The sequence below is a fragment of the Salvelinus namaycush genome, chromosome 14, assembly GCF_016432855.1.
Source record: "Salvelinus namaycush isolate Seneca chromosome 14, SaNama_1.0, whole genome shotgun sequence".
NCBI classification, from domain to species: Eukaryota; Metazoa; Chordata; class Actinopteri; order Salmoniformes; family Salmonidae; genus Salvelinus; species Salvelinus namaycush.
The window spans coordinates 11,627,419-11,770,916 of record NC_052320.1 but is presented as its reverse complement, the minus strand read 5'-3'; the positions used below and the strand labels follow the sequence as shown (position 1 = coordinate 11,770,916).

The following is a 143,498-nucleotide window of genomic DNA, read 5'->3' as shown; positions in this document are numbered from 1 at the left end:
TCTACACTTGCAAGGGATCCAGAGACAATGAGTGCCTGACTACCTCCGGAGGTGATCAGAAAGATCTGATCATAATCAGATCACAACGTGTCTTTTAATCATCTACACCTCTCTACAAATGTGGGCACAATCAGAATGTGAACAAGATCAGGATAAAGGATGCATGTTAGAACCAGGAATAAACGAGGCTTGAGAGGTTGAGGGTCTCTTACTCTAATGCAGTTTTAATTCCAGTATTTCCTATATCTCTGTATTTTTCATGCCTGTCTTTTCAAATCTTTATCACTGTGAACAAGAGGACCTCTAGTGGTCATGGAGGAATATATCTACTATGTAAAGTAATCAGCCATAAAAATAATCAATATAATTTTGTGTTGTCATTGTTAATATCATGTCAATCGGACACAGCCTTTAGTTGAATGTATGATACAATACAAAACGCATTTACAAAACCATTGTGTGATCTAAAAGAACATAACTTATGGGGATGTGGCTATGATAATTTCATGTTATTTAAATAACTGACCTAATCAAATCAAATGTTATTAGTCACATGCGCCGAATACAACAGGTGTAGAACTTACAGTGAAATGCTTACTTACAAGCCCCTAACCAACAATGCAGTTAAAACATTTATTTTTTAAAATACGGATAAATAAAAATACAAGTAAATAAAGAGCAGCAGTAAAATAAAAATAGCGAGACTATATACAGGGGGGTACCGGTACAGAGTCAATGTGCGGGGGCACCGGTTAGTTGAGGTAGTACGTACATGTGGGTAGAGTTATTAAAGTGACTATGCATAGATGATAACAACAATGTGAATAGAGTTCTTATGGCTTGGGGGGGGGTAGAAGCTGTTTAGAAGCCTCTTGGAACTAGACTTGGTGATCTCTTGGTGCTCTGGTACCGCTTGCCGTGCGGTAGCAGAGAGAACAGTCTATGACTAGGGTAGCTAGAGTCTTTGACAATTTGTAGGGACTTCCTCTGACACCGCCTGGTATAGAGATCCTGGATGGCAGGGAGCTTGGCCCCAGTGATGTACTGGGCCGTTCGCACTACCCTCTGTAGTACCTTGCGGTCGGAAGCCGAGCAGTTGCCATACCAGGCAGTGATGCAACCAGTCAGGATGCTCTCGATGGTGCAGCTCTAGAACCTTTTGAGGATCTGAGGACCCATGCCAAATCTTTTCAGTCTCCCGAGGGGGAATAGGCATTGTTGTGCCCTCTTCACGACTGTCTTGGTGTGCTTGGACCATGATAGTTTGTTGGTGATGTGGACACCAAGGAACTTGAAGCTCTCAACCTGCTCCACTGCAGCCCTGTCGATGAGAATGGGGGCATGCTCATCCCTCTTTTTCCTGTAGTCCACAATCATCTCCTTTGTCTTGATCACGTTGAGGGAGAGGTTGTTGTCCTGGCACCACACAGCCAGGTCTCTGACCTCCTCCCAATAGGCTGTCTCATCGTTGTCTGTGATCAGGCCTACAACTGTTGTGTCATCGGCAAACTTAATGATGGTGTTGGAGTCATGCCTGGCTGTGCAATCATGAGTGAACAGGGAGTATAGGAGGGGGCTTAGCACGCACCGCTGAGGGGCCCCTGTGTTGAGGATCAGTGTGGCGGATGTGTTGTTACCTACCCTTACCACCTGGGGGCGGCCCGTCAGGAAGTCCAGGATTCAAAATTTCAGTTTCAAGTTTTTATGTTACATGCACAGTACAGTGAAATGCATTTTTTGACAATTCAAAACCCAAAATGGCACTAATCAATAACAATGTAATGCTATAAAAAAAACGGAGAAATTAGTAGAAATATGAAGAACACAATAAGTAACTAAGCATACTACACTGCTCAAAAAAATAAAGGGAACACTTAAACAACACAATGTAACTCCAAGTCAATCACACTTCTGTGAAATCAAACTGTCCACTTAGGAAGCAACACTGATTGACAATAAATTTCACATGCTGTTGTGCAAATGGAATAGACAAAAGGTGGAAATTATAGGCAATTAGCAAGACACCCCCAAAAAAGGAGTGATTCTGCAGGTGGTGACCACAGACCACTTCTCAGTTCCTATGCTTCCTGGCTGATGTTTTGGTCACTTTTGAATGCTGGCGGTGCTCTCACTCTAGTGGTAGCATGAGACGGAGTCTACAACCCACACAAGTGGCTCAGGTAGTGCAGTTCATCCAGGATGGCACATCAATGCGAGCTGTGGCAAAAAGGTTTGCTGTGTCTGTCAGCGTAGTGTCCAGAGCATGGATGCGCTACCAGGAGACAGGCCAGTACATCAGGAGACGTGGAGGAGGCCGTAGGAGGGCAACAACCCAGCAGCAGGACCGCTACCTCCGCCTTTGTGCAAGGAGGTGCACTGCCAGCGCCCTGCAAAATGACCTCCAGCAGGCCACAAATGTGCATGTGTCTGCTCAAACGGTCAGAAACAGACTCCATGAGGGTGGTATGAGGGCCCGACGTCCACAGGTGGGGGTTGTGCTTACAGCCCAACACCGTGCAGGACGTTTGGCATTTGCCAGAGAACACCAAGATTGGCAAATTCGCCACTGGCGCCCTGTGCTCTTCACAGATGAAAGCAGGTTCACACTGAGCACATGAGCACATGTGACAGACGTGACAGAGTCTGGAGACGCCTTGGAGAACGTTCTGCTGCCTGCAACATCCTCCAGCATGACCGGTTTGGCGATGGGTCAGTCATGGTGTGGGGTGGCATTTCTTTGTGGGGCCGCACAGCCCTCCATGTGCTCGCCAGAGGTAACCTGACTGCCATTAGGTACCGAGATGAGATCCTCAGACCCCTTGTGAGACCATATGCTGACACATGCACATTTGTGGCCTGCTGGAGGTCATTTTACAGGGCTCTGGCAGTGCACCTCCTTGCACAAAGGCGGAGGTAGCGGTCCTGCTGCTGGGTTGTTGCCCTCCTACGGCCTCCTCCACGTCTCCTGATGTACTGGCCTGTCTCCTGGTAGCGCATCCATGCTCTGGACACTACGCTGACAGACACAGCAAACCTTTTTGCCACAGCTCGCATTGATGTGCCATCCTGGATGAACTGCACTACCTGAGCCACTTGTGTGGGTTGTAGACTCCGTCTCATGCTACCACTAGAGTGAGAGCACCGCCAGCATTCAAAAGTGACCAAAACATCAGCCAGGAAGCATAGGAACTGAGAAGTGGTCTGTGGTCACCACCTGCAGAATCACTCCTTTTTTGGGGGTGTCTTGCTAATTGCCTATAATTTCCACCTTTTGTCTATTCCATTTGCACAACAGCATGTGAAATTTATTGTCAATCAGTGTTGCTTCCTAAGTGGACAGTTTGATTTCACAGAAGTGTGATTGACTTGGAGTTACATTGTGTTGTTTAAGTGTTCCCTTTATTTTTTTGAGCAGTGTATATACAGGGTCAGTTCCAATACCATATTTACAATGTGCAGGGATACTGGAGTGATGGGGTAGACATGTATAAGTGTAAGGTGACTAGTCATCAGGGTATAAAATAAACAGAGTAGCAGCAGCTTGTATATGAGTGGGTGGACGTGTGTGTGTCGAATCAGTATAAATGTACGGTGAATTCGGAAAGTATTCAGACCCCTTGACTTTTTCCACATTTTGTTACGTTACAGCCTTATTCTAAAATGTATGTTACATTTTTTTTATCTTCAATCTACACACAATACCCCATAATGACAAAGCAAAAAAGTTTTTTGACATTTTTGCAAATGTATTAAAAATATAAACTGAAATTTCACATTTACATAAGTATTCAGACCCTTTATTCAGTACTTTGTTGAAGCACCTTTGGCAGCGATTACAGCCTCGAGTCTTCTTGGGTGTAACGCTACAAGCTTGGCACACCTGTATTTGGGGAGTTTCTCCCATTTCTCTCTGCAGATCCTCTCAAGCTCTGTCAGGTTGGATAGGGAGAGATGCTGCACAGCTATTTTCAGGTCTCTCCAGAGATGTTCGATTGGGTTCTGTCTCTGGCTGGGCCACTCAAGGACATTCAGAAACTTCTCCTGAAGCCACTCCTGCGTTGTCTTGGCTGTGTGCTTAGGGTCGATGTCCTGTTGGAAGGTGAACCTTCGCCGCAGTCTGAGGTCCTGAGTGCTCTGGAACAGGTTTTCATCAAGGATCTCTCTGTACTTTGCTCTGTTCTTCTTTGCCTCGATCCTGACTAGTCTCCCAGTCCCTGCTGCTGAAAAACATCCCCACAGCATTATGCTGCCACCACCATGCTTCACCGTAGGCAGAAGTGGAAAAAGTACTCAATTGTCATACTTGAGTAAAAGTAAAGATACGTTAAATTAAAATGTATTCAATACAGCCGTATTCAAAAATGCGGCTGTAAAGTCACGAGGTCTGAATACATTATGAAGGCACTGTATGTGCATGTTATGTTTGAGTGAGCAGATGATGGAGTGAGTGTGAGTGTGTAGGGCCCAGTGAGTGTGTGTATGAGTATGTAGGGCCCTGTGAGTGTGTGTATGTAGGGCCCTGTGAGTGTGCATAGAGACAAAAATAAAAGGTCAATGAGGATACAAGGTTAACTCAGATAGTGTGTGTAGCTATTTTGTTAGCTATTTATCAGTCTTATTTCTTGGGGATAGAAGCCGTTCAAGAGCCTGTTGGTGCCAGACGTGATGCACCAGTACCATTTGCCAAATAATCTATGGCTTGGGTGTTTTGAGTCTTTAACAATTTTCTGGGCCTTCCTACCACACCGCCTGATATAGATGTCCTGGATGGCAGGGAGCTCGGCCCCAGTGATGCAGTCAAAAGGCTCTCAATGGTTCAGCTTGAAAACTTTTTGAGGATTTGAAAGCCCATGCCAAACTTTTTAAACCTCCTAAGGGGGAAGAAATACGAGCCTTTGGTCATTAATATGGTCAAATCCGGAAACTTTCATTTTGAAAATAAAAAGTTGATTCTTTCAGTGAAATACGGAACCGTTCCGTATTTTATTGAACGGGTGGCAACCCTAAGTCTAAATTGCAATGTAATCGGCCATAATCGCCATCCAAAAAGGCTGATTACCGATTGTTCCGAAAACTTGAAATCGACCCTAATTCACAGTCTTCACGACCGTGCGTGTGTGTTTGGACCATTTTAAGTCTCATTGGACTTACTGACGTTGAGGGAGAGGTTGTTGTTCTGGCACCACACTGTCAGGTCACTGACCTCCTCCCTGTAGGCTGACACATTGTCGCCTACCACCGTTGTGTTGTCAGCAAACTTGATGGTGTTGGAGCCGTGCATGGCCACGCAGTCGTGGATGAACAGGGAGTACAGGACGGGACTAAGCACAGACCCCTGTGAGGCCCCTGTGTTGAGGGTCAGCGTGTCGGAGGTGATGTTGCCTACCCTCACCACCTGGGGTCGGCCCTTCAGGAAGTCCAGGATCCAGTTGCAGAGGGAGGTGTTTAGAGACGAGCTTGGAGGGGACAATGGTGTTGAACACTGAGCTGTACTCAATAAACAGCATTCTTAAATAGGTGTTCCTCTTATCTAGGTGGGTGTGGATCTGTTGGAGCAGTATGCAAATTGGAGTGAGTCTAGGTGGCCTGGGATGGTGGAGTTAGTGTGTGCCATAACCAGCCTCTCAAAACACTTCATGATTACAGAAGTGAGTGCTACAGTGTGGTAGTCCAAAGACTCCCTACCAAATATGTTTTGTACTGAAACAAGTCTTATTACATGGCAACGTTCAAACTCATGGTATCAATAAAGTGCAGACCAGTACAGTAATTACATAGTAGTTTACAGCCACTATCACACACATGACCATCCTCAATCAACTTGAACACGGAACATAAGTCTCTGTTTTGGGTAAAACAAACAAATTATGTGATGTATACAACTGTCACTTTGATTCATCACACACAATACAGGTTAAACCTGTACTGTGAATCCTAACATGAAGCCTAACATGAAGCCTAAACACCTTCTTTGCCCGCTTTGAGGATAATACAGTGCCACCAACAAGGCCCGCTACCAAGGACTGCGGGCCCCCTCTCCTTCTCTGTGGCCGACGTGAGTAAGATATTTAAATGTGTTAACCTTCGGAGTGTGGTGTCAGGAAAATAACGTCTCATTCAACGTCAACAAAACAAAGGAGATGATCGTGGACTTCAGGAAACAGCAGAGGGAGCACCCCCCTATCCACATCGACAGGACAGCAGTGGAGAAGGTGGAAAGTTTTAAGTTCCTCTGAGTACACATCATGGACAAACTGAAATGGTCCACCCACACAGACAGTGTGGTGAAGAAGGCGCAACAGCTCCTCTTCAAACTCAGGAGGCTGAAGAAATGTGGCTTGTCACCTAAAACCCTGGAAAACTTTTACAGATGGACAATTGAGAGCATCCTGTCGTGCTGTATCACCGCCTGTTACGGCAATTTCACCGCCCACAACTGCAAGGCTCTCCAGAGGGTGGTGCGGTCTGCACTAGAGGTCAACAGAGTAATCGGCATGGCCGATTAATTAGGGTCGATTTCATAACAATCGGTAATCAGCCTTTTTGGATGGCGATTATGGCCGATTACATTGCAATTTAGACTTAGGGTTGCCACCCGTTCGACAAAATACGAAACGGTTCTGTATTTCACTGAAAAAATAAACATTTTGTTTTCGAAATGATAGTTTCCGGATTTGACCATATTAGTGACCAAAGGCTCGTATTTCTGTGTTTATTATATTATAATTAAGTCTATGGTTTGATATTTGATAGAGCAGTCTAACGATGATGCATCATGCTCTCTGTGTTGTATTCTTCTGCATCTTCTTCTTCAGATACCTCCTCCTCTTCTAACTCATTGTTCTCTTGTTCCTCCTGGACATCTGAAAAAAATCAGATCTACGACCTGTTGGGCACTGAAATGTGCACTCATGGTTCAGCAAAGAGACAACTGGGGGGACTGTCATCTGCAGCACCCTTATAGCCTCTGACTGCATTCCCCACTAGTAATCAATGCTTTCAATACATTTATATTTTGTCTGAAATTGTGTTTATTTTGTCTGAAATTTTGTTTATTTTGTCTGAAAGTTTGTTTATTTTGTCTGTGAACTTGAGCCATGTGTGGGGTCATGGAGGGGAGATGCTGCACATGCACAATAAAGTTTTAGTTTTGTCTGAGTTCAATCAGTAGCACTCATAATCTCAATTTCTGTGTGACCCTAAGATAATCTTTGTACCCTGGTGACGTACAGCTTTCATGGAAATATGAAGAAAGGCAATGTTAAACTTTTTCTAAAGTTGGGGTCACTCTAGGAAAAGTCATCAAATTTCAAGTTGAAAAAATATCATTTAGGGTGTTTTCTCTGCTGTTAAACATAGTGGCGGGTCCTTTTTTACCCTTAAGACAACACAAGGGATAACTTGATGACACTTCACATACCTAACCATTTCCTTGGCTCTCTTGTAGAGTGTATCAGTTGTTTTCAGTGCCATGATGTCCTTGAGGAGCAGATTCAATGCATGAGCAGCACAGCCAATGGGTGTGATGTGAGGGTAGGACTCCTCCACTTTAGACCAAGCAGCCTTCCTGTTCACAGCATTGTCTGTCACCAGTGCAAATACCTTCTGTGGTCCAAGGTCATTGACGACTGCCTTCAGCTCATCTGCAATTTAGAGACCAGTGTGTCTGTTGTCCCTTGTGTTTGAGCTCTTGTAGAATACTGGTTGAGGGGTGGAGATGATGTAGTTAATTATTCCTTGCCCACGAACATTCGACCACCCATCAGAGATGATTGCAATACAGTCTGCTTTCTCTATGATTTGCTTGACCTTCACTTGAACTCTGTTGAACTCTGCATCCAGCAAATGAGTAGATAAAGCATGTCTGGTTGGAGGGGTGTATGCTGGGCAAAGAACATTCAGAAATCTCTTCCAATACACATTGCCTGTGAGCATCAGAGTTGAACCAGTTGCAGACACAGCTCGAGCAAGACATTCATCAGCATCTCTCTGACTACGTTCCTCCATTGAGTCAAAAAAACGTCTGATTCCAGGAGGACCATGAGCTGTTGCTATCGATAAGGTGTCTGATTCATCATTTTCACCTCGAATAGAAGTAGAGGGACTTTTGTCAAAGGTTGCTTGTTGTGAGCTCTGTGGGAACTTTATACACTTGGCCAGATGATTCTGCATCTTTGTTGCATTCTTCACATATGATTTGGCACAGTATTTGCAAATGTACACAGCTTTTCCTTCTACATTAGCTGCAGTGAAATGTTTCCACACATCAGATAGTGCCCGTGGCATTTTCCTGTAAAGATTAGAAAAAAATGAATTAAAAAAACAAATACAATTCCATGTACAGAGAAATAGTTAAGCATTTCATTAGATTAAACAACTCCTTTGTAAGATTTTTAAAAATTAAACACGCAGGGTCAAGCAAGCTAAAACCCACAGTAGCAAAAACAAACTAGCAGAAATTGTTAACAAGTTTGAAATTATTTAAACACATGGTAGGCTACAGTTTACTAGTTAACAAAAAACATGTGTGTCATATAAAATATATTCACCCCACCCAGTATTGTAATCAAAACTTATCAGAAATCATGTAGTTCTTGGCTCAGACAGTGTAGTAGTGTGGGCTCAATAGCATCTCATCTGACGTAATTACCTGTCTCAACTTGTGGACTTGTTTATGTGCTGCTGTACGTTTTGTTGCTTGCGTTACTTTGCTACCTGCCAACTTTACGGTTTTTACTTTTTAATTACTATTTTATATTTTTTCCCCTCGCTCTACTTTTTTCATTAAACTTTTTCCTCCCGGACATGGTTCTACAGGACCTCCACCAGCCGAAGCTAAGTAGTAACATTAACATTATGCCTTCTAATTGCAGTCGCTGTACTCATAATATACAGGAGAACGATCGCCTTATGGTGAGGATAGCCGTGCTGCAAGCCCAGCTTCAGATGCAATCGTTAGGCAAGGGTCATTTAAGTGTAGAAATAAGTACAGATAGTAGTATAAATCCCCCCGCACAGTCCCCACAGCCGGACAACTTTCTCATGGCTTCTGGAAGGAAATGCTGTAGGAATGCTCAACCGGTGTCGCTCATTCAGCCGACAGAAACTTTCAACCGGTTATCCCCATTTAGCAACGAGTCGGAGTCAGAGGCCGAGCCTTCTCTGGTCTCTCATCCACCAGTTACGGGGTCTGAGACGCCGAAGCCTCCCACCATTAGCTCTGACAAATTGAAAACCCTAGTCATCGGCGACTCCATTATCCACAGAATTAGACTTAAAAATAATCATCCAGCGATCATACACTGTTTACCAGGGGACAGGGCTACCGATGTTAAGGCTAATCTGAAGATGGTGCTGGCTAAGACTAAGACTGGCGAGTGTAGAGAGTATTGTCACGTGTGCTCATTCTCCGGCCTCAAGGTCACCAGGCTGCTCATTATGGTGCCAATGTTTTGGTTGGGCCAATTTTGTTGAAGAGAGCGTTGAGAGCCATGTGTTCTTTTGGTTCAGTTAGCTTGGTAGTTAAGCAATTCACTCTGGGTTTTCTTCAGGTGGGAGTCCTCTCCTGTTTAGGCTTATCAGCGAGTGTCAATAGGAGGTTTGTGGTGTTTTTGTTTTATGTGGCAGTGAACGTGGGTAGAGCATCCCTTTCCCTTTTCCCCTACATCGGCTCGGGAGCACCTCCGTGGTTATGGGAGGGCCGCCAGTTTCTGGTTGTCTTTTCCACTCCACTGGTTTTGTGTGCATAAAACCCCATCACATGTGACTGCACGAAGACCAGGGCCAGTTAGTTAGTTGTTTTTGGAGGATAGTGGGGTGTGGCTCCTGTCCTTGAACCCAGACTGACAGCAGGTGAGTTGTGTGTTTTTGGAGCATTTGTAATAGTTGTATTGGTTGAGGAAAATATCTTCCATTTTGAGTAGTTTTGTTCAAGCTCCTTCCGAGGTAGCCTTAGAGTTGTGTACTAAGGAGCAGTTAATTGAAATTGCTGAACATTGGCAGATTGAGATTGTTGTTGATAAAAAAAATAAAGAGACTGTTAAAACTAGATTAAAGCAGGGTCTTAGGGAAATGGGTGTTTTTGGCGGTCAGTCTGCTGGTAGTGAGGGTGCAAGTTTTCAGTCTAGCCCTTCATTAACTTTTGAGCAGCAGAGGGAGCTGTTGCAAATGCAGTTAGAGATAGAGCGATTGAGAAATGCTAATAGACCAGAAGGACTACTGCTGAGGAGTGACGGACTCCATCCTAGCTGGAGGGGTGCTCTCATCTTATCTATGAACATAGACAGGGCTCTAACTCCTCTAGCTCCACAATGAGACAAGGTGCAGGCCAGGCAGCAGGCTGTTAGCCAGCCTGCCAGCTTAGTTGGAGTCTACCACTAGCACAGTCAGTGTAGTCTGCCGCCCCAATTTCATCAGATATTGTATTATTTGTGTGTATTTTTACTTCAGGACAATTGTACAACATTTTTATTAAATGTATTATTACAGCTGGAAAGTTGAAAGTCAGTCAGTGTAGTCAGCTCAGCTATGCCCATTGAGACCGTGTCTGTGCCTTGATCTAGGTTGGGCAAAACTAAACATGGCGGTGTTCGCCTTAGCAATCTCACTGGAATAAAGACCTCCTCCATTCCTGTCATTATTGAAAGAGATTGTGATATCTCACATCTCAAAATAGGGCTACTTAATGTTAGATCCCTCACTTCCAAGGCAGTTATAGTCAACTAACTAATCACTGATCATAATCTTGATGTGGTTGGCCTGACTGAAACATGGCTTAAGCCTGATGAATTTACGGTGTTAAATGAGGCCTCTACTCCCGGTTACACTAGTTACCATATCCCCCGCATATCCCGCAAAGGTCGGAGGTGTTGCTAACATTTACGATACCAAATTGAAATTTACAACAACCAAAGAATTATTGCGTTTTCGTCTTTGAGCTTCTAGTCATGAAATCTATGCATCCTACTCAATCACTTTTTATAGCTAGTGTTTACATTTAAGGAAATGGCGCTACACCAAACTGGAAGTCTTCCGATTAGCTTGGAAAGACAGTACCGTGCAGTATCGAAGAGCCCTCACTGCTGCTCGATCATCCTATTTTTCCAACTTAATTGAGGAGAATAAGAACAATCCAAAATGTATTTTTGATACTGTCGCAAAGCTAACTGAAAAGCAGCATTCCCCAAGAGAGGATGGCTTTCACTTCAGCAGTGATAAATTCATGAACTTATTTGACAAAAAGATAATGATCATTAGAAAGCAAATTACGGACTCCTCTTTAAATCTGTATCTTTCTCTAAGTTCAGTTGTCCTGAATCTTCACAACACTACCAGGGCCTAGGATCAAGGGAGACACTCAGGTTTTTTAATACTATATCTCTTGAGACATTGATGAAAATAGTCATGGCCTCTAAACCTTCAAGCTGCATACTGGACCTTATTCCAACTAAACTACTGAAAGAGCTGCTTCCTGTGCTTGGCCCTCCTATGTTGAACATAATAAACTGCTCCCTATTCACCGGATGTGTACCAAACTCACTAAAAGTGGCAGTTATAAAGCCTCTCTAGAAAAAGCCAAACCTTGACCCAGAAAATGTAAAAAACTATTGGCCTATATCAAATCTCCCATTCCTCTCAAAAATGTTAGAAAAAGCTGTTGCGCAGCAACTCACTGCCTTCCTGAAGACAAACAATGTATACTAATCGCTTTAGTCTGGTTTAAGACCCCATCATAGCACTGAGACTGCACTCGTGAAGGTGGTAAATAACATTTTAAAGGCTCTGCATCTGTCCTTGTGCTCCTAGACCTTAGTGCTGCTTTTGATACCATCAGTCACCACATTCTTTGGGAGAGATTGGAGACCCAAATTGGTCTTCACGGACAAGTTCTGGCCGGGTTTAGATCTTATCTGTCGGAAAGATATGTTTATCTCTGTGGATGGTTTGTCCTCTGACAAATCAACTGAACTTTCGGTGTTCCTCAAGGTTCCGTTTTAGGACCACTATTGTTTTCACTATATATTTTTCCTCTTGGTGATGTCATTCAAAAACATAATGTTAACTTTCACTGCTATGCGGACGATACACAGCTGTACATTTCGATGAAACATGGTGAAGCCCCAAAATTGCCCTCCCTGGAAGCCTGTGTTTCAGACATAAGGAAGTGGATGGCGGCAATTGTTTTACTTTTAAACTCAGACAAAACACAGATGCTCGGTCTAGGTCCGAAGAAACAAAGAGATCTTCTGTTGGATCTGACAATTAATCTTGATGGTTGTACAGTCGTCTCAAATAAAACTGTGAAGGACCTCGGCATTACTCTGGACCCTGATCTCTCTTTTGACGAACATATCAAGACTGTTTCAAGGACAGCTTTTTTCCATCTACATAACATTGCAGAAATCTGAAACTTTCTGTCCAAAAATGTATATATAAAGCCCTTCTTACATCAGCTGATGTCCACAAAGTGCTGTACAGAAACCCAGCCTAAAACCCCAAACAGCAAGCAATGCAGGTGTAGAAGCACGGTGTCTAGGAAAAACTCCCTAGAAAGGCCGGAACCTAGGAAGAAACCTAGAGAGCTACCAGGCTATGAGGGGGGGCCAGTCCTCTTCTGGCTGTGCCAGGTGGAGATTACAAAAGAACATGGCCAATATGTTCGAATGTTCATAGATGACCAGCAGGGTCAAATAATAATAATCACATTGGTTGTCGAGGGTGCAACAGGTCAGCACCTCAGGAGTAAATGTCAGTTGGCTTTTCATAGCCGATCATTCAGGGTATCTATACCGCTCCTACTGTCTCTAGTGAATTGAAAACAGTAGGTCTGGGACAGATACCACATCCGGTGAACAGGTCAGGGTTCCATAGCCGCAGGCAGAACAGTTGAAACTGGAGCAGCAGCATGACCAGGTGGACTGGGGACAGCAAGTAGTCATCAGGTCAGGTAGTCCTGATGCATGGTCCTAAGGCTCAGGACCTCCGAGAGAGAGAGAAAGAAAGAAAGTGAGAAAAAAAGCGAGAAAGAAAGAAAGAAAGAGAGAAAAAGAGAGAGAATACTTAAATTCACATAGGACACGGGATGAGACAGGAGAAATACTCAGATATAACAGACTGACCCTAGCCCCCTGACACAAACTACTGCAGCATAAATATGTATTCATGCTTTTGTCACTTCTAGATTAGACTACTGCAATGCTCTACTTTCCGGCAACCCGGATAAAGCACTAAATAAACTTCAGTTAGTGCTAAACACTGCTGCTAGAATCTTGACTAGAACCAAAACATGTGATCATATTACTCCAGTGCTAGCCTCTCTACACTGGCTTCCTGTTAAGGCAAGGGCTGATTTCAAGGTTTTACTGCTAACCTACAAAGCATTACATGGGCTTGCTCCTACCTATATTTCCGATTTAGTCCTGCCGTACATACAGTTGAAGTCGAAATTTACATACAATTAGGTTGGAGTCATTAAAACTCATTTTTCAACCACTCCACAAATTTCTTGTTAACAAGCTATAATTTTGGCAAGTCGGTTAGGACATCTACTTTGTGCATGACACAAGTAATTTTTCCAACAATTGTTTACACACAAATTATTTCACTTATAATTCACTGTATCACAATTCCAGTCGGTCAGAAGTTTACATACACTAAGTTGACTGTACCTTTAAACAGCTTGGAAAATTCCAGAAAATGATGTCATGGCTTTAGAAGCTTCTGATAGGCTAATTGACATAATTTGAGTCAATTGGAGGTGTACCTGTGGATGTATTTCAAGGCCGACCTTCAAACTCAGTGCCTCTTTGCTTGACATCATGTGAAAATCAAAAGAAATCAGCCAAGACCTCAGAAAAAAAATTGTAGACCTCCACAAGTCTGGTTCATCCTTGGGAGCAGTTTACAAATGCCTGAAGGTACCACGTTCATCTGTACAAGCAATAGTACGCAAGTATAAACACCATGGGACCACACAGCCGTCATACCATTCAGGAAGGAGACGCATTCTGTCTCCTAGAGATGAATGTACGTTGGTGCGAAAAGTGCGAATCAATACCAGAACAACAGCAAAGGACCTTGTGAAGTTGCTGGAGGAAACAGGTACAAAAGTATCTATATCCACAGTAAAATGAGTCCTATATCAACATAACCTGAAAGGCTGCTTAGCAAGGAAGAAGCCACTGCTCCAAAACCGCCATAAAAAAGCCAGACTACGGTTTGCAACTGCACATGGGGACAAATATCACACTTTTTGGAGAAATATCCTCTCGTCTGATGAAACAAAAATAGAACTGTTTGGCCATAATGGCCATCGTTATGTTTGGAGGAAAAAGGGGGATGCTTGCAAGCCGAAGAACACCATCCCAACCGTGAAGCATGAGGTTGGCAGCATCATGTTGTGGGGGTGCTTTGCTGCAGAAGGGACTGGTGCACTTCACAAAATAGATGGCATTCTTTACGAAGGAAAATTACGTGGATATATTGAAGCAACATCTCAAGACATCAGTCAGGACGTTAAAGCTTGGTCGCAAATGGGTCTTCCAAATGGACAATGACCCCAAGCATACTTCCAAAGTTGTGTCAAAATAGCTTAAGGACAACAAAGTTATTGGAGTAGCCATCACAAAGCCCTGACCTCAATCCTATCGAACATTTGTGGGCAGAACTGAAAAGCGTGTGCGAGCAAGGAGGCCTACAAACCTGACTCAGTTACACCAGCTCTGTCAGGAGGAATGGGCCAAAATTGGCTACCCGAAACGTTTGACCCAAGTTAAACTATTTAAAGGCAATGCTACCAAGTACTAATTGAGTGTATGTAAACTTCTGAGCCTATGGGCATGTGATGAAAGAAATAAAAGCTGAAACAAATCATTCTCTCTACTATTATTCTGACATTTCACATTCTTAAATGTGTCTGGCGGCTCTGGCAGCTCCTGACTGGCTGGCGGCTCTGGCAGCTCCTGACTGGCTGGCGGCTCTGGCAGCTCCTGACTGGCTGGCGGCTCTGGCAGCTCCTGACTGGCTGGCGGCTCTAGTAGCTCCTGACTGACGGGCGGCTCTAGCGGCTCCTGACAGACGGGCGGCTCTGACGGCTCGGGACAGACGGGCGGCTCTGACGGCTCGGGACAGACGGGCGGCTCTGACGGCTCGGGACAGACGGGCGGCTCTGACGGCTCGGGACAGACGGGCGGCTCTGACGGCTCGGGACAGACGGGCGGCTCTGACGGCTCGGGACAGACGGGCGGCTCAGATGGCGCTGGGCAGACGGATGGCTCTGACGGCTCGGGACAGACGGGCGGCTCAGATGGCGCTGGGCAGACGGATGGCTCTGACGGCTCGGGACAGACGGGCGGCTCAGATGGCGCTGGGCAGACGGATGGCTCAGATGGCGCTGGGCAGACGGATGGCTCAGATGGCGCTGGGCAGACGGATGGCTCAGATGGCGCTGGGCAGACGGATGGCTCAGATGGCGCTGGGCAGACGGATGGCTCAGATGGCGCTGGGCAGGCAGGCAGCTCAGATGGCGCTGGGCAGGCAGGCAGCTCAGATGGCGCTGGGCAGGCAGGCAGCTCAGATGGCGCTGGGCAGGCAGGCAGCTCAGATGGCGCTGGGCAGGCTGGCAGCTCAGATGGCGCTGGGCAGGCAGGCAGCTCAGACGGCGCTGGGCAGGCAGGCAGCTCAGACGGCGCTGGGCAGGCAGGCAGCTCAGACCTGCTGAGGCGCACAGTAGGCCTGGTGCGTGTTGCCGGAACTGGTGGTACCGGTTTGTAGACACGCACCTCAAGGCTAGTGCGGGGAGCAGGAACAGGGCACACTGGACTCTCGAGGCGCACTATACACCTGGTGCGTGGTACCGGCACTGGTGGTACCGGGCTGAGGGCACGCACCTCAGGGCGAGTGCGGGGAGAAGGAACAGTGCGTACAGGGCTCTGGATACGCACAGTAAGCTTGGTGCGTGGTGCCGGAACTGGTGGTACCGGGCTGGAGACACGCACCACAGGGAGAGTGCGTGGAGGAGGAACAGAGTTCTGGAGACGCACAGGAAGCCTGGTGCGTGGTGTAGGCACTGGTGTTACTGGGCTGGGGCAGGAGGTGGCGCCGGATATACCGGACCGTGAAAGCGTGCTGGCTCCCTTGAGCACCGAGCCTGCCCAACCTTACCTGGTTGAATGATCCCCGTAGCCCGACCAGTGCGGGGAGGTGGAATAACCCGCACTGGGCTGTGCAGGCGAACCGGGGACACCATGCGTAAGGCTGGTGCCATGTACACCGGCCCGAGGAGACGCACTGGAGACCAGATTTTTACATTTACATTTAAGTCATTTAGCAGACGCTCTTATCCAGAGCGACTTACAAATTGGATGTGTTGAGCCGGCTTCAGAACACCTGGCTCAATGCTCAATCTAGCCCGGCCGATACGTGGAGCTGGGATGTACCGCACCGGGCTATGCATACGTACAGGAGACACCGTGCGCTCTTCCGCACAATACGGTGTCTGCCCGTACTCTCGCTTTCCACGGTAAGCCCGGGAAGTTGGCGCAGGTCTCCTACCTGACTTCGCCACACTCCCCTTTAGCCCCCCCCCCCCAAAAAAAATTGGGGTTTCTTCTCGGGCTTCCAGCCACGCTTCCGTGCTGCCTCCTCATACCACCGCTCCTCGGCTTTAGCTGCCTCCAGCTCTTCACGAGAGCGGCGATATTCTCCAACCTTAGCCCAGGGTCCCTTACCCTCCAGAATTTCCTCCCATGTCCAGGGGTCCTGTGTAATGGGCCGCTGCTGCTGCTGCTGCCGCTGCTGCCCGTTGCTACGCTGCTTGGTCCGAGATTGGTGGGTGGTTCTGTAACGGCAGCCTTCCTCCTCTTCGTCTGAAGAGGAGGTGTAGCAGGGATCGGACCAAGACGCAGCGTAGTTGGTGCTCAACATAGTTAATAATGATAAACAGTGAACACTAAACAATTACAAAATAACAAAAATGTGGCAAACCGATACAGTCCTAGCTGGTGCAGAGAAAACACAGAGACAGGAAACAACCACCCACAAAATCCCAACACAAAACAAGCCACCTATATATGATTCCCAATCAGAGACAACACAAAACATCTGCCTCTGATTGAGAACCATATTAGGCCAAACATAGAAACAGACAAACTAGACACAAAACATAGAATGCCCACCCAGCTCACGTCCTGACCAACACTAAAACAAGCACAACACACAAGAACTATGGTCAGAACGTGACAGAGGCTCATAAATACTCTACTACTACTACTTATTAGTCATACTAGGAACTCTTGACATTTGCATAGATAAGAATGACTTAACTTTCAACCTAATAAATGAGTGAACCCCTGTTCACAATCCAGAGAAATGTTAAAGAGATTCTCCGGTACTTTTGTATACTTTTTAGCCAGAAGTTCTGAAAGTAGCACTCATGAGCCAAAAGTGGTCCCAGAAATTTTGCTTTGTCATTATGCGGTATTGTGTGTAGATTGTTGAGGGGGAAAAAACCATTTAATCCATTTTAGAATAAGACTGTAACGTAACAAAATGTGGAAAAAGTCAATAGGTCTGAATACTTTCCGAATGCACTGTATGTGCCCCACTCATTGTGCTCTCTCTCTCTCTCTCTCTCTAACTCAGCTGTCACTGAAAATGTGAGGGGCTGAAGCTCATTGGCTAGAACTCAAATTGTTAGGAGGCTGGGCCATGTGGGGGAAAATGTAGGGAAAATGGCGCAGTACAGCTTTCAAACTAGGGAATTCATGGCTAATGAGGTAAGACATTAATTCTGCTCATAGAGTTTTGCATGTATAAACTACACTGTAATGAACTTAGTTGTTGTTACTAATTATTATTATTATTATTAAGTAACTTGTTCTACAGCGTTTTTTTTTTACCTGAACTATTAAAAAAAAAGCGGGAGGTTTAAAAAATACTCAGTAGTCGCCAAAGTTCCGGAGCAAATCATAACTGCATGATTTATGGTAATTTAAGTATGTTTTTGACAACCTTTCTTATCTATGTAAACATAACTTGCTAAACTAATGCTTGAATCATGGAGGCCCCAAAGGCAATAAGGTAATATGTGGCGGAAGCATGTACAACCAGTACATCTAATGCCGGAGTAGAAAAAAACAAAACATTGAGGTTTGATGCAGGTTGAAAGTAATATTCAGTCTAGCTGCTTAATTAAACGTATGTGTTGCCACATGTACACTACAGTCATTGGTTTATAATGGGACATAGAACCATAATAAACAAAGGCAGCTTTCAGATAACAAACACATGGTGGTGCTACATCCTAATAGTGTTGAGATTTCAAGAGCAACGTGGAGTACCCTAACACTACAAATGTTCTTGATCTATATTACTTTCTTAATTGCATTTACAAAGAACAGACCAAATACAAAAAACATATGTAAGTTGTACAGATCAGTCATTTAAAAATAAATGGCAAGTGTGCATATTATCTGTGTGGCAATATCTGGTTGTTGATTTTCACTGTAGAGTGTAGCTTATTTTGCTAATTGTTGAGTGTTCTTTAATAGTACAATAACAAAAAACTGCCAATAGACAGAGATTAAAAAAGGAAGCTGACAAGATGAAGAGGCCCAACTGAAGAGGCCCAGGACTTGATGAACATCAAGTGGTGGTGGCAGATAGCCTAGAGGTTAGTGTTGGGCCAGTGATTGAAAGTTTGCTAGTTTGAATCCCCGAGCAGACAAGGTGACAAATCTGTTGATGTGAACTTGAGCAAGGTACTGAACCATAATTGCTCCAGGGTTGCTGTTGATAATGGCAGACCCTTGCTGTGACCCCCAGGGGGAGTTGAAATATGCAGAAAAACACAATTCCAATTCACACGTGTATTAATGCACACTTGTAGATGTGTGAAATAGGACAAATATAAGTACCAATATAGTTGTTATTATTATTCCAGTCAGTTTATCAAGGGTAACTGGCGGTTAAGACAGACCACAGAACCTTTCACAATAAGCTCATCATGATGATCTTGAAATTAGGGAAGCACTTTCAATAGTGGCCCCAAGCCAGCAGGCCCCATAAGCTCCTATAAGAGGAACCTGACACCTGAGTGAGTCCCATGGACATCCCCATATCCTTTTCATTATGTGGTACCACCACCAGTTAGGCTACTAGTTTAATCAATTTGAAGAACCATTGAATTATTTACCTGTATGTTGGACTTGTTTCCTTATCAGATGTATACATGATTGGGTAGGTTACTTTCTAAATGTAATCCTAAATGTAATTCTAATTTTAAATGTAATAGTTACATGTCCAAAATTGTTATCAGTAACGCAACTTTTGGATGACCCAAACTCAGTAACATAATCAGATTACTTTCAGTCACTTTTGGATTACTTTCACCTTAAAGGCCCAGTCAAAAATGTGATTTTCCTGTGTTTTATATATACTGTATTTCCACACTATGAGGTTGGAATAATACAGTGAAATTGTGAAAATTGTAATAATGCCCTTTTAGTGTAAGAGCTGTTTCAAAAGACTACCTGAAATTTCAGCCTGTTTTTGTGTGATGGAGTTTTGGCCTGCCTGGTGACATCAGTATGTGGTAAATTGGTTAAAAGACCAATATAAAAGAGTTTCAAACCACTCTACCAATAAAATAAAATAAAATGTTATTTGTCACATGCATGAATACGACAGATGTAGACATTACGGGGGGGGGGTCAATGTCAATAGTCCGGGTGGCCATTTGATTAACTGTTCAGCAGTCTTATGGCTTAGGGGTAGAAGCTGTTAAATTAATTAATGAGCATTTTGGTCCTAGACTTGGCGCTCCGGTACCGCGTGCTGTGCGGTAGCAGAGGGAACAGTACATAACTTGAGTGACTGGAGTCTTTGACAATTTTTTGGGCCATCCTCTGACACTGCCTAGCTACCCCTAGTATATAGGTCCTGGATGGCAGGAAGCTTGGCCCCAGTGATGTATTGGGCCGTACGTACAACCCTCTGTAGCGCCTTATGGTCAGATGCCAAGCAGTTGACATACCAGGCAGTGATGCAACCGGTCATGCTCTCGATGGTGCAGCTGTAGAACTTTTTGAGGATCTGGGGACCCATGCCAAATCTTTTCAGTCTCCTGAGGGGGGAAAGGTGTTGTCATGCCCTCTTCACAACTGTCTGGATGTGTTTGGACCATGATAGTTTGTTGGTGATGTGGACACCAAGGAACTTGAAACTCTCGACCGGCTCCACCACAGCCCTGTCGATGTTAATGGGGGCCTGTTCGGCCCTCCTTTTCCTGTAGTCCAAAATCAGCTCCTTTGTCTTGCTCAAATTGAGGGAGTGGTTGTTGTCCTAGCACCACACTGTCAGGTCTCTGACCTCCTCCCTATAGGCTGTTTCATCATTGTCGGTGATCAGGCCTACCACTGTTGTGTCATCAGCAAACTTAATGATGGTGTAGGAGTCGTGCCTGGCCACGCAGTCGTGGGTGAACAGGGAGTACAGGAGGGGACTGAGCATGCACCCCTGAGGGGCCCCGTGTTGAGGATCAGCGTGGCAGATGTGTTGTTACCTACCCTTACCACCTGGGGGCGGCCCATCAGAAAGTCTAGGATCCAGTTGCAGAGGGAGGTATTTATTCCCAGGGACCTTAGCTTATTGATGAGCTTTGTGGGCACTATGGTGTTGAACGCTGAGCAGTAGTCAATGAACAGCATTCTCAAATAGGTGTTCCTTTTGTCCAGGTGGGAAAGGGCAGTGTGGAGTGCGATTGAGATTGCATCAACCGTGGATCGGTTGGGGCGGTATGCGAATTGGAGTGGGTCTAGGGTTTCCGGGATGATGGTTTTGATGTGATCCATGACCAGCCTTTCAAAGCACTTCATTGCTACCAACATGAGTGCTACGGGGCGGTAATCATTTAAGCAGGTTCCCTTTGCTTTCTTGGGCACAAGGATTATGGTGGTCTGCTTAAAACTTGAAGGTATTACAGACTTGATCAGGGAGCAATTGAAAATGTCAGTAAAGACACTTGCCAGTTGTTGCACGCATGCCTTGAGTACACGTCCTGGTAATCCGTCTGGCCCCGCGGCTTTGTGAATGTTGACCTGTTTAAAGGTATTGCTGACATCGGCTACAGAGAGCGTGATCACACAGTAGTCCGGAACAGCTGGTGTTTTCATGCATGCCTCAGTGTTGCTTGCCTCAAAGCGAGCATAACATGCATTTAGCTCGTCTGGTAGGCTCGTGTCACTGGGCAGCTCGCGGCTGGGTTTCCCTTTGTAGTACTTAATAGTTTGCAAGCCCTGCCACATCCGACGAGCGTCTGAGCCGGTGTAGTAGGATTCAGTCTTAGTCCTGTATTGATGCTTTGCCTGTTTGATGGTTCGTTGGGAGGGCATAGCGGGATTTCTTATAAGCGTCCGGATTAGTGTCCCGCTCCTTGAAAGCAGCAGCTCTAGCCTTTAGCTCAGTGTGGATGTTGCCTATAATCCATGGATTCTGGTTGGGATATGTACGTACGGTCACTGTGGAAACGACGTCGTCGATGCACTTATTAATGAAGCCGGTGACTGAGGTGGTATACTCCTTAATGCCATTGGATGAATCCCAGAACATATTCCAGTCTGTGCTAGCAAAACAGTCCTGTAGTGTAGCGTCCGCGTAATCTGACCACTTCCATATTGAGCGAGTCACTGGTACTTCCTACATTAGTTTCGCTTGTAAGCAGGAAACAGGAGGATACAATTATGGTCAGATTTGCCACATGGAGCAATAACAGCTAGTTTTCAGTTTTCTCCTCCCCACTCAGACTATTCCCAGACAGTCCTGGCAAAATTCTTGCTTGAGAAATTGTTATTTGCTAAGAAACTATTTTTGTTTATTTTTGACCATTTTAATTGAAACAATCACAGTAAGGTATTTAATTGTTACCCAAAAATGATATGATATTGAGATTTAAAAAAAATAGCTGCATTGGACCTTTAAAAGGCAGACAAAAAGGATCCATCAAACACATTTGGTGTGTCATCATAGTGGTCTCTGACTTGTGGTCTCAAAGGAATAAACTTAAACCAGCGCTTTTTTTCTATGCTGAATTTAATGTTACTTAGAAAACAAAAGTTTTTGTATTTTTTTATTTGTATTTTGCATTGTAATGTATTTTTTTGCAAACATCCTTTCTGATTTTAAAAGTAGATAATCTAGTAATCATTTAGTAAAGTAATCATCTAGTTTTTCAAATGTATCTGTAATCTGATTACAATATTTTTGCTGGAAATTCAGGTACATTTTTGTTTTGTGTAATCAAATTACATGTAACTGATTACATGTATCACTTCCTCCTTTCCCTGGATGTATAGGACTTGGTCTGGCTACAGTAGCTCTGGACAGGCCATAATCAGATCATTGGTAAACCTCTAAGCATTTGGCCAACGATTAACCTACTGTATGCTGCTAATCCTACTCACCACAACTAGTCTACTGTTTACACCGTGGAAACATTGTTACCGTGAAAATGTATCTGTAGACCTAATTATCTGGTTACAATACCTTCTATAGTATAACGGTAGATAAACTCGATTTGCTAGCACGTTTATGACAATAGGCCTAATTGCATGCTGTTGTTGGGGGTAGGATCAAGGCGTGTCCCATGTCCAATGCGAGCTAGACATGTATATAATGGTAGTGCTGAACGCTATTCGAGTCCTGGGCGTGACAAGCTTGAAGTTGCGCCTCTCATTCTGCGCTATCAGCACTTTCACATTCACCGGCAGACACAGGAGAGCCTTCACAATGGCAGAACACTTCACTGAACAAATAGTATTTAACAAACCAAAGGTAAGTTGTATTTGACGATGTATCAGGCAAAATGACAGTTGCATTAAATTATTCATTATCCTGTTTACTCTCCTTCTCAACCACTTTGTAACTATTTATTCATTATCCTATTATTCCTTCTCAAACTTGTCACCGCGTAGGCTGTACTTCGCTCGGTAATGATAGGGTTTGACGACGCTCTTTCATTTGTTTCTAACTTCTAAAATCAAGGAAGCACCTGGTTAGAAGAAACGAAAAGTAGAAAGGGAGCGTAAGCTACTATTGATGAACTGTTGTGCCATCTGTGGGCCGTTCCTGTAGCCTATTCATTTGCATCAATACCTAGCTAAACGTTTTAAGAAGATGCTAACTAGATGCATTTTCTATTGATACATTTTCTAAAGTGTTGTGTGGTATTTTCACACTCACTTGGGTTTTACATAGCATGTAATACGTTGAGCATTAGATAACATTTCACTGTAATTATGGATGAGCATTGGTGGTGCCGCCTCTTTCTATAGGCAGACTAAGCGCGCTAGGCGTAGGGCACCAAATTAGAGTATCAGTATATTTCCACTTATGTCAGTCACTCAAAGCTTTTAGATTGCTAGGTGAGGTAGTCTAGCCAGCTATCTAACCCTTATATGAGGCCTAATTATCACCAAATTACCAACCAGGCACGCAGGGCATGTTGATTTACTTAGTCACTCTCACACATATATCATGTGAACATGACAAAATGTGTAGAACGGCAGGAAATTTGCTTTAAAACTGCTAAATGTTCTCCGCCCCATGGCAAAAATATCGCCTAGCGCCCCCGGAAGGCTAGAGGCGGCTCAGGGTGGTGGGATTGGCAGGTGCATTTACTGGTGGAGCCAGATTGATTGTGTCAAGCCCATGAAGACTACTGGCTGTGTTGAGAGTATCAAATAGACACGGGGTGACACTGTAGGCCTATATAACACATATATACCATTGTTTAAATATTAATGGTGGACAAATGCACCAAAAACACCAGTAATAAGATAGTTTGGCTGTTAAAGCTACTTTGTCTTTGATTATAAGCAGTAGGCTACTCTACTTGTTCCAGTGTTGCCTTTTTAAACTGATGTAGAGGGTAAATGAATCTTGGTTACCCAAAAGTAATGTCTCATTTAGAATCTGCCCACGAGAGATTAAGGGTAAGCAAGCTGCTCTTCCTGATACCCGGACAGTGTAATTCAATTCACACACTGTGTCTCCTATAGAGGGGCAACACAAAAACAATACAATATTTTACTGTTCCATTATTCAGAGACAATAGTAATGTGGTTGTTTTTGCTGTCAGAGTCCCCAGCCCCAACACACAACGTACAGACAACGTACAGACAACACACAACGTACACACAACATACAGACAACAACACACAACAGGCTGGGAGCAGCACAGGGTCAGCCACAGAGCAGTGAACCTGGAGCAGGTTAGGGGTTAAGTTGCCTTGATCAAGGGCACATCCGCAGTAGGTGGAGAATGCCTAGTGAGTGCTCGATTGATTTGTATGTATTATGGATCCCCATGAGTTCCTGCCAAGGAACCAGCTACTCTTCCTGGAGTACAGCAGCATTAAGGCCAGTTATACAATTAAAAACATTACATTACACAACAGATTTCACAACACATCAAGTGGGTTTCCTCAGGCCACTACTCTACTACCACATATATACTGTGTGTGTGTGTGTGTGTGTGTGTGTGTGTGTGTGTGTGTGTGTGTGTGTGTGTGTGTGTGTGTGTGTGTGTGTGTGTGTGTGTGTGTGTGTGTGTGTGTGTGTGTGTGTGTGTGTGTGTGTGTGTGTGTGTGCTGCTCAGACATGAGGACATTAGTTCAGGAGGCCAGGGGTAATAAAGACATAGCTCAGGGTCCGTGTTCATGAAACGTCTCAGACTAGGAGTGCTGATCTAGGATCAGGTCCCTCCTGTCCATGTTATACAGTGGGGCAAAAAAGTATTTAGTCAGCCACCAATTGTGCAAGTTCTCCCACTTAAAGATGAGAGCGGCCTGTAATTTTCATCATAGGTACACTTCAACTATGACAGACAAAATGAGAAAAATAAATTAAGAAAATCACATTGTAGGATTTTTAATGAATTTATTTGAAAATTATGGTGGAAAATAAGTATTTGGTCAATAACAAAAGTTTATCTCAATACTTTGTTATATACCCTTTGTTGGCAATGACAGAGGTCAAACGTTTTCTGTAAGTCTTCACAAGGTTTTCACACACTGTTGCTGGTATTTTGGCCCATTCCTCCATGCAGATCTCCTCTAGAGCAGTGATGTTTTGGGGCTGTTGCTGGGCAACATGGACTTTCAACTCCCTCCAAAGATTTTCTATGGGGTTGAGATCTGGAGACTGGCTAGGCCACTCCAGGACCTTGAAATGCTTCTTACGAAGCCACTCCTTCGTTGCCCGGGCGGTGTGTTTGGGATCATTGTCATGCTGAAAGACCCAGCCACGTTTTATCTTCAATGCCCTTGCTGATGGAAGGAGGTTTTCACTCAAAATCTCACGATACATGGCCCCATTCATTCTTTCCTTTACACGGATCAGTCGTCCTGGTCCCTTTGCAGAAAAACAGCCCCAAAGCATGATGTTTCCACCCCCATGCTTCACAGTAGGTATGGTGTTCTTTGGATGCAACTCAGCATTCTTTGTCCTCCAAACACGACGAGTTGAGTTTTTACCAAAAAGTTCTATTTTGGTTTCATCTGACCATATGACATTCTCCCAATCTTCTTCTGGATCATCCAAATGCTCTCTAGCAAACTTCAGACGGGCCTGGACATGTACTGGCTTAAGCAGGGGGACACGTCTGGCACTGCAGGATTTGAGTCCCTGGCGGCGTAGTGTGTTACTGATGGTAGGCTTTGTTACTTTGGTCCCAGCTCTCTGCAGGTCATTCACTAGGTCCCCCCGTGTGGTTCTGGGATTTTTGCTCACCGTTCTTGTGATCAGATCGAGGGAGATTATCAGTGGTCTTGTATGTCTTCCATTTCCTAATAATTGCTCTCACAGTTGATTTCTTCTAACCAAGCTGCTTACCTATTGCAGATTCAGTCTTCCCAGCCTGGTGCAGGTCTACAATTTTGTTTCTGGTGTCCTTTGACAGCTCTTTGGTCTTGGCCATAGTGGAGTTTGGAGTGTGACTGTTTGAGGTTGTGGACAGGTGTCTTTTATACTGATAACAAGTTCAAACAGGTGCCATTAATACAGGTAACGAGTGGAGGACAGAGGAGCCTCTTAAAGAAGAAGTTACAGGTCTGTGAGAGCCAGAAATCTTGCTTGTTTGTAGGTGACCAAATACTTATTTTCCACCATAATTTGCAAATAAATTCATAAAAAATACTACAATGTGATTTTCTGGATTTTTTTTCTCATTTTGTCTGTCATAGTTGAAGTGTACCTATGATGACAATTACAGGCCTCTCTCATCTTTTTAAGTGGGAGAACTTGCACAATTGGTGGCTGACTAAATACTTTTTTGCCCCACTGTATAACATGGACAGGAGGGACCTGATCCTAGATCAGCACTCCTAGTCCGAGACACAAGATACTGGCCCGGGGGTAAGAAAGACACTTCAGTAAATAATCCTAAGTCTTCTTGAACATATACCACCCATAAGCACCAGCACACAAACAATAGTGCCCTTTGGTGTCATGGTCCTGAGTCAGCAGAACATGCACAGGGGGAGGAGCTGATAGCTGATAACAAGAAGAGTAATGTGTGTGTGTGTGTGTGTGTGTGTGTGTGTGTGTGTGTGTGTGTGTGTGTGTGTGTGTGTGTGTGTGTGTGTGTGTGTGTGTGTGTGTGTGTGTGTGTGTGTGTGTGTGTGTGTGTGTGTGTGTAGTAATACAGTAAACAGGGATGGACAACCTTGAAGAGTGACTTTGAATGACATTGATAACATCTTGATTATCTACCAATAACTGAATGTATGGGACGTGATGAGCCTGACCTCAACTATCCATGCAACAGAAACAGAACTATATTAATTTATGTAATGACTATACATTACACAACATGTCGCATTGTTTGAGTATTAATTGTCTATAAAATGATGCATGCATTTTGTGAAAACGTGCAGTATCAGGGCTGTTACGTAAAGTTGTGTAATGATGGCTGTGACACAAACAAAATAAGGTTGTCGTGCTGTTATAGACACACATTTATAACTACAAGAACACAGATGATTAATAACAGTTTCTTCCATTACATGTATACCTGTTGATAGATGAAACAGGGTATATGCTTTGTATTGGTCATGGTTAGTAAAGTAGGAAACCACAGAAGAATAGCCCATGAGGAAATGAGTTGTTACCACAATGCCAGAAGATTACTTCATCTGTAAATGACTGAAACAGCTGTCATAGACCTGATCTGTGTATGTATTTAAACACGGTCCTCTTCAAGACTCTACACACACGCACACACACACACACAGGGAGGCACACACATACAGTTGAAGTCAGAAGTTTACATACACCTTAGCCAAATACATTTAAACTCAGTTTTTCACAATTCCTGACATTTAATCCTAGTAAAAATTCCCTGTCTTAGGTCAGTTAGGATTACCACTTTATTTTAAGAATGTGAAATGTCAGAATACTAGTAGAGAGAATTATTTATTTCAGCTTTTATTCCTTTCATCACATTCCCAGTGGGTCAGAAGTTTACATACACTCAATTAGTACTTGGTAGCATTGCCTTTAAATTGTTTAACTTGGGTCAAACGTTTCAGGTAGCCTTCCACAAGCTTCCCACAATAAGTTGGGTGAATTTTGGCCCATTCCTCCTGACAGAGCTGGTGTAACTGAGTCAGGTTGTAGGCCTCCTTGCCCACACACACTTTTTCAGTTCTGCTAACAAATGTTCTATAGGATTGAGGTCAGGGCTTTGTGATGGCCACTCCAATACCTTGACTTTGTTGTCCTTAAGCCATTTTGCCACAACTTTGGAAGTATGCTTGGGGTCATTGTCCATTTGGAAGACCCATTTGTGACCAAGCTTTAATGTCCTGACTGATGTCTTGAGATGTTGCTTCAATATATCCACATCATTTTTCTGCCTCATGATGCCATCTCTTTTGTGAAGTGCACCAGTCCCTCCTGCAGCAAAGCACCACCACAACATGATGCTGCCACCCCCGTGCTTTATGGTTGGGATGGTGATCTTCAGCTTGCAAGCATCCCCCTTTTTCCTCCAAACATAATGATGGTCATTATGGCCAAACAGTTCTATTTTTGTTTCATCAGACCAGAGGACATTTCTCCAAAATGTACGATATTTGTCCCCATGTGCAGTTGCAAACCGTAGTCTGGCTTTTTTTTATGGCGGTTTTGGAGCAGTGGCTTCTTCCTTGCTGAGCGGCCTTTGAGGTTGTCGATATAGGACTCGTTTTACTGTGAAAAAATATTCTTTAGTACCTGTTTCCTCCAGCATCTTCACAAGGTCCTTTGCTGTTGTTCTGGGATTGATTTGCACTTTTCGCACCAAAGTACATTCATCTCTAGGAGACAGAACGCATCTCCTTCCTGAGCGGTATGATGGCTGCGTGGTCCCATGGTGTTTATACTTGTGTACTATTGTTTGTACAGATGAACGTAGTACCTCCAGGTGTTTGGAAATTGCTCCCAAGGATGAACTAGACTTGTGGAGGTCTACAATAATTTTTTTCTGAGGTCTTGGCTGATTTCTTTTGATTTTCCCATGATGTCAAACAAAGAGGCAGGTGCGGTGTCTGTTTCTCAAACTAGACACTAATGTACTTGTCCTCTCGCTCAGTTGTTCACCGGGGCCTCCCACTCTTTCTATTCTGGTTAGAGCCAGTTTACTCTGTTCTGTGAAGGGAGTTGTACACAGCATTTTTAGCCTGTAATCGAACCCACAAATGCTGATGCTCCAGATACTCAACTAGTCTGAAGAAGTCCAGTTGTATTGCTTCTTTAATTAGAACAATAGTTTCAACTGTGCTAACATAATTGCAAAAGGGTTTTCTAATGATCAATTAGCCTTTTTAAAATGGTAAACTTGGATTAGCTAACACAACGTGCCATTGGAACACAGGAGTGATGGTTGCTGATAATGAGCCTCTGTACGCCTATGTAGATATTCCATAAAACATCAGTTTCCAGCTACAATAGTCATTTACAACATTAATAATGTCTACACTGTATTTTTAATCAATTTGATGTTATTTTAATGGACAAAAAAATTGCTTTTCTTTCAACAACAAGGGCATTTCTAAGTGGCCCCAAACTTTTGAACGGTAGTGTACATATCCATTGTTATTCCAAAGTGGACTGAATAGAGATGCAGTAAGTCATGTGAGACCTACACCCTTGACATGTTTTCAGAGTCAGTGTACAACGTGGTTGTCGACAAAGAACCATAGCGATGCATTATAGGCACTCTGTAAGGCAGAGGAAGCTGAGTACACGTGGGGGGAAAATGACTGCATCATTCTGCCAAGAATTGCAGACAGATGATGAGTGAGTGTGTGGGTGGATAATGTGTAATGTGCTGGAAATTGAATAAAACATGTGTATTGACTTAGTGAAACCTAACACAAAAGCTAAGGGTTTTGTGAGACAAGATTACAGCTGCTGCTGTAAGTTCTTAAAGGCAGTTCAGTGTACTTTGATGTAGTTTTACTCGGGTGTGTAGAACACTATGTAGCCTACCTCAGGGCTCTAAATTTGAATTTAGTATAGCTACTGAATGTATGGAGTGTTTAGACAGGCTCTACTTTTTTCCTAAGGAACTAAATGTTTCACAGGAACTGAGTGTTTCCTTAAATTCCGTAAGGTGACATCTAGTGAGAAATAGTTGTTGTGTTCAAACAGTTAAATCAAATCAAATCAAATTTTATTTGTCACATACACATGGTTAGCAGATGTTAATGCGAGTGTAGCGAAATGCTTGTGCTTCTAGTTCCGACAATGCAGTAATAACCAACAAGTAATCTAACCTAACAATTCCACAACTACTACCTTATACACACAAGTGTAAAGGGATAAAGAATATGTACATAAAGATATATGAATGAGTGATGGTACAGAACGGCATAGGCAAGATGCAGTAGATGGTATAGTGTACAGTCTATACATATGAGATGAGTAATGTAGGGTATGTAAACATAAAAGTGCATAGTTTAAAGTGGCTAGTGATACATGTATTACATAAAGATGGCAAGATGCAGTAGATGATATACAGTACAGTATATACATATACATATGAGATGAGTAATGTAGGGTATGTAAACATTATATTAAGTGGCATTGTTTAAAGTGGCTAGTGATACATTTTTACATAATTTCCATCAATTCACATTATTAAAGTGGCTGGAGTTGAGTCAGTATGTTGGCAGCGGCCACTAAATGTTAGTGGTGGCTGTTTAACAGTCTGATGGCCTTGAGATAGAAGCTGTTTTTCAGTCTCTCGGTCCCTGCTTTGATGCACCTGTACTGACCTCGCCTTCTGGATGATAGCGGAGTTAAGATTCAACCTGAATGCTACCAGTTGCAAGATAGCATGCAGGTTGATACAGTAGACCAATTCTGTGCCAAAGATTGTACGCGTATGTCCAAGAGGTTGTGCTAGAAAAACATAACACAGGGTCAGTCTATACTGTACGTTCACATAGTTGATTGTGGACAGTAAATTGAGATGAGATGGCGCCGACAAAGATGGTCGCCTCGCTTCGCGTTCCTAGGAAACTATGCAGTACTTCGTTTTTTTATGTATTATTTCTTACATTGTTACCCCAGGAAATCTTAAGTCTTATTACATACAGCCGGGAAGAACTATTGGATATAAGAGCAACGTCAACTTACCAACATTACGACCAGGAATACGACTTTCCCGAAGCAGATTCTCTCTTCAGACCACCACCCAGGACAATGGATCTAATTCCAGCAGCTGACCGAAAACAACGGCGATGCAGAAGGGGCAGACGGAGTGGTCCTCTGGGCAGACTTCGTAAACGGTCACATCGCTCAACGCTCCCGAGTATACTACTCGCCAATGTCCAGTCTCTTGACAACAAGGTATACGTAAATTAAGCAAGGGTTGCCTTCCAGAGAGACATCAGAGACTTTAACATTCTCTGTTTCACAGAAACATGGCTCTCTCGGGATATGTTGTCGGAATTGGTCCAGTCACCGGGCTTCTCCATGCATCGCACCGACAGAGATAAACACCTCTCTGGGAAGAGGAAGGGCGGGGGTGTATGCTTTATGATTAACAACTCACGGTGCGTTCATAACAACACACAGGAACTCAAGTCCTTCTGCTCACCTGACCTAGCATTCCTTACAATCAAATGCCGGCCATTCTACCTACCCCTCAAGCGAACACCAAGATGGCCTTCAAGGAACTTCACTTGACTCTATGTAAACTGGAAACTATATACCCGGAGGCTTCATTTATTGTAGCTGGGGATTTTAACAAAGCAAATTTGAGATCAATGTTACCTAAATTTTATCAGCATATTGATTGCACGACAAGTAGGGCTAATACTCTCAACCACTGCTACTCTAACTTCCGCGATGCATACAAAGCCCTCCCCCGCCCTCCCTTCGGCAAATCTGACCACGACGCCATCTTGCTCGTGCCGGCTTATAGGCAGAAACTCAAGCAGGATGTACCAGTGACGAAAAGCATTCAACGCTGGACTGATCACGCGGACTGGAATATGTTCCAGTCAGCCTCAGAGAATGACATTGATCTATACACTGACTCGGTGAGTGCGTTCATAAACAAGTGCATTGGAGATGACGTAACCACTGTGACTATTAAAACCTACCCTAACCAGAAACCGTGGATGGATGGCGGCATTCGTGGAAAAACTGAAAGCACGATCCACCGCATTTAACCATGGAAAGAAGTCTGGCGATATGGCTGAATATAAACAGTGTAGTTATTCCCTCCGCAAGGCAATCAAACAAGCGAAATGCCGGTACAGGGACAAGGTGGAGTCGCAATTCAACGGCTCAGACATGAGACGTATGTGGCATGTTCTACAGGAAATTACAAAAACAAAAACAGCCAGCCACATCACGGATACCGACGTCACGCTTCCAGACAAACTAAACACCTTCTTTGCCCGCTTTGAGGATAATACAGTGCCACCGTCGCGGCTCGCCAACAAAGTTTGCGCCCCCTCCCCCCCTCTCCTTCTCAGTGGCTAACGTGAGTAAAACATGTTAACCCTTGCAAGGCTGCTGGCCCAGACGGCATCCCTAGCTGCGTCCTCAGAGCATGCACAGACCAGCTGGCTGGTGTGTTTACGGACATATTTAATCGCTCCCTATCCCATTTTGTTGTCCCCACATGCTTCAAGATGGCTACCATTGTTCCTGTACCCAAGAAGGCAAAGATAACTGAACTAATTGACTACCACCCCGTAGCACTCACTTCTGTCATCATGAAGTGCTTTGAGAGTCTAGTCAAGGATCATATCACCGCCACCTTACCGGCCACCCTAGACCCACTTCAGTTTGCATACCGACCCAACAGGTCCACAGATGACGCAATCGCCAATGCACTGCACACTGCCCTATCCCATCTGGACAAAAATAATACCTATGTAAGAATGCTGTTCATTGACTACAGCTCAGCATTCAACACCATAGTACCCTCCAAGCTAATCATCAGGCTGGAGGTCCTGAGTCTCAACCCCTCCCTGTGCAACTGGGTCCTGGACTTTCTGACGGGCCGCCCCCAGGTGGTGAAGGTAGGAAACAACATCTCCACTTCACTGACCCTCAACACTGGGGCCCCACAAGGGTGTGTGCTCAGCCCTCTCCTGTACTCCCTGTTCACCCACGACTGCGTGGCCATGCAAACCTCCAACTCAATCATCAAGTTTGCAGACAACACAACAGTAGATGGGCTTGATCACCAATAATGACGAGACAGCCTACAGGGAGGAGGTAAGGGCACTCGGAGTAATAGTGATGTAATAGTGGCGCTGACAAGATTTAGCACTTTCATCTGTCAGTGTAACTCGTGGCTATAAAAAGGGCAAGAGCACTCAGTTGCTCTTCTTTGAACCTTCTTTGGCATCACTGGCCTTTTTACTGACTGCACTATGTTCGGTGCCCAGTCATGCGTACTGCGTATTAAAGTACATTCTGTTTTTTATTATAATTATTTTGTCATATTTTTATCTTCAGATTGAGCTGCATGTGCATCTTGATGGCGCTATCCGTGTGGAGACGATCCTAGACGTTGCCGAGTAAGTTCATAAACCTGTTGAGTTCTTAGCATTTTTCTTATAGTTAAATAATGTGTTAAAATTGGTTTTGCCAGTTCTCTTGAATCATGAATGGCCAATTACCCTTCACAAAAAGGCTATTAGGTTCAAGTGACATACGATGTTCTTTCAGTGTTTGTGTTTGGAACATGTAGGTATAGTTATGGTGCTCTTTTTGAACTAGCAAATGTCTTTAAGTCCTTAATATAATTAATTGAAATAATAATTATTATTATTTTATTTGTATAGCGCTTTTCAATACAAGTACCATAGTGATACACATAAAGTAATCAATTAAAAGTACTAAGAAACAAACAAAGATAGTAGGAAGGAGAATTTTAAAAATACAATTAATAAAAATAATACATTGAAATCATATATTAAAAGCATCTTTATAAAAGTGTGTCTTCAGCAGAGATTTAAAAAGAGGCACTAAATCTGGCAGACCATTCCAAAGTCTAGGGGGCCTAATGGCAAATGCCTGGTCTCCTTTCATTTTCAACCTAGAGAAATGAACATTGAACAGCTGTAGCGAAATATTGCTGATTGTACTTTTAAAGTCCTCTGTCTGTCCCAGGCGACGTGGGATTACCCTGCCTGCATGCACAGTGAAGGAGATGACACACATCTGTGTGGTGCACCAGCCTGCCACGCTCACAGAGTTCCTCGGCAAGTTCGCAGAGTACATGCACGTCATTGCGTAAGTACACTGAACATAAAGATAGATATGAGATAAATAGATGCTGACTACTGTACTAACCACCTGAGCTTTTGGTTTCATTTACATTTTAGTAATTTAGCACAGTGGTTCCCAAACTGTGAACCACCTTTTTAAAGGAACTCTGTCCTGCTTTCAACTCACTCTTGAAAGTTGTAATAGTAGAATTTTGAAATTGGGTAGTGCATCACCAGTTCCTCTTGTCATGTTAGTCATTGCATACCTTGTCAGAAATGTCCAGATCAACTAGCCCACATCAGCTAACAGTGCTGGAAGGGTGTTTCCCGATGCTGGAAGGGGTTTTCTTATCATTATCACAGAGAGGGGTTTTCATGGACCTAGATCTATTTGTGCCAATAGCATAACAATGACCATAGGAATTGGTAAAACAGCAAAAAGAGATCTGGGAACAAGCTAGGGACGTCAAACTCAAGAGTGAGAGTTTGACAAATACCTTAATAAATGAGTGTCAGGGTTAGTTTACTTCATACTGGTTGTGTTACAGGATAGGAGGGTCTCAAGAGAGAGAGACACACACACAGGGTAGAGAGAGACACACACAGGGTATAGAGGAGATGGACCCACTGGTTGCCCTCTAGGTTACAGAGAGCTGGTAGTCCCATCCACCAAACTACCAGGTGTGAAAAAGGGAAGGGACTCAGGGGGTATGCTAATTTGGTATAGAGCAGACCTACAGTAACTCACTCTATTAAATTAATCAAAACAGGAACATTTTACAAGGAATCTCAACAGAGAAAAATGTCCTCCTGTGTGCTACATATACCCCCTCACTAGAATCCCCATGCTTTAATGAAGACAGCTTCTCCATCCTGGAGGGTGAAATCAATAATTTCCAGGCCCAGGGACATGTACTAGTCTGTGGCGACCTAAATGCCAGAACTGGACAAGAACCGGATACCATCACCACAGGGACAATCACCTACATGGAGATTACAACAGTCCGTCCCCCATATGCACCCCTAACTACGACAACATAACCAACAAAAACAGGTCACAATTCCTGCAGCTCTGTCGCATACTGGGTATGTACGTACTCAATGATATGCTTCGAGGGGACTCCTACGGTAGGAACACCTATAGCTCATCTCTTGGCAGTAATACTGTAGAATACTTTATCACTGACCTCAACCCAGAGTCTCTCAGAGCGTTCAGTCAGCCTACTGACACACCTATCAGAACACAGCAAAATCACAGTCTACTTGAACAGAGCCATGGTCAATCATGAGGCATCAAAGCCAAAGGAACTGAATAATATTAAGAAATGCTATAGATGGAAGGAAAGTAGTGTGGCAAGCTACCAAAAAACAATTAGGCAACAACAAATTCAATCCCTTCAAACCCAAAACATTGCACTGTAATAGTGAAGGTGTAAACTTGGCAGTAGAAAACCTAAATAGTATATTTGACCTCAGCTTCCCTATCAAATCTAAACATTTCAAACAGAAAAGAAAATGAACAACAATGACAAATGGTTTGATGAAGAATGCAAAAACATAAGAAAGAAATTGAGAAACCTGTCCAACCAAAAACATAAAGACCCAGAACCTGAGCTTACACCTTCAATATGGTGAATCACTAAAACAATAAAGAAATACACTATGGAAAAAGAAGGAACAGCAGGTCAGAAATCAGCTCAATGTAATTGAAGAATCGATAGACTAACCACTTCTGGGAAAATTGGAAAACACTAAACAAACACAGAGTTATCTATCCAAAACGGAGATGTATGGGTAAACCACTTCTCCAATCTTTTTGGCCCTATAACAAAGAACAGCAAAAACATATACATGATCAAATACAAATCTTAGAATCAACTATTAAAAACTACCATAACCCACTGGATTCTCCAATTACATTGAATGAACTACAGGACAAAATACAAACCCTCCATCCCGAAAAGGCCTGTGGTGTTGGTGGTATCCTCAATGAAATTATAAAATATACAGACCACAAATTCCAATTGGCTATACTTAAACTCTTTAACATCATCCTTAACTCTAGCATCTTCCCCAATCCACAAAAGTGGAGACAAATTTAACCCCAATAACTACCGTGGGATATGCGTCAACAGCAACCTTGGGAAAATCCTCTGCCTTATCATTAACAGCAGACATTTCCTCAGTGAAAACAGTGTACTGAGCAAATGTTATATTGGCTTTTTACCAAATTACCTTACGACAGACCACGTATTCACCCTGCACACCCTAATTGACAAACAAACCAAAACAAAGGCAAAGTCTTCTCATGCTTTGTTGATTTCAAAAAATCTTTTGACTCAATTTGGCATGAGGGTCTGCAATACAAATTGATGGAAAGTGGTGTTGGGGGAAAAACATACGACATTCTAAAATCCATGTACACAAACAACAAGTGTGCGGTTAAAATTGGCAAACACAAACATTTCTGTTACCGACAGTTACATGGTGTTGGAAGTCGAGAGTCTATGTACTGGTATGACGGCGATTAATTGGTGTTGCCAGCAATACAATCAACAAGCTTGTAAAGAACACTTAAGACCATTCTTGATTGGTCTTCTTCCTGGTTACTGAGTGGATGTAATGCAGGAGCAGGTCATGATGCAGGCAGGTGTGTCTGTGGCAACCAACTGAATTTACAGAGTCTAATTGGTCGTTATAGATATCGTTCCCATTACAATACTAGCTTATATTTAACCCTAAAGCTATCAACATATTTCACATTTTGACCCCAAGATGGTACTTTTGAAAAAAGCAACAATCATAGTAAAATCTAAACTCAAATCTCACCCACTGCTGAAACTAAACAATGTATTAAAAGACAACATTTTCTGTGATGGTTCAGCTCCATACCAGACTAACCAGTAACTTCCCACAACCAGTAGTGGAAAAAGTACCCAATTGTCATACTTGAGTAAAAGTAAAGATACCATAATAGAAAATTACTCAAGTATAAGTGAAAGTCACCAAGTAAAATACTACTTGACTAAAAGTATGTGGTTTTAAATATACTTAAGTATCAAAAGTAAATGTAATCGCCAAAACATACTTAAGAATCAAAAGCAAAAAGTATACATTTTCACATTCCTTATTTTAAGCAAACCAGACGACACGATTTTCTTATTTTAATGTACGGATAGCCAGAGGCACGCTCGAGTGAGTCCGCCAGATCAGAAGCAGTAGGGATGACCAGAGATGTTCTCTTGATAAGTACGTGAATTGGACCATTTTCCTATCCTGCTAAGCATTCGAAATGTAACAAGTATTTCTACGTGTCAGGGAAAATGTATGGAGTAAAAAGCACATTATTTTCATTAGGAATGTAGGGGAGTAAAAGTATAAATAGGAAGTAATGTACAAAAACGAATTACTACAACACTTTAAAGTATTTTTAATTAAGTACTTTACACCACTGCCCACAACAAGTATGAAAAGACCCAATGATGGTTTATAATAGCAGCCAGGGAAGCTGCCAGCTGGCAGTTATGCTGAATGAAGCATTCTTTAGCAAGGCCTTCCCTTGAAAACCTGTTTTGTTGCATCTGGTGCTTCCCCCCTACACGACAACAACATGGGGAACTTGCTAGCTGTGTTTGGGTCATGCAGAATTGTTGTGTGTGTTGGCGGATAGACCGGCACAGAGGGAGGTCAGGGGGAGGGACAACAAGCATTCAGACCAGGCATGTTAGAAACAGCCATTCACCTCTAGTGTAAATGCTGGTCTTTTTTCCAATCGTGATGTGAAACAGAAACTTGGTTAAGTCAAAAAAGCAACAGAAAGGGAAATGATGCTAGATATATCTGTTCCACTGAGTTTGCAAACATTTCCCACCCCTCCAACCAAAATACCCATTGCTTCACGGGGACTTTTACAGAAATGTGTACTATAAAACAGAATGATACGTACTCAAAATCAAATGAAAATTACAAATGACTATAATATTCTATCATTCCCTATGTCAGGTTTCCCAATAGGTGGAACACAAGCCAAATTAGTAAAAAAAATATATATAAATAATGATTTTTGTTGTTGGACATAAATGGCTGTAAAATCCCCAGGAAATCAGCTCAAAGTTATTTTAATTTAGGAAAATACTATATATGTTTGGGCTTCTTGCGGTCAATTTGCAGTGTAGGTCTACAAATGATTTAGAATTATGTTCCGGCCCCAGGACCATCCACTCAAAAAAGAATTGGCCCGCGGCTTAATGTAATTGGTGGCCCCTGCCCTATGTCATCCCTCAAATACTGTACACAGGCTGATCTTATGTCCTTTACCTTCCTTATCATACAGGGATAATGATAGTCATATTCTCCTGCTGACAGTTAGTCATATTAGCAGTAGCAGTGAAGGGCTCAGTGCCAGTCAAGTTCAGGTCAGGGGTCACAGGGAGCATTGGTTCAGCCACTTGGCTCTCTCTGTGACAGTAATAGTCCTCCTGGCGTGGCGTGCTGAGGATTTACCATCAGATTACCCTCCTGCCATTCAGAGAAACACTTCTACCATGTAATACCCAGTACTAACCCTGTAATACCCTGTTACTAAACCTGTAATACCCTGTTACTAAACCTGTAATACCCTGTTATTAACCCTGTAATACCCTGTTACTAAACCTGTAATACCCTGTTACTAAACCTGTAATACCCTGTTACTAAACCTGTAATACCCTGTTACTAAACCTGTAATACCCTGTTACTAAACCTGTAATACCCTGTTACTAACCCTGTAATACCCTGTTACTAAACCTGTAATACCCTGTTACTAAACCTGTAATACCCTGTTACTAAACCTGTAATACCCTGTTACTAAACCTGTAATACCCTGTTACTAAACCTGTAATACCCTGTTACTAACCCTGTAATACCCTGTTACTAACCCTGTAATACCCTGTTACTAACCCTGTAATACCCTGTTACTAAACCTGTAATACCCTGTTACTAAACCTGTAATACCCTGTTACTAACCCTGTAATACCCTGTTACTAACCCTGTAATACCCTGTTACTAACCCTGTAATACCCTGTTACTAACCCTGTAATACCCTGTTACTAACCCTGTAATACCCTGTTACTAAACCTGCAATACCCTGTTACTAAACCTGTAATACCCTGTTACTAAACCTGTAATACCCTGTTACTAAACCTGTAATACCCTGTTACTAAACCTGTAATACCCTGTTACTAACCCTGTAATACCCTGTTACTAAACCTGTAATACCCTGTTACTAAACCTGTAAGCCAAGAGGGAAGAGACGCAAAGAACAATGGGCTGTTCCTAGAACGTTTCCTGTATTTTATGTGTCGTAAATTGAAATATAGCTTCTTCCAACATCTTCATTTGTAACTGGATGAGCATAATGTAATGAAATCTAAAGCAAATGTAGGGCCTTTGCTGGTGACTAATACTATTCATTATCTGCCATAGTTGAGTAAATATTTATTTGTTTCTCTTGGGCTTCCTCTGATTTTCTGTGACCTTTCCAGTGGCGACAGAGAGGCGATCAAGAGGATAGCCTATGAGTTTGTGGAGGACAAAGCCAAAGAGGGGGTGATCTACGTTGAAGTCAGATACAGTCCACACTTTCTGGCTAACACTGACGTAGAACCCATTCCATGGAACCAAAAAGAGTACGTGGATGATACTATATGTTTCTGAGCCGGCAAAGTAGCTGACAGAAAAGTGTGCCTTTTATGTGATTGATGTCACTTTGCAATCGGAGAGCACAAGTAACTCAAAGAACTGTATTGCGCATGTCCATATAGTAGTCTTGTATTGTTCATGTAGGTATCTGTTCTTAGAGATAAAAAAATGTGACATCACAACATATTGAAGAGTTCTCTGTGTGTTGATTTCACTCTCTTCCCCAGAGGTGACTTGAGCCCAGATGAGGTCGTTTGCTTGGTGAACCAGGGTCTGGCCGAGGGAGAGAAGGCATTCAACATCATAGCCAGGTCCATTCTATGCTGCATGCGCCACATGCCAAGTAATGCCCTCACGGTCCTGTCCTGTCTGTCTGGCCCTCCTTATTGTCTGCCTCTGTCTGTTTTCCTGTCTGTAGTCCTCTGTCTGTGATCCTCATCACACTAAGTTGCAGGCCAAACATCTCCCAGTCAAAAATACTCGCTATACTTCCTGTTTTGGGCATCGTCTGACTATGTCTTGTTTCATTCCATCCCCACTCAATGATGTTGATCTATATGTGAGGATGGTGTGATGCTGTGCTTCTCCTTAGCTAATGTCACCATTTGCTGACCCTAATGCAGACAGTAAAGAGGGACTCATTTGTGTAATGTATCACTGAATTAAAAATTGCAAGCCAAATCTCCTATGTTACAGTCCAGAATAGAGCCAGCAGTAAAGTAATTTGGTTGTATGTAACTTTCTGACTTCACAGAGCATAGTATCTGTTTTTGTTATTACATTAATCAAAATACAAGTGGCTATTTTAGGCAAACATTCCAGTGAACAGTTTTCTGTTGTCAGTTTTGTTTTTTGTTCTGCTTTTGTTAACATTATGTTTGGAACTGAACAATTTGACCTTTACAACCATTGCTTTCCACTAGCTTTCACGGAGATGCTTGACATGATTCACAATGTCTCTCATTCGTAGCAGCAGATATTCAGATAACCTTTAGGTCATAGATCTAGCATGAAAACATTTCACAAACATCCACACAAATCAAACATCCTGCATTTTAAAACGACCTGTCTCTGGGTCTTTGACCTCACTGGGTTGCTGCTGTCCTGTAATAAATGTGTTGTTGCGTTGCGCAGACTGGTCCATGGACGTGGTGGAGTTGTGTAAGAAGTACAAGAAGGATGGAGTGGTGGCTATTGATCTGGCAGGAGATGAGTCACTCAACTGTGAGGCCTACCCAGGACACAGGATGGCCTATGAGGTAACTTACCACTGCCCAACTTTGAACCCTCGTGTCCAATTCATTCTGTATGTGCTGTAGGCAACTCTTCCATACATGCATGGTTCATGGCCCCAATACAAGACAATAGGTAGCCTCAGCAGGATATGAGGTTAACCACTTTCCTACTGAAAGCTGTCATGCAGCATACCATGCTCATTTTTATTGCTTAAAAATGTGGCAGATCACCCTCCAACTTGCACAAGAATTTAAAATGTGACACTATGAAAAAAAATAATCACATTTGACACTGTTGGCTACCCGTTGTCAGATAACAGAGTTAAAGTACAACCAATCTTTATTAGGCCTATTGCAGAACCTCAGACCTTAAAAGGCCTACAATTGGTTGATTTGTTTTATAACTAGCCAATAATTTACACCTTATCATTATAAATGTGTAACCTGAGGGAAAAAATTCTAGATCACCTGTACTCCACACACGCGTAGAAAGCTCTACCTCGCCCTCCATTTGGTAAATCCGACCACAACTCTATCCTCCTGATTCCTGCTTACAAGCACAAATTAAAGCAGGAAGCACCAGTGACTCGGTCTATAAAAAAATGGTCAGATGAAGCAGATGCTAAACTACAGGACTGTTTTGCTATCACAGACTGGAACATGTTCCGGGATTCTTCCGATGGCATTGAGGAATACACCACATCAGTCACTGGCTTTATCAATAAGTGCATTGAGGACGTCCCCCCCCACAGTGACTGTACGTACATACCCCAACCAGAAGCCATGGATTACAGGCATCATTCGCACTGAGCTAAAAGGGTAGAGCTGCCGCTTTCAAGGTGTGGGACTCTAACCCAGAAGCTTACAAGAAATCCTGCTATGCCCTGCGACGAACCATCAAACAGGCAAAGCGTCAATACAGGGCTAAGATTGAATCATACTACACCGGCTCCGACACTCGTCGGATGTGGCAGGGCTTGCAAACTATTAGACTACAAAGGGAAGCACAGCCGCGAGCTGCCCAGTGACACGAGCCTACCAGATGAGCTAAATCACTTCTATGCTCGCTTCGAGGCAAGCAACACTGAGACATGCATGAGAGCATGAGCTGTTCCGGACGACTGTGATCATGCTCTCCATAGACGACGTGAGTAAGACCTTTAAACAGGTCAACATTCACAAGGCTGCAGGGCCAGATGGATTACCAGGACGTGTGCTCCGGGCATGTACTGACCAACTGGCAGGTGTCTTCACTGACATTTTCAACATGTCCCTGATTGAGTCTGTAATACCAACATGCTTCAAGCAGACCACCATAGTCCCTGTGCCCAAGAACACAAAGGCAACCTGCCTAAATGACTACAGACCCGTAGCACTCACGTCCGTAGTCATGAAGTGCTTTGAAAGGCTGGTCATGGCTCACATCAACACCATTATCCCAGAGACCCTAGACCCACTCCAATTTGCATACCGCCCAAACAGATCCACAGATGATGCAATCTCTATTGCACTCCACACTGCCCTTTCCCACCTGGACAAAAGGAACACCTATGTGAGAATGCTATTCATTGACTACAGCTCAGCGTTCAACACCATTGTACCCTCAAAGCTCATCACTAAGCTAAGGAACCTGGGACTAAACACCTCCCTCTGCAACTGGATCCTGAACATCCTGACGGGCCGCCCCCAGGTGGTGAGGGTAGGTAGCAACACATTTGCCACGCTGATCCTCAACACTTGAGCTCCCCAGGGGTGCGTGCTCAGTCCCCTCCAGTACTCCCTGTTCACCCACGACTGCATGGCCAGGCACGACTCCAACACCATCATTAAGTTTGCTGACGACACAACAGTGGTAGGCCTGATCACCGACAACGACGAGACAGCCTATAGGGAGGAGGTCAGAGACCTGGCCGGGTGGTGCCAGAATAACAACCTCTCCCTCAACGTAACCAAGACTAAGGAGATGATTGTGGACTCCGAGCACGTCCCCATTCTCATCGACGGGGCTGTAGTGGAGCAGGTTGAGAGCTTCAAATTCCTTGGTGTCCACATCACCAACAAACTAGAATGGTTCAAACACACCAAGACAGTCGTGAAGAGGGCACGACAAAGCCTATTCCCCCTCAGGAAACTAAAAAGATTTGGCATGGGTCCTGAGATCCTCAAAAGGTTCGACAGCTGCAACATCAAGAGCATCCTGACCGGTTGCATCACTGCCTGGTACGGCAATTGCTCAGCCTCCGACCGCAAGGCACTTCAGAGGGTAGTGCGTACGACCCAGTACATCACTGGGGCAAAGCTGCCTGCCATCCAGGACCTCTACACCAGGCAGTGTCAGAGGAAGGCCCTGAAAATTGTCAAAGACCCCAGCCACCCCAGTCATAGACTGTTCTCTCTACTACAGCATGGCAAGCGGTACCGGAGTGCCAAGTCTAGGACAAAAAGGCTTCTCAACAGTTTTTACCCCCAAGCCATAAGAATCCTGAACAGGTAACCAAATGGTTACCCGGACTATTTGCATTGTGTGCCCCCCCCCAACCCCTCTTTTACGCTGCTGCTACTCTCTGTTTATCTTATATGCATAGTCACTTTAACTATACATTCATGTACATACTACCTCAATTGGCCCGACCAACCAGTGCTCCCGCACATTGGCTAACCGGGCTATCTGCATTGTGTCCCACCCCCTCTTTTATGCTACTTCTACACTCTGTTCATCATATATGCATAGTCACTTTAACCATACCCACATGTACATACTACCTCAATAAGCCTGACTAACCGGTGTCTGTATATAGCCTTGCTACTGTTATTTTCAAAATGTCTTTTTACTGTTTTATTTCTTTACTTACCTACACACACACACACCTTTTTCTTTCGCACAATTGGTAAGTAAGCATTTCACTGTAAGGTCTACACCTGTTGTATTTGACGTGAAAAATAAACTTTGATTTTTAACTCATTAACTCTCTATACATATACCCATAAATGGAGACCTGATGGTCGCTTTAGACAAACAGTTGGAGAGGTCTGCAATTTCTTGCAACAGAAAACTCTCTCAAGAACAATAACTGAATCAGTGAAACTATTCACCGTGTTCATGACCAAATTTAGGCAAGTTGTCCAAAGTATGCACCAAAGTATGCACTTAAACACTTAAGTGTTTCAACTGCGTAGTTTGTTCTATCTCTGGTGGTTCCTGAATTAAACACACAGCCATTCAATCATTCCCCCCAGGATAACATCTGGGAACACTGTGGTAAGGTCAACCAGCGGCTGAAGTGATAAATGTGGACATGTTAACATCTGTTTAAATCATTAGTGTGACGAAGTCCAGTTCCAAACACTAGGAGTCGGAGAATGAACATGCTCTTAGTAGAGTGCCACGCTGATACTAATACAGACAGCTATGACTGTACAAGCTCTAGATTCAGAGGTCTTAAATTCTGAGCTGGGTTGTCAAAAGCAGACCTTACATTTCTCAAATGTTGGTGAGATGCAATTCTTACCAATCTAGCCTTTGGCAAAAAATAACGCATTCTCTTTACCGAAGCATGAGCTCTTGGAATCATGTTATGACTATGTTCATCCATGTATAATGACAGTTTCAATACAATGGAAGGTATTTCAGTTGGGACTAACTGTCAAAGCCAGATGTTTCTCATGTTAACTTGGCGTTGATGTGAGTGACCTTGTTGACAGGAAGCAGAGAGATGTGGGGTCCACAGAACAGTCCATGCTGGAGAGGTAGGCCCTGCCTCTGTGGTGAAAGAGGTGAGCTTCCCTTTCCTGTACAGCCTTTGGGGACCATTAAATATTTCTATGACAGTTCAACTTGACCGAAGACTTCCTCTACTTCTCAACACACAACAGCAACACCTACAGTACCAGTCAAAAGTTGACACATCTACTCATTCAAGGGTTTCTTTATTTTTACTATTTTCTACATTATTATTCTACAGTGAAAACATCAAAACTATGAAATAACACATGGACTCATGTAAACGAAACGTGTTAAAACAAATCAAAATATATTTTATATTTGAGATTCTTCAAAGTAGCCACCCTTTAACTTGATGACAGCTTTGCACACACTTGTCATTCTCTCAACCAGCTTCATTAGGTAGTCACCTGCAATGCATTTCAATTAACACGTGTGCCTTGTTAAAAGTTGATTTGTGGGATTTCTTTCCTTCTTAATGCGTTTGAGCCAATCAGTTGTGTTGTGACAAGGTAGGGGTGGTTTACAGAAGACTGCCCTATTTGGTAAAAGACCAAGTCCATATTATGGCAAGAACAGCTCAAATAAGCAAAGAGAAATGGCAGTCCATCATTACTTTAAGACATGAAGGTCAGTCAATGCGAAAAATTAAGAACTTTGAAAGTGTCTTCAAGTGCAGTTGCAGAAACCATAAAGCGCTATGATGAAACTGTCTCATGAGGACCGCCACAGGAAAGGAAGACACAGCCTCTGCTGCAGAGGATAAGTTCATTAGTTACCAGCCTCAGAAATCTGCAATTGACTGCACCTCAGATTGCAGGCCAAATAAATGCTTCAGAGTTAAAGTAAGAGACATCTCAACATCAACTGTTCAGAGGAGACTGCGTGACTTCATGGTCGAATTGCTGCAAAGAAACCACTACTAAAGGACACCAATAAGAAGAGACTTGCTTGGGCCAAGAAACACAAGCAATGGACATTAGACCGGTGGAGAACTGCCTTTTGGTCTGATGAGTCCAAATGTGAGATTTTTGGTTCTAACCGCCGTGTCTTTGTAAGACGCAGAGTAGGTGAACAGATAATCTCTGCATGTGTGGTTCCCACCGTGAAGCATGGAAGAGGAAGTGTGATGGTGCTTTGCTAGTGACACTGATTTATTTATAATTCAAGGTACACTTAACCAGCATGTTAACAAGCAATACGCCATCCCATCTGGTTTGCGATTAGTGGGACTATCCTTTGTTGTTCAACAGGACAATGACCAAAAACACACCTCCAGTGTAAGGGCTATTTGACCAAGAAAGAGAGAGTGATGAGTGCTGCATCAGATGACCAGGCCTCCACAATAACCCAACCTCAATCCAAATGAGATGGTTTGGGATGAGTTGGACCGCAGAGTGAAGGAAAAGCAGCCAACAAGTGCTCAGCATATGTGGGAACTCCTTCAAGACTGTTGGGAAAGCATTCCAGGTGAAGCTGGTTGAGCGAATGCCAAGAGTATGCAAAGCTGTCATCAAGGCAAAGGGTGGCTACTTTGAAGAATCTAAAACATTTTTTGTTGTACACTTTCAGTTACTACATGATTCCATAGTATTGATGTCTTCACTATTATTCTACAAATGGTGAAAATAGTACAAATAAAAAAACACTTGAATGAGTAGGTGTGTCCAAACTTTTGCCTGGTACTGTACGTCATAACGTCTCACTGAACTGTTATCATGTTATAAGTGACACTGCGTTGTGAAAACATATCTCCCCTTTTATAAGAACGTAAATACGGTTTGTATGTCAGATAGAAACAAGTAAAACAACTGAGTACACAGAGCGCACTAGTCTGTTCATCACTATCCAATATCACGTCACCCTGGAATCCTTCATTAGCCTATGTGAATGACTTTCTATGGAAGCCATATTTCTAAAATGTCAGGCAACTATGCAACCAAAGACATGTTGCCAGGAATAGCCAGTAGTTCTGTTCGTGAGAGGATTTTTACAAAACTGCTTGATGACCCATATCTCATGACTTCTTCAGGCTGTGGAGATCCTGAAAGCAGAGAGAATAGGACATGGCTACAACATACTGGAGGACCAAGTGCTGTACAAACAACTCCTGGAGCAGAATATGCATTTTGAGGTAAGAACGTACACATTTATATTTCACCTGTAATGTAAAGTAACATTAGACTTCGTACACACAGAATATTACATGATGTATGAGCATACCTCATAAAACACGGTAAATAGATCCTACCATGAATGGAGAGGCTACACAGCTGACGCTTAAACCGACTAGCAAAAACCTAAAAACTGACCTTTACGTTAACCCTAACCAAATCCTTAACCCCGACCCTAACCTTAACATCATTTAATACTTTTATGAAATAAAATATCGGTTTAGGCATCAGGTTGTGGACTTATAGCCTTTTCCTACCATGAAGGCAGCTAGTGCAATGACCTCTGGTGGTCATGAAGAGACATTACACAAGCGTTGTGTCTCAATTAATAGCTCCTTTCTCACAAAGGGTCTACTAGTTTACTTTACTACATGGATTTGAAAGTAAAATGACTGGTACAGTGCATTCGGAAAGTATTCAGACCGCTTGACTTCTTCACTTTTTATAACGTTACAGCCTTATTCTAAAATGGATTAAACAGGTTTTTAGAAATTGTTGCAAATTTATATATATAAAAAAAAAATGAATATTTATTTACATAAGTATTCAGACCATCTTTACTCAGTACATTGTTGAAGCACTTTTGGCAGCGATTACACCTTCTTGGGTATGATGCTACAAGCTTGGCAGACTTGTATTTGGGGAGTTAATCCCATTCTTCTCTGCAGATCCTCTCAAGCGATCAGGTTGGATGGGGAACGTCGCTGCACAGCTATTTTCATGTCTCTCCAGAGATGTTCGATCGGGTTCAAGTCCGGCCTCTGGCTGGGCAACTTAAGGACATTCAGAGACTTGTCCCGAAGCCACTCCTGTGTTGTCTTAACTGTGTGCTTAGGGTCATTGTCCTGTTGGAAGGTGAACCATCGCCCCAGTCTGAGGTCCTGAGCAGGTTTTCATCAAGGATCTCTGTACTTTACTCCGTTCATATTTCCCTCGATCTGGACTAGTCTCCCAGTCCCTGCTGCTTAAAAACATCCCCACAGCATGATGCTGCCACCACCATGCTTCACCGTAGGGATGGTGCCAGGTTTCCTTCAGACGTGACGTGTGGCATTCAGGCCAAACAGTTCAATCTTGGTTTCATCAGAACAGAGAATCTTGTTTCTCATGGTCTGAGAGTCTTTAGGTGCCTTTTGGCAAACTCCAAACGGGCTGTCATGTGCCTTTTACTGAGGAGTAGCTTCAGTCTGGCCACTCTACCATAAAGGCCTGATTGGTGGAGTGCTGCAGAGATGGTTGTCATTCTGGAAGGTTCTCCCATTTCCACAGAGGAACTCTAGAGTTCTGTCAGAGTGACCATGGTCTTGGTCACCTCCCTGACCAAGGCCCTTCTCTCCCGACTGCTCAGTTTGGCCGTGCGGCCAGCTCTAGAGGGAGTCTTGGTGGTTCCAAACTTCTTCCATTTAAGAATGACGGAGGCCACTGTGTTCTTGTGGACCTTCAATGCTGCAGAATTTTTTTGGTACCCTTCCCCAAATCTGTGCCTTGACACAATCCTGTCTCAGAGCTCTATGGACAATTCCTTCGACCTCATGGCTTGGTTTTTGCTCTTAAAAATAAAAGGAGAGCCGCACACTCTAGGAGCTCAGATGCAAAAATGTAATTACCAACGTTTCGACAGCCAAGCTGTCTTCATCAGGGTATAATCGCAAACACTGCGGGATGACTCGTTTATATAGTGTCAAAAGACACACAGGTGTCTGTAATCATGGCCAAGAGTGGCCTAATATCATTGGTTAATTCTCAAATATTAAAATGGCATACAAAGAGCAGCATACAAAAAACAAATGGATAGCATACGATCATAGATTCATTTTAGACTACACAAGCTTACAAACAATTACAATGGCAAAGTCACAATAATCACAAGAATGGCTTCAGATCAAAGTCTACGTTGAGACCGAAGGGAGCAAGGGTCTTTAAGTTAAAGATCCAGGCAGCCTCTCTTATTAACAATAAATTATCAAGGTCACCCCCTGACATGTTCGATGCCAATATAACGCAGACTAAATCTAGTGGCCTGCCTCCAAAAAGTGAACCGCAACTGGGTAAGTCAAGTTTTTGCACCTAATGGTGCTACGATGCTCTGAGATACGTACTTTTAATTTGCGCTTTGTTTTACCCGCATAATTTTTACCACAAGGACAAGTTATAAGATAAATAACTGCCTTAGTGGAGTACGTAATAACACCTTTGATTGGGATCGATTTCCCTGTTGGTGGGTGTTTGAAGGATCTACATGTATAAGTGCCATTGCATTGAGCACAGCCATTACACTTATCATTTCCATCCAGTAGGGGCGCAAATAGACGTTGTTCAGGAATATCTTGGGGTGGCAAATCAGAGTGTACCAATTGGTCTCTGAGATTTCTGCCCCGCGAAAATATGACCAAGGGAAGGTCCGAAAACACATTACCGAGACTATCATCGGATTTTAGAATGTACCAATGTTTGTGAAAGATTCCCTTAATTTGTTCAGAGCGCTTTGAATAGCGGGTAGTTAGAATGCAAGAATGCGTCTTTTTGCGAGACTGTCCTTGAAAAAGGTCATGTCTCGTTTTGTTTTGAATTTTCTCAATGGCAATATTAATCTGATCATTTTTGTACCCCCTCTCCTTGAACTTTCTTTGCGTCTCAGCCATATTTCTGTGGAAATCTGATTGTTTTTTGCAAATTCTTTTGATTCGACAGAATTGGCTGTAGGGCAAACTATTTTTCAAGGGAAGTGGGTGACAACTGTCAGCCCTCAAACTGTTACGATCAGTAGGTTTCCTGTAAAGATCAGTGTATAGAACATTATTTTCACACAAGATCAGAAGATCAAGAAAACTGATTTGACGTGTATCAGATTGCATAGTAAATCTCAGATGCTCAGAACAGGAGTTAAGAAAAGTATGGAATGCCTGGAGCTGTTTTGCATCACCCCTCTATAGAACAAAAATATCATCAATATACCATTTCCAAATAATGATGTTAGGCAAGAAAACATTTTTGAGAGGATTGAACACGGGTCCCGTGTAGCTCAGTTGGTAGAGCATGGCGCTTGCAACGCCAGGGTTGTGGGTTCGTTTCCCACGGGGGGCCAGTACAAAAAAGTATGAATGTATGTACTTGTAAGTCGCTCTGGATAAGAGCGTCTGCTAAATGACTTAATTGAAAATAAACTGTTTCTCCATGTAACCCACATACAAATTAGCATAGTTAGGAGCCATGGGGGATCCCATAGCAGTACCCTTCGTCTGAATAAAGAAATCATTTAGAAACATGAAATAGTTGTGTGTGAGTACTATTTCAGCCAATGTTATAACGCATTCACTGGAAGGTAGTTTATTAGGGTCACGTTGCAGAAGAAAATGTTCCATAGCTTCAATACCGCCCTCGTGTGGGATATTTGTGTATAACGACTCAACATCAAAGTAACTAACAAGGTATTCTCAGGGAGAGGATCAAGAGATTCTATGATAGAGATCATACTGCTGGTGTCCTTTACAAAGAAGGGGAGCTGTTCTGCGAGTGGTCTAATAAAAAAGTCAACAAAAGTAGATAGATACTGCATCAATGCCCGCTACAATAGGGCGCCCTGGAGGTTTTGTAACATTCTTGTGTAATTTCGGCAAAGTATAGAAAGTGGTCATTTTAGGGTGTTGAATAACCAAAAAAGAACATGACTTTTTGGCTATCTGACCACAACCCAAATACCCATCTAGGACAGTAAAGATAGTATTCTGAAATTGGGAAGTGGGGTCACTTCTGAGTTTCTTGTAAAAGGTGTTGTCAAGCAGCTGTCTATGACACTCATTGGTTTTTGCTCTGACAGGTGTGTGCCTTTCCAAGGTATTTCCACTTTGTCATTATAGAGTAGTGTGTGTAGATTGAGGAACAAATTAATTTAATCTATTTTAGAATAAGGCTGTAAAGTAACAAAATGTGGAAAAAATCATGAGGTCTGAATACTTTTCCGAATGCACTGTATATGGAAAATCCCCATAGCCAATACCAATACAATTATTTTAAACTTGTGGGGAGTTGTGAACATGTGCACACTTCAGGAGGAAGGAGAGTTTATTGGGAGGCAACCAAGAACTAGTCTCCTTCACTAGCCATGTGTCCGACTACAGCCTAGAATCCTGGCAGACAAGGCTACTGTTCTGTAAGGAAGGAATGCTGTGTGATTTTCAGGTGTGTCCCATATCCAGCAAACTGACTGGAGCCTGTGATCCAGACTTCACCAAGCATCCTGTCATCACGTAAGCCATCTTTCACTACTCATCACATTCTATGAATGATACTTCTTCTGATAAAGTTTCAACAACCCAATACCATAAAGATTGTAACAGGCTTTTGGAAGCAAAACCTTTTTTTTAACCGTTTAATTTTTGTCTGAGTTTACTTATCCCCTCTGAATGACGTGTGTGTGTAGCTTCAGAAAGGATAAGGCCAACTACTCCCTGAACACAGACGACCCTTTGATTTTCAACTCCACCCTGCACTTAGACTACAGCACTGCCCAGAAGTACATGGGCTTCACCGAGGAGGAATTCAAGAGACTGGTAAGAAAACACATTTCAACTCTTCCTATTTGGCTTGGCAGCTCAATACCATTAAATATTTAGCCTGGTCCCAAACAGATCCAGGACCAGGCTATGAAATACTATGCGTCTGTTGATAATACCATTAAATACTACAGTATACTCTCCCTTGATGGTTTAATAAGTCTCTCACTCACCTCGTTTTTCAGAACATAAACTCCGCTAACTCCAGCTTCTTGCCTGAGAAGGAGAAGAAGGATCTTGTTAACAAGTTGTACGAAGCCTATGGAATGGTGGAGAACACTGGCTTTTAAATTAAGTACTGATCAGAGCTGCAACAACAACCCAGGCACCAACCACTTTGCCAAGTAAGATAGGTCCTATAGACTATTTGAATCGTCATGCCAACAACTTACATTTCCTTTGGTGGAAATAGAGTTCTTACCCCACATTTTAAAATAAATTGAGAATGTTTCAGGTAAACCAGCTCTATACCAAAAATGTAATGTTGTAGTCCTAGTTGTGAGCACTAGGTGGCGTACTCTATCTACTGCTGTACTGTTCTCACTTGGTGGAGAGTAAAGCCTACTGAAGTGGTCTTACCGTTTTTAGAATAACTTCTGTAAGATGTTTTTCTCGGAGATAGATTTAGAGTGAAACATTTTGTAATTTTCTATTTTTTGCATTTTACTAATTGAAAAGCCGTTCCATTTAATACATTTCTTCCATTGAGGACAATGACGTTAAAATACGAGCAACATCTACAATAAAAACGCTTTTGCATCTTAAAATTGTCATTATTGAAGGAGTATCAAAATCAACTGCAATATGGACCTTACCTCACTATGGACAGTTTAGTTCAAATGTAAAACTACTTGAGTGGCAGCTCTTACGGAGCAGCAGCATATCTTACTGGAAAAGCACACACTGGACCCAGGAACATAGAGCTTGCTCATGAGTACCACTTCACTCAAACATCCCACTTCTTCTCCTTTATCAAAAAAATACAACATGGAAGTGCAAGGGCGCTGTCCTATATGCTGTAAATTGGCTTCCTGTGACCACTCCAATGTACACTAAACTGCATTAGGAAATATTGATAACTACAAATATTCAACTTCCATCAGCGATGGGTGTCTTTGAATGGGCACGTCTTGGCTGACGTCAGTTTTTCAAAAAATCTATAGAAAACTGCACATCTACTTGAGAACTAAATAAATCCCACTAGCAGTATTCTGACCACTGAAAGTACTTTCACTGAAGGAAATGAAAGACTCCAGGAGTGCCTCAGGTAGCAATGGTATTCTGAAGATAAGATTACAGTTGTGCCAACAGCAAAAGTATGCACATACCGTAACAGAAGATACATAAACATTTTATTACAGAAAAGAAATTACTATTACAAAAGGTATCAGAGAACCATTTGAAATAAATATGATACTACAATTATTATTGTAAAACAAAAAAAGGTAAAATAATAAACTGGGTCACAAACGTACACAAAAGAAGTGGCAAACATGATTATAGATTCTGCGTAGCTTGTTTTTGATGATAGTTCCATGTTAGGTTTGGAACAACAACATTTCATTCTAAGAAAGGATAGTGTTCAGTACATCTGGAGAGACAGAGCCAAAGACATAGAGACATAGATCCAAAGTTTGGTACATTCTCATAGTGATATGAGAACATTTCCTTTACCACCGTAGCCCAGCAGCACCTCTAGGCCAAGATCAGATGTAGTCCTACTTGCAGCTGGACCAGCAAAGCTCCATCAGAGCTACACAGTGAGAGATGTCATCACTGTTGAGTTAGTAGAGGGGTAGGGTCTAGTCAGGCAGGACATTCAGGAGATCCTCTCTCTGTCTTATTCTGTCCCTTCTCCGTGTCCCGCTCTCCTCTCCTGTGAGGATGTTTAGGATGGGCCCTCGCCTCCCTGGGCCTCTTGGCTGGTCAAGCCTTCACCCTCAGGGGCTGGTGATGCACCAGAGTCTCCTTCTGAAAGACACGGGAAACATGGTCCATTAAAAACAAAGCAAGTGCCCACAGAATGGAGATGGCTTTGGAGAGAAGCAGGAGGTAATGCTGACTAAGTGAATGAAGATGTAGAACACAGACACCTGGCTATATCTATCTATCGATATACACACACATACTCACCCGCCACCTTAAGGTCCAGCCCTTCCATGTCTTTGGTTAATTCACTGGTGCTGGCTGCTGCCCCCTGTCCCTGTATGTCAGGTACTGCGTTCCTGCGGCCTGTACGATCACAGTTGATGAAGTCAGAGTACGGTGTTGTTGTCTCCACATCCATTATCTGTCCATGACCAGACACCTCATTACACCTGCAGAGAGGGATAGGATAGGATTCATTTTAATGTCCCAAAGGGAAAATTGTCTCAGACACCGGTACTGATGTATACAAAATACACACTGTACATTACACACATTGCACGTTACCCTTATGATACACGTCACATACATAATACTTTTCATATTCCCTTATTCTGTCAGTGGCGTACTAACACAGTTCAGCTTTACTTATTGCTGGTTATGTATTAGATGGACATGGGAATGAATGTGTGCTTATACCTGTTCTGCTTACATATGGGGACGCTACAGCGTCTGTCTGAGGGAAGAAGGGACCCTACAGCGTCTGTCTGAAGGGAGGAGGGACCTGAACTGAAATCATTTTCTGCTCTTGTCTGATGGAGAGGGAGAGGGACAGCCTTACTGAGGCCAACAAAACAAAGCTGAGCTAAACCAAGTTGGAACTGTGGAAAAAAATGGAAATATAAAAAATAAACATTTGAACCACCACAATTCTGTTCAAGTTGACACGACAGTGTGAGGGGTATGACAATGTTGAGCCATACAAGTAGTCTGTACCATATCCAGAGCTCAGAGTTGACAGTGAAATATTGTCCTTTCTATTTCTGCACAGTGGGCTAATGGCGCTAGCGTCAGAGCTAATTTGCCAACCTAATTACAAGTTATTAAAAATAAAAAAAAACGGAGCGTTGATCAGGGACTCAAACCCTCAAGCCAATCACTCACTTAACTTTGACTGTCTAAAAACTACTCACATGAACAGTACAAGCTTACAAGACGTTCTTTATACAGGATATTTTATAGGAGTAAAAGACAAGAAGTGATCACTATGACCCCAAGTGTCTGACTGTGCTTATTAAGCCTTTCAAAAGAGCAGAGGCCGACCGGGGGAGAGAGAAAAGAAGAGAGCCTATTGAGCTCAGCTCACATTAGCTACTCATTCCTCCCTGCTCGGTCTTCCTCTTCTCAGCTCACATTAGCTACTCATTCCTCCCTGCTCAGTCTTCCTCTTCTCAGCTCACATTAGCTACTCATTCCTCCCTGCTCGGACTTCCTCTTCTCAGCTCACATTAGCTACTCATTCCTCCCTGCTCAGTCTTCCTCTTCTCAGCACACATTAGCTACTCATTCCTCCCTGCTCGGTCTTCCTCTTCTCAGCACACATTAGCTACTCATTCCTCCCTGCTCGGTCTTCCTCTTCTCAGCTCACATTAGCTACTCATTCCTCCCTGCTCAGTCTTCCTCTTCTCAGCTCACATTAGCAACTCATTCCTCCCTGCTCGGTCTTCCTCTTCTCAGCTCACATTAGCTACTCATTCCTCCCTGCTCGGTCTTCCTCTTCTCAGCCCACATTAGCTACTCATTCCTCCCTGCTCAGACTTCCTCTTCTCAGCTCACATTAGCTACTCATTCCTCCCTGCTCAGTCTTCCTCTTCTCAGCACACATTAGCTACTCATTCCTCCCTGCTCAGTCTTCCTCTTCTCAGCACACATTAGCTACTCATTCCTCCCTGCTCAGTCTTCCTCTTCTCAGCTCACATTAGCTACTCATTCCTCCCTGCTCGGTCTTCCTCTTCTCAGCACACATTAGCTACTCATTCCTCCCTGCTCAGTCTTCCTCTTCTCAGCTCACATTAGCTACTCATTCCTCCCTGCTCGGTCTTCCTCTTCTCAGCTCACATTAGCAACTCATTCCCAGTGGTGTAAAGTACTATTTTTACTTAAGTAGTTTGTTGGGGTATCTGTACTTTACTATTTATATTTCTGACAACTTTTACTTCACTACATTCCTAAAGAAAATACATTTTTACTCCATACATTTTCCCTGACACGCAAAAATACTTGTTACTTTGACAGGAAAATGGTCCAATTCACACACTTATCAAGTAAACATTCCTTGTCATCCCTACTGCCTCTGATCTGGCGGACTCAAAAAACACAAATGCTTTGTTTGTAAATGCAAATGTCAGAGTGTTGTAGTGTGCCCCTGGCTATCCGTAAATTTAAAAACAAGCACTTGTGCTGTCTGGTTTACATAATAAGGAATTTGAAATTAATACTTTGACTTTTGATACTTAAGTACATTTTACCAATTCCATTTACTTTTGATACTTAAAAGGATCGGATCCTTTTTTTCAATTTTGGCCTTAAATGACATACCCAAATCGAACTGCCTGTAGCTCAACGCCTGAAGCAAGGATATGCATATTCTTGATACCGTTTGAAAGGAAACACTTTGAAGTTTGTGGAAATGTGAAATGAATGTAGGAGAATATAACACATTAGGTCTAGTAAAAGATAATACAAAGAAAGTGTTTTTTTGCTTTGTTTTTGTTCCATCTTTGAAATGCAAGAGAAATGCCAATATATGACATAGGAATCTAGGCGCAAATTAGATTTTGGCCACTAGATTGCAGCAGTGTATGTGCAAAGTTTTCGACTGATTCAATAAACCATTGGATTTCTGTTGAAAATGTTGTATCAAGACTGCCCAAATGTGCCTAATTGGTTTATTAATACATTTTCAAGTTCATAACTGTGCATTCTCCTCAAACAATAGCATAGTATTATTTCACTGTAATAGCTACTTTAATTTGACAGGGCAATTGGATTCACAAGAATTTAAGCTTTCTGCCCATATCAGATTTGTCTATGTCCTGGGAAATGTTCGTTACCTACCCACCTACCTAATCACGATCCTGTAGAAGTTAAGTATATTTAAAACAAAATACTTTGACTTTTACTCAAGTAGTAGTTTACTGGGTGACTTTCACTTGAGTCATTTTCTTTTAAAAGTTATCTTTTACTCAAGTATGACGTTTGAGTACTTTTCCCACCACTACTCATTCCTCCCTGCTCGGTCTTCCTCTTCTCAGCCCACATTAGCTACTCATTCCTCCCTGCTCGGACTTCCTCTTCTCAGCTCACATTAGCTACTCATTCCTCCCTGCTCGGTCTTCCTCTTCTCAGCCCACATTAGCTACTCATTCCTCCCTGCTCGGACTTCCTCTTCTCAGCTCACATTAGCTACTCATTCCTCCCTGCTCGGTCTTCCTCTTCTCAGCCCACATTAGCTACTCATTCCTCCCTGCTCGGACTTCCTCTTCTCAGCTCACATTAGCTACTCATTCCTCCCTGCTCGGTCTTCCTCTTCTCAGCCCACATTAGCTACTCATTCCTCCCTGCTCGGACTTCCTCTTCTCAGCTCACATTAGCTACTCATTCCTCCCTGCTCGGTCTTCCTCTTCTCAGCCCACATTAGCTACTCATTCCTCCCTGCTCGGACTTCCTCTTCTCAGCTCACATTAGCTACTCATTCCTCCCTGCTCGGTCTTCCTCTTCTCAGCCCACATTAGCTACTCATTCCTCCCTGCTCGGACTTCCTCTTCTCAGCTCACATTAGCTACTCATTCCTCCCTGCTCGGACTTCCTCTTCTCAGCCCACATTAGCTACTCATTCCTCCCTGCTCAGTCTTCCTCTTCTCAGCCCACAGTAAATTGGGTCATGGATCTTGCCAGGGACTACAATACTATACAGCTAGCTCGTGGTTTCAGGAGGAAAAAAAGCTGCTCCAAAAATAAGACAGACAATCTGTTCCTTTTAGAAGTAGGGCCTTCCTCTGGAAAAGAGATGAGGAAGACAATCTGGTAACCGCTTAAACGAGGCCAAACACGGCACCGAATTATTGTTTGAAACAGTGACACGTAGCAAAATCATTTGTATGCCAGGCTAGGAATCTGTCAGACAATTATAGGCAGCTGGACAAGTGGACATATCTTACTCCAACAATCAAACACTTCCCTCCCCCTCCAACCGTCATTAAGAATCAGGCATAGCTGGCCCCAAAGCCTCAACATGGCATGGCCAACAAAATTACAAAGACTTGATTAAACATCTGAACATCAACTAGGAGCATAACCAAATCAAATTGTATTGGTCACATACAGTAAACATACTTAGCAGATGTTATTGCAGGTGTAGCTAAGTGCTTGTGCTACATAATCTGAGTCAAGGTCGCATGTCGCCACTTGGACAAAGCCCTGAACCACAAAGAATGGAGAAAGGAAGTTGGCAGCCAAAGCTAGGCCTTCTCTCTCATTCATTGACACAATAACCCAGGGTCGGGTGGTTCCCAAACACTTTCACTCACATCACATTCCTTCAGTATCACTCAGAGGAATGGCGTCTTCTGTACAGAATATTATCTACCGTGCCAAATGAGAAGTATCCAGGGTCAGAGTAAAGCAAGGCAGCTGTGCCAAACCAGGGCTGCTTTAGAATGAGCAATGAGCAGCAATGTGCAGATAGACAGTCCCATAGAATTACTAGAATGGCCATTCCCATTCAAGTCAATTAGGTGTACCAGTCAAATGGCCGTGGTCTGAGGGGCTAGGCCCGTTCTCCCCTCCAGGAGAGGACAGCACACCGAGAAATGTCACTCACGTGGAATTGCCCTTATAGCACCATAACTTGCACCACTGTATGCCATTAAGCTAATGCACAGCTTAACATCAGAAAAAGAGAGAAACATCCACTCGTCTATTTTCTCTGCAGACAGAAATCCTGTTTTAATGTTCTTTAGACCAACATTACAAACTAGCTAATGCAGCTCTGTTTCTTGAATTATGGTTGGTTGTTATAGTCTGCCTAACGACAGTGTATGGGACCTTAAATTACCATTCTGTGGTCTGAGGTCTTGCCCAGACATGTTGATTTTCAGCCATGCTCTCTCTCAAACACACACATACAAAGGAACGCACACACAATAACTCTGCTGTGCTCTATACTAAAGCCTCCCTCCGCTGTGGAGGAACGCTGCAGCATCTTATTGAAACTATGGCGTGTGTGTGTGTGTGTGTGTGGTGTCCATCTACATACACGTGTTATTATAATGTACGGCACGAACTGCTTGAGGCTGGCCGATATATTTAATTAATTTGATTAGTTCGAATTTATGTTTTTGCGCGATATCCCAAATGCCTGTATCACAGAATCAAGTTTGTGTACTTTTTGTTTTTATGAGCATTTGTCTTTTTGGTCTCGTCTCGTTCGCTCCTTCCGTGCTGTGCACCTTCCCATTAACACCAGAGATTTGTATATAATGATGAGATGCTCATGTCTCCAGCCTAACAATAGGAATCGTTGTTCCAAAGGCGTGAAAACTGGCGACAAGCTTAGGTTCAAAATAACCTCATAGAAACGCATTGGGCTTATCTTGGACAACTTTTTGCGAGTGAAACCTCTCTCATTCTAGAAAATGAATGCTCAGTTTGTCGCGGTACCACGTATCGCTAGCAACATTTTTGTCAAATAAAGATTTTTATACTAGCTGTTTAGTCTGTTTTATAAACGTGCAGTAAGCATAAAACAATTAAGGAATTGGCAACTCGTTCTCATTCTGACAAAAAAAGGTAGGCCACTTGTTTTCAACATCTGAACAAAGTGGATAGGCTAGCATGCTGTTCAAACAGTTGAGACGGACAGAATTTTGTGTTCATAACAACTCAACTGTTATGACTTGTTAGTTGAATTCAGAGCTTGTGAAATTATACAAAGATCCAAGTTGGCACAACTTGAAATATGTAGTATTAGCTGGCTACTTGCACAAGCACGTGGGCTTGTGCTTCAGAGATTGTTTATGAGACCGGTGTTAATTTTCTATGCTGCCTCCTACATTATCTAGGACCAAAAGGCTCCTTAACAGCTTCTACCCCCAAGCCATAAGACTTATGAACAAATGGCCACCCGGACTATTTACATTGACACACCACAACTATGAACTAACACATATGGAATCGTGCAGTAACCAAAAAGTGTTAAATCAAAATGTATTTTAGATTTGAGATTCTTCAAAATAGCCACCCTTTGCCTTGACAGCTTTGTACTCTCTCAACCAGCTTCACCTGGAATGCTTTCCCAACAGTCTTGAAGGAGTTCCCACATATGTGGAGCACTTGTTGGCTGCTTTTCCTTCACTCTGCACTCCGACTCATCCCAAACAGTCTCAATTGGGTTGAGGTCGGGGGATTGTGGAGGCCAGGTCACCTGATGCAGCACTCCATCACTCTCCTTTTTGTTTCAAATAGCCCTTACACAGCCTCGAGGTGTGTTGGGTCATTGTCCTGTTGAAAAACAAATGATAGTCCGACTAAGCCCAAACTAGATGGCGTATCGCTGCAGAATGCTGTGGTAGCCATGCTGGTTAAGAGTGCCTTGAATTCTAAAATAAATCACAGACAGTGTCACCAGCAAAGCACCCCCACACCATAACAACTCCTCCTCCATGCTTTACGGTGGGAAATACACATGCAGAGATCATCCGTTCACCCACACCGCGTCTCACAAAGACACGGCGGTTGGAACCAAAAATCTACAATTTGGAGTCCAGAACAAAGGACAGATTTCCACCGGTCTAATGTCCATTGCTCATGTTTCTTGGTCCAAGCAAATCTCTTCTTATTGGTGTCCTTTAGTAGTGGTTTCTTTGCAGCAATTTGACGATGAAGGCCTGATTCACAGTCTCCTCTGAACAGTTGATGTTGAGATGTGTCTGTTACTTGAACTCTGAAGCATTTATTTGGGCTGCAATTTCTGAGGCTGGTAACTAATGATCTTATCCTCTGCAGCAGAGGTAACTATGGATCTTCCATTCCTGTGGCAGTCCTCATGAGAGACAGTTTCATCATAGCGCTTGATGGTTTTTGCGACTGCACTTGAAGAAACCTTGAAAGTTCTTGAGATTTTCCATATTGACTGACCTTCATGTCTTAAAGTAATGATGGAGTAAGGACTGTAAGGACTGTCGTTTCTCTTTGCTTATTTGAGCTGTTCTTGCTATAATATGGAAATAGGGCTCTCTCCTGTAAACCACCCCTACCTCCCAAGGGCTCCCGAGTGGTGCAGTGATCTAAGACACTGCTTCTCAGTGCAAGAGGGGTCACTGCAGTACCTGGTTCGAATCCAGGCTGCATCACATCCGGCTGTGATTGGGAGTCCCATAGGGTGGCGCACAATTGGTCCAGCGTCGTTTGGGTTTGGCCGGGGTAGGCCGTCAATGTAAAAAATAATTTGTTCTTAACTGACTTGCCTAGTTAAATAAAAGGTTAAACAACAACTGATTGGCTCAAACGAATTAAGAAGGAAAGAAATTCCACAAATGAACAAGGCAAATCTGTTAATTGAAATTCATTGCAGGTGACTACCTCATGAAGCTGGTTGAGAGAATGCCAAGAGTGTGCAAAGCTGTCATCAAGGCAAATGATGGCTATTTGAAAAATCTCAAACATAAAATATATTTTGATTCGTTTAACACTTTTTTGGTTACTGCATGATTTCATATGTGTGATTTCATATGTGTTATTTCATAGTTATTTTCATAGTTTTGATGTATTCACTATTATTCTACAATGTTCTACAAAGAAAAACCCTTGAATGAGTAGGTGTTCTAAAACTTTTGACCGGAATGTAGATTCAGCCTAGGTATGACATTATTGCTGACCGTTTTAAAATGCAGTGTATTTGACCTTTACAATTGTACAACAAAGCTTATTTAGAGAAAAAAAAAAACGAAATTTATATAAAGTTTGACATTTTATTTATTTATATGACTTTTAGGCCATATCACTCAGCCCTAACTGCAACCAGGTTTAACCTCAGTTCACCACTTGCCTTTCCGGTCTATGGTTGAAGTTTGTTTACCCATAAGTTACAGTTTAAAAGTCAATGGTAACTCAATATTAGCCAACAGACCACTTCATAAAAGAGGCTCTATGTCCTGAAAGGGCAGAGCAGGAGAGGAAACTGGACCCAGCTGCAGCTTCTAAACACTACCAAAGGAATGTCACAGGTGTGCTTTCAGCCCAGACAAACTCCTCCTTAATCCTCTACAGGAAATCGCTACACTACAATAAGTGACCTGCAGTGATTCTCAGAAAAAGAGGGTGGGCTTTCATTGGCTCCATAAAGAATATATCACTATTGTAATGTGTGATAGTGGGGGGGAGGGGGGGGGGGCTCACAGATTGGATAAAGGGATTTGTTTACAGTATATGAACATTGCAGATAAGACAACAGCAGGTAGCCTAGCGGTTAGAGCGTTGGGCCAGTAACTGAACGGGTGCCGTTTCGAACAGCCGAACCGACAAGGTCATTTTTTCCCCCCATGTGCCCTTGAGCAAGGCACTTAACCCTAATTTGCTCCATGTGTGCTCTACAACTCACACATTTCACTGCCCCCATAAGGTGTATGTGACAAAACATCTAAACTCAGCAAAAAAAGAAAACGTCCCTTTTTCAGGACCCTGTCTTTCAAAGATAATTCGTAGAAATCCAAATAACTTCACAGATCTTCATTGTAAAGGGTTTAACTTCTTGCGAATATAGGGGGTGCTGTTTCGACTTAGCATAAATCGGTCTTCAGATTAAACGGCTTCCTACTCAATTCTTGCTCGTACAATATGCATATTATTATTATTATTGGATAGAAAACACTCTAGTTTCTATAGCCGTTGGAATTTTGTCTCTGAGTGAAACAGAACTCCTTCTACAGCACTTTTCATGACAGGGAGTGAGATTTCAGAAATCTTTGCCCCTGTTCCCAGGTCGGTTGTAAAGTCCCTGTAAATGCTATGAAGAAACAAACACTGCCTACGTCTTCCTCTGGATGTCAGTACGTGGTGACGCTTTGAATGGAGTCGATTGCGCAATCAGGGCCTCTATAAAACACCAAAGACCGGAAGTAGCTTTCTTTTCCTGCCTGCGCCTGACGCACGATGGACATCGGACTTGCCTCTTTCCAAGCTGTTGTTTAGCCAGTAATATTTCTCCGGTCATGTTTTTACTCGTTATAGGTGTTAAAAACATCATAAGGTAGTTAATTTGAACCGTTTTATAGCAATTTATATCCGTTTAGGGCGATTTTATGGCATTTCTGTGTGATGCACTTTGAGGAGCTGGGCACTTTGAGTGCATGGTGAACGTAATTGGCCATTTCGACGGGACAAGAGGACATCTTTCGACCAAAAGACGATTAGACCGGAGAAAGGATTCATTGCCCAAGATTCTGATGGAAGAACAGCTCATAGTAAGAACTATTTATGATGATAAATCGTGTTTCTGTCGAAAAATGTTAAACGCTTATGCCGCCATTTTGTTTGGTGTAGCTTCGCTTGGCGCAACCTGTATTGAAAAGTAAGGATAATTTAAAAAATGTAATTCAGCGATTGCATTAAGAATTAAATTGTCTATCAATCGCTGTCCACCCTGTATTTTTTAGTCAAGTTTATGAGTATTTATGTATAAGACTAGATCACTGTCTAATATGGCGCCCGACATTTTCTGACCAGCTTGCCTACTTTTCTCATTGTCTAACCATGATTTTGGTGGCTAAATATGCACATTTTCGAACAAACTCTATATGTATGTTGTAATATGATGTTACAGGAGTGTCATCTGAAGAATTCTGAGAAGGTTAGTGAAAAAATTAATATATTTTGGCGATGATAACGTTATCGCTCTCTTTGCCGTGAATCAATGCTGGGGTAATGTTTGCACATGTGCTATGGTAATATAACGATTTATTGTGTTTTCGCTGTAAGACACTTAGAAAATCTGAAATATTGTCTGGATTCACAGGATCTGTGTCTTTCAATTAGTGTACGCTGTGTATTTTTAAGAAATGTTTTATGATTAGTAATTAGGTAATACACGTTGCTCTCTGTATTTTTTCTAGTCGAGTTGTGATGGTGGGTGCAATTGTAAACTATGATTTATACCTGAAATATGCACATTTTTCTAACAAAACCTATCCTATACAATAAATATGTTATCAGACTGTCATCTGATGAGGTTTTTTCTTGGTTAGTGGCTATCAATATCTTTATTTGGCCGAATTGGTGATAGCTACTGATGCAGTAAGAAAATGGTGGAGTAAGAAAATTGTTGTCTTTTGCTAACAGTGGTTAGCTAATAGATTTACATATTGTGTCTTCCCTGTAAAACATTTTACAAATCAGAGATGATGGCTTGAATCACAAGATCTGTATCTTTCATTTGGTGTCTTGGACTTGTGATTTCATGAACATTTTATTTTATGATATCCCTGTAACTTTAGGCTAGGCTATGCTAGTCAGCTTTTGTGTTGGGGGGGATCCCGGATCCGGGTTAGGGAGGCGTTAGAGGTTAAACACTATTTCCCATGCTTGTTCAATGAACCATAAACAATTAATGAGCATGCACATGTGGAACGGTCATTAAGACACTAACAGCTTACAGACGGTAGGCAATTAAGGTCCCAGTTATGAAAACTTAGGACACTAAAAGGAGGCCTTTCTACTGACTCTGAAAAACACCAAAAGAAAGATACCCAGGGTCCCTGCTCATCTGCGTGAACGTACCTTAGACATGCTGCAAGGAGTCATGAGGACTGCAGATGTGGCCAGGGCAATAAATTGCAATGTCCGTACTGTGGTCTGCCACTCACAGTGGCAGACCACGTCTAACAACACCTGCACAGGATAGGTACATCCGAACATCACACCTGCGGGACAGGTACAGGATGGCAACAACAACTGCCAGAGTTACACCAGGAACGCACAATCCTTCCATCAGTGCTCAGACTGCCGACAATAGGCTGAGAAAGGCTGTACTGAGGGCTTGTAGGCCTGAGGTAAGGCAGATCCTCACCAGACATCACCGGCAACAACGTCACCTATGGGCACAAACCCACCGTCGCTGGACCAAACAGGGCTGGCAAAAAGTGCTCTTCACTGACGAGTCACGGTTTTGTCTCACCAGGGGTGAAGGTCGGATTTGCGTTTATCGTCAAAGGAATGAGCGTTACACCGAGGCCTGTACTCTGGAGCGGGATTGATTTGAAGGTGGAGGGTCCGTCATGGTCTGGGGCGGTGTGTCACAGCATCATCGGACTGAGCTTGTTGTCATTGCAGGCAATTACGGGGAAGACATCCTCCTCCCTCATGTGTGACCCTTCCTGCAGGCTCATCCTGACATGACCCTCCAGCATGACAATGCCACCAGCCATACTGCTCGTTCTGTGCGTGATTTCCTGCAAGACAGGAATGTCAGTGTTCTGCCATGGCCAGAGAAGAGTCCGGACCTCAATTCCATTGAGCACGTCTGGGACCTGTTGGATCGGAGGGCGAGGGCTAGGGTCATTCCCCCCAGAAATATCCGGGAACTTGCAGGTGCCTTGGTGGAAGAGTGGGGTAACATCTCACAGCAAGAACTGGCAAATCTGGTGCAGTCCATGAGGAGGAGATGCACTGCAGTACTTAATGCAGCTGGTGGCCACACCAGATACTGACTGTTACTTTTGATTTTGACCCACCCTTTGTTCAGGGACACATTCAATTTCTGTTAGTCACATGTCTGTGGAACTTGTTCAGTTTATGTCTCAGTTGTTGAATCTTGTTATGTTCATACAAATATCTATACATGTTAAGTTTGCTGAAAATAAACGCAGTTGACAGTGAGAGGACATTTCTTTTTTTGCTGAGTTTATATAAAATAATGTAATAGGACCGCCACACACACACCAATATCATCATCAACCTGTGCCTGTGATCAGCCAGGGAACAGAATGAATATGACTCAGCAGTGCTCTCACTGATCCATTAGGGAGAGAGGCTGGTCCAATCCCAACAGTCTTTTAAATCACTGTGTAATAAGCTCACATTATCTGTAATAACCCGCACAAAGAAACACCGCCTCACTGTCTTCTAAACCCATTAAGGCTGTATCCTGCCCAATTTGGAAACTGTCAACTAATTTCACTGCATTTATTGACAGAGGAAAGCTAGGCTACACATGACTGAATCCAACTGTCTCTCATAGCAACAAGATAATCTTGCGTGACTATTCTCTCGTGCCTGGTTGCTTTGGGGATCTGTTCGATATATATTTAAGCTATAGTAAAAAGGCATTAAGATGTCATTATTATAGGCTAACCATGTTAGTGAGACAATAAGAATGATCAAAACAGCAGCCCATTTGGAGGGACAATTTTAACAGCAGAATAAAATGTATTATTTTCTGAAATAGGGATGCAAAACAAAACAGGAAACCCTGAGCAGCCAGCTGAGTAGGACACTCAACTGTCCTAACATTCCTGTCCAGCCAAACAGCCTTTCTAAAAAAAAAAATCTAACCATATGGCACATTCAAATCAGAATGTTCAGAAAGAAATATGGTAGTTCTCCAGCTTACCAAAATAATCAGCAGTGAAGAGTGTAGCTACACAAACTCCAGTTTTACAGAACCCAGAAGACTATGTGTAAAGCAGGCAGCCGTCCATTGAGGCTCTCTCTGGGAAAGATAGCCAAGTGTGTCTCAGCTATGGCACAGTGCCTCCCTCCACTCCTTCCCTTCCCTCCTCTAAGCCTGGGCGTCAATGAAACACTGGGAGTGTCTGGGTGCTGTCCGTTCTCATGCCTTCAGCAGCTGCTGCCTGCATTGACTACCAGCCCACTCCACAACACTGGGGTGTTGTATTTCCTCCAGACAGCCAGATTAGTATTGTTGTCCTACACGGTTCTTCCGTTTCTTTCATACATAAATAAATAAAACCTTGTCTATTGAATACTGGTGGTGAGTATGTGCCCCAGCTCAGTATATGGGCCTTTCCATGTAAAACTCCCCATGAGCACTAAAATGTGAAGTTCATGGATGCTAAGTCTACAGTATATTTTTGAGAAATTAAGGCATATACATTTTTCAACCATTTTCCATCCCAAAAATGTGGAATAAGCAAAGGCTTTGATTTCTGGTCAAACAGATGGAAAAGGGGTCTTGAAAAAAATTTGTAAGTAAGAAATATTGCCTAGTGTCTTGTCATTCGGTTACCAAAAACACACATATTTAAAAAAATATATTTTCTAATCTCCCCCTCAAGACGAAGGATAATCAAAGTTCACAGAAGTAATAAAGTAGACCTATCAATTAGTGTTTTTACTGATAACAATTTGGTTTATGATTTAAGTGATTAAAACGCTTCATTCTGTTACCAAATCGAAAATAGAATGAATGAACACTAAACAGAGTATTTTTTTTAAACTGCAATGTTGGTTAAGGGCTTGTAAGTAAGCATTTCACTCAGTGTGTGTGTGTGTGTGTGTAGGACTCAGCCACACATCACAGCGTGTGTGTAGGACTCAGCCACACATCACAGTATGTGTGTGTGTGTGTAGGACTCAGCCACACATCACAGTGTGTGTGTAGGACTCAGCCACACATCACAGCGTGTGTGTGTGTGTGTAGGACTCAGCCACACATCACAGCGTGTGTGTGTGTGTAGGACTCAGCCACACATCACAGCGTGTGTGTAGGGCTCAGCCACACATCACAGTGTGTGTGTGTAGGACTCAGCCACACATCACAGTGTGTGTGTGTGTGTAGGACTCAGCCACACATCACAGCGTGTGTGTAGGACTCAGCCACACATCACAGTGTGTGTGTAGGACTCAGCCACACATCACAGTGTGTGTGTAGGACTCAGCCACACATCACAGTGTGTGTGTAGGACTCAGCCACACATCACAGCGTGTGTGTGTGTGTAGGACTCAGCCACACATCACAGTGTGTGTGTAGGACTCAGCCACACATCACAGCGTGTGTGTAGGACTCAGCCACACATCACAGCGTGTGTGTAGGACTCAGCCACACATCACAGCGTGTGTGTAGGACTCAGCCACACATCACAGCGTGTGTGTAGGACTCAGCCACACATCACAGCGTGTGTGTAGGACTCAGCCACACATCACAGCGTGTGTGTAGGACTCAGCCACACATCACAGCGTGTGTGTAGGACTCAGCCACACATCACAGCGTGTGTGTAGGACTCAGCCACACATCACAGCGTGTGTGTAGGACTCAGCCACACATCACAGCATGTGTGTAGGACTCAGCCACACATCACAGCGTGTGTGTAGGACTCAGCCACACATCACAGTGTGTGTGTGTGTGTGTGTAGGACTCAGCCACACATCACAGTGTGTGTGTAGGACTCAGCCACACATCACAGCGTGTGTGTAGGACTCAGCCACACATCACAGCGTGTGTGTAGGACTCAGCCACACATCACAGTGTGTGTGTGTGTGTGTAGGACTCAGCCACACATCACAGTGTGTGTGTAGGACTCAGCCACACATCACAGCGTGTGTGTAGGACTCAGCCACACATCACAGCTGAGGTGCCATCAGCAGCAGGGGTTACCAGCTTTAGAAGACAACTGCTGCTGTAAACGGTCCAAAGCACTCATCTTCATAAAACACACACATATTGGATGTTGCCCTTTCCCCATGCTGCTAAATCATAATTGATTTACTATTGTGACAAAGTTGAATAAGGATAAAAATTGTATGTTATTTTCCAGAGACTGTGGGAAAGTAATCCATGAAACCCAGACGTTCTTCTCTCTCCTGGTGCAGAATGAGTTTAGAGGAAAACAAGGCTAATGAGCCAAGACACCCATATGGTGAGACACAGGGGCATCTGAAATGGCACTCTATTCCTTATCCACATAGGGCTCTGGTTAAAAGTAGTGCACTAGATCCGAAATAGGGTGCCATTTCGGACGCAACCAGGAACGCACTGGGGCGCAGTAGTGGAAAAAGTACCCAATTGTCATATTTGAGTAAAAGTAAAACTTAATAGAAAATGACACTAGTACAAGTCGCCCAGTAAAATACTACTTAAGTCTAAAATTATTTGGTTTTGAATATACTTAAGTATCAAAAGTAAATGAAATTGCTGAAATATACGTATAACTCATGCTTCGTTTGGTAAATGATGTCTGTGTGTTTAGCGAATCCACCAGATCAGAGGCAGTAGGGACGACCAGGGATGTTCTCTTGATAAGTGTGTACATTTTCAAATTTTCCTGTCCTGCTAAGCATTCAAAATGTAATGAGTACTTTTGGGTGTCAGGGAAAATGTATGGAGTAAAAAGTACATTATTTTCTTTTGGAATGTAGAAGTAAAATTTGTCTAAAATATAAAAGTACAGATACCGCAAAAAAAACTACCTAACTAGTCCTTGAAAGTATTTTTTACTTTTAGTACACCACTGCTGGCAAGGATAAGGCTCCAGATATTAATGTTCCTAAAACAACTGTGACGGAAGGTACAATGTGCCGTTTTTATTTATTTAAGATGTGATGCATCTTTCTTAGCCGTCTAAACAAACACTGATCAGCACAATGGAATGTTATAAGGCCTACCTAACCATGTTGAAAATGTGCAAGATTAATGTTCAGTATCACATGTATACTCAAAACATTTACTAATATCCTCTTTGGTCTATTAACTTATTTACCACCTGGTGATGTCACCAGGCATGCCAACATTCCCTCCCACCAGAACAGCCTGAAATTTCAGGTGTTATTCTCAAACAGCTCTTACTCTAAAAGGGCATTATCATAATTTTACATTTCAATGTCATCTTGGTAAGCAACTCCACTGTATATTTGCCCTTGTATTTTAGGTTATTGTCCTGTTGAAAGGTGAATTTGTCTCCCAGTGTCTGTTGGAAAGCATGCTGAACCAGGTTTCCTCTAGGATGTCACCTGTGCTTAGCTATATTCTGTTTATTTTTATCTCCCCCCCCCAAAAAACTCCTTAGTCCTGGCCGATGACAAGCATACCCACAATATGATGCAGCCAATTCCATGCTTGAAAATATGAAGAGTGGTACTCAGTGTTGTGTTGTATTTTCTCCAAACATAACTGTATTCAGGACAAAAAGTTAATTTCTTTGCCCCATTTTTTGCAGTTTTACTTTAGTGCCTTATTGCAAACAGGATGAATGTTTTGGAATATTTGTATTCTGTACAGGCTTCCTTCTTTTCACTCCATCATTTAGGTTAGTATTGTGGAGTAACTACAATATTGTTGATCCATCCTCAGTTTTATCCTATCACTTTAACTCTCTAACTGGTTTAAAGTCACCATTGGCCTCATGGTGAAATCCCTGAGCGGTTTCCTTCCTCTCCGGCAACGGAGTTAGGAAGGACGCTTGTATCTTTGTGGTGACTGGGTGTATTGATACACCATCCAAAGTGTAATTAATAACTTTACCATGCTCAAAGGGATATTCAATGTCTGCTTTTTTTATACCCATCTACCAATAGGTGCCCTTCTTTGCAAGGTATTGAAAAACCTCCCATGTCTTTGTGGTTGAATCAGTGTTTGAAATTCACTGCTCGACTGAGGGACCTTTCAGATAATTGTATGTGTAAGGTACAGAGATGAGGTAGTCATTCAAAAATCATGTTAAACACTATTGTTGCACACAGAGTGAGCCCATGCACCTTTGTGACTTGTTAAGCAAATTTTTACTCCTGAACTTATTTAGGCTTGCCATAACAAAGGGATGGAATACTTATTGCCTCTAGACATTTCACCTGTTCATTTATTTGTAAAAAATATGTACAAACATAATTACACATTTGATGGGATATTGTGTGTAGGCCATTGACACAATCTCAATTTAATCCATTTTAAATTCAGGCTGTAGTGTAGAAAAAGTTTAGGGGTGTGAATACTTTGAAGGCACTGTATATAAAACATAGGAAAATGTTGAACTGCACTGGGCCTTTAACAACATAGGACCTTAACAGGACAGGAAGCAGGTGGGTTGTCAGGTCCAGTTCTTTATGGTATTTTCCGTGTGTGTGTGTGTGTGTGTGTGTGTGTGTGTGTGTGTGTGTGAGAGAGAGTGCGATCAGAGTTCAAATCTAAAAAAATGATGTGAGAGACTGAACAGACTGAAACGGGACCACCATTGCTCACATCTACTAAGCATAAACAGGGGAGGGAGAAGATAATGCATGGTTATTGTGATTGTGGCTAGGGCTAGGGCTGTGACTGTCATTACATTTTGTCAGCCGGTGATTGTCAAGAAAATAACTGCCTGTCTCACGGTAATTGACCATTAATTAACATCAACACATTTAGCATCTCCTGGTGTCCACGCATAGCCTACAAGCCACTGATGCAGACCTTAAGAACATCTACATTTTAAAAAGTATAATAAATCCATGTAATAAAGCCTACACCATCACAATAAATCCATTATTTATTTTTGACAGGTCTAAAGAAACATGATATGAAGAAAATGTAGTCTATTTCAGAAGAACAGAATAGCATACACTGAATTGTCCTTATGTTAGGCCCTGATCTGGCTATGCCATATGGCTGTGGGCTACACTAATTAATTTAGCAGACAAGATTTGCTTAGAATTCCATGGCATTATTTTATAGTATGAAGAATACAATTGAACATAGCTGAATAAAATAGGATATTTTCTCCAAACGATTTGAGGGAGTGCGCACATGCGGCTATTCTGTGTTGAGTGGTTAACAAAGAAATAAGTAACCCTATGCGGTTAATTTAGAGTTATAATGTAACTTTAGTTGTGATAAACGTTGGGCTATATGTTATGATTTTAATACATTGTAAGGCTGCATGATGCGACTAATGATGATTTGAAAAGTCACATGAAAGGCAGGAGCTCTGCTTTGTTTTTTTGCGCAGGCTGTACACACTTCATCAGTCTCTCAATCACAATTTGACAAACACTTGATAATGCCTCGAATTTCCCGGCGGCATCCCCTTTGGGTGTCTGTAATGCCGCCTAAAAAATCCATGCCTTTTGCGGCCGGGAGCCGCTGTGCCCTTGGGCTTAATATAATAATTATAATTCCCTTCTCCTGGCTGCGTGCTCTGAAGCACCTTTCACTCACATGTCTCTCCGTCACTTGATCGGGTCTTTCTCACAGGCTACAAGTGAAGATAGAAACGTCAGGGACGCAACGGATTTAGAATGGACCACTATCATGCACCTGTTCCAAAACAAGGGCAATATATACATGTCATCTACACACTTACATAGCGAATGGAGGACGCTTTTCCCGTGGTTCATTTTCATGACAGCCAGGTAGGCTATACTCCTGTTGTAAAGAGAAGCCATGTGCATTATATTAGGAAAGTTGAGAAATAAATATAGTAGGCATAGCCTATAGAAATGTTGCACAACATGAGCTCATGTGCTCCCATTAAGTGTTTGATTAGATTTGACACATTTGCATTGATGTCAGAGTGGTTAGAGGGACAACACAGTACTGAGTACCACAGTTAGAAAGTTTGGTAGGATACTAATGACCATCAGCAGCATCAGAGATTGGAGATGCCTAATTACCGAGACTAACCATTCAGTGTGGCATTAATACGGTTACTGTAAAAGCCCTAACTGTGGCTAAATAAGGCAATCAGGAACAGGGTCTTGTTTTTTCCTTTACATCATTAGATGACTAAAAACACCCTGCTACGTACAGTTGAAGTCAGAAGTTTACATACACCTAAGCCAAATAAATTTAAACTCATGTTTCACAATTCATGACATTTAATCCTAGTAAGAATTCCCTGTCTTAGGTCAGTTAGGATCACCACTTTACTTTAAGAATGTGAAATGTCAGAATAATAGTAGAGAGAATAATTTATTTCAGCTTGTATTTCTTTCATCACATTCCCAGTGGGTGAGAGGTTTACATACACTCAATGAGTATTTGGTAGCATTGCCTTTAAATTGTTTAACTTGGGTCAAACATTTTGGGTAGCCTTCCACAAGCTTCCCACAATAAGTTGGGTGAATTTTGGCCCATTCCTCCTGACAGAGCTGGTGTAACTGAGTCAGGTTTGCTCACAGAAACGGTCTGTCCAAAAATGATGCAGAAAAATTAATCCATGCTTTTGTTACTTCTAGGTTAGACTACGGAAATGCTCTACTTTCCAGCTGCCCGGATAAAGCACTAAATAAACTGCAGTTAGTGCTAAATACGGCTGCTAGAATCCTGACTAGAACCCCAAAATTTGATCATATTACTCCAGTGCTAGCCTCCCTACACTGGCTTCCTGTTAAGGCAAGGGCTGATTTCAAGGTTTTACTGCTAACCTACAAAGCATTACATGGGCTTGCTCCTACCTATCTTTCCGATTTGGTCCTGCCGTACATACCTACACGTACGCTACGGTCACAAGACGCAGGCCTCCTAATTGTCCCTAGAATTTCTAAGCAAACAGCTGGAGGCAGGGCTTTCTCCTATAGAGCTCCATTTTTATGGAATGGTCTGCCTACCCATGTGAGACGCAGACTCGGTCTCAACTTTTAAGTCTTTACTGAAGACTCATCTCTTCAGTGGGTCATATTATTGAGTGTAGTCTGGCCCAGGAGTGTGAAGGTGAACGGAAAGGCTCTGGAGCAACGAACCGCCCTTGCTGTCTCTGCCTGGCCGGTTCCCCTCTCTCCACTGGGATTCTCTGCCTCTAACCCTATTACAGGGGCTGAGTCACTGGCTTACTGGTGCTCTTTCATGCAGTCCCTAGGAGGGGTGCGTCCCTCATTCAACTTTTTCACTCCGGACGCTTTATCTGGACATGGTTCGTCAGCACTTTCAACAGCCGAAGCTAAGTAGTAACATTAACATGATGTCTTCTAATTGCAGTCGCTGTACTCATAATATACAGGAGAACGATCGCCTTATGGTGAGGATAGCTGTGCTGCAAGCCCAGCTTCAGACGCAATCGTTAGGCAAGGGTAATTTCAGTGTAGGAAAGGATGAAACAGCGTCTGTGCCACCAGTAAGTACAGATAGTAACGTTAGTATAAATCCCCCCGCACAGTCCCCGTAGCCGGACAACTTTCTCATGGCTTCTGGAGGGAAATGCTGTAGGAATGCTCAACTGGTGTCGCTCATTCAGCCGACAGAAACTTTCAACCGGTTTTCCCCATTAATTAGCGAGTCGGAGTCTGAGGCCGAGTTTTCTCTTGTCTCTACTCCTCCCGTTACGGGGTCTGAGACGCCGAAGGCTCCCACCATTAGCTCTGACAAATTGAAAACCCTAGTCATTGGCGACTCCATTACCCGCAGTATTAGACTTAAAACGAATCACCCAGCGATCATACACTGTTTACCAGGGGGCAGGGCTACCGACGTTAAGGCTAATCTGAAGATGGTGCTGGCTACAGCTAAAACTGGTGAGTGTAGAGAGTATAGAGATATTGTTATCCACGTCGGCACCAACGATGTTAGGATGAAACAGTCAGAGGTCACCAAGCGCAACATAGCTTCAGCGTGTAAATCAGCTAGAAAGATGTGTCGGCATCGAGTAATTGTCTCTGGCCCCCTCCCAGTTAGGGGGTGTGACGAGCTCTACAGCAGAGTCTCACAAATCAATCGCTGGTTGAAAACTGTTTTCTGCCCCTCCCAAAAGATAGAATTTGTAGATAATTGGCCCTCTTTCTGGGACTCACCCACAAACAGGACCAAGCCTGACCTGCTGAGGAGTGACGGACTCCATCCTAGCTGGAGGGGTGCTCTCATCTTATCTACCAACATAGACAGGGCTCTAACTCCTCTAGCTCCACAATGAAATAGGGTGCAGGCCAGGCAGCAGGCTGTTAGCCAACCTGCCAGCTTAGTGGAGTCTGCCACTAGCATAGTCAGTGTAGTCAGCTCAGCCATCCCCATTGAGACTGTGTCTGTGCCTCGACCTAGGTTGGGTAAAGCTAAACATGGCGGTGTTCGCCTTAGCAATCTCATTAGGATAAAGACCTCCTCCATTCCTGCCATTATTGAAAGAGATCGTGATACCTCACATCTCAAAATTGGGTTACTTAATGTTAGATCCCTCACTTCAAAGGCAGTTATAGTCTATGAACTAATCACTGATCATAATCTTGATGTGATTGGCCTGACTGAAACATGGCTTAAGCCTGATGAATTTACTGTGTTAAATGAGGCCTCACCTCCTGGTTACACTAGTGACCATATCCCCCGTGCATCCCGCAAAGGCGGAGGTGTTGCTAACATTTACGATAGCAAATTTAAATTTACAACAAAAAAAAAGACGTTTTCGTCTTTTGAGCTTCTAGTCATGAAATCTATGCAGCCTACTCAATCACTTTTTATAGCTACTGTTTACAGGCCTCCTGGGTCATATACAGCGTTCCTCTCTGAGTTCCCTGAATTCCTATCGGACCTTGTAGTCATAGCAGATCATATTCAAATTTTTGGTGATTTTAATATTCATATGGAGAAGTCCACAGACCCACTCCAAAAGGCTTTCGGAGCCATCATCGACTCAGTGGGTTTTGTCCAACATGTCTCTGGACCTACTCACTGCCACAGTCATACTCTGGACCTAGTTTTGTCCCATGGAATAAATGTTGTAGATCTTAATGTTTTTCCTCATAATCCTGGACTATCGGACCACCATTTTATTACGTTTGCAATCGCAACAAATAATCTGCTCAGACCCCAACCAAGGAGCATCAAAAGTCGTGCTATAAATTCTCAGACAACACAAAAATTCCTTGATGCCCTTCCAGACTCCTTCTGCCTACCCAAGGACGTCAGAGGACAAAAATCAGTTAACCACCTAACTGAGGAACTCAATTTAACCTTGCGCAATACCCTAGATGCAGTTGCACCCCTAAAAACGAAAAACATTTGTCATAAGAAACTAGCTCCCTGGTATACAGAAAATACCCGAGCTCTGAAGCAAGCTTCCAGAAAATTGGAACGGAAATGGCGCCACACCAAACTGGAAGTCTTCCGACTAGCTTGGAAAGACAGTACCGTGCAGTATCGAAGAGCCCTCACTGCTGCTCGATCATCCTACTTTTCCAACTTAATTGAGGAAAATAAGAACAATCCAAAATTTCTTTTTGATACTGTTGCAAAGCTAACTAAAAAGCAGCATACCCCAAGAGAGGATGGCTTTCACTTCAGCAGTAATACATTCATGAACTTCTTTGAGGAAAAGATCATGATCATTAGAAAGCAAATTACGGACTCCTCTTTAAATCTGCGTATTCCTCCAGGGCTTAGCTGTCCTGGATCTGCACAGCTCTGCCAAGGCCTGGGATCGGGAGAGACACTTAAGTGTTTTAGTACTATATCTCTTGACACAATGATGAAAATAATCATGGCCTCTAAACCTTCAAGCTGCATACTGGATCCTATTCCTACCAAACTACTGAAAGAGCTGCTTCCTGTGCTTGGCTCTCCTATGTTGAACATAATAAACGGCTCTCTATCCACCGGATGTGTACCAAACTCACTAAAAGTGGCAGTAATAAAGCCTCTCTTGAAAAAGCCAAACCTTGACCCGGAAAATATAAAAAACTATCGGCCTATATCGAATCTTACATTCCTCTCAATTTTAGAAAAAGCTGTTGCGCAGCAACTCACTGCCTTCCTGAAGACAAACAATGTATACGAAATGCTTCAGTCTGGTTTTAGACCCCATCATAGCACTGAGACTGCACTTGTGAAGGTGGTAAATTACCTTTTAATGGCGTCAGACCGAGGCTCTGCATCTGTCCTCGTGCTACTAGACCTTAGTGCTGCCTTTGACACCATCGATCACCACATTCTTTTGGAGAGACTGGAAACCCAAATTGGTGTACACGGACAAGTTCTGGCCTGGTTTAGATCTTATCTGTCGGAAAGATATCAGTTTGTCTCTGTGAATGGTTTGTCCTCTGACAAATCAACTGTACATTTCGGTGTTCCTCAAGGTTCCGTTTTAGCACCACTATTGTTTTCACTATATATTTTGCCTCTTGGGGATGTTATTCGAAAACATAATGTTAACTTTCACTGCTATGCGGATGACACACAGCTGTACATTTCAATGAAACATGGTGAAGCCCCAAAATTGCCCTCGCTAGAAGCCTGTGTTTCAGACATAAGGAAGTGGATGGCTGAAAACTTTCTACTTTTAAACTCAGACAAAACAGAGATGCTTGTTCTAGGTCCCAAGAAACAAAGAGATCTTCTGTTAAATCTGACAATTAATCTTGATGGTTGTAAAGTCGTCTCAAATAAAACTGTGAAGGACCTCGGCGTTACTCTTGACCCTGATCTCTCTTTTGACGAACATATCAAGACTGTTTCAAGGACAGCTTTTTTCCATCTACGTAACATTGCAAAAATCTGAAATTTTCTGTCCAAAAATGATACAGAAAAATTAATCCATGCATTTGTTGCTTCTAGGTTGGACTACTGCAATGCTCTACTTTCCAGCTGCCCGGATAAAGCACTAAATAAACTGCAGTTAGTGCTAAATACGGCTGCTTGAATCCTGACAAGAACCAAGAAATTTGATCATATTACTCCAGTGCTAGCTTCCCTACACTGGCTTCCTGTTAAGGCAAGGGCTGATTTCAAGGTTTTACTGTTAACCTATAAAGCGTTACATGGGCTTGCTCCTACCTATCTTTCCGAGTTGGTCCTGCCGTACATACCTACACGTACGCTACGGTCACAAGACGCAGGCCTCCTAATTGTCCCTAGAATTTCTAAGCAAACAGCTGGAGGCAGGGCTTTCTCCTATAGATCTCCATTTTTATGGAACGGTCTGCCTACCCATGTGAGAGACGCAGACTCGGTCTCAACCTTTAAGTCTTTACTGAAAACTCATCTCTTCAGTAGGTCATATGATTGAGTGTAGTCTGGCCCAGAAGTGTGAAGGTGAACGGAAAGGCTCTGGAGCAACGAACCACCCTTGCTGTCTCTGCCTGGCCGGTTCCCCTCTCTCCACTGGGATTCTCTGCCTCTAACCCTATTACAGGGGCTGAGTCACTGGCTTACTGGTGCTCTTCCATGCCGTCCCTAGGAGGGGTGCGTCACTTGAGTGGGTTGAGTTACTGACGTGATCTTCCTGTCTGGGTTGGCGCCCCCCCTTGGTTTGTGCTGTGGTGGAGATCTTTGTGGGCTATACTCGGCCTTGTCTCAGGATGGTAAGTTGGTGGTTGAAGATATCCCTCTAGTGGTGTGGGGGCTGTGCTTTGGCAAAGTGGGTGGGGTTATATCCTTCCTGTTTGGCCCTGTCCGGGGGTATCATTGGATGGGGCTACAGTGTCTCCTGACCCCTCCTGTCTAAGCCTCCAGTATTTATGCTGCAGTAGTTTGTGTGTCGGGGGGCTAGGGTCAGTTGGTTATATCTGGAGTACTTCTCCTGTCTTATCCAGTGTCCTGTGTGAATTTAAGTATGCTCTCTCTAATTCTCTCGTTCTCTCTTTCTTTCTCTCTCTCGGAGAACCTGAGCCGTAGGACAATACGTCAGGACTACCGGGCATGATGACTCCTTGCTGTCCCCAGTCCACCTGGCCTTGCTGCTGTTCCAGTTTCAACTGTTCTGCCTGCGGTTATGGAACCCCTACCTGTCCCAGACCTGCAGCTTTCAACTCTTAATGATCGGCTATGAAAAGCCAACTGACATTTATTCCTGATTATTATTTGACCATGCTTGTCATTTATGAACATTTTGAAAATCTTGGCTCTCTCTAATTCTCTCCTTCTCTCTTTCTTTCTCTCTCTCGGAGGACCTGAGCCCTAGGACCATACGTCATGACTCCCGGGCATGATGAGTCCTTGCTGTCCCCAGTCCACCTGGCCTTGCTGCTGTTCCAGTTTCAACTGTTCTGCCTGCGGTTATGGAACCCCTACCTGTCCCAGACCTGCAGCTTTCAACTCTTAATGATCGGCTATGAAAAGCCAACTGACATTTATTCCTGATTATTATTTGACCATGCTTGAACATTTTGAACATCTTGGCCATGTTCTGTTATAATCTCCACCCGGCACAGCCAGATTGAGGACTGGCCACCCCTCATAGCCTGGTTCCTCTAGGTTTCTTCCTAGGTTTTTGCCTTTCTAGGGAGTTTTTCCTAGCCACCGTGCTTCTACACCTGCATCGCTTGCTGTTTGGGGTTTTAGGCTGGGTTTCTGTACAGCACTTTGAGATATCAGCTGATGTAAGAAGGGCTATATAAATACATTTGATTTGATTTGACATACGCTTTTTCAGTTCTGCCTTCAAATTTTCTATAGGATTGAGGTCAAGGCTTTGTGATGGCCACTCCAATACCTTGACTTTGTTGTCCTTAAGCCATTTTGCCACAACTTTGGAAGTATGCTTGGGGTCATTTGTCCATTTGGAAGACCCATTTGCGACCAAGCTTAAACTTCCTGACTGATGTCTTGAGATGTTGCTTCAATATATCCACAATTTTCCTCCCTCATTTTCCTTCCTCCCTATTTTGTGAAGTGCACCAGTCTCTCCTGCAGCAAAGCACCCCCACAACATGATGCTGCCACCCCCGTGCTTCACGGTTGGGATGGTGTTCTTTCAAACATAACGATGGCCATTATGGCCAAAGAGTTCTATTTTTGTTTCATCAGACCAGAGAACATTTCTACAAAAAGTACAATCTTTGTCCCCATGTGCAGTTGCAAACCGTAGTCTGGCTTTTTTAATGGCGGTTTTGGAGCAGTGTCTTCTTCCTTGCGGAGCGGCTATTCAGGTTATGTCGATGTAGAACTCGTTTTACTGTGGATATAGATACTTTTGTACCTGTTTCCTCCCAGCATCTTCACAAGGTCCTTTGCTGTTGTTCTGGGATTGATTTGCACTTTTCGCACCAAAGCACGTTCATCTGCAGGAGACAGAACGCGTCTCCTTCCTGAGCGGTATGACGGCTGCGTGGTCCCATGGTGTTTATACTTGCGTACTATTGTTTGTACAGATGAACGTGGTACCTTTGGAAATTGGTACCGAGGCGTTTGGAAATTGCTCCCAAGGATGAACCAGACTTGTGGAAGTTTACAATTGTTTTTCTGAGGTCTTGGCTGATTTCTTTGGATTTTCACATGATGTCAAGCAAAGAGCCACTGAGTTTGAAGGTAGGCCTTGAAATACATCCACAGGTACACTTCCAATTGACTCAAATTATGTTAATTAGCCTATCAGAAGCTTCTAAAGCCATGACATAATTTTCTGGAATTTTCCAAGCTGTTTAAAGGCACAGTCAACTTAGTGTATGTAAACTTCTGACCCACTGGAATTGTGATACTGTGAATTATAATTGAAATAATCTGTATGTAAACAATTGTTGGACAAATTACTTGTGAAATGCACAAAGTAGATGTCCTAACCGACATGCCAAAACTATAGTTTGTTAACTTCTCTAGGGTAGGTGAGACGCTAACGTCCCACCAGGCCAACATCCGGTGAAACTGCAGAGAGCTAACATTTTAAATACACCATTCGTTGTATTAAACATTCTTGTAAATACATGTATCTTACATCATTTAAAAGATGAACGTCTTATTAATCCAGCCGCTGTGTCAGATTTCAAAAAGATTTCCTGCAAAAGCAAACATGCGATTTTCTGAGGACGACGCCCCACACACACAAGTATTACTAGCATTTTCCAACGAAGCATTAGCGTCACGAAAGTCAGAAATAACAATAAAATAAATCGCTTACCATTGAAGATCTTCCTCTGGTGGCAATGCCAAGTGTCCTAACTACACAGTGAATGTTCGTTTTGTTTGATAAAATCAATTTTTATAGCCTAACACGAAACATTTGTAAACCGGTTGCGTCGTGATTTCCGCCTCATTCAACTTTGGACGAAGCGTTCGTGGTAATTACACACACTAAACAAACGTTTATCCAGTCATGGTTGGTTTCATTGCAATCCTTTGGTTGTTACTAACACAACCATACATGATGGCTCTTTTCCCGGGACGTATTGACCGAAACAAACCGATTTGAAGACACCAATCAATGACCTCATTGCGCACCAATGGTAGGAACGGTCTATCGTTGATTGACTGTATTTTGGCCCAATGACCACTGATCATCTTGAAATCTAGCTTGGAAGATAGCCAATGAGCTGAGCTAAACGGCAATATGTAATGGTTATACGTTTGAAGACCAGCCTTTGGCGTAAACTCTGGCGTAAAAGAGGTTAATTCGCCATTGCAAATCCTACTTGACGGAGCCACGAGTGTTACGCATAGCAGTACATTTTCAATAGCATTTTCAACAAGTTTATATATTTAAATTATGGCGAATAAATCAGGAAAAGCTAAAACAAAGTCTAGGTATACAGATTTAACCCAAATTATAGAGGAAATTGATAGACAGCCCCCCATCTCACAGCTAGCCTTCAGGGAGCTGCTCATCCAGGAGCTTGCTAGCTACAGCAAGTCCACTGCAGCACCTTCTGCTCCAACCAGTGGTGTTCACCTGCCCAAATTCATCTCTGCAGGCATGAATGTGCCTCAGGGCAAAAAGGGCACAGTAGGGAGACGTCGTTGTGCCCTTTGTCACAGGAAATGCCCCATCACCTGCACCACCTGTTCAGTAAGCCTGTTTTACAGCAGAAAGAGACTGCTATGGGCCATGGCACCAGCAGCACAATATTGTGTAGAGGACTGAGGGTCTTCACAATATTGTAAATAGAAAATGTGTAAATAGTTACCCTTGTTATTTGTTTGTTTATTATTATTATTTTTTTCATTTTCATTTATATATTTTTTGGGGGGGGGGGTGTTAGAATAGCATTTATGTATTTTGTATATAGTTCTTTCCTTCAAAATGTATCACTGTACCAATTCGGCCACTTGGGTACATTTGTGTGGGACACCTGGGTGACTTCATGCTCAATGTCATGTAGCTCGCTCATTTTTGAAGTTATCTGTCTAAAACTTTGCTCAGCTATTGTTGCCATCTTATGTTCTTCGTTCAAATCATCCACAGCATCCTATCTGTATGTTTGGCTGTTCTTGGTAATTTGAAAGATGATGCAGCAACAATAAAAAACAGAAAACGGATGTTTATTTCCTTGTATTTTCTTCGACCAGATCTATTTTGTTATATTCTCCTACATTCAATTCACATTTCCACAAAATTCAGATTGTTTCCTTTCAAATGATACCAAGAATATGCATATCCTTGCTTCCGGGCCTGAGCTACAGGCAGTTAGATTAGGGTATGTCTTTAGGCGGAAATTGAGAAGAAGGGGGGGTACCCCAAAGAAGTTAACAAGAAATTTGTGGAGTGGTTGAAAAACGAGTTTTAATGACTCCAACCTAAGTGTATGTAAACTTCCGACTTCAACTGTATGTATGCCTTTGGAATGCACTGGTATCCAACTGCAAAATAACAAAACACCTGGTAAGGGTGCAGCTTTTTGCAACGCCTGTTAGAGTAAATTCCCTTCCCCATCATGTCTCCCTCATCATCAGACAACTATAACATAATGTTCAAACTGAACGCATCTCTATCACTTAGCAGGGCTGAAACCTTCTAAAATAAAGGAAACAAAAAGTGTCTTAATAGGGCGTTGGGTCACCACGAGCCAGAACAGCTTCAATGCGCCCTGGCATAGATTCTACAAGTATCTACAACTCTATTGGAGGGATACAACACCATTATTCCACAATAAATTCCATAATTTGGTGTTTTGTTGCTGGTGGTGGAAAACGCTGTCTTTGGTGACACTCCAGAATCTCCCGTAAGTGTTTAATTGGTTGAGATCTGGTGACTGAGACACACACGGACACTTTAAAACCCCCTATGCTCCTTTGAGACCCCTCTTTCAAAGTCACTGAGATCTCTTGGGCAACTGGGTATTTTTATACATAACCCTATGGTAATTGCTTAATTAATGATAAGGGAGTAGCTGCCACCCAATCTGGCGACTGGGCGATTATGGGCGAGTGGGTGTGTCGAAAGGAAAGTACTGGGCGTGTGGAAAGGAGTGGGTGTGTCGAAAGGAAGGTACTGGGCGTGTGGAAAGGAGTGGGTGTGTCGAAAGGAAGGTACTGGGCGTGTGGAAAGGAGTGGGTGTGTCGAAAGGAAGGTACTGGGCGTGTGGAAAGGAGTGGGTGTGTCGAGAATACTCTACTCTAGGTTAGGCGGTTTTGATTGAGGTGTGTTTTTTTCTTCTCCATTTCTTACCACGTTACTATAGTACATTGAGCTACTATACCGCGAGAGTTTGGACTTCTGTTTTAAAGCCAAAGGATGAGTCAGTTGTACTTCACTGTTAGTTTTACTCAAATAACTGAAAAGTGTACATGTTCAGTTATAAAACTGACAAGTTAATTTTTTATTAAAAGGTACTGATGATTGGTGTACTGTTACTTCATGCGTTGTATGCATGTGCATACTGTGACTGTCAACCTGTTATTGGATACTAAGTAGCCTCACTCCTTTGCCGGACAGTAGTGCTAGTCAAGAAGGAGCAAAGTAAACGGTGTCTCAGGGTGGTTGCCGTTCATGCCCTCCACATTGAGTAGTAGACTATGTACAACACCTTCTGAAAGTATTCACACCCTTTTACTTGTTCCACATTGTTGTGTTAGTCTGAAATGAAAATGGATTCAATTTAAATTGTGTCACTAGCCTACACACAAAGTGGAACTGGTTTTAGAAATGTTTTAAATTAATAAAAAATGTAAATCTGAAATGTCTTGAGTCAATAAGTATTCAAACCCTTTGTTATGGCAAGCCTAAATAGGTTCAGGAGTCAACATGTTCTAAACAAATCACATAAGTTGTATGGACTAACAATAGTGTTTTACATTATTTGTGAATGACTACCATATCTCTGTACCCCACACATATACAGATAATTGTAAGGTCCCTCAGTCAAGCAGTGAATTTGAAAACACAGATTAAACCACAAAGACCAGGAAGGTTTTCCAATGCCTCGCAAATGGCACCTATTGGTAGAAGGGTAAAAAAAAGAAGACATTGAATATCCCTTTGAGAATGGTGAAGTTATTAATTACACTTTGGATGGTGTATCAATACACTCAGTAACTACAAAGATACAGGTGTCCTTCCCAACGCAGTTGCCCGAAGAGGATGGAAACCGCTCAAGGATTTCACCATGAGGCCAATGGTAACTTTAAAAAACAGTTAGAGTTTAATGGCTGTGATAGGAGAAAACAGAGGATGGATCAACAACATTGTAGTTACTCCACAATACTAACCTAAATGACAGAGTGAAAAGAAGAAAGCCTGTACAGAATACAAATATTCCAAAACATGCATCCTGTTTGCAATAAGGCACTAAAGTAAAACTGCAAAAAAATGGGGCAAAGAAATTAACTTGCCCTGAATACGAAGCGTTACGTTTGGGCAAATTCAACACAACGCATCACCGGGTATCACTCTTCATATTTTCAAGCATGGTGGTGGCTGCATCATCTTATGGGTATGCTCGTCATCGTTAAGGAGTGGGGAGTTTTTCAGGATACATTTTGTTTTTAAACAGAATAGAGCTAAGCATAGACAAAATCCTAGAGGAAAACCTGGTTCAACAGGCACTGGGAGACAAATTCACCTTTCAGCAGGACAATAACCTAAAGCACAAGGCCAAATATACACTGGAGTTGCTTACCAAGATGACATTGAATGTTCCCGACTGACCTAGTTACAGTTTTGACTTAAGACAATTAAAAACAAAATCTATGACAAGACTTGAAAATGGCTGTCTAGTAGGCATGGGCGATATAGCGTTTATACTGTATACTGGGGTATTTCGAAATACCGATGGTATGATGAGGGTGAATGCTACGCCACTGCTTATAAGTATGACTATAAGAAATATCAAGTAAATTATATCCAGCTCAGGGCTCCAGCTATGCATTTGGTTTACTAACTTGCTAGCTAAGTTACTAGATGGATGATGAGACATTCAATCCCCTCCTGGTATGGTACAGAAACAGTATGAACATCTGCATTCCGCCGAACCCTACTGTCTAGCAATGATCAACAACCACCTTGACAGAGCTTGAAGAATGTTAACAAGAATAAAATGTGCAAATATTGTATAATCCAGCTGTGCAAAGCTCTTAGAGACCTTCCCAGAAAGGTGCACAGCTGTAATCACTGCCAAAGGTGAGTATATCTATTGACTCAGAAGTTGAATACTTACGTAATCAAGATAAAACAATATTTTTGTCATACACGTTTTTACAAATGTTAGAAATTTCTTCCACTTTCAAAGTAGTGTGTGTAGATCGTTGGCAAAAAATAATGACAAATCAATTTTAAGTCTTGTAAAACAACAAAATGTGGAAAACCTCTAAAAGTGGGAATACTTCTGAAGGCACTGTACAGTTGAAGTCGGAAGTTTACATACACTTAGGTAGGAGTCATTAAAACTCGTTTTTCAACCACTCCACAAATTTCTTGTTAACAAACTATAGTTTTGGCAAGTCGGTTAGGACATCAACTTTGTGCATGACACAAGTAATTTTTACAACAATTGTTTACAGACAGATTATTTCACTGTATCACAATTCCAGTGGGTCAGAAGTTTACATACACTAAGTTGACTGTGCCTTTAAACAGCTTGGAAAATTCCAGAAATGATGTCATGGCTTTAGAAGCTTCTGATAGGCTAATTAACATAATTTGAGTCAATTGGAAGTGTACCTGTGGGTGTATTTCAAGGCCTACCTTCAAACTCAGTGGCTCTTTGCTTGACATCAGGTGAAAATCAAAAGAAATCAGCCAAGACCTCAGAAAAACAATTGTAGACCTCCATAAGTCTGGATCAACCTTCGGAGCAATTTCCAAATGTCTGAAGGTACCACGTTCATCTGTACAAACAATAGTAAGCAAGTATAAACACCATGGGACCACGCAGCCGTCATACCGCTCAGGAAAGAGACGCATTCTGTCTTGTCTCCTAGAGATGAACGTGCTTTGGTGCAAAAAGTGCAAATCAATCCCAGAACAAAGCAACGGACCTTGTGAAGATGCTGGGAGGAAACAGGTACAAAAGTATCTATATCCACAGTAAAACGGGTCCTATATCGACAGAACCTGAAAGGCTGCTCAGCAAGGAAGAAGACACTGCTCCAAAACCACCATAAAAAAGCCAGAATACGGTTTGCAACTGCACATGGGGACAAAGATCGTACTCTTTGGAGAAATGTCCTCTGGTCTGATGAAACAAAAATAGAACTCTTTGGCCATAATGGCCATCGTTATGTTTGGAGGAAAAAGGGGGAGGTTTGCAAGCCGAAGAACACCATCCCAACCGTGAAGCACGGGGGTGGCAGCATCATGTTGTAGGGGTGCTTTGTTGCAGGAGGGATTGGTGCTCTTCACAAAATAGATGGCATCATGAGGGAGAACAATTGTGTGGATATATTGAAGCAACATCTCAAGACATCAGTCAGAAAGTTAATGCTTGGTCGCAAATGGGTCTTCCAAATGGACAATGACCCCAAGCATACTTCCAAAGTTGTAGCAAAATGGCTTAAGGACAACAAAGTCAAGGTATTGGAGTGGCCATCACAAAGTCCTGGCCTCAATACTATAGAATATTTGTCGGCATAACTGAAAAAGTGTGTGCGAGCAAGGAGGCCTACATCCTGACTCAGTTACACCAGCTCTGTCAGGAGCAATGGGTCAAAATTCACCCAACTTATTGTGGGAAGCTTGTAGAAGGCTACCCGAAACATTTGACCTATATTAAATAAGTTAAAGGAAATGCTACCAAATACTAATTGAGTGTACGTAAACTTCTGACCCACTGGGAATGTGATGAAAGTTTGAAATAAATTATTCTCTCTACTATTATTCTGACATTTCACATTCTTAAAATAAAGTGGTGATCCTAACTGACCTAAGACAGGGAATTTTTACTAGGATTAAATGTCAGGTATTGTGAAAACTGAGTTTAAATGTATTTGGCTAAGCTGTATGTAAACTTCCCACTTCAACTGTATGTATCAAGGCAACATCTAGACGTTATCAATTTTAGTTATTTATTGTGTAGCTGCTATCCTACAAATTGCCAGGTTGGCTGCCACCGCCGACATGACCGTGATACCCAGTATGAAGCACCCTACTGGTCACCGGCTTTGGACTCGTCATGCAGCCACGCAAAACGGTCTTAAGTGGCAACAAATCTGCCCAATAAGCTAAATCACTTTCCATACACCAAATCCTTGACACACCCACACTCCGATCACCATATTGGGCTGCAGCCAACCATACTCAGGAATCACACCTGTGTGGAAGCACCTGCTTTCAATATACTTTGAATCCCTCATTTACTCAAATGTTTCCTTTATTTTTGCCAGTTACTGTACCTGTAGAGATCTACAGTTCAGATGGTTGGCTCTATAGAGGAGTAACAGCATAATTATATTTCTCCTCCTTTCCCTGGGAATTATTGTAGAGATGGCCTCATCCATTTCTGACGCTGGCTTGCCAAGCTGCAATCCCACACAGCTGCATCGTTGCCTCTAACCTTGTGCTCTCCCACAAATCTACCAGGATGTGGATGCAGGGGTCCTGTGATTCAATTTGCTGAGTAGAAAATTAGAAGAGTTGAAGTAAAAGCATAACATTCCCCATTAGTAGCTAGCTTTAAAAATCAGCAGACTTGGGTAATCATTATGGTTTGCAGAGGAGGCTGGTGGGAGGAGCTATAGGAAAACAGGCTAATTGAAATAGCTGGAACGGAATTAATGGAACCGAGTCAAACATGTGGTTTCCAAATATGGTATAAATAATGAAACCAGCTCTGCACTAATTCAGGGTTGGGTAAATTACTTACTAAATTAAATCTGTTAGGATTACTAGTTACCTGTTCAAAATTATAATCAGTAATGTAACTTTTGGATTACCCAAACTCAGTAACTAATCGGATTACCTTCCCCTTAAAGGCCCAGTGCAGTCCAGTGTTTTATAAAGTATATATTTACACACTGAGGAAGGAATACTATGGTGAAATTGTGAAAATTATGATAATGCGATAAGAGCCGTTGGAAAACACTGCCTGAAATTTCAGCCTGTTTTGGTGGAATTGAGTTTTGGCCTGCCTGGTGAATTGGTTAATAGACCAATAAGAATTTCCAAACCTCTGCCAATAACAGCTACTTTTTTTATATTGTTTTACTCAAACCAATCCCAGACAGCCCTAGCAAAATTCTTGTTTGAGAAATTGCGCTTTGCTAAGAAGCTGTTTATTTTTGACCATTTTAATTGAAAACAATCACAGAGTTGTGACGTGACTATCATTAATGTGATGACTGTTATTCATTGAATAATTACCTACTACGTTTAATTATTACGCTATTAAATGTCATGTAACAATTAACTCATTAGGAATTTAGGGCACCACGGGAAAAGTTTATTTAACGAGTTACCGTCTCCAGAATGAACTCAAAACAACAATAAATCCCTAGTGGACAAACAAAATGACACTTGTTACACTAGATGGAGATTTAATCTGGTCCCGTGTGGCTCAGTTGGTAGAGCATGGCGCTTGCAACGCCAGGGTTGTGGGTTCATTTCCCACGGGGGGACCAGGGTTCAATTCCCACGGGGGGACCAGGATGAATATGTATGAACTTTCCAATTTGTAAGTCGCTCTGGATAAGAGCGTCTGCTAAATGACTTAAATGTAAATGTAATTTAAAGAGAGAGCAAGAGAGAAAGACAAGCAACACTTGGATATATTTGTAAACTACGCTTAGTTTATCACTAATACCTTGCCCCGAACTGCCGTTCCTTTGGGTAAGAAGTAATGTAATGATGTATTTACGCGCTGAAGGTCTTCCTGGTGTGTCTCTGTTGGGCCCTCTGATGGCCTTGTCTTTCGTTCTCAGGTTTAAATCTCTGATTGTCCACAAGAGGTCACAATGTCCTTAGTTGTCTGTGTACTTGCACTCGTTCTGGAAGAGTGGTCTCCTGAGGACGGCTAATCAGCCGATGATCCCAGAGTGGTGATGGCAACGATGATTTGAGGAGAATAACTGGATGGTCCTACTTAAATTCACCTTCTTAGATACTCCTACTCAACCGTAGCATTGATTGTTAAGAGGTTCTTTTGTCTTCAATCCCGTGTTGCGTTTTGGGGGTCGCATCTATCTTAGCCCACGCTGCAGCTGTGATCCGTTTTAGTCTGATGTGTTAATTCTTAACTCAAATGCTTTATACCCTCGGGTAAAAAGTGCGCACGCTCTCTGGGTTCCCTGGTGCAGTAAAAAAAAATCGTTATAACATCTTCATGCACCTTTTAATGACATCACAAAATAGACATATTTTCCATATTCCATCTCTCATCATTCCCAATATTCAAATATTGAAATATATTGTTCCAGTGTCCATGGTTTGATGTTGTAGTTTAGGGCGGAAAACTCTTTATAAGACACAAAGACATTCCAGTCACCCAAACTAGGCCCCTAAAGGAATCGTCTGCTGCGTATGGTTTACGATCGACGTGCGGCGTCATAAAACCCCCCACATCCATCACTCTTCCCCCTCTGCGGAAGAGAGAGAGAGCTCTGTAGAGCTGATCCACTGTAACCTGATCTTCTGGATCCTCACAGGAGAGTCATAACAACAGTAAGGTAATTATAACCCAGAAATGATATTGAGATAAAAACAGCTGCATTTGACCTTTAACCTGTTTGGGATAGGGGGCAGCATTTTCACGTTTGGATGAAAAGCATGCCCAGAGTAAACGACCTGCTACTCAGTCCCAGTTGCTAATATATGCATATTATTAGTAGATTTGGATAGAAAACACTATGAAGTTTCTAAAACTGTTTGAATGATGTCTGTGCGTATAACAGAACTCATATGGCAGGTGAAAACCTGAGAAAAATCCAACCAGGAAGTGGGAAATCTGAGGTTTGTAGTTTTTCAACTCTTTGCCTATCGAATATACAGTGTCTATGGGGTCAAATTGCACTTCCTAAGGCTTCCACTAGATGTCAGTCTTTAGAACATTGTTTGATGCTTCTACTGTGGGGGCAAATGAGAGGGGATTGAGTAAGGTCTCTCCCAGAGTGCCATGAGCTGACCATGCGCGTTCACGTGAGAGTTAGCTTGAGTTCCATTGCATTTCTGAAGACAAAAGAATTCTCCGGTTGGAACATTACTGAAGATTTGATAAAAACATCCTAAAGATTGATTCTATACTTCGTTTGACATGTTTCTACGAACTGTAATATTACTTTTTTTTAAACTTTTCGTCTGAACTAAGCGATCGCGCATTGAGCATTTGGATTACTGGGCTAAACGCGCGAACAAAAAGGAGGTATTTGGACAAATTATGGACGTTATCGAACAAATCAAACATTTATTGTGGAACTGGGATTCCTGGGAGTGCATTCTGATGAAGATCATCAAAGTGAATATTTATAATGCTATTTCTGACTTCTGTTGACTCTGCAACATGGCGGGTATATGTTTGGCTTGTTTTGGTCTCTGGGCGCCGTACTCAGATTATTGCATGGTTTGCTTTTTCCGTAAAGCTTTTTTGAAATCTGACAAAGCGGTTGCATTAAGGAAAAGTATATCTATAATTCTGTGCATAATACTTGTATCTTTTATCAAAGTTTATTATGAGTATTTCTGTAAATTGATGTGGCTCTGTGCAAATTCACGGGATGTTTTGGAGGCAAAGCCAAATGTAAACTGAGGTTTTTGGATATAAATATGAACTTGATCGAAAAAAACATACATGTATTGTGTAACATGTTGTCCCGGGAGTGTCATCTGATGAAGAATAATAAAGGTTAGTGATTCATTTTATCTCTATTTCTGCTTTTTGTGACTCCTCTCTTTGGTTGGAAAATGGCTGTATGCTTTCTGTGACTAGTTGCTGACCTAACATAATGATATGTTCTGCTTTCGCCGAAAATGCTTTTTGAAATCGGACAGAGTGGTTGGATTAATGAGAAGTTTATCTTTAAAATGGTGTCTAATACTTGTATGTTTGAGAAATTTTAATTATGAGATTTCTGTTGATTGAATTTGGCGCCCTGCAATTTAATTGGCTGTTGGCGAGGGGTTCCGCTAGGTTCCCAGACAGGTTAAGAGGCATTAGCAGACAAAAAGGATCCATCAAACACATTTGTTGTGTCATCAACGACTTGTGGTCAGACTCGCTCAGGTGGAACAAATATAAACCTTTTTATATGCTGAATTGAATGTCAGAAAACAGAAAGGTATCTGTATTTTTTCACAAATACCCTTTCTGAATTTAAAAGTAATCTAATAAGTAATTTAGTTTTTCAAAAGCATCTGATGACAATATTTTTTCTGGTAACGTAACTAGGGTTGCACATTTTGGTGAATATTCAGAGGTGGAAACTTTCCGTGGGAATTAACGGGAATATATGCAAATTAATACCATTTAAATGTAGATGTTTTTTGCATTGGATATATTTACCATATCAAATGGAGACAGAATCATAAACCTTTTACCTTATCATAAGTAGACAATTGCAAATGATTAAATCCTTCCAATAGAAATAAAAACAATTTAGTTACAAATTGAACTTTAATTAAATGAGTTGACTCTTCACATGGAATGATTTCACTGAACAACAAAAGGGAATATTGAATGATCCATCGCATCTCCTAAAAACGTTTTCAACATACATCTGTAAAATGATAGAAACGAAAGTCTTGAAACTAAAGCTTTGGTTGTCTTTCTCTAAGGCTTCCATGTCTTCTCCCTGGACCTTCTCAATGTCCACCTCTTGAACATCAGACTCTGAGGCCTCATCTTCACTGTCACTTTCCAACCTTGAGGATGGCTCGTTGTCAGGCTCAAAAAGCCAAAAATTTGCCCGGATGGCCACCAATTGCGTGCTTTGGTGTGCGTGTTCCCAAACAAGGACCAGTTGCGCTCTGAGGTGGCTGATGTTGGTGGGATTTGGAGGATGATGGAGTCAACAGGGGAAAGATCCTCAGATCCACAAAGTCCCTTCCACCAGGTGGCTGATGAGATATGTTGGCATGTTTCATCTCCATCCCAAAGCCCTTACTTGGAAGTGTACTTCACCAGACTGCCAAGAACCTTGCCCACCACCATAGGACTTGTTGATCTCTGCACCAGACAGGATGCTCTTACCAGCATACTTGGGGTCCAACATGTACGCTGCGGCGTGGATGGGCTTCAGGCAGAAGTCTTCACGCTTTTTGATGCATTTCAGAACTGCAATTTCCTCTGCTTGGAGCAACAGTGAAGTGGGCAGGGCAGTACAGATTTCTTCTCTTACATCTGCAAGCAGAGTCTGAACATCAGACAGGATGGCATTGTCTCCCTCAATCCGTGCAATGGCTAATGCTATAGCTTTCAGGAGTTTCAGGTTGCTTACCACTCTCTCCCAAAATACATCACCCAGGAGGATACTCTTGATGGGGCTGTCCATATCAGCAGACTGTGATATGGCCATTTCTTGGAGACTCCTTCCCCTCCAGGAGACTGTCAAACATGATGGCAACACCACCCCAACGGGTGTTGCTGGGCAGCTTCAATGTGGTGATCTTATTCTTCTCACTTTTCTCAGTGAGGTAGATTGCTGCTATGCTGCTATATATGATCCTTACCTAACATACCTAACCATTTCCTTGGCTCTCTTGTAGAGGATCCATTGTTTTCAGTGCCATGATGTCCTTGCGGAGCAGATTCAATGCATGAGCAGCACAGCCAATGGGTGTGCTGTGAGGGTAGGACTCCTCCACTTTAGACCAAGCAGCCTTTATGTTCACAGCATTGTCTGTCATCAGTGCAAATACCTTCTGTGGTCCAAGGTCATTGATGACCACCTTCAGCTCATCTGCAATGTAGAGACCAGTGTGTCTGTTGTCCTTTGCGTCTGTGCTCTTGTAGAATACTGGTTGAGGGGTGGAGATGTAGTTAATTATTCCATTCCCACAAACATTCAACCACCCATCAGAGATTATTGCAATACAGTCTGCTTTCTCTATGATTTGCTTGACCTTCACTTGAACTCTGTTGAACTCTGCATCCAGCAAATGAGTAGATAAAGCATGTCTGGTTGGAGGGGTGTATGCTGGGTGAAGAACATTTAGAAATCTCTTCCAATACACATTGCCTGTGAGCATCAGAGGTGAACCAGTTGCAGACACAGCTCGAGCAAGACTTTCATCAGCACATCTCTGACTACGTTCCTCCATCGAGTCAAAAAAACATCTGATTCCAGGAAGACCATGACTACGCTCCTCCATTGAGTCAAAAAAACATCTGATTCCAGGAAGACCATGACTACGTTCCTCCATTGAGTCAAAAAAACTTCTGATTCCAGGAGGACCATGAGCTGTTGCTATCGATAAGGTGTCTGATTCATCATTTTCACCTCGAATAGAAGTAGAGGAACTTTTGTCAGAGGTTGCTTGTTGTGAGCGCTGTGGGAACTTTATGCACTTGGCCAGATGAATCTGCATCCTTGTTGCATTCTTCACATATGATTTGACACAGTATTTGCAAATGCACACAGCTTTTCTTTCTACATTAGCTGCAATGAAATGTCTCCACACATCAGATAGTGCCCGTGGCATTTTCCTGTAAAGATTAGAAAAAAATGAATTAAAAAAACTAATACAATTTCATGTACAGATAAATAGTTAACTAGTTAAAAAATAAAAAATAAATGCATTTATGCCATATAAAATGTATTCACGCCACCCAGTATTGTAATCAAAACTTACCAGAAAGCATGTAGTCCTTGGTTCAGACAGTGTAGTAGTGTGGGATCAACAGCATCTCATTAGTGTGCAAGATCTTGAGAATCAGCTGTACATGTGATGGAAGAATGCACTGTGCATGCAGAGGGTTACAATTCCATTGAATTGGGGATAGTTTAACCAAAATATGCCACAAGACCTAGAATTGCCTTATGTGTATCCCACAAAAAAAGGTTCACCGTTATAAGCTAACTTTTTTGATGAGTTTTAGCAATATTCCCAAAATACCCGGTCTTAACTTCCCATGGAAAATGTACGGAAATTTAACAGATAGTTTCCAACCCTTTGCAACCCTAAAAGTAACTGATTAGTTTGTTTTTTGTAATCAGATTTCATGTAACTGATTACATGCACTTGTTACTCCCCAACCCTGAATGTAGCAAATTAAAATTATGGAGCAATTAAATCTGTGTTGCTAGTTGGTTACCCACACATGTTAATGGGATATTAACGTTGATCATTAACGTTATTCTAAGAGGGACTCAATCATACCCACTTATCCTTCATTCTTTTACATGTCCTTAAATGACTAAGCCCACACTGTTATTTTGCTAAACCAATAAACATCTTGACTTACTAAAAACCCAAAGTGAAGGGTAATATGAAAATCATATGGTGCACGACAAATGAAAGACAAGGAGTTAATTCGGATCAAAACTAATAAAAAATCTATGGTCTATAGATGAGTGTGTGTGTGTGTGTGTGTGTGTGTGTGTGTGTGTGTGTGTGTGTGTGTGTGTGTGTATGTATGCCTGCGTGTCTATAATATAATTGTGCATAAGTACTACTTCTCTTCCTGACAGTCACAAGAAAGAAAGGGTGGTTCCCAGCCAGGGATGGAGCTAAAAAACAAACGTCCTATAGCCTAGTCTAACTACAGAGCATGGAACATGGTTAGAGGTCAGTGGAGTACTGAGTAGGCGACTACTGACAAAAAAACTCAGCCTGCAAATGTGTAAACACATCTCCCATAATTAGAGAGGGAGTAGAAGACTAAAATATAATGCCCATTAATAGTTATGAATGTACACATAAATGCTGGATATTTCTATAGATTGGAGATTGATATAGAGCAACCAATTGCTTTACGCATTTTAGACTGAGGTCTGTGGGCACTATGCTTATAGTTCTGGATCGCTTCTCTCCGTCCAGTAACATATATTGTATTGTGTAAGATAGTCCTGAATACTAGGGATGCACTGACATGACATTTTTGGCCGATACCGATATCCAATATTTAACATTTTAGCGGCCTTTTAAGCATTCTTGTACAGTTAAATAGTTAACACACACACACAGCGGTCTAAGGCACTGCATCTCAGTGCAAGAGGCGTCACTACAGTCCCTGGTTTGAATCCAGGCTGTCTCACATCTGGCCGTGATTGGGAGTCGCATAGGGCGGCGCACAATTGGTCCAGCGCCGTCTGGGTCTGGCAGTCATTGTAAATAAGAATTTGTTCTTAAATTACTTGCCTAGTTAAATAAAGGTCACACACACACAAAAAAGTTATTTTGATGGCATTTACATTTCCCCATTACCAGTAAAACAATCAAAACTTTTTTTTTTTTTTCACTTAATTGCTGTGCTGTTACATTGTTAATTTGTTCAGTCATTTCATTCTCAACCAGGATTTCCTTATACATGTCAAGCAGTGAAGTTTCAGCTGTCTGTCTGTCCATGGCCTCTCTTCCTCGGTACGCACTGTCACTGTGTCCGTTTCCATCTTGTCCAGCTGTGTATGTAACATTTCATGTAAACCCTGTTTCTTGTCTGCGTCAAAGTAGCGACACTGTAAAGAGGCTCAGAGAGAATGCCACGAATCGCTTGTTCACAGCCTCAAGTACTTTTGTAAATTTAACCCCACGGTCTCTATTGGCAGTTTTGTTGAGCAGCCGTTTCAATGCCATGACAGAGGGTATCACATCTGCTGCAGACGCAGTTGATGAGCTTATTTCTTAAGTCAGTTTTTTGAATGGCGCTAAGAGTGTGTTCATGTTGCCAAGTTTCAAACATTCTCAAATGCCACTGAAATGGCAGCAGCGGTATGAGAACCAGCACATTCTTGAGCATGCAATACGGCTTTCCTCCATATGAAATCCTCATCGACCCACTGTGCGGTCAGACTCAGCATGCTCATGTGGCTGACATCGCTGGTCCAAATGTCAGTCGTGAAGCTAATAGCAGTGACGCCCATAACATGTAGCTCATAGATGTATGTTTCAACAATACTGTAACTCCGGTAGGGCAACATCTGAAAAATAGTGTGTACCGGGGCTTGACCAGTCGGCGAAAGCCAACGTCATCCACAACAGAGGACGGTTGATTGTCAAGGGCAATAAATTCCATTATCTTGGCATTAACGGGTTTTGCCTTGGAGTTGTATCGCTGAAATGTTCTTACTTTCAAATGACTGCGCGACTTTAACTAGTTGTTGGAAGTGTGCGCTTAGTATTTTTCTGCTTTTGTTCTGTGTAGCGCTGTATTTTCGTGGCGTCATTACGTCATCTACCTATGTTATATAGGTATGCACGTCAGCTTTGACATCGGTTTTGCATATCGGCGTTAAACTAGATATCGGGCCGATGCCGATGTTGGCATTTTTAGCTAATATCGTCCGATTCTGATATGCTCACCGATATATCTTGCATCCCTACTGAATACTCTTAATTGGCAGCAGGTAGCTGGCCAATGGTCGCTGGTTTGAATCCCCATGCCGACTAGGTGAAAAATCTGTTGATGTGCCCTTGAGCAAGGCACTTAACCCTAATTGCGCCTGTAAGTCGCTCTGGATAAGCGCATCTGCTAAATGACAAATGTAATAGTATGACAACTGTAGAGTCAGTGGCACAACACATCAGTAGGAGTTGGCAAGATAGCCCAACCAGATCTGGGACCAGACACAAAAAGAATGTACTTCCTGAAGGAAGCAAGTGATAACTACAAGATGATAAAACAACCATACACAACTAAACCTTACAACCGGCCCGTATCCCCAACCCAACAAAACATACATTTCTCACTCATCCAGAGTACTGTATTCAATCTTAATTTTTCCATTCCTAATAATGTTATTGGCCACTATCAATACAACAGCAGACATCCATTAGCTAAAGGGAAAGTTGGAGGAAGAGGAGAATGAGGCTGGTAGTGCCACTGCTGCACTGCAGATATACAGTACATGACCTCATTATTGTTGATCCATGAAGCCTTGAAGCTGCAAAATGTAACTTTTTTGGTCTTTTTTCCCCGTCATTTAGTTTGTGTTGTACACCAGCTTCAAACAGCTGAAAATACAATATTTTTGGTTATTGAAAATACAATTCACAGCGGTTTAGATGGTACAATGATTCTATTCTCTACACTTTAGACTTTTGTCACAAACTGAAATTAGGTGAACTATTAGAATTTTAGCAGCCAGGAAATGGCAGAGCGATTTCTGCATAGTGCACCTTTAAATAACTATCTGCATGATAAAAAAAAATGTAAATGTTTTTCGACCCTGGTCCTACAGGTGTGTACAGGCTTATGTGCAAGCTCATATCAACTGATTCAGCTAATGGTATTGTTTGTCAGGTGTTTGTGCTGCCGGGCTTGAACAAAACCCTGAAAATACACATAGTATCCCTACAGGACCATCAGAAACATGTCGAGAGGTTTTTAAACTAGAAACCAAACCGATGAGGACTACCTGAACTCAAATTTTCAATTAAGTTACAGTTTACACTAAAGCAGGTATTCCCAAACTGAGGTACAAGTAGGGTAAGCGCAATGTCTTCGGGGGTACGCCAAATAAAAATGTGATTCATATTTTAAAAATATATATTTTCCAAATGGGGCATTTGGTTGTTTTTTTCCCCTCCCTGAGTAGACTCGTTTCACTGGCAAAAATGTAATTAAGCCATCTAGTGTTCAGCGAAATAACAACAATGTCAAATAACTAACATCCAATCACATGAACCATTACTCTCCGCGGGAAACCTTCACTCTTGCGCAGACATTTAGAAACATGACAATTTGAAAAATAAGCCATGGGAGTTTTTTGAACGAGAATAAAGACGACTTTCGAGTAGTAAGACAAAAGCAACAGATACCATTAATAAGAAGGGGCTAGAAGTGTCTTATATGGTGAGCTACCTAGTGGCTAGGACAGGCAAGCCCCATACTATTGTGGAGGACTTAATTCTTCCTGCTGCTGCAGATATGGCTGGGACAATGCTGGGGGAAAAGGCCAAAAAAACTATACAGACAATGCCTTCCTCAAACAACACTGTCCCACAACGCATCAGTGACATGGCAGGAGATGTTTTGAAACAATTACTGCTTCGCATACAAGCCAGTGAATTCTATGCGTTACAGCTGGATGAGTCAACAGACGTGGCGGGCCTGGCAAGGCTCCTGGTATATGTCTGTTACGTTTATGGGGGGGGGTCAATTAAGGAAGACATCCTCTTCTGCAAACCACTGGAATCCAGGACAACAGGAGAGGATAAAGTACTGGACGGACAGCTTTGTGACATCAAAAAGACTTGATGTGTTAAGATGTGTTGGTATCTGTACTGATGGCGCAAAAGCCATGGCAGGGAGACATAGTGGAGTGGTAATGTGCCTGCAGGCAGTTGCTCCCGACGCCACTTGGGTACACTGCAGCATCCACTGAGAGGCTATTGCTGCCAAGCGAATGCCTGACAGCTTGAGATGTTTTAGATACTACAGTGAAAATGGTTAACTTTGTTAAAGCAAGGCCCCTGAACTCTCGTGTAACTTCTGCATTATGCAATAACATGGGCAGCGACCATGTAACGCTTTGACGCTGGTTATCAAGGGGGAAATTATTGACACGTTTGCGGGACAAACTTGAGGCTATGATTAAGAAGTTGGAGCTCTTTCCTGCCTGTATTAACAAGGACAACACACAGGTCTTTCCATCGTTCTATGATTTTGTGTGTGCAAATGAACTCAAGCTTACGGACAATGTCAAATGTGATATAGCGAAGCACCTGAGTGAGCTGGGTGCACAATTGCGCAGGTACTTTCCCGAAACGGACGGAACAAACAACTGGATTTGTTATCCCTTTCATGCCCTGCCTCCAGTCCACTTACCGATATCTGAACAAGAGAGCCTCATCTAAATTGCAACAAGCGGTTCTGTGAATATTTTATTTAATCAGAAGCCACTGCCAGATTTCTGGATTGGCCTGCGCTCAGAGTATCCTGCCTTGGCAAATTGCACTGTTAAGACACTGATGCCCTTTGCAACCACGTACCTATGTGAGAGTGGATTCTCGGCCCTCACTAGCATGAAAACTAAATACAGGCACAGACTGTGTGTGGAAATGACTTAAGACTCTCTCCAATACAGCCCAACATTGCGGAGTTATGTGCATCCTTTCTAGCACACCATTCTCATTAACCTCTGGTGAGTTATTCACAATTTTCAATTAACAAATAAGGTTTTACATGTAAGATGGTAAAATAAAGAGCAAAATTGATTATTATTAGTGCCCTGGTCCTCTAAGATCTCTTTGTCACTTCCCACGAGCCGGGTTGTGACACAAACTCACACTCATTCTTATGTTTAATAAATGTATCGTATAGTGTGTGTGTGTGGCAGGCTTACAATGATGGCAATAAACAACATTTGAGAGTGCGCTGACCCTGGTGAGTTGGTACACATGTAACAGTATAACTTTAGTACGTCCCCTCGCCCTGACCCAGGCGCGAACCAGGGACCCTCTGCACACATCAACAACAGTCACCCACGAAGCGTCGTTACCCATCGCTCCACAAAAGCCGCGGCCCTTGCAGAGCAAGGGGCACACTACATCTAGGTTTCAGAGCAAGTGACGTAACTGATTGAAACGCTACTAGCGCGTACCCGCTAACTAGCTAGCCATTTCACATCCGTTACACACAGCTGAAGGTTGAATGTTTGAAGGGGGTACAGGACTATAAAAAGTTGGGGGAACAACTGCTATAGACTACACACTGCCCCCCCCCACACACACACACACACACACACACACACACACACACACACACACACACACATTGTAGGGGTAGTACTGCAGGCACGTCATGTTTCTGATTTAACCAAACTGGAAGACCAGGTGTGATAAATTGAGTCAATCACTGAACTGATAAATTAGCTCAGTAGGTCTGGCACCTAATTGGGGGAAAAAAATCCATCCAGTAGTCCGGGAACACCTACTCTACAGGATCAATAGGCACCATCTCCATCATTTACACCAGGGGTGTCAAACTCATTCCATACTGGGCCTACTGTCTGAAGGTTTTTGGTTTCTCCTTTCAATTAAGACCTAGACAACCAGGTGAGGGGAGGGGAGGGGTCTTTAATTACTGACCTTCATCAATTAAGTTAGAGGGTATTTGTTGAAATCCCTCTGTCAAGACCATTGTAAAAGGCATAAGAAAATGTGATAAAAAAAAGAAATTAAGTTAGACTATTTGGTTATTTCACAAGATCAGTTTTTGTTCTGATAAGTGAAATAATTAGCAGTAAACTGCTGAACTTGTCTAGGGCTATCTGTTGATACGCAAAACTGAAAGAGGTTGAATAAAAACGTGGAAGATAATGTTAAAATATTGGAGTTGCCCAATTTGTCCCAATTTCACATTCAAAATCGCCCAGAATAGAGAATAGGCAGTAGCCTATATTCCACCAGACGAGACCACCTACATTGTTCAAGTATAGATAGGCATTCCACTGAGCAAAGAACAAAATAAAACGTCCCTCAAGTGCCTAATGTTGGCAAGTTTGACGAACACACGACCTGCATCAATCAGAGCAAATTCCTCGTAACCAAATGTGCATCCGCCGAGGTTGCGCGGCAACAGTCATTTTCACATATTGTTATAGTGTAACAAAAAGACAAATGACTAACCTTGATTCGATAGCCTTAATTATCCACTTGATACAATCGGATCAAACACCAATTCAGTTTCCGGGCCCTTTTGCAACACGTAATGTAAATCTTATAGCGATGAAGTCTCATAAAGCAGTAATGTTTATCTGGCAACCTCCCGAAACAATGAGGGAAGGGTAGGTCTTCAAACAGCTGTTTCCAAAATGGAGTTAGCCATCCCACAGCCAATCAGACATCGTCTTGTGATCCAGGCTCACATTTCACTCGGGCTGAAACGTGAAACCCTTCATAACTTAAAATATGAAAACGAATAGAATGTGACAAAATTAAGCTTTCGACTAGGCCTAATTCTTAAGTCGCATATGGCCTAAACGGCAGCCTACTAGGCAATCTGGGAATTGACTAAAATAGATAGTGTTCTGTTCTATAATTCTGTTCTATTCTACCCAATGAAACCATCCTCTGTACTGGACATGTAGGCCTGTGGTTTTGCAAAACACACATCTGAATTTGAAATGTGTTTATTCATCTACTGATCAATGCAGGCCTACTCTGAAATATGAAGAGACTGCAGACATGCTTTGACATCTTAGAAAAAGAAATTGATTAGCTAATTACAATATAACATTGTGGAATGTAACTTAATGACAAAATATATTTTTAAAAACAATTTGGCCTTTCATAAAATAATGAATAAAATATGAACTCATGAGTATACAACACATTATGAACACCTGTTTCCATGACATTGAATGACCAGGTGAAAGCTATGATCCCTTATTGATGTCACTTGTTAAATCCACTTCAATCAGTGTAGATGAAGGGAAGGAGACAGGTTAAAGAAGGATTTGCGCAACTCAATATTAGGAAGGTGTTCCTAATGTTTGGTATACTCTGTGTATATTGAGTGAGTTCATCTGCAAAATATAACCTAACCTCTAAATGGTCCATGGTAATAATAAAATATTTGGCACAATGACATAGCTCCAGTGTTGCTGGGTGGGTATCCCCATAGCTGGCTTCTGTACCCTGGGTTCAGATTGTAACTGGTAAAACAGAACATTATGGACCAGTTTCCAGATCACAGCATAGGCAATTTCAATGGCGAATTTCCATTGAACATGCTTTTTAGTCTAGGACTAGGGTTAATCTGTGTCCAGGAAACCTGCCCTAAGTGTTGTTAATGCAAAGAAAACACAAAGCAGCTATATCTATCTGTAACGTTACATAACAAAATAATTGTCTGTGGATTCAAACTTGTCTAGAACAATGCATAAACAAGGCCATTTCATCTACATACTAGCTATTAAATGTCAAAAATGTTAATGTTAATTTGAGCTATGTTAACGTTAATATGTAATACTGTAGTTAGTACTATTTTTTTTTTTTTTATGTTTATATCATACAACTATCCACGATTTACAATGCTAGTGGGGGAAATCAAATCAGGATGAGTGACAACTGATCAGGACTAGTTAAATTAGTATTTATATGAACAAATGTGCATCAATATTGCTTTGGTGTCACACTGTCATGTAGGTTTACTGTCATGTAGGTACACTACCGTTCAGAAGTTTTGGGTCACTTAGAAATGTCCTTGTTTTTGAAAGGCAATTTTTTTTGTCAATTAAAATAACATCAAATTGATCAGAAATACAGTGTAGACATTGTTATTGTTGTAAATGACTATTTTAACTGGAAATGGCTGATTTTTAATGGAATATCTTCATAGGTGTACAGAGGCCCATTATCAGCAACCATCACTCCTGTACCAATGGCACATTGTGTAAGCTAATCCAAGTTAATCATTTTAAAAAGCTAATTGATCATTAGCAAACCATTTTTCAATTATGTTAGCACAGCTGAAAACTGTTGTTCTGATTAAAGAAGCAATACAACTGGCTGCCTTTAGACTGGTTGAGTATCTGGAGCATCAGCATTTGTGGGTTCAATTACAGGCTCAAAATGGCCAGTAACGAAGACTTTATTCTGAAACTCGTCAGTCTATTCTTGTTCTAAGAAATGAAGGCTATTCCATGCAAGAAATTGCCCAGAAACTGAAGACCTCGTACAACGCTGTGTACAACTCCATTCACAGAACAGCGCAAACTGGCTCTAACCAGAATAGAAAGAGTGGGAGGCCCCGGTGCACAACTGAGCAAGAGGACAAGTACAATAGTGTCTAGTTTGAGAAGCAGACACGTCACAAGTCCTCAACTGGCAGCTTCATTAAATAGTACCCGCAAAACAGCGGTCTCAACGCCAACAGTGAAGAGGCGACTCCGGGATGCTGGTCTTCTAGGCAGAGTTGCAAAGAAAAAGCCATATCTCAGACTGGCCAAAGAAAAGATGGGGAAAAGAACACACACACACTGGACAGAAGAACTCTGCCTAGAAGGCCAGCATCCTGGAGTCACCTCTTCACTGTTGACGTTGAGACTGGTGTTTTACGGGTACTATTTAATGAACTTTCTCAAACTAGAAACTCTAATGTACTTGTCCTCTTGCTCAGTTGTGCACCGGGGCCTCCCACTCTTTCTATTCTGGTTAGAGCCAGTTTGCGCTCTTCTGTGAGTAGTACACCGCATTGTACGAGATCTTCAGTTTCTTGACAATTTCTCGCATGTAATAGCCTTAATTTCTTAGAACAAGAATAGACTGACGAGTTTCAGAATAAAGTCTTCGTTACTGGCCATTTTGAGCCTGTAATTGAACCCACAAATGCTGATGCTCCAGATACTCAACCAGTCTAAAGGCCAGTTTTATTGCTTCTTTAATCAGAACAGTTTTCAGCTGTGCTAACATAATTGCAAAAGGGTTTTCTAAAGATCAATTAGCCTTTTAAAATGATAAACTTGGATTAGCTAACACAACGTGCCATTAGAACACAGGAGTGATGGTTGCTGATAATGGGCCTCTGTACACCTATGTAGATATTCCTTTTTTTATCTGCCGTTTCCAGCTACAATAGTCATTTACAACACTGTCTACACTGTATTTCTGATCAATTTGATATTATTTTAATGGACAAAAAGTGTTTTTCTTTCAAAAACATTTCAAATGACCTCAAACTTTTGAACGGTAGTGTAGGTACACTGCCATGTAGGTACACTGTAGGCTTCGGCGCTCAGTAACGCAGACATTACAGGTCTTGAGTGGTTCAGGAAGAGCGTGGTGCCAGCAACGGCAAGTTCATGGGTTTCAATTCCTGCAGGAATTACATATACATGCTACAATTGTACGCTATCCACTCACTGCACTGTACGTTGCTTTGGATAAAAGTGGCATACTTGTATGATTACATACAAATTAAACCCCATTCATAACCCCTTGCATATCTATCATTATCAAAAATAGATTAAGGCAAAGTATGTGTCCTGTAACTACATGGTGTTTGAATATCACCATGCAGATGAAGAGCCTCAGTACGTGTATTCTGTAACTACATAGTGTTGAATACCACCATGCAGATGAAGAGCCTCAGTACGTGTATTCTGAGAAATTAAGGAGAAAGTGGAAGTGAGTGGCATTTCAAATGGGCACAGTTGAACGTCTTCCTCTATAGGAAATAAATCTTACAATGGAAATCAGAGCCGTTTTAAAACCAAGAGGCACAAACTACTAAATAAGTAAACATGCATTAGCAGCTCCTGTAACGCTTCCTTACCAGAACCTAAAGCTGCCTTATGCTTGGCCATGTGGAGTGTAGTAGGCCCCATATTCATTTTGATCTCAAAGGTAAAAACTGATGCTATATCAGCACTCCTACTCTGAGACACTTTTTGAATATGGGCCCAGACATCTCTTTAGCTCTTCCTGTAGTGATTTCTACTAAATAACTGTTTCTGCGTTTATACAGGCAGCCTTATTCTGATTGGTCAAAAGACCAATTAGTGAAAAACAATCAGATCAAAAAAATATCTGATGTGATTGGTCAAAATAACAATTAGTGGAAAAAATAAACAGTGGTGTCCTCAGTCTGGTCCCAGATCTAGTTTTCTGTTTTACCAACTATGGTCAATGTCACATCAATGACCATAGGCGTTGGCAAGACAGCACAAACACATCTGGGACCAGGCTAGTGTCTTCATAGTAGCGAGAGGTGGTGGTGGTCATTATCAGTAACAGTAGTAGAGCTGAGACCGTAGCCCCCTGAAGGTGTCGTCATCCCTGGCACCACCACCAGGCTGCTCCCCTTCAAACAGCATGGAGTCTGGGAGGACTACGCCCTCTAGAGGATCTGGCTGGCAGAACTCCACTATAAACTCCTCCTCAGAGTCCAGTAATGTCTTTGACCAGGCTGACATGTCAAGGTGTATGGCCACACCACCATACTCCTCTGGCAGGACGGATCGAGGAATGTTGCGGTGCAGAGAGCGCAGGTCTGACCCGTGGAGAACGTACTGTATGAAAAAATAAGGGAATTATGTTAGGCTGATGTCACCCAATCACAAAGGAGCCTACAGTACTTCAAGAGGGCCTCTGCCCATGTTCATTTGATTAGGTTTATTCATAATGGCTTTAAAACACTTTGGAAATCACTGAAATCATATCACGACTGTTATACGAGATAAATGTAATCTGAATGCAGTGATCAAATTAGCAGGTTACCATGTACAGAAAAAGGAGGATTTGAAGAAAGACTCCATATTATGTAAAAGACAAAGAAATGAAACTCACCCTCTCTGCCATCTTCTCCTTCAGAAAAGGCTTAATTATTGCAAAGATCCCTTTGAAAATCCGGGGCTCATTTATGATGTTAACAGCCTTGATTCTTATTGGGAAGCTATCCTGAAATCCAACATTAAAATGTCTGTTATTGACAGAAGACACAAGCCACATCGAGGGTGTTATGTTTTCAACAAAACATATTTGATAAGATACATATTCTAGATAGATCTGTGTATTTTGATCATGCTGTCATGGGTGACATTATCAAAACTTAAATAACAGAACAATAACAAGGTCTTTGATGGCTTACCTGAAGGATGCTGACAACCTTCTTGGCCAGGAATGGGCCCGGATTGGATGCCTGGGACAAGCCCACCCCAGTGTAGTCTGCTAAGATGACGATCCCATTCACCTGAGTCTCCTCTGGCTGAATCAGCTTCTCCAGAGTCAGGTAAATGGCCCGGATGTTGTCCTCAAATGGATAATCATTTGCTTTCCATTTTCCTGTTGTAAAATAATGTATATTTAGTAACTCTGAAAAAGGCCAAGCATAGGACAATCTGAATCCGTTTTATCAAGGCTATTATCGGAAATGTTTTCAAGATAAAAAAAATTATATTATAGATGTTTATGGGCAGCTATTAGCACCTATGTCATGCATTATAGTGCATTATACATAGGTCATAGGGATAGTAAGTAAATGCACTTACAATGCAGGTTTGGGTAAAGCAGACAACCAATTCCCATCTTGTATGAATTAATAAAGTATTCTATTCTTCTATGAACAGGGTGTTCATATAATGTATTATTATATTCTTCTACGAAGACAGTGTTCATATAAAGTATTTCCAAATAAAGATGAAAAAATGAGTTAGAGCGCTTCTAGGACATAAAACCCTTCTAGGACATAAAACGACAGTAGATAGTGTGAGCTAACACACTGACCAGGTCTGAGACAGAGGATGTAGCATCCATTATGGTCTGGATGGGGCAGAACAGTCAGGAAGCCCAGGTCTAACACATGTTTGACTGTGGAGGGCTTCAGGTCCTGGAAGACCTCGGGCCAGGCCCGCCGGCTGGTGTGGTAGTTGAGGAGCAGCTGCATGGCACGGTCATAGTCAAACTTCCTGGTTGATGGACAAGGAGACGGGACAGGTCATCATTATGTAAGCTTCAAGATAGAACATCTTCAATAAGATGACACCAGGGCCCTTATTCATAAAGTGTCTTAGAGTATAAGTGCTGATATAGGATCAGCTTTGCCATTCCAATCATAATAATATGATTATATGGACAGGGGGGACCTGATCCTAGATCAGACCTCCTACTGTGAGACGCTTAAGGCCAGTTTCCTGGATCATTTTACAGAGAGCATTATGGGTAGTTACTGTAGTGCATCATGCTTTACCTGGCCCGTAGGAAGCGCAGGAGAAAGGCATCGTCCAGCCTGGTCCGGAGGTTAGGCTGCTCCTTCAGCACCATGTCCCTCAGGGCCTGCGCGTCTCTCAGCCTCCACTCTGGCTTCTCCTGTAGCTCCTCCCGGGCCTTGGCCACCAGCTCAGGAGTCAGAGTACAGGAGTAGACGGGCGGGGGAGGGCCAGGGAACCAGTGACCAGCTGCTGGTTGTTCCAGAGAAGGAGACCCAAGATCAATGTGCCTCATGGGCTCACTTTCTTCAGACATCATTTTGGCCACTAAAATTTGTATGAATACCACATAAATGTCGGGATTAAACAACACAGCAGAAATATTCCTGGTACAAAAAAAATGGATTGGAGAGCATCACAAGACCGTAGGACTTGCGAAATACCACAATTACCACTAGACATCGCTGAGGTCATCAGCAATTAGTCATACACTGTAGCCACACAATTGAGTGTATTCTCTAGTCTAGCAGACAGCAACAGCAGTGACCTAAACAAAATACATATCTTGAAAACATTGCCTTGTAAACATTTATGTATTTCTCATAATTTCTGATTTTGACAGCGCTGCACTCGTGAAGTTGAGGCTAGCTGCACGCCACTGCGGCTTCAGAATACCAACCGGAATGCCAATGGAATTAGTATTTCCAGGGTCGATTTTTTTTGGTAATATATCATAATTCCATGTCGATTTTCTGAACGTTTTATCAAGACAAATGCTTGCTTAATCATAACAGAAGCTGTTAACAACAAACCAACCTGCCTGGAGCAATCCGCGGACAGTTCCGGGTCCTGCGACATTTCTTCTCTCGTTGGAGAGTGTGATGAGCTGCGTCACTCTTCTTCTTCTTCTGTGGTATATTGGGGATTGCAGAATTTAATGTGCATCCCGCCTTCAACTGTGCAGGATGGAAACAGGACTCCCCCAAAAACGGACTCCCCCAAATATTTTTTAATAACGACCAAACTACCACATTTTATTTTTTACCAAATCAAACAACCTTAATGTTAAAATAAATCTACACATCTGATCCTTACACAGGCTGAAGGGGAGACTAGGCTGCAGGACTTGCTACATTGTAACAACAAATCATCATCAAAACTCACTTCATTGTATTTAGATGGTGATTTTGGTAGCCTACTACTGTAATGAATCTCTTGGTTTGTCTTTTGTGTGAGATATCCACAGCTAAATATGCTATTAGGAATTGTGTTGGCTTTAGTTTTATTTATTTTCAATTAAGCATTCATGCATTTATGCGTATTAAATACAAATATAATTTATGATACACTTGATATTTCATCCTCGTCAGCCTAAAACTGTTAACCTAGGCCTACTATAATGTAAAGTTAAATCCAGGTTTTATACGCACATTGTATCCAATAGATGGTGCAATTGTACCACAGACTTCAGATGATAGGTTTACACCCTACACCAGGGATAGGCAACTTGGCCTACACCCCTAGTGTAGGGATTAGGCCTATCATTCACTTTTCATCGGAGTGGATTGGTCCCCGTTGCTGACAGGTGTATAAAATTGAGCACACAGCCATGCAATCTCCATAGACAAACATTGGCAGTAGAATGGCCCATACTGAAGAGCTGAGTGACTTTCAACGTGGCACCATCATAGGATGCAACCTTTCTAACAAGTCAGTTTGTCAAATTTCTGCCCTGCTAGATCTGCCACGGTCAACTGTAAGTGCTGTTATTGTGAAGTGGAAATGGCTAGGAGCAACAACGGCTCAGCCGCGAAGTGGTAGGCCACATAAGCTAACAGAACAGGACCACCGAGTTCTAAAGCGCGTAGCGTGTAAAAATCATCTGTCCTCGGTTGCAACACTTACTACCGATTTTCCAAACTGCCTGTGGAAGCAATGTCAGCACAAGAACTGTTCGTCGGGAGCTTCATGAAATTGGTTTCCATTACAGAGCAGCTGCTGCACACAAGCCTAAGATCACCATGTGCAATGCCATACGTTGGCTGGAGTGGTGTAAAGCTCACTGCCATTAGACTCTGGAGCAGTGGAAACCCGTTCTCAAGAGTGATGAAACATGCTTCTCCATCTGGCAATCCAACTGACGAATCTGAGTTTAGCGGATGCCAGGAGAACGCTACCTGTCCTGATACATAGTGCCAACTGTAAGGGTTGGTGGAGGAGGAATAATGGTCTGGGGCTGTTGTTCATGGTTCGGGCTAGGCCCCTTAGTTCCAGTAAAGGGAAATCTTAACACTACAGTGTACAATGACATTGTAGACAATTCTGTACTTCCAATAGTTTGGGGAAAGCTCTGAACTGTTTCAGCATGACAATACCCCCGTGCACAAAGCGAGGTCCATACAGAAGTAGTTGTCAAGATTGGTGTGGAAGAACTTGACTGGCTTGCACAGAACCCTGACTGCGAGCCGACTGCGAGCCAGTCGGAACGCCGACTGCGAGCCAGGCCTAATCACCCAACATCAGTGTCTGACCTCACTATTGCTCATATGGCTGAATGGAAGCTAGTCAACGCAGAAATGTTCCAACATCTAGTGGAAAGTTCCATGTTTCAGGAGCTGAAATAAAAGATCCTAGACATTTTCCATAAGCACAAAATGCTTATTTCTCGTCAATTTTCTCCACAAATTTGTTTACATCCCCATTAGTGAGCATTTCTCTTTTGGCAAGATAATTCACCCACCTGACAGGTGTGGCATATCAAGAAGCTGATTAAACAGCATGATCATTACACAGGTGCACCTTGTTTTGTGACAATAAAACGCCACTCTAAAATGTGCAGTTTTGTCACAAAACACGATGCCACAGATGTCTCAAGTTTTGAGGGAGCGTACAATTGGCATGCTAACTGCAGGAATGTTGAACAGACCTGTTGCCAGAGAATTGAATGTTCATTTCTCTACCATAAGCTGCCTCCAATGTCGTTTTAGAGAATTTGTCAGTACGCCAACCAGCCTCACAACCGCAGACCACAACCCAGGACCTCCACATCCGGCTTCTTCACCTGCGCCACACGGACAGATGATGAACCTGAGGAGTATTTCTGTCTGTAATAAAGCCCTTTTGTGGGGAAAACTCATTCTGATTGGTTGGTCCTGGCTCCCCAGTGAGTTGGCCTAACTCCCAAGTGGGTGAGCTTAAAGCCTCCCAGGCCCACCCATGGCTGCACCCCTGCCCAGTCATGTGAAATGTATGCATTGGGGCCTAATGAATTTATTTCAATTGGCTGATTTCCTTCTATGAACTGTAACTCAGTAAAACATTTTTTTTACTAAAATCTTTTGGGGCCCAAATAAAATCACTCGCAAGCCGGTTTTGGCCCGCGGGCCGCCTTGTTGACTCCTACCCTACACAGATTGAGCCCATTGAATTGAACGCTTGCTTTACAACTGGTCTTCTTGAGGCGTCAAGGGACTTGTCAGATAAATGATAAATAGATACAGTTGAAGTCAGAAGTTTACATACACCTTAGCCAAATACATTTAAACTCAGTTTTTCACAATTCCTGACATTTAATCCTAGTAAACATTCCCTGTCTTAGGTCAGTTAGGATCACCACTTTATTTTAAGAATGTGAAATGTCAGAATAAGAGTACAGAGAATGATTTATTTAAGCTTTTATTTCTTTCATCACATTACCAGTCGGACAGAAGTTTACAAACACTCAAATAGTATTTGGTAGCATTACCTTTAAATTATCTAACTTGGGTCAAACGTTTCGGGTAGCCTTCTACAAGCTTCCCACAATAAGTTGGGTGAATTTTGACCCATTCCTTCTGACAGAGCTGGTGTAACTGAGTCAGGATGTAGGCCTCGTTGCTCGCACACACTTTTTCAGTTCTGCCGAAAAAAATATTCTATAGTATTGAGGCCAGGACTTTGTGATGGCCACTCCAATACCTTGACTTTGTTGTCCTTAAGCCATTTTGCCACAACTTTGGATGTATGCTTGGGGTCATTGTTAATTTGGAAGACCCATTTGCGACCAAGCTTTAACGTCCTGACTGATGTCTTGAGATGTTGCTTCAATATATCCACATAATTTTTCTCCCTCATGATGCCATCTATTTTGTGAAGTGCACCAATCCCTCCTGCAGCAAACCACCCCCACAACATGATGCTGCCACCCCCGTGCTTCACGGTTGGGATGGTGTTCTTCGGTTTGCAAACCTCCCCCTTTTTCCTCCAAACATAACGATGGTCATTATGGCCAAACAATTCTATTTTTGTTTCATCAGACCAGAGGACATTTCTCCAAAGAGTACGATCTTTGTCCCCATGTGCAATTGCAAACCGTAGTCTGGCTTTTTTAATGGCGGTTTTGGAGCAGTGTCTTCTTCCTTGCTGAGCGGCCTTTCAGGTTATGTCGATATAGGACTCATTTTACTGTGGCTACAGATACTTTTGTACCTGTTTCCTCCAGCATCTTCACAAGGTCCTTTGCTGTTCTTCTGGGATTGATTTGCACTTTTCGCACCAAAGTACGTTCATCTCTAAGAGACAGAACTCCTTCCTGAGCGGTATGACGGCTGCGTGGTCCCATGGTGTTTATACTTGCGTACTATTGTTTGTACAGATGAACGTGGTACCTTCAGGTGTTTGGAAATTGCTCCCAAGGATGAACCAGACTTGTGGAAGTCTACAATTGTTTTTCTGAGGTCTTGGCTGATTTCTTTGGATTTTCCCATGATGTCGAGCAAAGAGCTACTGAGTTTGAAGGTAGGCCTTGAAATACATCCACAGGTACACCTCCAATTGACTCAAATGATGTCAATTAGCCTATCAGAATCTTCTAAAGCCATGACATAATTTTCTGGAATTTTCCAAGCTGTTTAAAGGTACAGTCAACTTAGTGTATGTAAACTTCTGACCCACTGGAATTCTGATACAGTGAATTATAAGTGGAATAATCTGTCTGTAAACAATTGTTGGAAAAATTACTTGTGTCATGCACAAAGTAGATGTCCCAACCGACTTGCCAAAACTATAGTTTGTTAACAAGACATTTGTGGAGTGGTTGAAAAACGAGTTTTAATTATTCCAGCCTAAGCGTATGTAAACTTCCGACTTCAACTGTAGACCATAGCCTATATTGAATTGTCGCTGTTCCATGCTCCTGAACATGCCTGTAAGATAACACTACTCCAAAAATTGGACCACAATAACAAACTCATAGTAGGCCTATTGTGAGAAATGGAGGGGAAGGGGGAAGGGGCAGCGATTGGCTACATACAACATGCTGGAAAAAATAGTTGGTTGAGTCCACCTATGATGAAATGCCTAGTGTGTAACCCATCATAAAAGGCATTAATAGTGAGGAAGATATCACTGACTTTTTTTCTTTACTCAGGAGGAAATATTTGAGAAGCTTTGAAGTGAAGCGCCTGCTTTCTATCACCTCTATCGGCAATTACTTTATGACATTTTATCAGCCTGAAGAAACACGCCTCTTGTACTAATTATCCTGACCATGCACTGCCACGTAGGCCACAGCTTGTATCGTTCGTCACCCACTGGCCACACACTGGTTGAACCAAAAACATTTCCACATCCTTTCAATAAAATGAAGTTTAATCAACCTGGAATAGACGTTGAATTGACGTCTATGCCCAGTGGTCAGACACTAAAAAACAGCCAACAAGCAGTTTAAACTGGTTTTGAAATGTCACTCCAAATCTTTAGCCAGGGTTAACCTGTCCTTGATAAAGAAACATTGGATACCATTATGGCCATTGGTTATCATCCACGTTACAATAGCATAATCATTGAGAAATACTAATCTTGATTGTAGGCTTCATCTTCATAATCATAGCTTAGTTATAACTCAGGACAGTAAAATGAAGATAACAAACCATCTAGTTTGCTCATTCACTTAACTTGTACAATATTGACTTAGCCAGCAAAGTGTCAGCGTGTGACAGGGGAAGACCTCTGAAATAATGTTAACAAAATGTTATATTTTTCCGCCTCCTCTTTACCAGAAGCTATCCTGCTACATTTACAGTTAATCTCCTACAGTTTAAGGTTGCATGTCCTTTTGTATGTTAACATCTGCTCTTATTGAAATAAAGCACAGTACAATGCAATGTAAAAATAAACATTGACATTTTATTCATCTTCACATTGTAAGGTGAAACATATTGCCCATCTTTGCAGTACAAGGCGGTACAGATGACAAGGCACCATGTATTTTGTCATGTAGTTATAATACCATCACAAAATAACATTCTATGGTATAAAAAAAAAACACTACAAGGTCTTTACAGTAAAACTGAAGAAGAAAAAATGGAATGGGTAAAACATTATGAATTCATCAACCTGTGAATGCCTATTGCAGGATAAATCAATGTTAAAGTTTACATAACTGGCCATACATGGATTTAACATTTTACTTTATGGGTTGGTTATGAAGGCCTCTTCTAACCCATTGCTTTCTACTACATATAATAATATGATTAAATTATATCTTTACATTAATATATATAGTTTATAAATCCAAAAATGGATGTAGCAACTACAGATTGCTTCTTTAAGTCTATCAAAAATGTGCGAGTTTGAGCATGTGTCCATTAGGACTATGGATGTCTTTTTTTATCAGCATGAATTAGATTGATTAATAAAACCCCCACTTTTGTTCCATAGGCTGGGATCAGCACTATGCAGCTGTTGCAAGAGCGCATTTTTCACTGGCTGTCCACTGGTTTCAAAAACAATGATTGATAGGCAGCTTAAACTTGTTGAATTCAACCACTATTGTGTTCAAATATACATTTTGATTTGTGAACAGCCATTCAACAACAACTACAATCCGTAAGGCGCAAATAGCTAAATGAGAGAGCAGGAGTGTGATTCACATCAATGCGCTATGTAGATATCAATAGTAAATTATATCCGTATAGCCATAGACTACACCACTGCTGTCATCCTTACCTCCAAGCATTTATTCAAATGTAATAATCTATGGATACCGACAGCAGTCACACCATTGGAAGACATAGCTTGGACTGTAGCCTACAAAAGCCCATTCCTGCTCTTTTCCTGCGATCCATCAAACACGTTTGGTGTGTCATCATAGTGATCTCTGATTTGTGGTCAGACTCGCTCAGGTGGAACAAATTTAAATGGGCGCCTTTTTTCAATGCTGATATGAATGTCATTAAGAAAACAGAAGTGTCAAAAAAAATCGCAATCATCCTGTTTGAAGTAATCATCTAGTTTTTCCAAAAGTATCTGAAATCTGATTGCAATATTTTTTCTTGTAACGTAACGGGTTACAGGTTTTTTGTAATCTCTTACATGTAACGGATTACATGTAATCCGTTACTCCCCAACCCTGGTATTAAATTAACTGAGCTGTTTTAATTCAAACATTTAAGCATTTTACTACAAAACTAACGATTTCCAGTGCATATAGACAGGGATATCTTAAACCTGGATTTCAATGCAACACAATTGTCATACAGCAAGTACAAGATAACTTTAAAAAGCTAAATATGTCTTTTCAGAAACAATTGACTGCCTATCATACCTGTATATTTCCATCGGTCACATAATTACATTATTTAAAAACATGATAATATCATTGTATTCTTATTTCTGGGTACAAGTTGTGAGTGACTATATCAGTCAACAAGACTTGTATTGCCATTGACAACAATCTTTAAAATACTGTGTAACACCAACATCATGATCTGCCTCATCACAGATATAAGGCCTGTTTGTAACATTCATACAATTTAAATGTGATTAAGAAAACCTATCTAACATGTATTCAGTTATGTTTTATTTACCAATTCATAATTTGAACTCTGTGTATAAAGACATGGATAACCTCTACAGCTACAGTACAAGTCAAAAGTTTGGACACCTACTCATTCATGGGTTTTTCTTTAATTTCACAATTTTCTACATTGTAGAATAATAGTGAAGACATCAAAACTATTAAATAATACATGTGGAATCATGTAGTAACCAAAAAAGTGTTAAACAAATTAAAATATATTTTATATTTGAGATTCTTCAAAGTAGCCACCCTTTGCCTTGACAGCTTTGCACACTCTTGGCATTCTCTCAACCAGCTTCATGAGGTAGTCACCTGGAATGCGGTGTGCCTTGTTAAAATTTAATTTGTGGAATTTCTTTCCTTCTTAATGCGTTTGAGCTAATCAGTTGTGTTGTGACAAGGTAGGGTGGGTAAGAAGATAGCCCTACTTGGTGAACGACCAAGTCCATATTATGTCAAGAACAGCTCAAATAAGCAAAGAGAAACGACAATACATCACTACTTTAAGACATGAAGGTCAGTCAATGCAGAACATTTCAAGAACCTTGAAAGTTTCTTCAAGTGCAGTTGCAAAAACCATTAAGCGCTATGATTAAACTGGCTCTCATGAGGACCGCCACAGGAAAGGAAGACCCAGAGTTACCTCTGCTGCAGAAGATAAATTAATTAGAATAACTGCACCTCAGATTGCAGCCCAAATAAATGCTTCACAGAGTTCAAGAAACACACATCTCAACATCAGCTGTTCAGAGGAGACTGCGTGAATCAGGCCTTCATCGTCGAATTGCTGCAAAGAAACCCCTACTAAAGGACAGCAGTGATACACCATCAGATCTGGTTGGTGCTTAGTGGAACTATCATTTGTTTTTCAACAGGACAATGACACAAAATACACCTCCAGTCTGTGTAAGGGCTATTTGACCAAGAAGAAGAGTGATGGAGTCCTGCATCCGATGACCTGGCCTCCACAATCACCCGACCTCAACCCAATTGAGATGGTATGGGATGAGTTGAACCACAGAGTGAAGAAAAAGCAGCCAACAATTGCTCAGCATATGTGGGAACTCCTTCAAGATGGTTGGAAAAGCATTCCAAGTAAAGCTGGTTGAGCGAATGTGTCACGTTCACTGTCTTCAAACTCCCTGTCATAATCTCCTCCCCGGTCCAGCTCGTCCTCCAAGTTGGCGCACGCTGCTTGGTCTTTTTGTGGTGGGTAATTCCACATCTTTAATAAAGTGAAACCTTGGCACACACAGAAAATAAATAATTACCCACAAACACAGGTGGGAAAAAAGGCTGCCTAAGTATGATTCCCAATCAGAGACAACGATAGACAGCTGCCTCTGATTGGGAACCATACCCAGCCAACAAAGAAACAGACAAACTAGAATGCCCACCCAAATCACACCCTGACCTAACCAAATAGAGAAATAAAAAGGCTCTCTAAGGTCAGGGCGTGACAGAATGCCAATAGTGTGCAAAGCTGTCATCAACTATTTTGGTTACTACATGATTCCATATGTGTTATTTCATAGTTTTGATGTCTTCACTATTATTCTACAATGTAGAAAATAGTAAAAATAAAGAAAAACCCTTGTATGAGTAGGTGTGTCCAAACCTTTGACTGGTACTGTATGTCAAAGAGCATACTGTATCATATTGCCCATGAATGAGGTTGTTCTAGCCGTTTGCAATTTCAGCTTGATACTACATGCAATAATATGAGTAGGCCTACCGTAGGTACTGTACCTCAGGTGGGGGTTAGTTTACTAATGTATCCCAACTGTATAGTACACTCCCTGAGATTTTTTGAAAATATGTATTTCTCACATGTGAGAATTGTTGTTGCACCTTTATACTGAGCATGTTTACAGAGAAACAGAGATGCTAGCGAAGATGGTAAAATTGTAAATGCTTTGTCGGATGGGTTTGTGGGGTCCAGTTCTGTGTTAGATGGCTTCTTGCTTGGTGATGGTGAGCTGAGGGATGGAGATAGGATGCTTGGGCACAGTGGCTATAACCCCTTGAGCCATCTTATAGTGTTCTGAACTGGAGGCTGTGGGAGGAGAGGGGATTGGGGTTCCAGGAGTGGCTGCAACAAACCAGAAATAATCAATTAGTGGAGGAATCCACTAAACTATGCAGCTAGTCAGGTTAACAAACAAATCAACATATTTACCTTGTGGCATGACATTACTTGAAAAAAATATGAATATATTCAGACAAGGAATAAGTACGTTTGTGAAATTTTCTGAGGGCATTAAAAATGTTAATAAAAAATAACAGACTCTTTCTTTGACAAAGTAAGCCTGATTAGTCTCTCTGAATAATTTCTTAGTGGATTATTCTGCCAAGCTTGTGTGTCCTTCCAACTACCTGACTCTGTTGGACATGGCAGTGGATTGATGCCACTGAGCTCATTGTTGGTTGAGAATCTCAAGTATTTTTTGGCTAATTTTGGGGTCAGTGTCCCGGACATAGCTTTCAGTGGTTTTTAATCCAGAACTAGGCTTAATCTGTCTCTGGGGAACCAACACTTAGAGTTGAACATTTGGTCTGGCATGTAGTTATTGATACTCACAGATTTGGCCATTGTGGATGGAAGTAGCCATGTTGCTTGAAACGATGACATTGTTGCTGAGGTGTTCCTGAACCAGATGTGGATGCAGAGAGTGAGGTGTGTGATGTGCCTCATTAGCAGAACCTGAGGAAAACAACACAACATACACAAACCCCCCAAACAGTTAATTTCCTCCTTCACTGTCCATTGGTAATAGAGTATGATAACCAACTAGCATTCTATCCTATTGAAGAGTGTAAACTTCTCTAGACAACAAGAACTCACGGAAAGTTGTTTGTATTAAATTATTTTGGCATTACTTTTGGCAATAGATTGAGACTTTTTAGTTTCTTTGTAACAATATCAAGATGTCTAACCTCCTAAGAGCATCTCTTGGAGCAGGTTGTCAATCTTGGCCATGCCAAAGAGTTTGACAAACTGTATCTGTTCGATCATCTGCCAGGTGATGCTTTGTAGTGTGGGCAGCAGCAGGAGCAGCTCTCCGAAGCGTCCCCGGGAGTCATACTGCCGGTCGTTGATGTAGTCCTCTAGGCTGACCTGAACCTGGTACCGCATCCGCTTGATCTTACCTGGGTCACTCAGACCTTTGGCATCTGGAGCAGGAGAGAGTAGGCATTTGGTCAACAGCTTGGTCACTCACTGCCTGGACACGTTGCTCATATAACAGGCATTCTTAGTCACTAGTTTAGTTTCTCACTGGTTACATCGTTTTTTTGTTTTGCAACATAAATGTTACTGTCCTAGAATGCTTCATATGATGTCTCACTGTTTGAATCAGATGATAGGCTGTTCATTTTAAAAGTGACGTTGTGTTCCATGTAATACCTGGATCGAAGAAAACAATGGCTTTCAAACAAGCGTATTCATTGTCATCTATCTGGAGTTCCTGGAAGGACAGCACTAGCTCGTCCAGAATCCTCACTGCTACCCGGGACACTTCCATCTCCGGGCAGTTCCGGGGAATAATGTGGTCATTTCCTATAAGGAACAGAAACCAATAAATGCCATGTATACCGAATCACTGTGATTTTTCGACGATTTTGCCCCCCTCCCAAACAAATATCATATTGCTAGCATAACTCTTATATAACTAGTCTATTATATTACATAACTATTATATGACATGATGTAATTATAAAAATAATAATATTACTTTGGTGTGTGCTTATATTTTTACAAGTGTGTATCAGTTACCATATGCATGCATTAATTGGAAATGTGATTTTTGCATATACCAAATGTCACGTTCGTAGTATGAATCGGACCAAGGCGCAACGTGGTATGTGTACATTATTATATTAAGAATGAACACTGAACAAACTAACCAAAATAACAAAACGACACGTGAAGCTATACAAATGAGTGCTGACAGGCAACTACACATAGACAAGAACCCACGAACACAAAAGGGAAAATGGCTACCTAAATATGATCCCCAATCAGAGACAACGATAAACAGTTGCCTCTGATTGGGAACCATATCAGGCCACCATAGACATACAACTACCTAGACCTACAAAACCCCTAGAACTACAAAAACCCTAGACAATACAAAAACTAGCATACCCACCCTCGTCACACCCTGACCTAACCAAAATATAAAGAAATATAGATATCTAAGGTCAGAGCGTGACACCAAATCCATCTGAGACACCTTCGGAGAATGGGGTCACGGCCAGGGTCTACCATTATTAATGATGACCATGGAGCAATTAGATGGTGTACAGTAGCTAATATCTTATCTTGACTTTACCTAGTAACAGGAGGTCCTTGTACAACATAGACCTCTTTGCAGCTCCAATCAGAAGATTCTCTCCTGCATGGGCTCGCAGCAATGCCACCTGAAATAAATTAGGCAAGTCAGTTAAGAACAAATTCTTATTTACAATGACGGCCTACACCGGCCCAACCTGGACGACGCTTGGACAATTGTGCGCCACCCTACGGGACTCCCAATCACGGCTGGTTGTGATACAGCCTTGATTCGAACCAGGGTGTCTGTCGTATGAATCGGACCAAGGCGCAGCGTGGTATGCGTACATCCTTTATTATATTAAGAATGAACACTGAACAAGCACTGAGATGCAGTGCCTTAGACCGCTGCACCACTCGGGAGCCCCAATTTGATAAGACATGGGAAATATTACATCACATCTGCCAATCATACCTAACCATTAAACAAGTAACCTTTCATACCACCCTTAAGGTCACTGAAGAGCTAACCAGAGATTCTCACAGAGAGAGAGTCAAGTAAGTGTGTGAAGATACACCTGCTGGATCCCTCACTAATTCAACATCAGCAAATCAGTTACCAAAGTCCTGGTTGTCACGGTGTTAATGATTCTGGAATAGTTCTGATCAGAGATACAACTATCAAACTAGCTCATCATATTCTAACTGGATTCGGAGGTCTTAAAAAATAGCAGCAGCACTCCATACTCAAAATGCTGATTGAAGAGCTTTATATTCCCTGGACACATACCTTCAAGTTGTTATTTTTAAGAATCCCAATAATGTCATTATCAGACCGGTTTCTGGCCTTATATTGCATGCTTTTTAGTCCAGGAAAAAACAGCCCCTAAAGTGCAATAGCCCTGAATGAGAGTAGTATGGTTTAGTCTAACCTAGTCTGTCAATGTTAAATCTAATGTAACCTTACCTGGTCATCCAGTGGCAGGTCACAGAACGCAGGGATGTACTTGGCCCATTCCACCAACACCAGCAGCTGCTGTTTCATTGATTCACACACATCTGTGATGGTCGCTATCTTTTTTGTCCTGATGTCACCATTCAGTATAGGTCCAGGTGAGGATATCTACACATACAGAATTAAAAATGAATGAGTCTCCTATGTATTCATAGCCAAATTATAAACATCATTTATTTAAGCAAAATAAATTAAATTCCATTTCATTCTATTCAGTACAATCTCTGGGGCAATTAAAAATGAGTTTTAAATGCTTACATGATTTCGATTGAAAAAGCCATATCCATGGGCCTTACCTGTCTTGAGAGTACATCTGCCTGGATAAGAGCATTGATAGATGGTAAACTGCTGTCTTCATAGCTAGATCTCCTAGTGCTGATTCTGTCTCTCTCGTTTTGTACAGCTGAGAAACAATAGAAACATAAACCGCGGCTATCAGAATAGAATAAATACTCTATTGTTCACTAGAAATGGTTTAGTCAAAGCACTCCCCATTTTCTCAGACACACTCTAACTCACTTCACAAACCTACAAAGTCATTCAACTCAAATATGCCATTCCATATGCAGTAAAAAACAAAACACATGTAATAAACGGTGCATAGATTATCTGACAGTCATTCATAGTTCCTAGTGGGTTATTAGCATTGACTCAGAACAGCATTGGGAGAAAACATTCTCCCAGGGCTGATGTGTTTATTAGTATGTGTGGCTATAACTCCCTCACAGAAGTTTTCGCTCAGCATAAGCTGGTCATAGAATTCAGTGAATCATGGAGTGAACATTAACAAAGTGCTGCTCTCGTGGCTCTTGCAACATACCCTACTCTGAGCCATGAGCAGTCCCAATGGCTCTGCTCCTCTCTACAACTCTACGATAGGGACTGGCTGATAAAAATGGAACGTTCTAGTTCTAGGATATACCTTACCAGAGATGATTAAATCATAACTGCTAGTGTCATCACATTGTGTAGAGACTGAGTATAATAGGTAATAACACAATATGGCTACATAGGCCTCTCTCAATGTTGTCATTCTTTAATTCTAATTACCATTTGAATGAAGTTGAATGAATTGTATACCTTCTTTTTTCATGCCAGCTCGAAAGCATTTCTTCAATCGACAGTATCTGCATTGATTCCTCTTGTCTTTGTCCACAATGCACTGTCTGCTGAACCTGGGAAGTGAGTTTGAAGAGGGCTTGATTATTAAGGGTTTATTGAGTAGATTGCAGTTAGAAGACTCTTGTTGAATATGCCAGTGCTATTGTAACCTACTGTAGAAGGTTGAAATCTATTAGTTATCACTTTCTCTCAAGGCCTAGCTACACCAGTTTGATATTGCAACTGTCAATGAACACCCCATCTATGCACAGGTACTGTATCCCAATCCCAAAACTTGTTGAATTTAATAGTATTTTATTGTAAATGCCCAAGGATATGATGGTCACTGTCTTTGCTCTTGTGTGTAATATTGGCCTAAACCTCACCTGCATGAATACATGTGGTTTTTGCGAACGCTCCGACGGAAGAAGCCTTTGCAGCCGTCACAGCTGGAGGCCCCATAGTGTTTGCCCGTGGCCCTGTCCCCACAGATGGCACACAGGGTGCCCGCTCCGAGGTGGTTGGCTGCATTCATGTTGGCACTCTCAGCCGGCGAGGAGTCTGAAGCAACATTGGATAAAGACATATTTTATACAGTATATTTTAGATGTGCGTATCACCCTATGCTTAAGAGTATGGAGTGAGAGATAGAGAGAGATATTCCTTATCAAGTCAGGGGCTCTTTGGGCCATCAATGTTGGACATGAGATAGAGGATATGTGCAGTAATGTGATCCAAAATCAAAACGAATAGATATTTATGAGGGCTATATAAAGTAATTAAATAATGAATTGCTATGTTGGTGGAAGATAACCTGAGCGAGTATAGGGATGGATGTTATGGAATGACTAGTGGTCAACAGTTTGAGAGAACTAGAGGAAAGGTCATTCATTTAAATCATTTGTTACTTTAACCAGAATGTTTTTCTACAAAATGTGAAAAATGTATTCTTTTTTTTTACTCTTAGCTCTCAGTCCTCATTTATTGACTAATATAATCAATATATTGACTGAATATAACTTAGGTCATTCACTATTGTCCCTCTAACTAACTAACCAACATACTGTCAAAGAAAACAGATATTTTGATTCATTTCATTTCAAAAGGTGAGAGCGACATTGATTGGTTGACTGCATCAGGTGATTACATTAAAGTCAGTGGCATTGCTGGTTATTCTTATACTGCTTATACTTCACATTAAGTTACTCTTATTAATACCTGTGCAGTAAAGCTGTAATTAAACTAGTAACAACGTCTAAAGTAGAAATAAACGACACACTGTATTGTATGCTGTTTAAGTATCATAAAACAATTGAATTTTGTGAGGATTAAACAGTACAATAATTAAGGCATATCAAAGATGATATTGGCCATGCAATATAATTGTCTTTCAAGGGTCATTGCTTTTTCATCCTGCGAGGAAGTTGTTTCATTTTAGAATCAGGTTCACAGCCAAATGTCATGGGAGACTAGAAAGGACAATTTCTCACTTTCAAAAATCATATATCATGCTGTCACACAACTCTGTGAAATGTTTTTCTCATTTTATGGACCTCAAAATGCATAGCATAGGTGTAGGTAACAAGAGAGAGATGTCCATGTCTCTTAAATCACTATCGCATAGTATGAATATCTATTCGTTGTAATTCTATCTTAAGTGAAATATGACCACTATACCATAACAATCTACATGTTACAACAGGAGAAGGTAATTCTCTACCAAATGGTTGTTTCACCACCAAATTATCCAGATGCATTGTGTCAAAACCCCTGAATGTTTTACTACTACAAGAAGAGGGGATAATATTATCAGGAAAGAAGCACATTATCATCTATTAGCATCCAATACAAGATGGACAACTGACAGCTGCTCTTGATAACAACAACTAAAACCCTCCGTCCACAACTGACCTGTCCAAAAGTTTAACGTATGGGTGGTCCTGGGAATCAAACCCACTATCCTGGTGTTGAAGCGCCATCCTCTACCAACTGAGCTACAGAAGACCAGTTTAATAGCTAAAAGTCTCAAAGTTCAACCAGGTAATGTGTGACTCTGACTCACCTGAGCCCATGGAGAGCACTTGCATGTTTTCAAACTCCAGGGTGGTGTAGGCTGGGTCCAGGGCATCGCTATAGTCTGCCATATCCATGTCTACTAGTTCTTTGGACAAACAAATTCCCTCTCAGCTACCTGACAGTGGGGAAAAAGATTTGTCCAAGAGGCTAAGTGCCCCCCTGCACCCCTCCTCCCCCTTCTCCCATATTTGGCCAAGCTCCTCCTCATAAAGGTAGATAGAGATACCGCTGAGTATGCGATGGGGACAGTCTCTCCTCCAGAGCTCCGGAGGAGGAGGCCATGAGGAGCCTGGTTGTGACTGACAGGAGGAGCCTCCTCCCAGTTAGGCTGCTAACTAGAGGAGGGGTGGGGTGAATGTCAAGTTGATATTTAACTAGACTCCTCTATTGGTGTATCACAGTTGTTTTTTCTCAAAGATAACATAACTTGGAACTCTCAATCTTTTCCCTTCTCTCTCTCTCTCTCTCTCTCTCCTTCCTTCTTTCTCTTTCCACCGTGCTGTCAGTAATAGATCAACAATTATACTATGAGAGACATAAAATGTTGAATCTCAGCCAAATCATTGTGCTTTATTTGCTTGACATCACCTCTTGTTGTTTCCTGCCAGTTTAAACCAGTTGTCCATCAGATAACTGATGGCTTTGACCAAAAAATTGGAAGCTCAACTTGTAGGCCATCCAAAGAATGCCAAGACACTCTTACCCCACGACTTCAGCACCAAAAAAAGCATCTTATCATATGGATTCTTATTGCAATCTGAAAGCACACCGATTATTTTAGCATTTTAGCTAAATGTCTTAATCAAATGTATACTCAACGTGAAGAGAGGTGCAGGTCAACAGGAAGTAATGCATTATGAGGGGGCCTGCCAACAGTCTGGATTCAGACCTACAGTACCAGTCAAAAGTTTGGACACACCTACTCATTCAAGGGTTTTTCTTTATTTTTGCTATTTTCTACATTGTAGAATAATTGTGAAGACATCAAAACTTTAAAATAACATATGGAATCATATAGTAACCAAAAAAGTGTTAAACAAATCAACATATATTTTATATTTGAGATTCTTCAAAGTAGCCACCCTTTGCCTTGATGACAGCTTTGAACACTCTTGGCATTCTCTCAACCAGCTTCATGAGGTAGTCACCTGGAATGCATTTCAATGAACATGGAATTTCTTTCCTTCGTAATGCGTTTGAGCCAATCAGTTGTGCTATGACAAGGTAGGGGTGGTATACAGAAGACTGCCCTATTTGGTAAAATTCCAAGTCCATATTATGGCAAGAACAGCTCAAATAAGCAAAGAGAAACAACAGTCCATCATTACTTTAAGACATGAAGGTCAGTCAATACGGAACATTTCAAGAACTTTGAAAGTTTCTTCAAGTGCAGTCGCAAAAAATCATCAAGCGCTATGATGAAACTGTCTCTCATGAGGAACGGGAAGACCCAGAGTTACCTCTGCTGCAGAGGATAAGTACATTAGTACATTCACAGAGTTCAAGTAACAGACACATCTCAACATCAACTGTTCAGAGGAGACTGCGTGAATCCGGCCTTCATGGTTGAATTGCTGCAAAGAAACCCTTACTAAAGGACACCAATAAGAAGAAGAGACTTGCTTGGGCCAAGAAACACGAGCAATGGACATTAAACCGGTGGAAATCTGTCCAAATTTGAGATTTTTGCTTCCAAATGCAGTGTCTTTGTGAGACGCAGAGTAGGTGAACGGATGATCTCTGCATGTGTGATTCCCACCGTGAAGCATGGATGATGGTGTGATGGTGTGGGGGTGCTTTGCTGGTGACACTGTCTGTAATTTATTTAGAATTCAAGGCACACTTAACCAGCATGGCTACCACAGTATTCTGCAGTGATACGCCATCAGATCTGGTTAGCTCTTAGTTGGACTGTCATTTGTTTTTCAACAGGACAATGACCCAACACATCTCCAGGCTGTGTAAGGGCTATTTGACCAAGAAGGAAAGTGATGGAGTGCTGCATCAGATGACCTGGCCTCCACAATCACCCGACCTCAACCCAATTGAGATGGTTTGGGATGAGTTGGACCACAGAGTGAAGGAAAAGCAGCCTACAAGTGCTCAGCATATGTGGGAACTCCTTCAAAGCTGTCATCAAAGCAAAGGGTGGCTACTTTGAAGAATATAAAATATATTTTGATTTGTTTAACACTTGTTTGGTTACTACATGGATCCCTATGTGTTATTTCATAGTTTTGATATTATTCTACAATGTTAAAAATTGTTTAAAAAATTAAGAAAAACCCTAGTTGTGTCCAAACTTTTGACTGGTACTGTACTTCCAAATGTAATATGTCTCTGGTAAATCTCAGTTAATTATTTCGTAATAAACAAGGGAAATAACTATTGCTGAAAATAACTTGTTGCCTTTATGCAAAGGAGTTCACTGTTTCACAAAATGCTGTACGCACGTTACATACCAAAGCAGTGTGACCTAACTCTTCAGAAACTTGCTCCTTAACGTCAAATTGAAGGCTTTTAGAGCACTTTTTGGTCACTAATGTCATTGGTTTGTGATGGTAGGAGCCTATGTTTGTAGGACCGCATTGGGATACGTTCAAGTAACGTATTAGAAAGCTTCCAGCAGGATTAACAATGTAAAGTGGTTTAACAAGAATTTGAGAACAGAATGCGCTGTCAGAAAAGTATTATAATACTCTAAAGTTTACTATTATATGTTCATAAAATGACATTAAACATCAAATACAGTTGAGTATTAACTCGAATACAGTAAACATTTGTTTCCCCGGCCTGTAACGCAACTGATTTTAGAAGAATAAATGTTGCAGAACACGCAAATAAGGTGGCCCCACTGCATGAGTAAATGTGCCATGGTAAACAGTAGTGTTGTAATTGAAGAAGGGAACGTGCCAGTACACTATAAGCCACAGGTCAATGACCTAGGGTTCACCGAGACCTCAGAGCAGTTAAACGCAGGCTGGTGAACTTGAGACCCACCCACCCAGAGCATATAGGATTCATAAAATAAAATCTCTCCTTCCGAGTTTACCATCGTAACATTCCTGTGGTTAAGTCGGTCACTGTGATCCGCCTGAGAGTGTAGAGAAGATCAAATATTGACAAAAATGTATCCAAATCATATCAGGAGCCAATATGGGAGACACCATCTTGATTAATGTTTGGTAGAATTACATTGTCCAGGATAACCAGTTAGATGGATGAAAACAAGTTTAGCATCACAAACAAAACGGCACCAAAGAACCTTGTCGTTGTAACGGGTGTCCTCCTCCTCTTCGGATGAAGAGGAGGAGTAGGGATTGGACCAAAGCGCAGCGTGGAATGTAGACATAATTAAGTTTATTAAAGTAAAGACGAAAACCGAAAACACTTCAACAAACTACAAAATAACAAAACGACGTAGACAGACCTGAACATGGAACTTACATAAATACACGAAGAACTCACGAACAGGAACAGACTACATCAAACCGAAACAGTCCCGTGTGGTGCAACATACACAGACACAGAAGACAATCACCCACAAACAAACAGTGTGAACAGCCTACCTATATATGGTTCTCAATCAGAGGAAACGTCAAACACCTGTCCCTGTTTGAGAACCATATAAGGCTAATTACACCTGACCTAAACATAGAAACACAAAACATAGAATGCCCACCCCAACTCACGCCCTGACCAACTAAACACATACAAAAATAACAGAAAACAGGTCAGGAACGTGACAGAACCCCCCCCCTCAAGGTGCGAACTCCGGACGCACCACCAAAAGTCTAGGGGAGGGTCTGGGTGGGCATCTGTCCACGGTGGCGGCTCAGGCTCTGGGCGTGGTCCCCATCCCACCATAATAAATCCCCGCTTTTTTATCCCCCTCTCAATGACCACCCTCCAAATAACCCCACCTAAATTAAGGGGCATCACCGGGATAAGGAGCAGCACCGGGATAAGGGGCAGCTCCGGACTGAGGGACGGCAGCTCCGGACTGAGGGACGGCAGCTCCGGACTGAGGGACGGCAGCTCCGGACTGAGGGACGGCAGCTCCGGACTGAGGGACGGCAGCTCCGGACTGAGGGACGGCAGCACCGGACTGGATGGCGGATCCTGGCTGGCTGGCTCTGGCGGATCCTGGCTGGATGACGGCTCTGGCTGGTCATGGCTGGATGACGGCTCTGGCTGGTCATGGCTGGATGACGGCTCTGGCTGGTCATGGCTGGATGACGGCTCTGGCTGGTCATGGCTGGATGACGGCTCTGGCTGGTCATGGCTGGATGACGGCTCTGGCTGGTCATGGCTGGATGACGGCTCTGGCTGGTCATGGCTCGCTGACGGCTCTGGCTGGTCATGTCTGGCGGAAGGCTCTGGCTGATCCTGTCTGACGGAAGGCTCTGGCTGATCCTGTAGGCTCATGGCAGACGGGCGGCTTTTCAGGCTCATGGCAGACGGGCGGCTTTGAAGGCTCAGTACCGACGGGCAGTTCATGCGACGCTTGGCAGACGGACAGTTCAGACGGCGTTGGGCAGACGGGCAGTTCAGGCGCCGCTGGGCAGACGGGCAGTTCAGGCGCCGCTGGGCAGACGGGCATTTCAGGCGCCGCTGGGCAGACGGCAGACTCTGGCCGGCTGAGACGCACTGTAGGCCTGGTGCGTGGTGCCGGAACTGGAGGTACCGGGCTAAGGACACGCACCTTCAGGCTAGTGCGGGGAACAACAACAGGGCACACTGGACTCTCAAGGCGTACTATAGGCCTGGTGCGTGGTACCGGCACTGGTGGTACCAGGCTGAGGGCACGCACATCAGGGCGAGTACGGGGAGAAGGAACAGTGCGTACAGGGCTCTGGAGACGCACAGGAGGCTTGGTGCGTGGTGCCGGGACTGGAGGCACTGGGCTGGAGACACGCACCACAGGGAGAGTGCGTGGAGGAGGAACAGGGCTCTGGAGACGCACTGGAAACCTGGTGCGTGGTGTAGGCACTGGTGGTACTGGCCTGGAGCGGGGAGGTGGCGCCGGAAATACCGGACCGTGCAGGCGTACTGGCTCCCTTGAGCACTGAGCCTGCCCAACCTTACCTGGTTGTATGCTCCCCGTCGCCCGACCAGTGCGGGGAGGTGGAATAACCCGCACCGGGCTATGTAGGCGAACCGGGGACACCATGCGTAAGGCTGGTGCCATGTAAGCCGGCCCGAGGAGACGCACTGGTGGCCAGATGTGTAGAGCCGGCTTCATGGCACTTGGCTCAATGCTCAATCTGGCCCGGCCGATACGAGGAGCTGGTATGTACCGCACCGGGCTATGCACACGTACAGGAGACACCATGCGCTCTACTGCGTAACACGGTGTCTGCCCGTACTCTCGCTCTCCACGGTAAGTACAGGGAGTAGGCGCAGGTCTCCTACCTGACTTCGCCACTCTCCCTTCTAGCCCCCCCCCAAGAAATTTTTGGGGTTTACTTTCGGTTTTCAAGCCACGTCTCCTTGCTGCCTCCTCATACCACCGATCCTGGGCTTTCGCTGACTCCATCGCCTCCCGAGAGCGGCGATTCTCTCCCACCTTAGCCCAGGGTCCTTCTCCGTTCAATATTTCCTCCCAAGTCCACGAGTCCTGTTTTTTTGGCCGCTGTTGCTGGTTCCTCTCACGCTGCTTGATCCTTGGAAGGTGGGTGATTCTGTAACGGGTGTCCTCCTCCTCTTCGGATGAAGAGGAGGAGTAGGGATTGGACCAAAGCGCAGCGTGGAATGTAGACATAATTAAGTTTATTAAAGTAAAGACGAAAACCGAAAACACTTCAACAAACTACAAAATAACAAAACGACGTAGACAGACCTGAACATGGAACTTACATAAATACACGAAGAACTCACGAACAGGAACAGACTACATCAAACGAACGAACAAACCGAAACAGTCCCGTGTGGTGCAACATACACAGACACAGAAGACAATCCCCCACAAACAAACAGTGTGAACAGCCTACCTATATATGGTTCTCAATCAGAGGAAACGTCAAACACCTGTCCCTGATTGAGAACCATATAAGGCTAATTACACCTGACCTAAACATAGAAACACAAAACATAGAATGCCCACCCCAACTCACGCCCTGACCAACTAAACACATACAAAAATAACAGAAAACAGGTCAGGAACGTGACAGTCGTCTTTAAACTTTAGAGAGGAATATTTGTAACCAATAACAATTTTTTTTATCAATGGATGACAAGAGGTGGTCAAATAGAACATGCAACTAATCTAGGGCCTCGCCAGAGCTTCCGGGTGTCCATGTTTCATAAGTCTGAACAGAGGTCATTACATTGCTTACTTCTCCACATCTTAGGTAGACATAGACTCTAGAGGAACGCCTCTCAAGTGCCCACATTTGCTCATGTTTGCTTGAGCACCAAGGCAGTAATGATCACTCTATTCCCTATATAGTGCCCTATGGGCCCTGGTCAAAAGTAGTGCACTAGGGAATAGGGTGACATTTTGGACACATACATAGACTCTGTTGGAGTGCCCTTCAAGGGCCCATATTTGCTCATTCACCACGGCAGTGATGATGGTGAAGCTAGAGGGAAATCTGTGTGACGGAATAAAGAGAACGAGTCACTTAGAACAAATCTTATCTCCTTAGCCATTAAACGTCTTTATTATCGCCAGCTCACGTCTTCCTTTTCTGTGAACTCCTCCAAGAGCAATCATATACTGCTCCATAAAGTGTAATCTGCAAGGTTAAGACTTTGTTAATCACACTCAGGCAGTGACAGACTGTTCAGGTTTAGAAAGATACTGATAGCAACATTTTGGATCATCACCTTAAACTCACATAACTTGTCTACGTTTTAGTAACTGATATTGATCTTTTTCATGATTTACATGTCATTTACATAATGATAACAGGATAACATGTCATAGTACTCTAAATATAATCTTGAATTATAATATATAATCTTAGTAACTATTTAATTTGTCATGCTTTTGCAAATATGGAGAGTTCTATCATATCAGGTTGTATGTTTAAGCAATAAGGCCCGAGGGGGTGTGGTATATAGCCAATGTACCACAACTAAGGGCTGTTCTTATGCACGATGCAACGCGGAGTGCCTGGACACAGCCCTTAGCCGTGGTATATTGGTCATATACCACAAATCCCCAAGGTGCCGCATTGCTATTATAAACTGGTTACCAACATAATTAGAGCAGTAAAAATAAATGTTTTGTCATACCCGTGGTATACAGTCTGATATACCACGGCTGTCAGCCGATTAGCATTCAGAGCTCAAACCACCCGGTTTATAATTAACATTAGTCCCTGTTTGATAGGTACATTCCCATAGCACACACATTTCCACCAGCTTCCAGAGTATCTTATCATAGAGTAACCAGAGAAGCCTCCTGATTTAACTAGTTCACTTTAGTCTGTTTTAACACTGGGCCAGACCCTAACACAGCCACCAGAAGACTAGACCATAGCAGTAACATGCAGTCTATAAAACTCCAAAAGTTAAATGTCTTCTAGACAAATAGTTTATTTCTGTGTACTCAACAAGATGATTCATATTTTTTTATGAAGGGTTAGCATGACATAACATGTTCCCTCACGCTCCCGTTTGACACAGTCAGTCCTCGTCGTACACACCTGAAGCAGCCATGTTGATGTGTGTATGACGTCTTTATGTAAGTTCTGTCCTGTCAGTATTATAATGAGTCACACAAACAGCCCGGGGCTAAAAGTCAAAAGACTGACTTCTGATGAGACCTGATGTAACACTAGTGTAATTATCCCCTTTGAAACTAACTTCAAACTCCAGTTTGTGAACAAAGTCCTGTCTACCTTCTGAATAGGAATCTGAATAGTCCGACCACTGACCAAACTCCATTTGTTAACCACTGCCTATTTGTACCTTCCACTGAATGACTCTTTTTCATTCCACACGTCCGATCCCAATGGAAAGAGCTGCTGAAGCTAAAAGAGAATAAGTGGAGACAACAACTGGAGGAAAACCAAGAGTCAATGATATTTGGAATATACTGTATGGGGAAATATTTATTTTTAGGAGAGTTCCAGCACAGTGCAAATGTGAGTGTTTATGATGTGTGTATTCTACACTGTTGTAGATGTTGATAGGATGAATGAAAGAAGGACGGAGACATTAACAATGTGCTTGTTGCAGCATACTTGAGGCCAGTGTTGAGCCTGCGCTGCTCTGTCTGTCTGTGTGTGTTAGATGTAGGAGATACCATGTGAGTAGTAGTAGTGTCATGGCAGGCGAAGACCTTGTCAACAGATGATAACTATCTACAAATCGCACAGCTTGTGCAACTCCAAGCCCCTTTGGCTGACCAGTGATAATATCACTGTGTCTGTGCCGTTGGAAAATTGTTGACTTAATGTGTTAATGTTGACATTTGTTGAAATTATTCTTATTTGCTGTTTTTGTCGTTGCTTTGGTTTTGGTAATGCAATTGAAATGTTATGTTTACTAGTGAAGGTAATTATGTTGACTTGATACCCCTTCCCCCTGTTTTAGCTAGCAGTAATCGACACCTCTTGTAGATTGTTTGGTAAAACAGCTGTCAGTTAGAAAATAAGCTGAGGTGAAATCAATGCTTTGACTCACAACAATTTTGTGCAAATGTCTGGAACAACATTGAATCTAAAACTTACAGTAGTAGTAGACTCTCAAGCCTTGTTCAGACTGTAGGCCTTAATGCTTTGTTTTTCAAATCCGTTTTGTAATACTGACTGTCCAAACAGCAAGTTACAAGTGAACAAATCAGATTTGTGTGTATTCAGACATTTGCTGATGGCTACGCTAGTTGTCATAGTAATGGTGGGTGTGTGTGTGGTGGCGTTGGCTGATTGGTGGTGGTGTTCCTGCTTTATCTCACTCAGAAGAGGTTGTGCAGCAAGCTAAGGTGGCAATAATGCCTGCCATGGAAGTTTCCTAGTTGCTTAGAATGTTCGAAATCATAGTGTAAGAACACTTTTATAGCCTCAAAGGATATGATGATGCAACATTCCAAACGAGTCATTTTTGGCTAGTCACAGCAGTCATCTAGCTAGCTGTTTAGTTTGCTAGCACATTCACTAATTTGTTTGTAAACAATTAACAAGCTATTTAGCTACCACACTTTGTTGTCAAACTGTCAACAGAGTAACTAGCAATTGACAAGATATGCCTAATAAAAGTCTAAAAACACTTGAGGTCAAATAAATCAGATTTGACCGTTCAGACACAAGTCACATGGCCAGGAATCAGATTTATATCTGATTTTAAACCACCTTCCTAGGTGGTTTGAAATTTTAATTGAAATATCCGATTCCATGTGCTTTTTGGCTGCAGGAAAAATATCAGATTCTAATTGAGCAATAATGCCTGCGGGGGTGTGGTATATGGCCAATATAACACGACTAAGGTCTGTTCTTCTGCACGACGCAACGAGGAGGGCCTGGATACAGTCCTTAGCCGTGGTATATTGGCCATATACCACAAACCCCTGAGGTGCCATATTGCTATTATAATACTGGTTACAAACGTAATAAGAACAGTAAAAATAAATGTTTTGTCATAACTGTGGTATAGGGTATCATTTACCAGAGCTTTCAGCCAATCAGCATTCAGGGCTCGAAACCTCCAGTTTATAATCGGATTTCAGTCACTTCAAACTGCCAGTGTGAACAAGGCCTACACAGTAGGAACATGTTACTTACACTTTGTTCAGAGAGCCTACATTAGGCAGCTTTTAGTCTGCCATCTCAGGACAGAACAGAAAGCAACAGAGAGTTATGATTGAGGCACCAATAGTACATTTCAGAGCTCTCTATAATTCTGTCCTGAGCTTTATCCCTTTATTTCAGAGTGGCCCTTCCACTTAGAACGAGCTACAAAAGGACATGACACTGCAGGAGCTCGTCTTCTTGAATGAGTTCGTCTTCTTGAATGAGTTCAAAGCTAGGCTCAAATCTATGGTGGACAGTTTAGCGGGGTCTGTCAATGTTTTGACCCCTAGATGCAACACACCTCCCCAGATAATTATTGCCTGTTCAATGTGTAAATGTATGTTTTTAAACTGTAGTACTTAGTGTTTTATGGTGTAATTATATCTGAATCGCTGTGTGATGCTATTTTAGCAAGGTCTCTTTTGAAAAATAGGTCTCGCTCAATGATACTAATTTGGTGAAATAAAATAAAATCTTTGATTCAAGTACAGAGGAGGAAACCAAAAGCAAAAGACTGCTGTGTACTACTGTCCATGGGATTGACCTTTCAATTACTCACAATTTCTCAGCAAATTAAGGTTTAGGGTGCCATACAAAAACATGCAGTTTTACCAGTTTTAACTATTCACAAATCCAGGACTCAATTCCCCCTTGTGGATTTACAGAAGGAAAAAGCGAAAATGCATACATCTTCATATGAAAAACATCTAAGATTGTTAAAATAGTTATCTGAAACAACTGAAATATTCTCATAGTCCTGACCCATGACTGTTTGGTCTAAGGGCAATGATAAACTTCTAGGGACTAAATTTGCTCACCCTCCATAATCCCAAATTATTGTGCAATAAAGAAGATAAAGATAGTTTAATAGTTGCCGTTAAAAAAGTTGAGGGAATATGCTACACTTTGTTTGTAGATAACTTTCAACAATCAAGGATTTGACACTTAAAACTTAGACTACCATCTACATGCAAAACTTCCTAAACTAAAACTTAGACTACCATTGGGATATTTTCTTACACATCCACCCCTAGTTGTTTGTTCCACCATGCAGGAGGAAACCTCAAGTAGCCCCATGTCTGTACACTAAATAAGTAAACAATTGCATCAATAAACATTTAACCCAATGCTCCACGTAAATCAATCACAGTGTCTTGATAAAGCCCTTTAATCATTAACTGCTGTTTTTGCTGAGAATTCATTTTGCCTGCTAGCACAAATCCTATCTGTCAGCAGACCGCATGGCTGGTTATCACTCTCTCTGCTGCTATAGGCTCTCCCATGATCAACCAATCAATATCAAGAAGGAATCACAAGACACTATAAGCCAAGGAATTCAACCTCATCCTAAATCATCACATTAAAATAAAATGTAATACCTAAGTAGCAGCAGAAGCTGGATGGCAACTGACATTGGTGCCTCTTTAATAAACTCTGCTATTTCTACAGATGTAGGATCTTAATTTCCTCACCCTGTTGCAGGAGAACTTTCCTGCATAGCAGGACATTTAAAACTTGTAGTTTATTTGAGTTTTAAAAAGGCTTCTGAAAATTGTAATTTCCACTTAGAAATTTCAGACTTGATTTTCCCTTATGAAAAATGTACCAACTCTTACAAAAATGTCCATCAATTATAATCCACCTAATAATTAAAATGTCCTGTTTCTGCAGGATTATTTTCCTAATGTGTTAAACTGGCTCAAATGAAGATCCTACATGTGTATATAACCTTCTTAGAGGACAGTTTCAACATTTTTAAAAAACTCAGTGGCCCCATTATGAGGGTTCATCACCCTTCTACAGTCTACTGACTGAGCTTGATGACTGGCAACCTCTCTGCTACAGTCATCACTCTGTTTGAACAGTTCAACCCTATGGAGAGTTGAAAGAGGATGTTCAGATAGTGATCTAAGTATTAAGCATTAAGATGAAAGAGGAGGTAGATTTCACAGGCTGACCCGTTTAAGGGGGAATGGAATCACTTGGTAGCAGCACCACCTTGTGGACAAAGGAGGCAGTATCCTATGGTTTTTGTTTGTAATAGAGTTTCCCAAAAAGAAGACTGGTCTGTGACAAAGTAAACTCTCAGAGCAAATGAATTAATCTGCAGTTTTCCCAATTTTGTATGAATAGACTCAAGATAAAAGATAAATTGATACACATTAACGATAATACATGGTTTCATTTGGCCTTTTACATTACCAATATGGCCTTCCATATAAAAAATACTATATTATACTATGGTCTAAATACTGTAGCATTACTATATTTATACACTATAGTATTTACTGTAGTGTTTTTGCAGACTTTACTGTAATGTTTACTATAGTGTTTTTGTTTTATTACCTTTGACATAGAAGTGGAGGCTTTCTCCTTGAGGAAACCTACCGGGGAAATACTAAAAGAGCAAATTGTCCATAACCTGTCGGTAGGTAGGTATGTAGGACTGGGGAATGGCTAATTCAGAGATTCTGCTCTTTTCTATAACCTGTACACAATATACTTATGGGTGGCACAAATTGGGATATGGGGCAGGGAATGGGCAGGGTATATGCAAATAAAATACTGCAGTATTAACTATAGTTTAAAAAACGTTTTGTGTTTCTGCAGACTTTACTGTAGTATTTACGACATTGTTTTTTCTCTCTCCCAATAATACTGTAGTATTTACTATAGTATTCTACAACATTCTCTAGTAAGTAATACACATGATCGATGGATACTACAGTGTGTAGTATAGTATTCTACAGTTAACTACAGAATTCTATAGTAAGTACTGTAGTACTCTATCGTAAACTGTAGTCTTTTTTTCATGTGGGCTACCACATCAATATGTATCTATAATAGTGTGTCTATTTTCAGACACAGCTAAAATCATCATATTTTTAAGTCAGAAAGCATTAATTCAACTAAGGAACAACACAAAGCTTTGTTCTGTGAGCAGCCCGTATGCAGCTGTACTTCGGCTGCTCTCAAAACACAGTCCCATCCCACTGTGCACTAACGTCAGTTCAACGTCTAGTTTTGATTTACATTTGGTTGAGTTGTCGACTAATGTGAATTCAACATGAAATCAACAAAAACTGTCACCATGTCATTGGATTTACGTTAAAAGTTAAAAGATGAAATGCCTTTACGTTCATTACTTTTTGCAAATCAGTTTTTCACGTTGATTGAATGTCATCACATAGATTTTGGGGGCGTTGAAATTACGTGGAAAGAACGTTGATTCAAGCAGTTTTTGCCCAGTGGGATGGTTTAAAAAGTAAACAGACAACAGAGTAGCTTGTTGTGTGGTGGAATAATCTACTGCATGAAATCCCTCTCTCTTTCCACCAGCTATGTAAAAGTATGTGTAACAGGGTAGTAGTCAAAATCTATTGTACGGTTCTATTCTGAGAGTTATAGTACTACAGTACTACAGTTATAGTACAACAGTCATAGAATTACAGAATACTTCCCCGTGACATGTGTTTCTGACTGACTGTACATATGTAAGATCTTAATTTGACCATCCTCTTGCAAGAGAACTTTATTGCAATGCAAGAATGTTTTTAATTGTAATGTATTCAAAGTTTTAAAAGTATTCTGATGTTAGTAATTTCCACTTTCAGACTTCCAATTTTAGACTTGGTTTTTCCTTATAAAAAATCTATCAACCCCTACAAAAATGTCTATTAATTATAATCCACATAATAATTCACATTTCCTGTTGCTGCAGGATTATTTTCCTGATGTAGCAAACTGGTTTAAATGAAAATCTTACATCTGTACCTGGAGTGGTGAGGTGACCATGCAGTGTTCCATGTTCCCCTCCATACATCCTCCTGACTGTGGATAGCTGAGCCCTGACAGTGACCAGGCCCAGGGACCAGAACGTATGCCCATCAGCCTCTCTCTCACCGGGAGCACACTGCAGTACTCACCCAGGCCCAGCTTGAGCAGAGTGAGGGTGAAGGAGTGTGTGTCTGAGGGAGGGAGAACAAGGGGGGCTGTAGCCGGTGGGGATGTAGGGCCATAAGCATTTCACCAAGGCCTGAGGTAAAATGTGCGTGCGTGTGTGTGTGCGAGCCAGAGGCTGCAGCCACGTGACCAGCAGGGATAATCCTATAATGCCTGTCACAATGAGATTTGATTGGAGTCTTGAACACTGGGCTTCATAGTGTCAAGTGTACAGAGTGTATAATAAACCCATCCACGCACACTGCTAATGGGGATCTCTGCTGGGTTTAATACTAAAACACATCTAGACCATGTTAACTCATTATAGCAGTTGAGTCCAGCTCTTCATTGAAAAAGAAATGCCAAATTCCATATGACTTTTATAGTTAAAAAATATGAGGAGAAAAAGTTTCAGCATGTAGCCTATCCAAGCATAGAGAGCAGTTATGAATAGCCAAAGAATGACAAATGAGATGGTTTAGAGATTATGAATGGAGAGATACAGGATGTGTCTGTCTGTGCTCTAAAGCATAAGTCTACTGCACCAGATCAGAAAACTCTCTCCACCTTAGTAAGGTATTTATCATGTTATTTGAAAAGGCAAATGCTTTCCAATGCCCTTTATGCCAACGCTGTCACTATATATGAGTCATATACTGCATCTCCTGAATTCAGACTTAATCTTCATCTCAAATGGCAGATCAATGTTAAAAATGTTATGAGTTAATGCCAGAGGTCAGACGTCATATGCTTCTGAATGCCCACCCTGTTCCCTATATAGTGCACTAACTCTGGTCAAGTAGTGCTCTATATACTGCAGGCAATAGAGTGCCATTTCAGACGCAGCCCAGGTAATGTCCACCAGGGACAAGAACTGCAGGTAATGTCCACCAGGGACCAGAACAGCATGTAATGTCCACTAGGGACAAGAACTCATAACTACTGTATACCATTTCAGACGCAGCACAGGTCATGTCCACCAGGGACAAGAACTCATAACTGCAGGTCATGCCTGTGACACACTAATGTCAGTATTTGTCTCCTGTCTCCTGATGCATGAGAGACATTGTGTAAGCACTATTATGAATTAGAAGAGACCTTTTCAACAGTGATTTGCAGCATTCTTGTGTCTGCACAAAGAAACATATAACCCAAGATCTAAGCCAGAAATAAGCTTAAACAGGGAAGTTGCCAAGGAAATGTATTTGCAACATACAGTAAATGTCCTGGTTTGTGAAGCTCTTTTAAGCACACAGAGGTAACACATTCCTTGAGAAAAATGCAGGTATTGTACTCAGTGTTATTTATTTATAAATGTTTTATTTATCCCCTTTTCTCCCCAATTGGTAGTTACAGTCTTGTCTCATCGCTGTAACTCCAGTACGGACTCGGGAGAGGCGAAGGTCGAGAGCCATGCTGCTTCTTGACACAATGCCCACTTAACCCGGAAGCACCAATGTGTCGGAGGAAACACCGTACACCTGGCAACCGTGTCAGCATGCACTGCACCCGGCCCACCACAGGAGTCGCTAGTGCGCGATGGGACAAGGACATCCCTGCCGGCCAAACCCTCCTCTAACCCGAACGACACTGGGCCAATTGTGCGCCGCCCGATGCAGTGCCTTAGACCACTGCGCCACTCGGGAGGCAGTGATACACTGACGTTTTGATAACCATGTAAATCTCTCTCGTACAAGGTGGCTTGTATCAATATATTCGGCTCTATTTACTCTCAGATTCAAAAATGCTAATTAGCATCAAAGTAGACATCATGCAAAACTACAAATCCCTACAAGCTCTAGCTGACACCTTTCCTGACAGGTACTGTGTCCATTTAAAACTTGCACAAGACAGTTCACAGAATTGTCAATTTAAATAAATGTAGCCAATTTATTCTTTACTATATTTAGCTAACATTAGATAGTTAATTCAGAGATTTGCACCTTTGCCTTGATTCGGCAGTCTCGTCCAGATCATCATGGCATATGTAGGTCTTTATGATAAAAGTCACCTTGCCCTAAAGAGATTTACACAGTTATCAAAACGTCACGCCAGGTTAAGCCTACAAGAAACACAGCCCTTATTTGAAGTGTTTCTAAAATCTCCTATGGGAAAAATGAATGGTGGAAAGACGATTGGAACCATTTCCCTGCTTGACCGCTAGGTTTTATTCACTGAAACCTGAGAAAGTGCTTCGAACATTTGACTGTATTATAAAGGAAAGATGGTACAGTATAATAAAACCAGGAAGGGGCAACTAATATCGTCAGTTTGGTTGGTCAAAGGTGTTTTGCATCTCCTTAACTCATATGTAAATTATACCATGTGTGATCAATGACATAATGAAAACAATCCCCAAGCCATTCACGCATAGGCCACAGTACACTTCTGAAAAGGCATGTTCTGACACTTTGCAGTGTAACTGAGTCACACTCAGTTTGCAGATGCTGTCAGGTGTTTTCCTAGTTTTTCCCAGGTGGTTCCCATGTGTTTTTCAGGTGAAAGTCCAGTGTTATCCTCTGACACAGAGTCTGAGGCTGCCCTCCACACCTTTCCACTATCCTGGCTACAATTCCACCCAGATTCACTCTGACAAAGTGTTTTACAGTGCTTGACACTCTAACAGGACTCCTCCTGAAATGTGTTGTTATGATCACATTCAGCCCACTGCCTATAGCGGTCCTTTATTCACCATGTTATGCTACACTCCGAAGCTTTGACATGCCAGGCTGACATCAGTCTCATCAGTCAGTCTCAGCTTATTATGGGGCCCTTTTTAACAACCTTCATATCGTCGCCACACCTGGATTGCAGTCCTGTCAAAACAATGGCGATGATATTTTCTACATTGAATGGACCTGCCATAAGAGAAACCCTCTGCAGTGTGTATTGCATACTACAGTTTAAACAAAGTCAACAGATGGCGTGAGCTCCACCATAATGCACTGAAACCGTGAGATGATAAAAGACAGAAACTGTGTACTCACCACCAGCGAATGGAAACTCCATGCTTGTACTGACTTGTGAGTTTACATTAACCATCTCTCTCCCTTTCTTTCTTATGTGTTTTCTTTTTCTTCTGTATTCCCAAAGTTCTAGGGTTTAAAATATGGAAGTTAGCCACTGGCTGCGTTATAATGAGGAAGGTGGTGTTGGTGCAAGGTAAGGCCCCAGCATTAGGTAGGTACTTCTAGCTGTTATCTTATTGATTTTTCTAATCTGAGAAAAATGTGGGTGGAGATGTTAAACAGTAACCAGGCTCATAAAGAGACCACATATATATGTCAGGAAGCTGTCGCTATAGCAACAAGATGGTAGAAACAAAAAGCATGTCTGTAGACAAGTTTATTTTATTAATGTGCATTGAATAAAGGAAGGAAGGAAGAACGGGAGTAAATGAGGGAACGAAGAACTCCCCTGCAAGAGGAAAGGTGGAAAAAAGGGACATGAAAGAGAGAGAGGACTTGAGAGGGTGTCACCTCCCCACCTCAGATGGTGAGTGTGAATTAAGTTTCTAATGTTTTGGTTGAGAAGTCCTCCTATTCTCTCCAGGTTACACAATGAATGAACAGAAAAACACTGGACAAATACAATAACATACAAATATCCCTGCGAATAGCAGTAAGTTGATAACTTAACATGGTACAGGTCAAGTTTTCTTCTCACACTGATATTGTTACAAAATAGTTCATTCATTTACCTTGTGGGAACTTTCACTTTTGGTTGCATGTATGGGTCAATTGCTGTCCTGAAATGGAGTTTCCCACGTTGGCCATTTCCCACAGAATCAGATATCCTCTGAAAATGTTGAAATGTTTGTTGATTGATTAGGAGTCATATAATTTCACTCTTCAAATATATTTTACAAGCATGAACATGTAAAGAGGGGTGTATGCAGTACATATTAAGACTTTATGGTAGAATATTGGGTTATCAGTGTGAACCATTTTGGACATGGAATAAAATATACAAATCATATTTTCGTCTCAGTCTCTCATTGTTAATGGATATAAACCAATTGAATCTCATAATTATGACCATAAAAGTCTCATTAGAGTCCAGTTTTATAGTGGAGATAGACTCTCTGCAGATTAATATGGAGAATCAATGAGGTGAAAACCAGCAAGGGGGGCTAGTGGATCCCCTAGCCCCCCTTAGCCTCTCCTAGCCTCCCGTAACCTCACCTTTCCTAGCCTCCACTAGCCTCTCCTAGCCTCCCTTAGCTTCCCTAGCCTCTCCTCCACAAGCCTCTTCTAGCCTCCCCTAGCCTCCCTTCGCCTCCCCTAGCATCCCCTAGCCCCCCTTAGCCTCTCCTAGCCTCCCGTAACCTCACCTTTCCTAGCCTCCACTAGCCTCTCCTAGCCTCCCTTAGCTTCCCTAGCCTCTCCTCCACAAGCCTCTTCTAGCCTCCCCTAGCCTCCCTTCGCCTCCCCTAGCATCCCTTAGCCTCCCTTAGCCCCCCTTAGCCTCCCCTAGCTCCCCCTAGCCCCCTTAGCCTCCCCTAGCCTCCCTTAGCCTCACCTCTCCTAGCCTCCCCTAGCCTCCCCTTGCCTCTCCTAGTCTCCCCTAGCCTCCCCTTACCTCTCCCAGCCCCCCCTAGCCTCCACTAGACTCCTAGTTAAATGAGCACAGATGCATGCCAGGGGCCATTTGAGATAACATGCACATGTAGCCAGTCATTGTTTCCAATTTATAATATCTATGCTGACATGCTGTGTTTAGGTACATTAATATTAAGATGGGATTGGCAAGGAAGAAATAGGAAGACAATCTCCTTTTAATACAGATATAAGTGAAAAGCAACCTGGGACTGTAAGGTTTAAACACCCACTACTGAGTTAAACTCCTTTTTTTTTATTCAAATAATTCTTGACAGTGATTTCATATTCAGGCCAATCATGAGCTGTAATAAGTGTATTACAATGTTATTAAAAAAAATAATTGGTCTACAAGAGAACAAATAACCAACATGATCAATGTCTTTAAATCTACAGTAAACAAATGTGTTATAAAATAATAATAATAATAAAAAACAGTAACTATAAAAGTGCTTATTTTTAGCTTCGTAAAATTTCAATCAAGAGCCAAATAATTAACCAAAAGCAGTGCAAACAATTTGTGGAGTTAAACACATTGGCATAGGCCTACAAATACACTACATGACCAAAAGTATGTGGACACCTTCTCGTCAAACATCTCATTTCAAAATCATGGGCATTAATATGGAGTTGGTCCCCCCTTTGCTGCTATAACAGCCTCCACTCAACTAGGACAGCTTTCCACTAGATGTTGGAATATTGATGCAGGGACTTGCTTCTGTTCAGCCACAAGAGCATTAGTGAGGTCGAGCACTGATGTTGGGAAATTAGGCCTGGCTCGCAGTCGGTGTTCCAATTCATCTCAAAGGTGTTCAATGGGGTTAAGGTCAGGACTATGTGCAGTCAATTCAAGTTCTTCCACACCAATCTCGACATACTATTTCTGTATGGACCTCGGTATGTGCACGGGTGCATTGTCATGCTGAAACAGGAAAGGGCCTTCCCCAAACTGTTGCCACAAAGTTGGAAGCACAGACTCGTCTAGAATGTCATTGTATGCTGTAGCGTTAAGATTTCTCTACACTGGAACTAAGAGGCCTAGCCCGAACCATGACAAACAGTCCCAGACCATTATTGTTAAGGCTGTGTAATGGAGGCGAAGTCAGGTGAAGGAGAGCAGAGTAAACAGGCGCACGTTTATTCCTTTCAACAATAGGCACAAAAAATGACATAAGATCCCAAAAACACGAAACATAAACTATAAAAGCATCGCGCCTGAACATACACCTTTAACAATGAACAATTACACACAAAGACATGATGGGGAACAGAGGACTAAATACATGTAGATTGATTGGGGAATGAAAACCAGGTGTGTATGGAACAAGACAAAACAAATGGACATATGAAAAATGGAGCGGCGATGGCTAGAAAGACGGTGACGTCGATCGCCGAATGCCGCCCGAACAAGGAGAGGAGCCGACTTCGGCGGAAGTCGTGACAATTATTCCCCCTCTACCAAACTTTACAGTTGACACTATGCATTGGGGTAGGTAGCGTTCTCCTGGCATCGCGATTCATCACTCTGGAGAACGCGTTTCCACTGCTCCAGAGTCCAATGGCAGCAAGCTTTACACCCCTCCAGCCGACGCTTGGCATTGTGCATGGTGATCTTAGGCTTGTAAGCGGCTGCTCGGCCAAAACCCATTTCATGAAGCTCCAGACTAACCGTTCTTGTGTTGACGTTGCTTCCAGAGGCAGTTTGGAACTTGGTAGTGAGTGTTGCAACAGAGGACAGACAATTTTTACGATTTAAACGCGATACGCACTTCAGCACTCGGCGGTCCCATTCTGTGAGCTTGTGTGGCCTACAACTTCACTGTTGATGCTCCTAGACATTTCCACTTCACAATAACAGCACTTACAGTTGACCGGGACAGATCTAGTAGGGCATACATTTCAAGACCTGCATTGTTGGAAATGTGGCATCCTATGACGGTGCCACATTGAAAGTCAATGAGAGATTGCATGACTGTGTTCTTGATTTTATACACCTGTCAGCAATATGTGTGGCTGAAATAGAGAATCCACTGTTTTGAAGGGGTGTCCACATACTTTTGTATATAGTGTACATTGCACTCATCTTCTTAACATTTTCAAAAAAGGACATAATCAAATGAATACAACAGAAGTACTGTCTGGTTTTTGGTAGCTGGGTTCTTTCTGTGTCATGGCGAGAAAATGGAGCTTTGCAACCCAAGAGTTTACATAGATTTAAGTTCACAACATCATGACCGAGGGGGAAAAACATTATTTCCCTAACATCCAGTGGATGGATCAAACATTAGTTTATGATAAACACAAAAATAGTGGTACTATAATTGAATCGCTGAAAAAAGCAGGTCTTGTGCTTTGATTCGTTTTTTATGTTTAGAAATCCTTCACCTTTCACACTTACCCTCTCTTGCAGTTGTTTGTTGCTGAGATGAATGGAATGGAATAATTGACCAGAAACAATGAACTCTTAAAAGTCTTCCATTATAACAGGGAAAGTATGACTGATGTATTTCTAATACTTTTTTCTTTTCTTGGCTTTGGCTTTTGAACCACTGAAGGAACACTGGTTTCTGTTACATGAACCTCCATATTTTGATGGACAGGCAGAGCACGGTTTGCCATTCTTATAGGGAGCCTCTCCAACCCAGTTCCCTCTGGAAGAGAAATAATACATGGTTAACTGCTGATCTTGTTTGCTTGTTTGTTTCCTGTCATTATAAAGAATATTCAATTAAATATAAGGCTCTGATGAGTCTAGCTTATACAATAGAAAAAGGAATGTATTAAATTCATGTAGGATAATATAACACATTAGATCTGGTAAACCTTTTTGTACCATCATCTTTGAAATGCAAGCGAAAGGCCATAATGTATTATTCCAACCCAGGTGCAATTTAGATTTTGGCCACTAGATGGCAGCAGTGTATGTGCAAAGTTTTAGACTGATCCAATGAACCATTGGATTTCTGTACAAAATGTTGTATCAAGACTACCCAAATGTACCTAATTGGTTTATTAATACATGTTCAAGTTCATAACTGTGCACTCTCCTCAAACAATAGCATGGTATTCTTTCACTGTAATAGCTACTGTAAATTGGACAGTGCAGTTAGATTAACAAGAATTTAAGCT

At 42.2% G+C, this 143,498-nt stretch overlaps 5 protein-coding genes across 6 annotated transcripts in view; 1 reads left to right on the top strand and 4 right to left on the bottom strand.

Annotated features, from left to right (window-relative positions):
- The first annotated feature begins 22,714 nt into the window (after nucleotides 1-22,714).
- LOC120058845 (adenosine deaminase-like) lies at nucleotides 22,715-51,898 on the top strand. The gene is made up of 11 exons (XM_039007584.1): nucleotides 22,715-22,827; nucleotides 33,022-33,083; nucleotides 33,679-33,801; nucleotides 39,299-39,442; nucleotides 39,683-39,798; nucleotides 40,590-40,714; nucleotides 44,393-44,464; nucleotides 46,444-46,545; nucleotides 50,765-50,832; nucleotides 51,006-51,135; nucleotides 51,324-51,898. Exons 1-11 carry the CDS (start codon nucleotides 22,783-22,785, stop codon nucleotides 51,426-51,428), a joined length of 1,092 nt encoding a protein of 363 aa, XP_038863512.1. The 5' UTR covers nucleotides 22,715-22,782; the 3' UTR covers nucleotides 51,429-51,898.
- Nucleotides 51,899-52,468: 570 nt separating this feature from the next.
- Nucleotides 52,469-99,926, bottom strand: LOC120058844 (cAMP-dependent protein kinase inhibitor gamma-like). Its single transcript, XM_039007583.1, has 3 exons — nucleotides 99,765-99,926; nucleotides 53,272-53,456; nucleotides 52,469-53,109 (listed from the first exon to the last, which is right to left on the bottom strand). The coding sequence occupies exons 2-3, from the start codon at nucleotides 53,423-53,425 to the stop codon at nucleotides 53,027-53,029; spliced, it is 237 nt and encodes a 78-aa protein (XP_038863511.1). The 5' UTR covers nucleotides 53,426-53,456; nucleotides 99,765-99,926; the 3' UTR covers nucleotides 52,469-53,026.
- A 2,838-nt stretch (nucleotides 99,927-102,764) lies between these two features.
- LOC120058843 (alpha-tocopherol transfer protein-like) lies at nucleotides 102,765-106,642 on the bottom strand. Its single transcript, XM_039007582.1, has 6 exons — nucleotides 106,601-106,642; nucleotides 105,826-106,111; nucleotides 105,363-105,544; nucleotides 104,728-104,921; nucleotides 104,427-104,537; nucleotides 102,765-104,149 (listed from the first exon to the last, which is right to left on the bottom strand). Exons 2-6 carry the CDS (start codon nucleotides 106,101-106,103, stop codon nucleotides 103,865-103,867), a joined length of 1,050 nt encoding a protein of 349 aa, XP_038863510.1. The 5' UTR covers nucleotides 106,104-106,111; nucleotides 106,601-106,642; the 3' UTR covers nucleotides 102,765-103,864.
- An 8,787-nt stretch (nucleotides 106,643-115,429) lies between these two features.
- On the bottom strand, nucleotides 115,430-122,230 carry LOC120059148 (hepatocyte nuclear factor 4-alpha-like). Of its 2 annotated transcripts, none has more exons than XM_039007982.1 (10): nucleotides 122,076-122,230; nucleotides 120,400-120,574; nucleotides 119,963-120,087; nucleotides 119,209-119,315; nucleotides 118,865-119,020; nucleotides 117,959-118,046; nucleotides 117,031-117,183; nucleotides 116,562-116,798; nucleotides 116,206-116,328; nucleotides 115,430-115,716 (listed from the first exon to the last, which is right to left on the bottom strand). In XM_039007982.1, exons 1-10 carry the CDS (start codon nucleotides 122,161-122,163, stop codon nucleotides 115,574-115,576), a joined length of 1,395 nt encoding a protein of 464 aa, XP_038863910.1. In that variant the 5' UTR covers nucleotides 122,164-122,230; the 3' UTR covers nucleotides 115,430-115,573. The 2 variants fall into 2 exon arrangements, with proteins under 2 accessions (XP_038863910.1, XP_038863911.1); XM_039007983.1 differs by having other exon boundaries at nucleotides 119,993-120,087; nucleotides 122,076-122,229.
- Nucleotides 122,231-142,522: 20,292 nt separating this feature from the next.
- Nucleotides 142,523-143,498, bottom strand: part of LOC120058842 (peptidase inhibitor R3HDML-like) — a 2,847-nt gene continuing 1,871 nt past the window's right edge. Inside the window, exon 5 of the mRNA XM_039007580.1 lies at nucleotides 142,523-143,020. Coding sequence (XP_038863508.1) covers nucleotides 142,879-143,020 — 142 coding nt within the window. The 3' untranslated portion in view covers nucleotides 142,523-142,878. The remainder of the gene's footprint in view (nucleotides 143,021-143,498) is intronic.

What these genes read in the sequence shown, in the direction of transcription:
- LOC120058843 (XM_039007582.1), bottom strand. Translation starts at nt 106,103, where the DNA reads ATGATGTCTGAAGAAAGTGAGCCCATGAGGCACATTGATCTTGGGTCT. An exon ending in CATCCTCTGTCTCAGACCTG is followed by an intron (nt 104,922 to 105,362) that starts GTCAGTGTGTTA and finishes ATTTTACAACAG; the next exon opens with GAAAATGGAAAGCAAATGAT. An exon ending in AGGTTGTCAGCATCCTTCAG is followed by an intron (nt 104,538 to 104,727) that starts GTAAGCCATCAA and finishes GTTGGATTTCAG; the next exon opens with GATAGCTTCCCAATAAGAAT.
- LOC120058845 (XM_039007584.1), top strand. Translation starts at nt 22,783, where the DNA reads ATGGCAGAACACTTCACTGAACAAATAGTATTTAACAAACCAAAG. An exon ending in AGCAGAATATGCATTTTGAG is followed by an intron (nt 46,546 to 50,764) that starts GTAAGAACGTAC and finishes TGTGATTTTCAG; the next exon opens with GTGTGTCCCATATCCAGCAA. An exon ending in AGGAGGAATTCAAGAGACTG is followed by an intron (nt 51,136 to 51,323) that starts GTAAGAAAACAC and finishes CTCGTTTTTCAG; the next exon opens with AACATAAACTCCGCTAACTC.
- LOC120058844 (XM_039007583.1), bottom strand. Translation starts at nt 53,425, where the DNA reads ATGGATGTGGAGACAACAACACCGTACTCTGACTTCATCAACTGTGAT. An exon ending in GCTGGACCTTAAGGTGGCGG is followed by an intron (nt 53,110 to 53,271) that starts GTGAGTATGTGT and finishes CGTGTCTTTCAG; the next exon opens with AAGGAGACTCTGGTGCATCA.
- LOC120059148 (XM_039007982.1), bottom strand. Translation starts at nt 122,163, where the DNA reads ATGGATATGGCAGACTATAGCGATGCCCTGGACCCAGCCTACACCACC. An exon ending in AGTGCTCTCCATGGGCTCAG is followed by an intron (nt 120,575 to 122,075) that starts GTGAGTCAGAGT and finishes ATGTTGCTTCAG; the next exon opens with ACTCCTCGCCGGCTGAGAGT. An exon ending in ACCTGCCACTGGATGACCAG is followed by an intron (nt 118,047 to 118,864) that starts GTAAGGTTACAT and finishes AATTTATTTCAG; the next exon opens with GTGGCATTGCTGCGAGCCCA.